The 144,179-nt window shown below is 40.5% G+C and overlaps 8 protein-coding genes across 11 annotated transcripts; 5 read left to right on the forward strand and 3 right to left on the reverse strand.

Annotated features, from left to right (window-relative positions):
• Nucleotides 1–8,682: 8,682 nt before the first annotated feature.
• Nucleotides 8,683–10,506, reverse strand: kcnf1b (potassium voltage-gated channel, subfamily F, member 1b). The gene has a single exon (XM_033642396.2). It carries the CDS (start codon nucleotides 10,382–10,384, stop codon nucleotides 9,065–9,067), a length of 1,320 nt encoding a protein of 439 aa, XP_033498287.1. The 5' UTR covers nucleotides 10,385–10,506; the 3' UTR covers nucleotides 8,683–9,064.
• A 1,504-nt stretch (nucleotides 10,507–12,010) lies between these two features.
• LOC117266858 (V-type proton ATPase subunit C 1-B) lies at nucleotides 12,011–25,636 on the reverse strand. Its single transcript, XM_033642240.2, has 13 exons — nucleotides 25,551–25,636; nucleotides 25,113–25,316; nucleotides 24,524–24,591; nucleotides 23,164–23,249; nucleotides 22,522–22,616; nucleotides 21,579–21,670; nucleotides 21,389–21,490; nucleotides 21,206–21,274; nucleotides 19,172–19,264; nucleotides 18,993–19,080; nucleotides 18,808–18,905; nucleotides 18,583–18,712; nucleotides 12,011–14,118 (listed from the first exon to the last, which is right to left on the reverse strand). The coding sequence occupies exons 2-13, from the start codon at nucleotides 25,239–25,241 to the stop codon at nucleotides 14,029–14,031; spliced, it is 1,140 nt and encodes a 379-aa protein (XP_033498131.2). The 5' UTR covers nucleotides 25,242–25,316; nucleotides 25,551–25,636; the 3' UTR covers nucleotides 12,011–14,028.
• A 1,401-nt stretch (nucleotides 25,637–27,037) lies between these two features.
• On the forward strand, nucleotides 27,038–47,903 carry nol10 (nucleolar protein 10). Its single transcript, XM_033641961.2, has 21 exons — nucleotides 27,038–27,204; nucleotides 27,643–27,688; nucleotides 27,781–27,879; nucleotides 28,005–28,082; nucleotides 28,167–28,204; nucleotides 30,217–30,353; nucleotides 30,485–30,550; nucleotides 30,664–30,724; nucleotides 31,319–31,404; nucleotides 31,678–31,756; nucleotides 32,447–32,596; nucleotides 32,721–32,787; nucleotides 35,842–35,894; nucleotides 40,207–40,333; nucleotides 42,876–42,955; nucleotides 43,116–43,214; nucleotides 43,620–43,712; nucleotides 44,057–44,233; nucleotides 44,655–44,968; nucleotides 45,275–45,377; nucleotides 47,142–47,903. The coding sequence occupies exons 1-21, from the start codon at nucleotides 27,139–27,141 to the stop codon at nucleotides 47,307–47,309; spliced, it is 2,187 nt and encodes a 728-aa protein (XP_033497852.1). The 5' UTR covers nucleotides 27,038–27,138; the 3' UTR covers nucleotides 47,310–47,903.
• A 16,282-nt stretch (nucleotides 47,904–64,185) lies between these two features.
• Nucleotides 64,186–69,293, forward strand: odc1 (ornithine decarboxylase 1). The gene is made up of 11 exons (XM_078174967.1): nucleotides 64,186–64,344; nucleotides 65,293–65,441; nucleotides 65,685–65,822; nucleotides 66,127–66,300; nucleotides 66,451–66,623; nucleotides 66,738–66,954; nucleotides 67,047–67,130; nucleotides 67,280–67,442; nucleotides 67,552–67,667; nucleotides 67,818–68,032; nucleotides 68,127–69,293. Exons 3-11 carry the CDS (start codon nucleotides 65,721–65,723, stop codon nucleotides 68,287–68,289), a joined length of 1,407 nt encoding a protein of 468 aa, XP_078031093.1. The 5' UTR covers nucleotides 64,186–64,344; nucleotides 65,293–65,441; nucleotides 65,685–65,720; the 3' UTR covers nucleotides 68,290–69,293.
• A 3,302-nt stretch (nucleotides 69,294–72,595) lies between these two features.
• Nucleotides 72,596–77,865, reverse strand: LOC117267220 (G-protein coupled receptor family C group 6 member A-like). The gene is made up of 6 exons (XM_033642971.2): nucleotides 77,435–77,865; nucleotides 77,026–77,338; nucleotides 75,964–76,779; nucleotides 75,081–75,281; nucleotides 74,869–74,986; nucleotides 72,596–74,001 (listed from the first exon to the last, which is right to left on the reverse strand). The coding sequence occupies exons 1-6, from the start codon at nucleotides 77,644–77,646 to the stop codon at nucleotides 73,079–73,081; spliced, it is 2,583 nt and encodes an 860-aa protein (XP_033498862.2). The 5' UTR covers nucleotides 77,647–77,865; the 3' UTR covers nucleotides 72,596–73,078.
• Nucleotides 77,866–80,019: 2,154 nt separating this feature from the next.
• Nucleotides 80,020–103,435, forward strand: LOC117266758 (uncharacterized). Of its 4 annotated transcripts, none has more exons than XM_078174968.1 (13): nucleotides 80,020–80,405; nucleotides 81,396–81,560; nucleotides 83,302–84,012; nucleotides 86,487–86,606; nucleotides 94,992–95,111; nucleotides 95,318–95,437; nucleotides 96,869–96,988; nucleotides 97,098–97,217; nucleotides 97,578–97,697; nucleotides 98,092–98,217; nucleotides 98,429–98,548; nucleotides 101,896–101,995; nucleotides 102,265–103,435. In XM_078174968.1, the coding sequence occupies exons 1-13, from the start codon at nucleotides 80,072–80,074 to the stop codon at nucleotides 102,317–102,319; spliced, it is 2,331 nt and encodes a 776-aa protein (XP_078031094.1). In that variant the 5' UTR covers nucleotides 80,020–80,071; the 3' UTR covers nucleotides 102,320–103,435. The 4 variants fall into 4 exon arrangements, 3 of the variants coding, with proteins under 3 accessions (XP_078031094.1, XP_078031095.1, XP_078031096.1); XM_078174969.1 differs by having other exon boundaries at nucleotides 83,302–83,877; XR_004502518.2 differs by lacking the exon at nucleotides 102,265–103,435 and having other exon boundaries at nucleotides 98,429–98,966; nucleotides 101,210–101,905.
• Nucleotides 103,436–103,928: 493 nt separating this feature from the next.
• wdr35 (WD repeat domain 35) lies at nucleotides 103,929–124,454 on the forward strand. The gene is made up of 28 exons (XM_033641890.2): nucleotides 103,929–104,367; nucleotides 104,472–104,589; nucleotides 105,577–105,648; nucleotides 105,802–105,894; nucleotides 105,978–106,106; nucleotides 106,266–106,399; nucleotides 107,707–107,872; nucleotides 107,976–108,121; nucleotides 108,494–108,619; nucleotides 109,769–109,954; nucleotides 110,230–110,265; nucleotides 110,372–110,432; nucleotides 111,413–111,557; nucleotides 111,993–112,062; nucleotides 113,635–113,688; nucleotides 113,787–113,896; nucleotides 113,984–114,203; nucleotides 114,323–114,403; nucleotides 114,772–114,908; nucleotides 116,557–116,760; nucleotides 116,900–117,046; nucleotides 119,108–119,240; nucleotides 119,375–119,485; nucleotides 120,920–121,084; nucleotides 121,649–121,789; nucleotides 121,900–122,056; nucleotides 122,312–122,552; nucleotides 123,955–124,454. The coding sequence occupies exons 1-28, from the start codon at nucleotides 104,344–104,346 to the stop codon at nucleotides 124,103–124,105; spliced, it is 3,558 nt and encodes a 1,185-aa protein (XP_033497781.1). The 5' UTR covers nucleotides 103,929–104,343; the 3' UTR covers nucleotides 124,106–124,454.
• Nucleotides 124,455–129,411: 4,957 nt separating this feature from the next.
• kcns3a (potassium voltage-gated channel, delayed-rectifier, subfamily S, member 3a) lies at nucleotides 129,412–130,695 on the forward strand. Its single transcript, XM_033643652.2, has one exon. It carries the CDS (start codon nucleotides 129,412–129,414, stop codon nucleotides 130,693–130,695), a length of 1,284 nt encoding a protein of 427 aa, XP_033499543.2.
• The last annotated feature ends 13,484 nt before the right edge of the window (nucleotides 130,696–144,179 follow it).

Raw genomic sequence — 144,179 nt, forward strand, 5'->3', positions numbered from 1 at the left:
AAACATATATAGATAAACATTAACTGTTATGGAGGCATTTCACCTTGTAGAACTCTTGTAGAAATGTTCAGTGCATCAAAGTGTGCATGTTTATCCATTTTGGTACTTACAAGTGGGTTTGTGCATAGTTTATGCAATTTAATTGACACCTTTATTCAGTTACTGGACCATAAAACTTCCTCAAGTGTATGGTGTATGTTCGTATAGACGCTATGTGACTCATCTCTCATCAGTCTTCACAGCAGGTACCCAATTTGATTGACAACAGTCAACCATCACATATTCACACACACAATCCACACACACATAATCTGATAGTGGCTCTAAAAAATTATTTCACATCTGCATCCAAGTCTTTCCAATGTCCAGGCAGTCACAGGGTTCAGAGTTTCCAACAGCATATTTCTATGCAACTCTATCAAAAATTACAAGTTGTTTAATTTAATGTGTACAAGGAAATTCTTTTTAATAAATGTTTTTGTCCACTCCCTTAAAGGTATACTATGCAAGACTGTCAGGCTTTTGCTATATTTGTGTTGTTGTTGTTTTTTGTTTCGCTTTATCTCTTAGATGCCTGCTGCCTACGATCTGTCACCTGCAACCTTTTTATAAAGCCACCAAAAGTACCAAAAGTCTTAAGAAGTCAGTTATTAAATGCAGCATTCAAGTCTGAGAGGAAAAGACCACTTTTTCCCACAATGACATTTCCCTGAGTGTCAGTATCTTACAACATGATGGCTGAATGCTGCCATCAAGCAACAAGAAATGCATCTTGGTGCCTGACTCACAACAAATTGAAAAGACGCCATGGCTGAAGGGTTGACAGACAAACCCTGCCCCCCTGCTGACAAGTTGTTTACCATCACTGATTTATTAAAAAGAAAAGTCTGAAAGAAAGAACCAAGAGGGGAGTTCAAACTTCAATTCAGTGTATAGGTCACCCTCTCATCATCAAAGACATCATCAAAGTCGGAGTATTCTGCCTTCAGGAAGATGTGGCCCAAACCAGGCCTCTTCTCACCTGAACTCATCAAAGGCAGAGAACATCTCAGAAGGAAGTGTTGTTACGAACTAAAGTCTTCCTCAGGCGGTGTGCCATTTAACTGGCCTAGTTTATAAAATCCACTTACAGTACCCAAAGTGCATCACAATCTTATTCAACAGGTGGTGGACTGCAGTTGTTGGATTTCCATCCAATGTAACACAACTTTTAATTGAATTTTAGAAAATCTGTTATAGAAAATGCAAATTTATGCACTTTAACATTCATGACTATTTTGCAAATATATTGATTTACTAATTAAAAGAGTGCCAGTCAATCCTCATAGGAAGGAGAACAATGAATGTACACTGAAAAAAATGGGAAATGGATTTAGTGTATCTACATAATTCATTCATGTTTCGTTTTAAATATATTTGATGTAGAATTTACTCAATCTTGAGGTGAATGTGAAGTTTACATGTTTCAGCCATGTTCAGATAAATGAAACAAAACATGTACAGGCTCAGCCCACAGAGGACCGTTACACACTGCACCATTTTCCCTCTCAAACCAGGGGATCCGTCATGGACCTCCAGAGCTCTCTGCGCTGTCAAGGCAGTTAAACCTTGGTGATGGTATTGTTAGTGAGCTTTTATCCAGTTTATTTGCTGGTAAGCAGCTTGAGCTAGTTAATGTTAATGCAAATGTTAGCCACCATTTGCGTTGTATTGCATTTTTTTTCTTTTTTTCAACATGTAGTGTTCTTCTTAGGTTCTAACTTTGGTGGATGTTCATTTTGCTCCCCTGATACTGTTCTGCTTTACTGATTGCTTTTGGTACATTATATAATATATCTTCTCTTGCTTCTAAAGTGCTCTAGATAAAATTGCAGAATTTATATTTAGGGATCTTACAAAGAGAGACATGCAACAATCTACTAACATGATAAAATGATAGGAAGTAAGTTATATCTTGTATAAGCACTATATTAATCTGTTTAATCTGTCATCCATCCTTTGTTTATATGACATGTAAATGGATGGAGGGCAAAAATCTCAAAAACCTGAAGGGGAGCAGAGCTTGCATGTTCTCCCCATGTCAGCGTGGGTTTCTTCCGGGTGCTCCGGCTTCCTCCCACAGTCCAAATACATACAGATTTATTGGTGACTCTAAATTGTCCATTGGTGTAAATGTGAGTGTGAATGGTTGTCTGTCTCTATGTGTCAACCCTGTGATAGTCATAGTAGACAACCTGTTCAGGGTGTACCCGCCTCTCGCCCAGTATCAGCTGGGATAGGCTCCAGCCCCCCCACAACTCATAACAGGATAAGCTGCTATGGAAAATGAATGAATAATATTGAATTTAAGAAATCAAGTTGAAGTTACAGCTAAAAATCAGGTACCCTGGACATGATTAAATTATTCAACATTACACAATAAATTGGCATTACAGTAAGTGACATATTATATGTACATCCATCCATCCATCCATTTTCTAACCGCTTATCCTCTTGAGGGTCGTGGGGGGTGCTGGAGCCTATCCCAGCTGACATTGGGCAAGAGGCAGGGTACACCCTGGACAGGTCGCCAGACTATGACAGGGCTGACACATAGAGACAGACAACCATTCACACTGACATTCACACCTGCAGACAATTTAGAGTCACCAATTAACCTGCATGTCTTTGGACTGTGGGAGGAAGCCGGAGTACCCAGGAACCCTCTTGCTGTGAGGTGACAGTGCTAACCACTACACCATCATCATCCCTATTATATGTACAACCAATATGATTTTTTTTAAAACAGTCTAATGTGGATGAAATAGTTTTGCTTGACAAGGAATAATTCATTAAGTAAAAGAGGGAAATTATGTCAGTTGTCCACGTTCGGATCATGTGGGACTGATGGACACGTTAAAATCAAATAAATCCAAGGGACTTTTTTTCAGTGTATAATAACAGAGAACACACAATGGAAATAATAAGTTATGAACAACTACAGTTTGTAAGAGTTCTGGTAACAGCCCTGTGTGCATGCATAAGTGTGTTAAAGTCATCCAGAGATGATGGAGAGAGCGTGCAGTGGCATACACAGTGATGGTAAGATATCATTTATTGCATCTGCATCTGTTTCCATTGCACTTAGTCATATTTACCTTTTATCGATTCACCAACTTTTACCCCCTCCCGGGAGCGTAAAAACATATTTTGCAATATTTAAAGACGTTTTTGATTTTTTTAATCCACTCAGGGTTTTTTTTTAAATAAAATGTGCATAAAAACAGGTGGATGGAAGTGCACCTGCAAGAGCCACTGAAGCACATATTTATATTTGGTAAATATGTCTGTGTTGATATGACATACCATATAGGTTCTGATATTATTTAAGTCTGCACAACCGTTTCCGTATATTTTGAATAGTGTATAGTACTATGCTAAGGTTATGTTTATATTTACTTTATTTATGTGTCAGAATACAGGCACAAGTTATTTACAACAGGTGTGGTGCTGTAAAGCAGAGAGTACACATGACAAAAATGCAAAAGTGGCTCAGGAACTTTGGTACATTGAAATGGCCCCTACAGTACCTATGAGATCAGCTTCCAAGAATGTGTTAATGTATATATATATATATATATATATATATATATATATATATATATATATACATATGTATATGTTGGATGGAAATTCATCTTCTTCTAACCGCTTCATCCTCTTGAGGGTCGCGGGGGGGCTGGAGCCTATCCCAGCTGACATTGGGCGAGAGGCAGGGTACACCCTGGACAGGTCGCCAGACTATCACAGGGCTGACACATAGAGACAAACGAGCGTGAATGGTTGTTTGTCTCTATGTGTCAGCCCTGCGACATTCACACCTACGGACAATTTAGAGTTATCAATTAACCTAGTCCCCAATCTGCATGTCTTTGGACTGTGGGAGGAAGCCTGAGTGCCTGGAGAAAACCCACGCTGACACTGGGAGAACATGCAAACTCTGCACAGAAGGGCTCCCACACCCGGGATCGAACCGGCAACCCTCCTACTGTGAGGTGACAGTGCTAACCACCACACCACCGTGCCGCCCATATTGGATGGAAATGACCCATTTAATGTTTGCATATACAAACAATATGTGTTTTATTGCTGTTATGTCATTTTAAATTTTATTTTCTCATCAATATATTTAACCCTTTGAAACCTGAGCAAATTGGCTTGATTTCTTTTAAAATCATGGGAAGAAGGCAATAAGCAAGGAAAGAGGAAATGGCCCAAAACTAGCAAGAAATTAGTAAAAAGAGAAAATTTAAATGAGAAAATTAGTAAAAATAATTAAATAAATAACAAAAATTTAAAAAAAGAAAAGAAAAAAGTTCACAACTGGAAAGAGTCCTTAAAAATTAAAATTATTCTGTAACATAATTCTAAAATGTAATAATATTATTAATAATAATTAATATATATTTTATCTAGCTTTTTTCCCCCCAATTTGTGGTACATTTCTCACCAAGTTGCTTGTTACCTTTTTTTCCCCATGTTTTCCCATTAATAAGAAGAAGGCTAAATGAAACTGAAAAATCCCATCCTTTTAAATGCTGAGTTCATTAAGCACTGAGCTGATTTTACTGCAAATTTTTCAGCTTTTTGCTGTATTGAGCTTAAATTGTTTTCAGTCTAGTGGAATTCAAGTTATTTTCGCTAAAAAAAACAAACAAACATTTAAAGTCAATTTGTCTTTGTTGAATGTTGCATGTATCATGTCACACTGGATGATTTTTTTTTTTAAATCTGTCTGTAATGAATTTGTTTTTTAATATATTTTATTAATTTTAGATGCATCACTACAGTCTTTAATTGGTGGATCAGTTAGTATCAATACCAATGTCCCCTTGGAGACTATGTTTGGCTTTTCATGGCCTCTCTCTCATATGTTATACATGTGTGATCAAAGTGTTTGATTTTAGATCAATGAAATTATTATCAACCAATCTATCAAACTTATAAAAATAATGAATTAAATCACAGTCTAATTTGGCCTCTTGTTATACAACCACCTGCAAAGACCCTCACTCTGGCTAGAAATATTAATGATAATCTTTAATTTGGTTGATTTTTCATGGATTTGTTGGAATGTGTAATGGATAGTTTTGTATGGGTTATACAAGTAATACAGTAATTATCATCTGGTCTACATTATTAATTCCACCTTTTATTTAATGCCAGTCTTGTGATTTTTACTATTGTCTTTGCAATATGTCATTTTCATTTCACCCCAGACCACATGTTCTTAAGCTGTAGCCACAGCAGTCACAGCCATTTTTACATAATTACATTTGAAAACTGATTTTTGTCATCATATGTTGGTGTCACTAAGTGTCTCATTATGCTTGTTGCAGTCCTGCTGCATCAGTCAGTGCTCATGTCTCGAGAAACGCTGCAGAAAACAAAGATATACAGAGTGTGTGAAAGTTCAGTTCCCTAAACACTAACCTACCTATGCACACGCCTGCATTACTGCAACCAGTGGGAGCTCATTATAAATGACTAATTATCAGTATAAACCATTCTTCAATCAAAATCTATTTACCATTAAATCCTCCTCAACACACACGTGCACTCTGGGACTCTGAGGATCGTGGGAGATCTCTCCTGTGAAGCATCAAAGCACACAGGGGGAAGCCAGGTATTGACAGGGAGGATCTTACGTCTTTGATGCTTTTGTTTACAGGTTGCAATGGATCAAACATAATAGGAGAGCCACAGGAAGAAGGAACATTTGTAACGCTGATGTTCATGCAATAGCTGCACATTTTGAGTGAAGACCAGTTTGTCTCACACTGTGGTCAGCGACATATAATTTTAACCTGTGTGGCTGTGTCACACAGTAGGAGTGAGACTGAGTCATCTGTAATGCTTGCTGATGCATAACATATGAAGTGCTATATTTGGATTAAGTCAATGTCAGTTAATGTCTCTCAATTTGCCTTCGTCCTCACATCAATCTTTCATGTCATCATTTCAGTGTTGATGAACAATCATGTCATTCCTTCTATTTTTACCTTCACAGTGCAATACACGTCCTGCTCAAATTTGAAGCAATAAGTGCAAAGTTTTGCACCTCTACACGCCCTCAAAAAGTGACAGCACTGACGCTCTGCATATCGCTGCGTCTGATCGCTGCTCTCTCAGCCAGTGAAGCTGACAGCTCATCATCTGAGACAGAGCATGAGGAGGTGGAGGCAGGACGAAGGAGTGAGATGGAGACAGAGAGGAATAGTGGGTGGGGTGGTGGCGGAGGAAAGAGGGAGGGGAGTGTTTTTGAGAGTTCAGTGTGTGGGTGTATATAGCCTTACTTTGAAGTGTTTCCCCGCTGGGGACAGCAGTTTCTCACAGACCACTGCCTTGCATTGTGTCACACGCAATGCACAACACAGAAACTTACAGGGCAACATGCAGATTAAGACACAGACACACTGATAAACCTGTATCCACACACACACATACAAACACAGATGTCTCATAGGATCAACAGTAACATTCACCCAAACACTGACCCATGACTTGCCTCCAACACAGCTGTCGTAGTGGAATAAAATCTAGTTTTTCCAAGCACCACCCTTGTGTTTTTTCAAGATGGCTGCAGGAGAAACAATAAAGCTGTGAATGTGGCACCTCGGAGAGGCAGCCCACTGAGCAGGATAAAACACAGACAGACTCACTTCTGTAAACACAAATAAATTATCAAAAGTTGTGGCTGTTTGCCTCGCAGATGTAGTTTAACTTTGGTGGTAGAATACCTACATTTACTCAAGCACTGTACTGAAGTAAAAAATTTTAGGTGCTTGCACTTTACTTGACTATTTCCATTTTATGCCACTTTATACTTCTCTCGCTACATTTCAGAGAAAAAATCTGTACTTTTTACTTTCTACGCCATTTCATTTATCAAGAATCAGAGACATCTTTTAAAGAGAAGAGCAGGCAGTAGCTCAGGACACAGACCTTTGATTGACAGCTGTAGCAGCTTGAATTCACAGTGTCACAGCGGGCTGGTCACCCCGGTCACACTCCAAAGTCGTCGAAGTCCGGCACTTAGTCAGTGACTTCTAGAGTCAGACACTGACGAAAAAAGCTGTCCTTTCACGTTGGGATACGTGGCCGGTTGCCATTACTGTTTAATGGTGCAGTCGGGGGGAAACGCGATGGGAAAACAACAAAAAGTTAAGCTGGCGGAAGTCTGAGAAGGGCAGGTGGGAGAGGTCGTGGATGGGTCCAAAAACCATGGACTTTCACCAGGAAGGCTGGTGTTTGCTACCCACAAGACTGAAAAGCCAAACTGTGCTCTTTTTTCCTAAACCCAAACATGTGTGCTTGTTGTTGAAGGAAAAGAAAATGTCAGTTTGCGGTTTTGTATCGACGTAGTGCGTTTATTTTGAAAGAGACTGTGTGCAAACTGTACATTTCCTGTGAAAACAGAAGTGTATTTTGTAATCAGACACAGCGTCCCAGAACTTCACCAACCAACGCAACCAGGGTACGTTGCACATTCTATCTAGACATGGAAAATCCATGACCAAACGATATGTGATGAAGTCGGAGTGAGAATGTGTTGGGCTGCTGGCCAGCAACAGTGTTGGTCCAACCTGTGTACCCGAAGCAACAGACTCTCTTTCTGACAAGTCTATCTCTTTCGGAGGTTGCTTTGTGGTGTAGGCAGTTGATGCCAATGCTCGTACTTCTTCTGCAGGATTATTTGCCATTAAGTCGCGCTTTCAACACTTGAGTAGGGACGTGCATGCACATCTGCGTTTGTAGAACAGCCAATAGGAACGCCCCCTCTCTGAAATGACCTGTGACTGGCCAAAGTCTCCCGTCATGGGTATTATCTTCTAAAGCCTGAGAACAGAGCCAAGAGGAGGTGCAAACGTTTAGTTTTTCCTGGACTACTTCAATGACAATATGATAAAAGGTTATTATAGGATTTTTGCATAATGACACTAAAATAAAACTGCCTACCCCAGCTTTAATAGCACATTTTATTTCCAATCTAAGTTTATTGTTGTTATTACAGGTTAAAATTATCTCCAGCTCGATTAGCTACAGTGGCAAAATACTGCTTACACATGAACGCATACAGTCAGGATGGATTTTGGCAATTGATTTTTTTTTTTTTTTTTATTAACCAAAAGTATTCAGTCTGTATTGAGTTGTGAATGACCCCAACACTCACAATTAAGGATCTTTTCAAAAAAGATTTTAAAATGCATTTTTTTCATTATACGTGTGTTCTTGTGGCCTTGGATTGTTTAATTTTTGGAGTTTCCACCATCTTTCCTTACCAGCCCTAAAAAGGAAATTAATAATCTCATCTGAGATTAGCCAGACACACGGGATATAAAATAACACAAAATATTTCCCTACAATCTATTTTAGAATAATCTGATCAAAGAGATTAATCACTGGAGGCTGCAAATTATGACTCAATTTTAGTCTCTCTCTTTTTTTTTTTAGCATGTCTAATTTTCCAAAAAGGCATTTCTTAAAACGATAGCAGCTATTAATCCACCCACACGGGTCCATTTTAAGTCCATATCTTATACATTAACTACCAAAGCACTTCAACCTGATTTGCGTTGTCCTCTAAAGGGGAAAAGGATATGTATTGTGATGCTTTAATGATTCCCATTGCACAAGTGAATGTACAGTTTTTTTCATGCACAACTTTTAATTCACTAATAACAGTCTGCACAATAACAATAGTAACGGACGAAATAACTGCGTAATGGATTAAGCAGCACGTGGCAGAGTCAAAGCAGCAACAGGAACAACACAGCTGTGTAAAGACAACATCACTGTTATGGCGCTATGTACAGGTGTCACTGCATGGAGCTGTCCCAGGCTGTCTGCAGGAACATCAACAGTCTCAGGGTCTCGTGATGCCATGGTCTCGGCATACTGGATTTTGCAAACTGACGTTTTGAATTTGTTTTGGTGCGTTGATTTGGACAAAGTTTCAGACTGGCGGCAGTTAAAGCTCTTGGAAAAGTCCTTCTCAGACTGCTGGTGCGCCCACAGTCTCCTCTTAATTCCTGCTTTTTCTGCGCGCCTCCCTGCCAGACTTCAGCTCCATCAGCTCCACTTCGTGCTTCGCCGCAGTCTCCAACACCTTCTGCTTATTGTAGAACACCACAAAGTTATTTATGATGGGGTGGATGGGCAAGGCGATGGCTATCACTCCGCACAGAAAGCTCACGGCTGCGTTGCACTTGCCGAGCGTGGTTTTGGGGTAGATGTCTCCGTAGCCCACCGTGGTCATGGTGATGATGGCCCACCAGAAAGACTGCGGGATGCTCCTGAAAAGGGTCTCTGGGTGGCTTTGCTCCATGGTGTAGGCCAGCGCTGAGAACACAAATATTCCCACGCCCATGTACATGAGGAGCAGCCCCAACTCTTTGAGACTCCTCTTGAGCGCGTAGGTCAGAGTCTGCAGCCCCGAGGAGTGGCGCGCCAGCTTGAAAATACGCGCGATGCGCATGATGCGGAGCGCCTGGACAGCCTGCTGTACATTAGTCAGCTCCATCATGGATGTGGTGCCGAGGTAGGTAAGGGACAGGACCACGTAGAAAGGCATGATGGCCATGAAGTCTATGATGTTCATAAAGGAGAGCGCAAAGTGCAGTTTGTTCGGAGAGGAGGCGAGACGCAACAAGTATTCCGCGGTGAACCATAACATGCAGGCAGTCTCGATCGCCTCCAGGGTCGGGTGCTCCACCAGTTTTCCTTCCGCGTCCGTCACCTGGAGCTCCGGAATGGTCCCCACGCACATCACCACCGCCGAGACCAGAATAGAGAGGAAGGATGCGATGGCGATGACGCGCGCCGGTAGGGAGGAACCCGGCTTCTCCATCAGTCTCCACAGGAACCTCTGGCACCGCTGGGTACGCGTAATGCACTGATCCGCATCCAGATCCTCCAGAATCACTTTCACTTTGTTTGCAATCTCTGTCAGCTCCTCCTCCTTCTCATTTAGGTAGCTTTTACAGCATTCATCTAAAACATCTTGGTCTATTTTCCAGAACTCCATCTCCTTGATGAAACAGATGGGGCAAATGCCGGGTTTGATGTGGATTTCATCAAAGTAGTAAACATCGATGATGCACTTGAAGGCATCGGGATCTCGGTCAAAGTAAAACTCTTTCCTCCCCGGGTCGAAGTCATCGCAAAGAGATGAGATAACTTCTGAATCCTGAGTTGGGCAGTTCAACAACTCCGCTAGTCTGCTCTCCGGGTAGCGGTTTAAAACATCCCCGAAAAGCACCACTCTGACTCCGCCGATATTCACAGCAATCTCCCCCTCGTCGCACGAACCAGTTCTATATTTTGGCTTCGGAACTGTCCACATTTTACTATATGAATACGTATCCTGTTACGTTAAAGTGAACCAGAATTGATGTCCATTATTTCGGTGCGTAAATGCTTCCTCCTCAGACTGTTCCATGCACTGAATGGCACAGCCTGAACGGCCAGCTTTCCCTAACACTTCCCACCTCTCTCTCTCTCTCTCTCTCCCTGTGCGTGTGTGTGTGTGTGTGTGTGTGTGTGTGTGTGTGTGTGTGTGTGTGTGTGCGTGTGTGTTACACGGTTGGAGGATTGCAATATGCAGCTTGTTTTAGAGACAGTCCAGTCAATAATTAAAGAGCACCAATAATCAGCACTGTAAAGTTAGAATGTTTTGCAGTATATTGAGGCATTCATTACTGGCTTTACAGCGTTGTTAATTAAAGGAAATATCCCATCATCAAACATACAGACTGATCAAATATTATTTAAGATAGAGACAAATGCTGTGACAGTGGTTGCTGCACAGAGCAGAGATAGTGCACTCTCTGGTGATCATTTACTGTATAGCATTCAGTGGTGGAAGGTGCCCTCAAGTGCTAGTTGAATATGATGTTGTGGCACTGGTTCTCTGAGTATTTCCTTTTCATGTTACTACTTCACTACATTTTATACTTTTTACTGTATCTAACAACTCAAGCTACTATTTAGTTTTCAAATTAAGCTTTTACATTGTCTTACTCTGGTGCAGTGGGGAGCACTGTCACCTCACAGCAGGTGGGCCTGAGTTCGAGCCCCTTTGTGGCTTGTGTGGCGTTTGCAAGTTGTCAGTGTGAGTTTTCCCACATGCAGGTTAATTGGTGACTCTAAATTGCCCGTGGGTGTGAATGTGAGCGTGAATGGTTGTCTGTTTCTATAAGTGTCAGTACTGTGATAGTCTGGCAGCCTGTCCAGGGCGTACCCATCTCCCTGGTGTCAGCTAGGATAGGCTACAGCCCCTGCCTCCCTGGCTTCAGTGAAAGAGGTTGAACTCTCCAACTTTTCACTAAAAGAACAATAAAGATGAGATAATAATTAAAAAGTTTAAAATAAATTTGTGATCATCTCACAACCTCTGAGACTTATCTTGTGACCCTTTGGTGGGTGCCTGACACGTAGGTCAGGAACCACTGAACTAAACTACATTACAGTATGTACAGTGGTTAAAAGATTGCTCCACAGATTTTGCACTCTCGTAGAACATTGTCGGACTCATGATGGATGCAATGCAGAAGAACCATATTCTGCACATGCTCCCTCTTTCCTACCTACAACTCAACCGGTAACAGTTTTATCAAAAAGGTTAGGAAAAACAAAGCATTTTTTTTTTGTTTGGGTTTCTTTTCATTTACCACATTTTGTTTTGTATGTGCAATAAAAAAAAAATATAGTGTTTTGTAATCCCATGTGAGAAGGGCCAAAGGCATGACAACGGAATAAATAAATAAATAAAAATAAATGAATGAAAAAAATGTAGTTTTCAGACCCAACTGATGCTGACTCGGGTGACATCACTCGAGGCAATTTATCAGACGTTATGCAGCTCCCTCTGGAGCCTGATGGACTAAGAGTCTCATCCTACTCTCTAATGTGCTATGTGTGAGCTCAGTCCTGCGTGTTCTTTAATGAAGCAATAGGAGAAGATATTCGGTCTCAGTTAATGTAGTTTATTAAGCAGTAAAGGAATAAAATTACAGAGCTCTGGGTTTCAACTTCACGTCCCTGACGAACATCAAAGGTGTGTCAGTTCACGAAGTCTGACCTCCTGTCCTTTCCCTGACCCAGTATATTTGAGCGTAACAGAGTGTCATTGTGCACGCAAGGCGTTGTCCTCTTCTCATTGGCAGTTCCACTTCCTCCTTCACCACACCACGCCCCTGCCTCCTGTTAATCTGACTCCTTCCCGCTGGCGGTGGGGACGTGGTTCCTGTTTTGAAAGACAAGAGAACAACACAACTCCCTACACGTGCTGTACCTTACTATCTGTTCATCACTTTCTATTCTTTTTACCATATATGAAACTAATTATCTAAGCATTGCGGTATGTGCTCCTCAGACTTCATGTCTCTTCCTCTCCTGTATTTCTCCACTTCTGCAAAGCACACACATTCAGATCAGCTGAAATCATCTCAGTATTCTCATTGTTCACACATCTAAAACTTATATAGTGAAACACAACTTATAGTAAAACACATAACATCATTCTATTCCCAACAAGCCACAAAAGGCTTTTTTCCCCCTTTTTTTTAAACTGTACTCTCTAAGATCTGCAGACTTCACTGTAAACTATCTCCTTAAAACTAGCTCCATCTTTCTTGAGCAGCTACAACAGTAAAATGCCACTTACACACAGCAGCATTAACAGTTTATTAATGCAATCCATAATAACATGTCAGACAGCGGTATTTCTGCAGATGAAGCACATTTAGTTTGATACTTTATGTACATTTAGCTGATAATACTTGTGAATTTTTGCCTGACCCGTTCAGAACTCAGCTGTGCTCCAAACACAAAAGAAAATAATGTGAATTTTTACTTTAAATGCACTCATACATCAGTGGCAAAAAAAGAAGAAGAAAAAAAGTAAATTTTATGATGGTCTTATGGTCACTTTTTTTAAGAATTTATTTACTTTCATGAATGGTATACTCATATTAATAACTAAAGTGATGCTTTAAAACACATTACATATACGTATTGTATTGTGTCTGTCATCAGTACTCAGTATATCCTCAGATTCTGAAGTATCTCCAGAAAACAGTGTGTTGAAAACCTCCTGAGAATGATGTTCTGTGTACATAATCAACACAGTGCATTATAAGATGATTGTGTCATTAGAAAATCATATCAGAACACTATTTCTCCTTTTCAATTTTCAATTTTGACATATATATGTAATATAACATCTTGTGTTTACTTTAAAGACAGTTTGAACACAAATAATGTACTTAAACAATATGATTAATGGACTGAAACATGCCTTGCACCTCCTCCTTGCCTCACAGTCAGCCATGCTTGTTAAAAAAGGGGGCGTGGCTTTACCCCAGTCCACTTTAGATGATGTGGAACACTGTGATAAGCTGATAGACATCCAGTCAATTAAGTCTGTGCATTTGGTTGAAGTCAGATGGCAGATGATCATAGATTTAGACATCCTAGAAAAGTTATGTCCACTGGAATGGACAGCAAATTCAATGGTCAGTTGTGTAGAGTTATGTGCGACTGTGCCTGAAGAAAGACACTAGCTTACAGGTTTCTAGGAAGACGTGCTTACTTAAAATGCTTAAAGCTGTACACTGACATTAACAATGACAGTGCGCGTTCTTGCAAGAGAAAATATTTTTTACATATTGAATAAACATATGTAAATAGTTCCATGGTTTCATGTGCAGCACATCCCAAAGTGTAGTCCATGTGCAGCTTGCATTGCGGTGAAGAGGACCTGATCCATCCACTGTCCACCTGACAACATAGTTTACACTGCTGTCCAAGGGAAGCTTGACAGATATTTCTGGCTCATGAGAAATGCTGAAAACTAAAATATTCATAAATGTAGTCTTCACTAGATGTGTTTTATTTTAGAGTTGAGGGTCTTTATGTTCCTGGCTCTGACTGATCCACAGGGCCCTCATTGCTTGGTCACTGTGTGGGTCCTCTCTTTGTCGACTGCTAGCTGGCCTCCAGCACGCTGGTGTTGACGTGGAAGCAGATGTAGGAGAAGTACTCCTGCTGACAGAGTCCTGGGATCTCACAGCTGACCTGCTTGGCAGAGGGAGACGGAAGATACAATGTGTCACACACCTTGAACCAGCTAAACTCTATCATTGTACTGCAGGAGTGTGTTTGCCTGAGCCAGATCAATGTTCTTTTTTATTATGCATCATAGATATCATGGCCTTATTTGTGTGCAGTAAGTGTGCCTGCAGCCCACAATTTCACTTTCCTCACTGTGGTCTGGCGAGGCCCTGGATGAATTTGCATGTGACAGATGCCATTTCAAGTAGGCTGGACAGCAGATGGTTGACAACACTCTCCTTCACTCAGACAAATCAAATTAAATCCAACTGGACGAACGCTCCACTCACTTGCTGTCACTGGTCTTAGTGAAGCATTATCAAATTCTCTTGAAGTGCTTGCTCTTGGTGGGAATTCTGGTCTAGACCTGCTCTACATGGAAAGTGTCCTGAAATGACTTTTGTTATGATTTGGCGCTGTATGAGTAATATTGATTGGACTTTACTTAAAAGATCATTTTGCAGTGGGGTTGTATGAGGTACTTCTCCATAGTCAGTGTATTAGCTACATACAGTAGATGTTCATCAGCATGCCCCCACTTTGGAGAAGCAGGCAGGAGTACTGCCACAGAAGCTAAATGATGGGGGCAGCAGCAAAATGCATTACAGCCACTGTAACAAAAGTCCCAGCTAAAAAAAAATGAATGCCAGTTTGAGTTAAGAATATCTTCACTGCTTTACTTTGTCACCAGGCAGTCATTTCCTGCTGGAAACTGAAGCCATCTACACTCTCTTCAAAGCCACCAGACTCCTTTAATAAAAAAGTAATTTTACCTACCACAACACCGGAGTTGCTGGTCTACTGCTGCCTCAATCAGTTAGTTTGTCTGTGGAATTATATGACTTCGGCGTTTAAAAGGGTTAGTTCGGACACAATAACACATACAAACCAACCGATCGAGACAGCGGTAGACCATCATGGCTTGAGTTCCCAGTTGGAAAGGCTGTTTGTGTAAAGTGGTGAAAATATTCTAAATAAACAGTAGTGTACACTTAACCTGATTCTTTAGGTGGGACTTTTTTTTTCCAGTGGCTGTCCCCCTCCACAGCAGTAAGTTATACAGCTCGTGTAGCAGCGCTCCTGCCTGTTTCTCTAAACTGGGGGCGACCGACATTTACTGTGTGTAATACAGGGATACATACCTCATACAGCCCCACTTCAAAAAATCCAAACTATTCCATAAAAGTATACACCATATTTAGTTTGTTTTTGAATAGAATAGATTTAAATTGCCCCTCGAATGCAGACCGGCCAATCACAGCATAGCACTGGCCAGCTTCGAGAAGGTTCCGACAACAACATGGCTGTGCTCCATAGACTGCCAGGCAATTGTTTTAGATTACTTTCATTTTTAGGCTGGTTTTGTGGATTTCGAGCGAAATATTGTGCCTGAGGTACGTGTGTTAATGATACTCTTTACATTGATAGGTTGGAAGGAGATATATGTTTCTCTGCTGTCCCAAAACCAAAATCAAACCCTAAAAAGTGTAGGGTTAGCTAGCTCAGTAACCTGCCCCTGAGGGTATAGCCTACCTTTGTTAATGATTATAACACTCAGTAAAGACCTACCCTGCTCTACAGGAACCAGTAAAGGGAAGCAGACTTCGTTGATATTCAACCAGCTGTGTGCCATTGCAGTGTGCTCAGATGACGATTGTTGGGTTTCTCTTCGAGCTCCCTGCCCGTCCAGCGGCTGGCAGCACAGGAAGAAGCCAAACACCTTTCATTTGCACACATTGCAATGACACACCACTGGTTGAATATTGGCATTGTTTCCCTTTATATTCATTGTCTTCTGTCTTGATGTGGTGGTTCACTCTTACATTGTGATCTATTGCCTATAGTTCTGCTTTAGCTTCTATCTATGTTTATCTTTTTAACCAGTTTGACATCCTGGATATATCTGCCAAACACATGTTGTTGACCCCTCTGTCTGCTTCTCTCTGAAATATAATAAAACAATATTTAGGTCAGTGACAGTAAAGGCCTCCATGCTAGCTCTGACAGCTTGACGAACAACCACAAATGGGTGGGGCTTAGCGAAGTGTCAGTTGTTTTTGTGTTGTTTCTTGATAGGGAAGCCTTCAATATCTTTTTTCTCCCCACCAGAATGTGAGTAACAGCAGGCTATATAAAAGAGCATTAATGAACTGGCTCCAGGCATTGGTGGAAGACATATTCAGATTCTTTATGTACAACTAGCCTACCAGTACCACAATTTAAAAAATCCTATTACATTCAAAAGTCCTGCATTTGGAATTGACCTTAAAGTTGCTTTGATCAATATTTTTATATTAATGGATGAAATTACTACATGTAATGTGAATGGGGTTGCTTATAGTGTTGAATCAACACTGTGCACTTCCTCTCATTTCGACAAAGCATTTCGCTCATTATTTTGGTTTTACAGGCCACAACTTTATGGCTTCAGTTCGCTCTTAACACTCTCATCAACTTCGTTTCACACCCAGCAGGCAGCTATCTCTAATAGACAGACTAATAATTACATTACCTATCCAGCACTGAACAACAAACAGAGATAGCTACGAGCCACAATGTACATGTAGTGGAGCATTTATCAGCTAAACAGACAGATATTTCCCTTTAGGCCTCCAGATGAATGCTAATGTTGCTCTGTACCTGCTGGATGTATAAATACACAACTGGTTGCCAACACATTCAACATAGCAGCTTTATAAGGTGATGACTGTGTTGTCTTTACAGCTTCTTGTGCTGCTCCCAAGTAGCCACATAATATAAACATGTTGATTTAAAGCTGCCCCATGGCGTTGTCTTGTGAACAAACAAAAGTAATGTTTGCGTTCGGTGTTAATGCCAAAATACGGTGTGTCTACCCCTGAGGTCCAACGAACTGACTCATAAAAGAAGCTGCTACGTACAAAGCCCTGTTTCCACCAGATATTTTCGGTATGGCACCTTTGGAACCGAAATGACCCTTCAGACATGGTACCTAGACCCTAGCGTTTCCACTGCAAGAGGTCGAAAACAGTTGTTATGGAAGAATTATAGTCAAGATATATACTGAGGGGGACATTTGACAGCTGAAAAAAGACTTGTGCTCTCTGCCTGGACAATGTATGTATTGGCCTCAGTTTTTATAAATGGCCTCAAACATATCTTTGGTATTTCTATACTGTGGTTTTGCTACTTTCTTGTCTGTCAATATGTAAGCCAACAGGGACATATCTGCAATAGACTGAAAGTGGTCTGTAACACTGGCCTGGCCACTTCAGTTGAGTTAATTTAGTGCTTAGCAAGTCAAATATTTGTCTGAGGGACGTTCTGAAGATAAGTAGAAGTATGAAGTAGCACAAAATGGCAATACAGGTAAAGTATAAAGAGCAGTTCTTGTGTTGACAAGGTTGGTTGTTCTCCATCAGTGCTTTTAGGTAGATGCATTATGTTGATGTCATATTAATCCAAGACAGAGTAGAAAAACCACAGACATTTCCTGCATTTAAATTAATTATAACTCCTTTATCAATTTTAATTGGAACCGGCTCAGGTCTCATCATGTAACTGATATTTCACAACTTACTCAGATGACCTACACGGTCAGTTGTAGTTGCTCTTAAAGACAGAAAGATGTGGATAAAAGCTAATTAAAAAAAGCTAGTAAGTGGACATTGAGTTGGCTCAACACAAACTTTTGAAAGCAGTTGCCAGCCTAGCTTTTTTTGCCAAAAGTGAAAATATGGTTGCCAATTTTAGTCACCTTATATTTTGAGTAATTAGATACTGTGCTGTATTTGACAGTTAAATAATGACATGTGACATAAAAGAATGTTTAAAGGCTTTTTTTCTTTTTACAGCGACTTAACAAAATTCTTTGTCATTTGCATTTTACCTGATTCTATTATTCATCTGATCTTATCTGTTTGTTTAGGTTCACTTGTCAGTTGAATTAATTTGCACACTCGTTTGTGATGCTGAGAGGTTTGTTGAACTTCTCATCTCAGTGTCAAACAACTTAATTTGCTTCACCATTGTCTCTAAAACAGACGCCTGCGTGCATGTGAGTAAACACACCAATGCACTTGCAGTGATGCCTGGTTCCAGTTCTGACTGTAACAGCAATATGATAACAATAGTGATATAGTAATATTTAGTCACTAATACAACAAACATTTAAAAAAACACTTATTTTAGGGTGCATATTTTGCCTTTTTTTGCCACTGATGGCAACCAAATGCCAAGAATTGGATGCCAGATTCTCAGATTGGTTGCCAACAACAAACTGGCAACTGTTACTGCCGAGCCCTGCATACTGGCGTCAAGAGTGAAAATCTACATTAAAGAATTGGTGTGTTTGTGTCTTTATGCCCTTTCTTCACATGAAATGTGAATGTAACAGTGACATATTTATACGAAATGTCTGAGGCAGTGAAAGTGGATTTGGCTTCTTACATCTGTCTTGCTGGTGGTGGCAGTGGGGTCCAGATGTTTGAACAGTGAGGCGAGTTCTCCTCTCAGTTTCTTTGAACGCTTCTTGTCCGTGTGCAACACGAGAGCCTGATAGTTCACCGGTAATCCATACCTAGCAGGAGACATCCTCATGAGTATACTCACACGTAAAGATCACAGGAAAATTAGCATGTCATTTTTTTATTCACTAGCGTTATGAGCACTGACCTGAGGACTGATTCCACAAACACCCTCAATGCTTTCAGATGAATCCAGGCAACAAACACCCCACTGAAATTCACCTTCAGCCAACGCACAAAGATTCCCTATGGAGGAGGCATGCGCATTAATAATATACTACAACATCACACAATACAAAAAAGAAACTCTACAGAGTATGATGTCAGACTCACATATTGTTCCTTCTTGCGAACATTCTGCTGCTTCACCTCCTGCTGCTTCTTCGACTCCAGATCAAAGCTGTACTCGCGCACGGTGAACCTGTGTGGATCATAGGCTACACTATGGTAAGTGACACAGACAACACAGCTTTGACTTGACGGGCTGTTTTCTGACAATCCGTCCTGCTTACTTGCTCTCCTTGGCTTTGGCTTTGAATTCACACACAGCCCTTTTGAAAAGTGTAACTGAGAATACGCCTCCCTCTCCATCCTCGAACAGCTTCCTGATGGTCACACAAAACAAGGACAGAAATGAGAGCGACACCTGACAACACAGCGCAACAGGTCAAGCTGACAGGTAACAAAGACACATTAAAGTCTATGGGAGTGAAAGTTGGGTGATATTGATGTAATTGGTATTTGTGAGTCATCATGTGTATAGAACACCATGATATCATAACAGAAGCTGTCTGATTGTGATTGTTTAAAATGTGTGTTAATACAATATTTCTTTATCCAAAACACAGTCACAGTCGAGATTCATTTTATTAGTTACACTATTACACTCAGTCAGACGTTGTCAGGCCCTATGACCTTCACATAAACGTGTTCCCAGCTTTGGAAAGAGTACAACAGACTGTGTGAACCATAGACTGCATAAAATATGGACTTAGCTGCCGTGATGTCATCCACTGGTTTGTGGGCTCCCCTTATAAAGCCTTGAGTTGGCCATTTCGGCCATCGCCATTTTGGTTTTTCTGTGGCCAGAAGTGACCATAAAACCCAAGATGGCGACAGCTGAACTGTGTCCACAAACCAATTGGTGATGTCATGGTAGCTACATCCATTGTTTGTTGAAGTCTATGCCTGCCACTTAAGCAGTCCTGCCCTTAAATATGCATAACTTTAAGCCCTTATAAAATGTTAATGGGTGAGTTATATAAAAATTCACCCCCTGTGTAGTTGTCATGAATGTTGAAATAAGCTATAGAGATCAGAATTGTTTTTTGTACCAGGCTGTAAACATATTTATTTCTACTGTAAAGTCGGGCATTTTAACATGGGGGTCTATGGGGATTGACTGGCTTCTGGAGCCAGCCTCAAGTGGCCATTTAAGGAACTGCAGGTTTTGGCACTTAGCATTGGTTTGATTTTTACAGCCCCAGGTGTTGCCACTTGATGTGAATCCAAGGCGGTGACTTTTTACTTGTATTCACTGTGGCCAGCATTGATAAGTGTATGTTAAAAGACAAAACTGTAAAACAAATAAGACGAAAAAAGCGCTGTGCCACATAAAGTCAATAGAACCGCTGTTTAATTTGCCATTACATTCATATTTTTAAAGGCCTGTGTTTTTATTTACCCTGGCTCATTAAACCTCTAGTCAGCCTGTAGCTATGATTACAATGGTATCACAAAACTGTATTTACTTATTGGTCTGTTTCATGGAAGAGATTTTGTATAAGTAATAGTAACATTTTGTATAAGTAATAGAATGAATGATGGCTGAGTGACATTTCACTGTTATTAGTTTATAGGCATCAATAAAAAGGCTTAGTGTTCTAAATGTTTTGTCACAGGCTTTTCCAGTGAATCTGTAATATTTTTGGCATAGAAAAGGTCAAATGCAACACAATGTATACTGACATAAAATACCAGAGATCAATTGCTCTACTCTACCCAAACATACCAGCATCAAACCCATATCAGTCATTACACATTAGTTATAGTTATATTCACTGACACTAAGCAGTATTTCCATTCATCAGTAACAAAGACTCTAAACTGCGATGTGATGTGGATGAAGAGTCAGTTCTTTTTTTAACTTTCAAGTGTATTTTTCTCTGTTTGAAAAAGGAAAAACCTTTTACAATTCATCCATGACAGACTTTGCTTTGACATCACTTTCTTGTTCTTGGTCTACTTTAGATGTCAGTCTACAAAGCACTTTATTTTTTCTTGTTTCTTGTAAGGTATTCAAATATTAAAAACTTCAACTGAAGTCATTTTCCGCTGGGAAAAAAGAACCCCAAAACATTTCCTTTCCTGCAATTGATCCAAACTACGTGGACTCTTACTTTCTGCAGGTAACAGAACACCTCTGGTTACTTAGCCTGACCTCTTTGGATGCTGAGAAAAGGTACTCTGAGCTTTGCTGGTGCACTTGTACTGAGATCGAGTGAAATGGCTTGTCTCAAAGCCAAGAGGTCATGAAGAAGGCTCACCTGCTGGACCGTGGAACAACGAACTCTGACAAAGATTCATAGGTCCTTTCCCACTCCAAGTAGCTCCCTCTGTGACCAAAAAACACACACAGAAACACATTTACACATACAGAGTAACACATAGATACACACACAACACAAACCATAAAATGCAGGTAATATAACTTTTAGTGCATCACCAACCTGTTCACTACGACCAGCAGAGTGGTGAGGTACTCTGAGACCACCAGGTCTTCCTTCCTCACTACGTCATTCAGATTGCGAGTTTGCAGACTGCGAGTCCCACTGAAAAGACACACATTCCAGTTCAACATTTCATAGTGTATGTATGATCTTGAGTATTTCTACTTAATATGTTACTGGCATCACTCACTCTACTTTGTGCTCGAGGCTTTGCAAGCTCATTTTCACACTGTTGTACGCCGCAGCTCGGGACGTTAACTCCATATCCATCTGGGAAACTTCCTGACACAAATGCAGGTATCAACAGCACATGTGAGCATCAGGAGTACATGTGATAACCTCCAAACTAGTCTGAGATGTGAACTCATATATTGAATGTACATATATGTCTTATTAGAAGTGTAGGAACCAGTGTTCTTGGACTAAAGGTCTAAATGGTTGAGTCTACTGTTCCTCCCTTGTTTAACCCGTTCTCATTCCCAGGTCGTCAAATACCAATGCTTCGTCACACCCCTCAGCGTCTAATGCTGAAGCATAAGGCTCCCGTAAGTGTCGCAATGATGCAATGGGCTTTCAACTAACTCCAATACAAACCTACCCGCAGCATTGTTAGATGCTAAGAGAAACTGATGTAGTATAAAGTACTAACATAGGACATTCATGTTCCATGTGAAACCAGAAGCCATGATTTTTCCTAAAGCTAACCAAGTAGTTTGATTGCCTAAATCTAAAGTAATTTTATTTTGAAAAGACACTGTGTGACCGTTCCAACCAAAAACTATACGTTTCCAATGAACACGGAAGTTTATTTTGAAAAGACACCGTGTGACTGTTCCAACCAAAAACTATACGTTTCCAATGAACATGGAAGTTTATTTTGAAAAGACATTGTATGCATGTAACAAAGGGAAACACTATTTCCTGTGAATATGGAAGTTTATTTTGAAAAGACACTATATGCGCGTAATGATCAGAAACTGCATGTTTTCTGTGAACTGACGTGTCCAAAACTGACGATAGAGCATCATAATTCGCAGCACATAGGGACCCTGACCAAGCTGTCATATTATGACCGTACTATCTATATTTACACATAACTTATTATTATTATCCTCATTTCCATTAGTTAGTACCTTGCTGATGATGTCTGCCAGGCTGGAGAGAGGCAGAGTTGTGGGATACTTGGCTTTGTCCCACTGAAACTTGGTTATGTAGCTCATCAGGTCCACTGAGAAACACACACAAGAAGTCATAATAACCTCACTGGAAACCAAAAATTGCACACCTTTAAGCACACACCACCACACAGTGGAATAAGAGTGTCACACAAGGGTAAAAACACACTTTATATATAAAGAGTCACGCAGCACTGCAGTCCAGCTCAAAGAGCAAACTGTCAGCAGATAAAATACCCCTCAGAGACTTGAGGTAAGCTTTCAGTGGTGATACGACGGCTGTCTGATTCATACTGTGGTCTGATGGGGGAAAGTGATCAGAGACACTGGTTAGCCCGGTTTGTGCTGGAAAGCTGTTTATCTGCCCTGCCTCTATGCAGGAAACTAACACAAGATAAACGGATCAGTTAGGCTGTGTCATCTTTGTGGGAGTGGATGTTTGTGTGTATACATGTGTATGGAGTTTAGTTTAAGTAGCTCTCAGGCTCATTTGCTGTATGCATGTAGCCTGGGGCTTCTATGCACTTACTTAATGAGTTTCTATACAATGTAATTAACACCCTCAGCATGTATCAGCATGTGCGTTTGTGCATGACTCACCTCCATTGGCTAAGGCGTTTTCCGGCACTTTGTCACTGGACGGCTCCATCACCTCCTTCATACACTGAAGTGTTTTTTTAATCACACTGGCCATGTAACAAGAAAAATGTCATTATTACAGCAGCTGCGCCCCCAGAAATGTCCTTAAATGAGTGGTTGGGGCCACTGAAAATCTTAGGGTGGCATCAAAACCAAAAGCCATTACTAGATTTCAGGAATTCCCTTATGCAGTTTAAGTATATAGGGTAGCTGAAAACTGTCAATATGGAAAGTTAAGTTACTGATATACTTTGGTCTCTTATTTTACAGTTAATATTACTAATTATCTGATATGCATAGACGAATACCAATATAGTTAACATTTTGAGTTCCATAACAATCCTGTTTTAATGAGTTATGTATCTGTATGTACATCTGTTTGGCGATTAACTGACCTTCAAACAGGCTGGTTGTTCTTTTACTTAAAAGGATTAATAAACAGCTTTAATATGAAAGACTAATTCAATTAAAAGGAGCTAACCATTTACTGAGAGCAAGCCTTGTGGGCACCCATAGAACCCATTTTCATTCAGATATCTTGAGGTGAGAATTCAAGGGACCCCTTTAAAAATGGCCATGCCAGCTGTTCCTTCGCCAAAATTTAGCCTAACTTTGGAGTGTTATTCAGCCCACTTCCTTCCAAGCTATGCCGACATGGTTGGTATCAATGGATGCCTTATGAAGTCTAGTTTCACAAGATATTACCACCGTTGTGCCATCTTAAAAAATGAGCACGCCACAGCCTCTTGAACACAATAAAATCCAGCCAACATTTGTAACAAGGCTGTCACGGCCCCCCTGGCCACCCTTGGGGGCACCACTGTTTTAAAGAGGTGCCTCTACTTTGTTTGTGTTTTTTTATATGTTATATATTTGGTTACAGTTTTAACCATTTATGGGCTTCTTTTCTGGAAATCGTTTTCCACAATGAACTATTAATGACAGGTTTTATTTATCAAAGACCTCTAGCTGAAAACAATTGATCAAACTGAATAAAACGAGTCAAGTAAATTACCAGACAAACTCTGTCTTGTTTAATCTCCCTGGGCCATATTTTTACGTTGCAAATACGTAGTAACATCCCCACCCACACTGTGTCAGCTCAGATACACCAACAATGAATTTAAAATCAGGAGGGAAAACTAACCGTCAGCTGCCCCTGACCATCAATTAATCATGGTGCAGACGGCACGGAGGACCAAGCTGCACATTAAGCTACAAACATGCAATGACCATTGAGACAAACAGGTTCATCAACAGAACATGGGCAACATATTAAGTTTAGTTCAATGTTCTTGGATCTTTTTTTTTTTTTAATTACCTTTCAGTTAGTGTGTCGAGCTTGGAGAGATCATCTGACACGCTGAGCAGACTGTCCAGTATTCCCACCTGGGGTCACAGCATAGACAGCACAGTCAGTGTCACTGCAGCTGATGAAGCTCAAACCATAAAACACAAGCAACAGGTCTGCATGTATAATAACTTGCAGACTTTTTAGATTTTTAGATTCAGCCTGGAGATGTCCACATGCCATATTCAATACCACACTTTCTCATGTTTGATCTGCTGGTAAAATCCGAATCCTGGCAGCCAAGGTGAACATTGATCACATTGAGTGAAATGGGTCAGATGGAAATTTTGCCTCAAACTGTAGAGAGCAACCTGAGCCTTTATCCCTTCACCAGAGAAGGACACCAAACACCATCATCCTCCTCCTCAACTACACTCTACTGTAAACACAGAACCAACGTACACATACAATTCGTCTTGCTCGTGGTTTCTAACAATGTTGTTCTCACAGGTGAAGAAGAGAGACCATTCCATATCTGCTCCATATTTGTATATTTACTCTGTTTACTTGACGTGGCTCCCTCGGGCTCGTCATTAGGACAGATGATACACAGCCTCACCTTGAGATCTGGAATGGAGAACTTGCAGCAGGAGGCCAGGTTGGTTTTGGCAATGATGCGCTTGAGTTTTGCTACACTGGTTAAGCTGGTGCTGTCCAGAGGGACAGAAATCAACCACAAGTCTGCCATGACTCCCAGTGCTTCACATAGAGACCTCCAGTCAAAATCCTCCCCACAAAAACAAGGCGTTTGGCACTAAACAGACTGTGACCCAGAGCAAACACACATACAGTGAGATGAACTCAAAAATAAATCAACTTAAAAGCTTGTATGGTAAGCTGACTTTTAAAATTACATTTAATTATTTTGTTTATATATATTTGTTCTGTCATTGAGTATCCCATCATATTAACATTTTCTTTGATCATGGCTACTTGAAGTCCAATAAAAGAAACTATAAGATGAAAAGAAAAAACCTCTCAAAGCAAGGATTCTTACCGTCAGGTTATCTTCATGACCGTCTGTGTCAGTCCCACTGTGACTGCTGGAAAGTCTGAGCAGCAGCTCCACCTGAGACTGCCACGGCCGGCCCACTGTCTTCTAGGATCACCAGCAGCTGTTACATCACCTCCAGGTGCTTTGAGTAGCTATACCAGAATACGTCACTGAAACTGGTTGACTCAGTTTGCAACTTTGCTGTCACTCTGCATGTTTCTCAAAATATTATATAGGTGCTATTTAAGGTGCTGTTTTATTGTTTCTAAATAGGCCTACTTTTTCACATGTAACATGGGAACAATCAAAAAAAATTGCCTGTAGCCTGAATAAAACACTGAGCTCACAATTCACAGTATAGCCCTAGCATATTTATTACATAGACTAAAGCAACATTTTACATAATGTTATTACCTTATGTCTCTTCATATTGCATAATGTAAGTTGCCTTTACCCATATTTCTTTCTGTTATGTTCTGGTAACAGCATGTGGACCTGAAAAACTGTGATAGGTGTGTAAATTGATATTCGCTTCAATTTAAAATGGTGACAGAGACATCTGTAGCTAAGGGACTAATCATTACTTGTGAGGAGGGAGGGTGCAAAAAGGGGGAGGCATGTCAAATATTTTTTTAAGCATGGGTTGGGGATATATATTTTCATTTGGCTTAGGGGAGGGACATATAACTAGAAATGGCTGTTTTTGTTTTGTTTTTTTTTTTCATTTATTTTTTATCGCCATTTCAAATTACATCATTTATCATGGCCAGAAACTGTAAAAACAGAAATTGTGACAAGATTTTTAAATATTCAACAGTCCTTAAAAAACATCATATGCAAAAAAGTTTCCATCAAAAAAAGTGACACTTCAAAATCACTTTACTGTGTATGTCTCATTTAAAATTTTGCCCAGAATGAACTGTTTGCACAAACTAATCAGCATGCAGGATGAAAGCATAGATAAGAGTGAAACACCGAGGCTTTTTTCAACTCGTGTTCAACTTTTAATTTCTGAATTTCAAACATTAAAGGGTAAATTTTAAAATCTAATAACTAACTTGTGTCAGAGGAAGGGTCATGCATTTTCTGTCAGACACTCAGGGAGGCCCAAGGAAAAATATTTGTAGCTTCCAGGAGGGGCAAAAAAAAAAAGATCAAACAAAACAAAATAAAATAAAATTAAATTAAATTAAATAAAAATACGATAAAATAAAACAAAATAAAATGAAATATAAAACAATTCACACCACACCACCCCTCCTCTGGTAAGCAGAGAACAGTCCCTAAATTTATTGTCTATCTACGTACGGATCAAAGCTATGCTATTTAACGAAGCATGTAAAATAAATATTAACCTCTTGTAGAGTTTTGTCTATTCTATCAATGATATTGTTTCTTTAATTACTTAAACCTCACGATAACTCCGGCGAGGAGGGGAACTGTGTTCACTCACTACGGTTTCTACTCGGACCTATTTCGGCAAACTCACCGTCACTTCCTGTTTTTGCTCCGGAGCAACAACGTGGAGTCGGTGCAGTTCACCGGTGTGTAGTAACAGTGTTATGTGTGACCAGAGTCTTCACTTTACACAATGCAGATATCCAGCGTGAATGATGTGAAGATTTATAATTTAAGTCACGGGAAATCTCTTCCGGAGGTAAGAAGCGTAACTTAGCTCGCTGCTAACGCTTAGCTACGTCTAATAACATCATTTAGAAAGTCAGTAACATTACTTACCTTGAAGCAAGAGCTAGCTTACACAGCTAGCCTTGACAGCAGCAGTCCTGACAGTGTATATTAAGAAAATGTCAGTATTAATCTCTATTAAACAACACAGCACCTCAACATAATGTTTAATATAGGTAAAGGAACAAACCAAGCTTTAAATAACATTGTTTGAGACTCCTCAGTTTAACCTCCATACCTCAATATGTACCACTCATTGTAGCCAGTGTTGCACTGTTAATAATAATTGACCTAAACTAAAATAAACAACATAGAGGTCAGAAGTTAGTAATATGAAACATAGCCATAATATTTGAAAGTATTGCTGTAATAATGCCAAACCCTAATCAGCTCTCCCTCTTTAATACAGTGGCTGTCAGATCGGAAAAAGAGACAGTTACAAAAGAAAGATGTCGGTGAGTTGACCTCCATAATTTCAGCTTCACAGACTGGTTAATGTCTTTAAGATGTATGCCCTAATTCTGAGTTATCTTATTTTTCCTCCCAGACATCCAGCGCAGGATTGAGCTCATCCAGGACTTTGAGATGCCCACAGTGTGCACGTCCATCAAAGTGTCCAGGGATGGTCAGTTCGTCCTGGCAGCGGGTAAGACAAACTGTGGACAGTGTTTCAGCAAACACTCCTTAAAAGTGAGAGTGACATCAGGTGTCAGAACAGGCCTGTTCAGATAGTAACTAGATTTTTATGTGTATGTTTTCCATTATTTTCAGGCACATACAAACCTAGGATCCGCTGCTATGACACCTACCAGTTGTCACTGAAGTTTGAGCGCTGTCTGGATTCAGATAGTAAGTTGGTAGACACAGTCACTTGTTATATGTCATCCATGTTATGCACTAAACTGATGAATTTCTTTTCTGTTTTTCTCAAAGTTGTGGCTTTCGACATCCTGTCTGATGACTACTCTAAGGTAAGACATTTTGGGACCCCTTGCTGCTGTTGGTAACTTTTTTAGAAAATATATTGAGAAAGTTTGCTCCAGCTGGTGGGTGATTGCAAAGTTTGGCTTGATTGTTTTCAAAATGTCGGCTAGGTCACAAACGTTTTCATTTTACAGCTAAACATTATGCAAAGCATGTTTCTTAAAACACGTCAGGCGGGAAATAGGCAATGCCGTAACAGAAGCTTAATTCATATTTGATCAGTGCTGCCTAATTTGGCGAGTGATAGTTTGCCTGCAGTTCAGGAGCATGACTGACAGCTTAGTTAGTGATTCCTCAGCTCTGATTAGTTGTTTTCATTTACGCGTGCAGTGGATTATTGTAGATACCATGAGGAGACCTAGGAGGAGGTAGAGGAACAAAAAAATTTTTTCACAAAATGGTCAGGATGTAGTGACAGTTTCAGCAAATATGACACAAATTAATTTTTATAAAGGTTACCAACTGCAGCTCAGTGTGAGATTATCAGAAACAAGTAAGGGCACTTTGGTCATCACCTGTAAAACAATAAGAACTAGACATCAAAGTTATCCAGGATCCTTGAAGAGCAGTTTCTAAAGAGACATTTCTGTGATTAGAATAATGTTTTTTAATGACTTAAAACCTCATACAATAAAAAAAAAAAAACACTCAGTATAGCCATTGAAGACACGTTCTTTTTCAGCAGACACCCTCATATTGATTAACTGCATATAAACTGTGGAATAACCTGCCACAAAAGCATGACTGGGTTCAGTCAGATTGATGAAAGGACCACTCTATATTTTTGTATGGTCTTTCATGCTTTTAGGTTGTAGAAAGTCCTCTTTACAAATAGATGTTATTTTGTATGGAGGGCTTGAATAAAAAGTCATGTACATGGAGAACAAAACACTGTACAAAGGTTCAAACAGACTGACAACTGAAAGGGCAGAGAGAGACAAAGATCCCTCTGAGCAGCAGTTCAATAAGAGTAGAAGAAACCACCAGCCATTGGTAAAAGAAACTGGAAGCTTAAGGCATTAAAATGTGTGCAGATGAAATAGGAACAGGTTCCTGTTTCAGTGTTGAGTGCACAGTAATGCCTATCACAAGCTGGAATTAACAGGTGTTGCTGTAAAAAAAAAATTCTTTAAACGACACAATAGAAATAGTTAGCTCCAGCTGTATTTTCCCCATCAACACTATGAGGACATTAATTAAATAGAAGTTTTAGTCATTCAATTCAATGTAAATACATTTGGTGTCTGAATTATACTGCTTTTACCCCTGTTAAAATACTCATTATTGAAGGAAAGAAGAGGAACATCAATATTACAAGTGATTCCAAACATATCTTTTAAATATAATATAGATGATTTCGAGGTGGTTAAAGTTCTCTTTAGAGGTGGCAGTCACACATTATCACAGCACGTAAGAGTAATTTGGAAAAACATGTAATCTATAATAAATTCAGAAATAGTTTGGAGAAAAAAAAACGATACAGCATAGTATTGCGATATATTTGTGTGGCAATATCGTATCAGCACACAGTATATCCATTTTTTTTATCATATAAATTATTAATGTGACAAATAAAACTTCAGGTAGCCCACAAGAATAATATAATCAATTGCTTTTCAGTCCACTAGATACATTGTGCTGTTGCAAAAAAATGGCCGAAGTGAATTGAACAGACTGAAAACTTTATCTTATCAGATTAAACAGATGTTTACAAAGTTTTCCTTTTGGGACATGTTTCACAGTTTAAAAAAGGTTATATATCGCAGTATATTTTATTGCAACACTCTGCATATCACAACATATTTAAAATCCCAGTAATATTGTATCGTGACTCAAGTATCTTGGATCCTCTGGTGATTCCCACCATTTAAAATACATAATACTCTCGAAATGCTAATGCAGTTGAATTTCCACTGGTCTCAAACCGTAGTGTTTTTCAGCGTCTTTGATTTACGCTTGATTTAAAATATTCTCCGTGTTTTTCCGTTTGTCTGTACAGTTGGTGTTCTTGCACTGTGACCGCTACATAGAGTTCCACTCGCAGCATGGACACTACTACAGGACACGCATTCCAAAGTTTGGAAGGGACTTTTCGTACCACTATCCGTCCTGTGACCTCTATTTTGTGGGGACAAGGTGAGAGTATAATTGAATGAAAGGTTGTTGAGGCACTCTGACATTCTTGCTTGTTTGTAGATTTATCCTGTGCATGTCGGAGGAATAGGCTGGTTGGGTGGCACTGTTTATGTTTTTGTTTTCATTTTCAGTTCCGAGGTGTTCAGACTGAACCTGGAACAGGGGCGCTTCCTCAACTCACTTCAGACTGATGCTGTGTAAGTATTACAAAGTGTTTACCCTGACTGTTCATCTAATAACAGTAAGTAAGCTCATTGCCGTCATTGCTCTCAGCTGATGTTCATGGTGCTTGTTTTTCTTGACCTTTCAGGGAGAACAATGTGTGTGACATCAACCCCGTTCATCATTTGTTTGCCACAGGAACCTCTGAGGTAAGTGCCATAGCAGGCTGTGTGTGAAATGAGGCACAGATATTAGAAGACACAAGGGAAACTCTGACCGTGTGTGTGTGTGTGTGTGTGTGTGTGTGTGTGTGTGTGTGTGGCTGTGAATAGTTCATTGTAATCACTGTGTATAAAGGCATACTCTTCTGCTGATAATGGAAAAGGAGTCTATTGTTTATTTTAGCAGGTTTGGTACACTTAAAAATCCCACATATACCGCTATGAACTTATTTTAGTGGGAAAAAGGTTTAAGGTGGTTCTGAAACTGGCTTTATTTGTTTTTAGATTCCTTAATGTTTGATATTGTTGTTTGGTATAGACATCACACACCAGCTGGGCTGATAAAAATAAATGTGTTACATGATTTCAGGGTGTTAAAGTTCAAGTGTTTCAAACCATTACCTCTCACTTACATAAGAATTAGCCGACATAAGAAGTTGCTTATTGCAGCTTTTAATTGGTTGTAAAAAGTCCCAGTAAGTTTAAAAAATCTCTCCAGAGTCAGAAAGTGGAAGCTTCCTCAAATCTTCTGCTGCCCTGCATGTGTCTGACTGTTTGACTTCTCTTCCGTTTGGTTACCAGGGAAAGGTCGAATGCTGGGACCCTCGTGTACGGAACAGAGTGGGCATGCTGGACTGCGCCCTGAGCAGCCTCGCCGAAGGAACGGAGTAAGTACCAAGCTGCCACACTGAGAGGTCAAAGATTTCAGCCGATGTCATCCTGACGATGCATATGTAGCCACATGGCACTTTTCTCCATTGCCTGTATCTCAGCACGAAACCTAGCTACAAGCTGTGCATCATTATGGCACACGTAAGAAATAGAAGCTTTCATTGGATTCACAGTTTTCTCCTGTCTGGAGCCGTGAGCAGTGTTAAGCATTGTTTTATAGTTTTGTCTTTGTGTCTCACTTATGTTGTTTTTTTTGTTTCTGTTGACAGAGTTCAAAGTTTGCCCTCAGTTAGTGCGCTGAAATTTAACGGCTCCCTCTCCATGGCAGTGGGCACCAGCACAGGACAGGTGAGCCATAAAACATTAAGCTTTGTTTTAGGCTGATAATTCCAACAAGTGTGACATGCAGTTTTTTAATGGTGGCCGTCTGCAGCAGCTGGACATCAGTCCTGTTGGTGTGGCTGAATACTCTATACTGCTTCATTCTCCACTTCCTGTCAGCTGTCCACATGGCGTGAAATTCTGCCTCTTCCTTCTGAGATTAGTTGAGTCACAAAGAGGTGGCTGATGTCATTCAGCCTCCAAACGAGCTCAGTTTTGACGCAAAGTTCAGCAGCAGCCTTCGTGATGACGCTTCTTTTGGTTTAATGTAGCGGTTGGTTTTGATGTCAACGAAACAGTTGCTGAGGGGAATATTACAACGATCTTGAACACACTCAGATTTTTTTAGTTTTATTTAAGCCTTTGGAAGCCCAGAGTCTCATTTGATTGAATGACCTTTTGCAAACACCCCCGAGTGCACAATGAGTCATCACATTTGAAATGGTTTTACAGAAAGAGAAAAGACGGGGACTTTCATGTAAAAATACTCTTGATACTCATTTGTTCATGCATGTATTTGGCATATAACAAGAGATAAATTATCAGTTTACATGTACACAGTATTAAAACTGGGAAAATGAGTTTTTTATTTAATGGAGACTCCAAGTAGATTTCTAAATTGCAGTGGTGTCATCCACCCTTTGCTTTGTCTTGAAGGTGCTGCTCTATGACCTGCGCTCCAGCCAGCCGCTGCTGGTTAAAGACCACTTCTACAACCTGCCGATCAAGTCCCTAAACTTCCACGATCAGCTGGACCTGGTTGTGTCCGCCGACTCTAAGATTATAAAAATCTGGAACAAAGACACTGTAAGATTCAGTAACAGCCACTAGTGTGGAAGCATTCTAACACCAGTACCAGGTCTGGACTCTCCAGATCTCTCGACTCTTTCTGATGCCATTTTCTCTTATCTGCTCCATCTGTTCGCCACAGGGCAAGGCCTTCACCTCCATACAGCCTCAGGCCAACGTCAATGATGTTTGCATCTACCCTAAATCAGGTGAGAATAACTTCTCCGACAAGATCATGACAGAGGATAAACTTTATTGGTCCCATGCAGTGAAACACAAGTGTCACAACAGCAGAAGTAGAAGAGGAAATCAAAGAAAAGTAACTTTAAAAAACTAGAATGCTTGATACTAGAGGTGACCTAGAAAAGCCCTCTACTCAGTGAGCTGATTGAAGGAGCCTGCAGTCTCACAGTCAGATCGTCACAGTGGCAGGAAAATATGGTTGTGGAACTAATGATCATTCCATCTGGGCTAAATAGGGGTGCTGAGAATTGCTTTCTCCCAATAAATCATTATTACTAGGCTTAATCACAACAACATAAGGCTACTGTTTAAAAATCAAAGAATACATTTATTACTCGCAGAATACTAAATATTTTTTGAATATTTTTTGTTATGAACAATTCTCAGTCCACAGGAGGAGGTGCTAGAAACAGCCATTAGTGGCGCTCAGCTCTCTCTTTGTCTGACTGTCCATCACTTCCCTGTCGTTTCCCTTTTGTCTGTGACTTGCTACAGCGGTGGGAAAGTTGAACGAGGGCCAAAAGTTCATCACATTTACAGCCACAAAAAACAAGCAGGCCAAAGGCTTCTGCACACCTGAATTTGTATTTTTGGTCCGCAATTGTTTCATGTTCAATAATGAATACAAGCTCACATTCACACAAATTAAAATTCCAGGAACAGGATTGATTTCCTGCGTTTTTTTGCATCCGACAAAGCCTTTTGAGTTGTTTGACCAAGAAGAAGTGAAGAAAATCTGGCATAACTTGCGAGACACATCTGCACCAAGAGAGAAAAACAGGGCACACGGTATCATTTTGTAACTCCGAAAGCTTACTTTCAACAGGTCCGATAGTATTCAGGTGGATGATGATGATGATGACGAGGTGGAGGATGTAATAGAGAATGAGGACCGCACACAGAAAGACAGAGAGCGACAGTGTGGAGACACAGAGGAAGGACAGCTCAGCCCCCTCAGGTAGCCATGGTGCAAAATGTAAAACATGGCCAGAGAGTGGCAAAAGTCAGGGAGGCACCACCAGTGAAGAGAAGCAAAGGAACACATCTTTCCATTTTGTCTTGTATTGCAAATGTTAGCAACAAATAGAGGAATAAAACCCATCAGACTCTGTGCAACGTTTGTGTGCGGAACAATTTTCATCAAATGGCGGATTTTAAAAAACACGTATTTGAAAATACAGACTTCAAAGTAGCTCAATGATTTTTAACCAGCTAAGTTAAATGTTCTGCCTGTCAATGTTTTTATGCGTAAGCACCCCCCACACACACAACAAACAGCACTGTCCATTGTTCTGGAACAGCAGCTAAGTGATAGTCACACATATCTCTGCCAATAATTTTGTTGTCTTTGCTATTTTTCTATGGATACATAAAGCTGAAATGGAGGGGGCAAAAAATACAACTAATGGTGCATCGCCCCTTTAAAGCGATATTTCAGATTTTTTGAAGTGGTGTTGTATGGGGTACTGATTCATAGACTGTATATGACATACAGTAGAGGTCAGTTGGCACACCCCCAGTTTGGAGAAGCGGGCAGGAGTCCAACACGGAAGCTAAGCAATAAACTGCTGTGGAGGGGTCAGCATTACACGTAAATAGTAGTCCCACCTAAAAAAATCATTATCAGTTCAATTGTATGCTGTATTAAGAGTGTTTTCACTGCTTTACCTGAATGTCAGACAGTGATTTCCAAAGGGGAAATCAAGCTGTTACATCACTATTTTCAAAGCCAGACTCCATTGAGAAAACCAGTGATTTAACATTGCTGGACACAGGAGCTGCTGGTCTACCGCTGCCTCGATAGGTTAGGTTGTTTGTGTTGTTGTGTGACTGTTGTGTCACATTTACAAGGGTTAGTTCAGATTCACCAAAGTCACACTATAACACAAACAAACTACCTGATTGAAGCAGAGGTAGACCAGCAGCTCCTGTTTTCAGAAAACCAAAATTACTGTTTTTCTCAATGGAGTCTGGTGGCTTTGTGGAGCGAATAGATGGGGAGCTAAAGCTGTTAACAGCTTCCCCATCAAATTGGGCTTTCTGGTGGAAAGATAAAGCCATGAAAATACTCTCAATATAGCAAATACTTAAACTGATAATGATTTTTTTAGGTGGGACTTAAGGAGGGTAAAATATGTTTTGTTGCTGAGTGCTGACCCATCCACAGCAGTACATCGCTTAGCTTCCGTGTTGGACTCCAGCCTGCTTCTGTAAAGCGGAGCCGTGCCGACTGACATCTACTGTGTGTAATACACCGATTATGGATAAGTACCCCATACAGCCCCACTTCAAAAAATCCAAACCATATCAATTCTTAGTAAGGGTCACCCTTACTAAATACATAATGAATATGTACCATGTACAAATGAAGCATGAAGTAAACTATACAGACTAACATAAATAGTAACCTTGAAGTGTGTTACAACAAACAGTCACTAATATTGAGGTCAGGAGACATGAAATTGGGTGGTAGGTCACAACTTCTAGCATCTGTGCAGCCGTCTTTCACCTCTGGGTGGCGCCATTTTACAGTGGAGCTCACAAACTTTGACTTTACAGTTATATCTTGCCTGTCATTGCATGCCAATCAGTTTTCACAAGGAACAAAACTAAAGGTGAACTTTCACAATCAAGTCATCATAGAAATAATCATTTAGTCCCGACTTAATTAGATTTTTTTTAATGTAAGGATTTTTTTCTCAAGTTTTTGTGAACGAGGTTCATCCTTTAAGCTGTCATAGAACAGTGAGTTAAAGAAATTCAAATTCTTGTTTCCCTACTTCCTTATACTGTCTAAAATTTAGCAGTTTTCTTATTCTGCTTTTAGGATATGCAAAGTAAAATCTGTCAGCCGTTTTCACTGTTTTGTATACCCGTTTAATTCTTTCAAGCGTAGCAGGATCTTAAAATATACATGACTGGAAGTAAATTCAGTTCCTCCACCACAGATGGGCTCTATTAATATCTGCCCTGCATCCGTCCTCACATTGTTTTGTCTGCATCCTGTGTCTCACTGTCAGGTATGCTCTTCACTGCCAACGAAGATCCCAAGATGAACACATTCTACATCCCGGTGAGTGCAGATGCATTTACATTCTTACTGGTGACTTTACAACCTGCAGCAGGCGGCTCACATTCACATCCTGCTCATCAGGTGCTGGCCTGATAAGCAAACACCTGAGACAAATACTTTATGGTGCAATAAAGGATGTCTGATGGTACAGGACAGCTGTTTGTACTACCAGCGTTCAGTGTTTTAGGTGTTAGGATGTGTGTAGGAGAAAGCAAGCAATAAAGTGTGTGGGCAGTTAATTTTCTGTCTCATTCATGTGGTTCTCACAGAGCTGCTGCATAATAAGTAAAGCTGCTGAAAGTTTGTTGTCAACAGTCTGTCCTGTGACTCCGATGTGATCTGACTGTTATTCTGGGGAAGGTGTGTGCGTGTGTGTGTGTGTGTGTGTGTGTGTGTGTGTGTGTGTGTGCAGTAAACAAGACTTTGCTTAGTGTAAATGGGTTAATTCCAGACATGATGGACATGGACGTGCTGAACTTGGACTCCTCTGTCCTGCACTAGAGAGAAGCAGTGGTGGAAGAAGTACTTGAGTAAAAGCAGCAATACTTCGTTGTAAAAATACTCTATTACAAGTAAAAGTACTGCGTTCAAAATTTTAAGTAAAAGCACAAAAGAATTAGCATCAAAATATATTTTAAGGTTGTGTGTACAACATTTAGAGTATAAAGATACAGTGGAGTAATACCATTCTGAGCAGTGAATGAAGTCACGCTAACCTGAGCTTCTCTGTTAGTTGCTGTGGTAGACAGTCCAGCTGTGCATGCATGTGAGTCCCAGCTCATCACCGCTGCTCTGTACAGCTCTCATACAGCGGTTACCACTGATATTAGGATGTTGTCGTTGGGGAAGCGTAGCACCCACCGTCTGTCCTCTCAGTTAACACTGGGGGGCCGAGGCTGTTCTGTCAGCACTGTTGCCGTTGTTAGCACCGTTAGCTCCCAGCCGCTGGCTCAGCCACCTCTATGTTGTGGGCAGTCCTTAAAAGTACAAAAATGGCCAATTTCAGAATTATATATTTTATAGCTGTATTATAATTTGTGATTAATTTAATGCATACATTAATTTAATCTTGCAGCTGGCAAAGGTGGAGCTGATTTTAAAGGTCAAGTGTAAAAGGATTTAGGGGCATCTATTGGCAGAAATGAAATATGATATTTATAACTGTGTTTTCATTAGTTTATAATCACCTAAAATACAAATTATTGGGTTTTCATTACCTAAAGCCCAGTTCAAACCAAAGATTTGTGACCAGATGAGGTGAAACAGGCAACTACTTGCAAGCAAGTTCTACAACGTTCTAAAAACCAGCTAGTTCACACCAATGCAACTAGATGAGACGGTGTATCATCTCTATGCAACAACTCTTTGTTCTTCTGTTCTGATTTAAAGCTTTTCAGGCTTATTTTGTGGCTGAATATAATTTGTAGCTTCTTAAAATATGAATGAGGACAGTGATAGTGAGATACTGTATAGAGTTGGATTCGATGTAGTGATGAAACAGTGAAAAACATTTACAAATCGAGGATCAGGTGGACTAAAGTACAAGCACCTGTAAATTGTACATCAGTACAGTACTTGAGTAAAAGTACTTTGATGCATTCCAGCATTGGAAAGAAGGTTAGGTGATTGCTTATCTCTATAAACATGTAAAAGCATTTTGGTATCGGAAGCATTCTGGTTTCTGTTTGTAGTTGGAGTAGTATTGACCAATCACGTTTGAACAGCAGATAAACAGTCTGTGTGGAGACGCAGAAGCCGATACGTCCCAAGATTAATACATTACTTAGCTGATGGAATATGTGTTGGATCTGCAGGTGAAACGACTATTGTTTAGATGAATCATTTAAGTTGGAATTTCTTTGATGGTCTTGTGCTTATGGAAATTATGCCGGGCATTTCCTACAACTTTGCTATATTTAATTGACCACAAAATGAAGCCGTACATTTAGAAAATAATTGAAAGATTAAGCAACAATGGAAATGTTAATGATACTAATGAAAAGAATTCTGGTTGTCTAATGAGAGGATCAGTGAAATTGTTGTCTTATAGTGAAGCGTACCATGTTCTGTCACTTCTCTGTAAGTAGTGTGGTTATAGTTATGTTTGAACTGATAATCAGTACATAAAGATGTAAGCAGTAACAGGATATATATATTTCCAAATCCTTTATCGGTTCTTTACAACATCAGGAATTGACAGTTTTGTGTGCTGGCTCCCTGTTAGCCACAGTATTTTTTTTAAAGTACCTACTGTCATGATAAACACTTTATGATTGTTTATGGTCTCAAGAAGTGCGTTCAGACTTGTGAGCAACAACCTGCCATTTATGCCTCTGCAATGATTCTTTGTTGAAAACTGCTCTGATCCCACACACCTCTGACTGACTCTGTAGGACAGCTTGAAGCTTTATCAGCTCTCAGTGATGAAAGTAAAGATTGACTAGGCGCTAGATTCTGTCAACTTTGGCCTCAGTGTGTGATTCCATGTGACGTCATCATCTGTGCGGACCCAATAGATTCTACAGAAGTTTAGTCCATCAGATTTCTTTCTACTGAATCTAACTCCAGATGTCATAGCATGAGTGGATCTTTGAGCTTCGATCCTTTTAACTAACCCTTAACCCTTACATAGCTCAGTGTTTTGGTCAGTGTCTTCTATACACACAAATGGGGCAAAGACAACAATGATTTGAACTAGATAGTGACGTAAAAGTAAATACCAATGAGTATGACTTGACACAGTATGGATGTAGGCCAGGAACATGTGGTTGTAGTGAAAATAAACGTTTTTTCTTCCATTTTGAGACATTTCAACTAAATCTTAATTTCCAGAGAATGCATTTTGTTCATGAATCAACACCCTCTAAGGCAGTACTTGTGGCCCTTCAGAGAAAACGATCAAACTTTTTCAAGTCAGTCATTATAAAACAGTTAAAACAGTCATGTGAACATTGAGTTATGGGTCGCTGTAATCATTCCTTTTGTTCATACTGGCCATAAAACCACCCTTTCAGAGGAACTCTGCTGTCAGTGATGACTCCTTAAGCTCAGCTGTTTTCCCCCTGAAGAGTGTTTCCTTGGTAAGACACAAAGGAGGGAAACTTCCCGGCAGTCACATGCAGGTTTGCTGCCGGGACAAAACTCTCAGTCTCAATCAATAAACAACTGCAGTGATGAAGATAACTTATCATTTAAGTTGACTCAGACTACTGAAGCAGCGTAATAGCTGAACTTTAGAATGCATTTTTGCACAGAACAGGGGTTGTGGATTTTGTCCCCATCACTGAGACGGCAGAGTCCCTTCTCACAGGTATCACTTTACAGCCAGTATGGAGAGGAGAGACGATGACACAATTAGGAATGCATAACTGACATGACCTGTTATCATTGCAATATCCTTTAAACAACAAATTAAATAAACATCTTTTAAATTGTACTGACAAAATAAGGCTCCATTGGAGGAAATAAATTAGATGAAATTAAACATGCCGGGCAGATCTAACACTGAAATCAATGTCAAACGCATCTAACTTTTATCAGCAAAGAAACAACTATAACACAGGCAATAGTTGTGACAGGAGGCATCATGTTTTCGGGATTTCTGGCGTACGTCCATATGTACACGCATCTAGTGCTCATGATGAACACAATATCTCAAGAACGCCACGAGGGAATCTCTTCAAATTTCACACAAATGTCTACTTGGACTCAAGGATTAACCAAATAGATTTTGATGGTTAGAGGTCAAAGGTCAAGGTCGCTGTGACCTCACAAATCCTGATTTTGATCATAACTCTATCCAAAGGGTTCAAAGGTCATCATCACTGTGATATCATTTTCTGGCTATTATTTAACACCATAACTCACAGAAGGGGAGGCATTTGGTTGGGTAACTAATTGGTGACACTAATCTTGGGCGTCCACCTTAAACTGCGCTGATAAAGTAGATCTTCTGTGCTGCCGGGTTGAAGATGTGTGTGAAGCTCCTTGTGTTAGAATAGTACCTTCTTTGCAGCAACATCCATAGCCTGTTTGAAGCATTACATACTCTCATGGCTATATATGACTCTGGACAAACATGGATGTAAAGTGTAACTGCAACTTGACTGGTTCACAGAAGCTTGCAACTGTGCAACAACATTCTGTTGTGTCAATGCTTTTGTGGTATCAGCAGCTCAGTCATTTCTAACTGGAATGGAAAGCTCAGATGGAGCTCAGACAGTCTATTTTTGTTTCAACAAATGCATGACAGGTTTCGTACTTACTCAACAGTCTAAATCTGAACCAGGGATGTGTCTGTGTGTATGTTTAGGCCCTGGGTCCTGCACCTCGTTGGTGCTCCTTCCTTGACAACTTGACAGAGGAGCTGGAGGAGAGCCCTGAGAGCACGGTGTACGATGACTACAAGTTCGTCACCCGGAAGGACCTGGAAAATCTGGGTGAGACCTCGCTGCCTTAATTTTCTTCTCACAAACCTCACCATGGATTCCCACACATTCATTTATTTGTGGCGGCCCACTGTAGTATCAACGTTGCTGCCACATATTGATTTCTATAATACCATCCCTTTCCACCCAAGCAGTGCTGGAACATCAATCCAAATGAGTCTGCACCAAATTTAAAAGACAGGCTAAATAAGTAAGAGATGTATAAAAAGAAGTAACCACTATAACATGTTTATTGACCTCCACTGTCTACTAACCTGTTTTCTGACACACCAATAAAAAAACAAAAAACAGAAAGGCATATTCATCCACTTAAGAGACCTGTACACGGCTCCAGTCTAGTTACAATGGGCCAGTTTTGGTGGAAAAAGTGTATATCTTTCTCTCTCCATCTGGGCACTGGGCACAGACGGAGCAGCAGAGCACCGGTTGCAGTGAGGCTTAACAAATTGTTAATTAACATAGAAATAGTACGCTGTATTTCTTTAAACAACAGTGCTCTCATTTTAGTGTAGAGCATCAGATTGCATTTACAAACGCAACAACTATTGTCTATCATTTTTCCAACCTACCTTAGATGAACCCCCTCCCAACCTGTGTCAGCTACCCACACACTTAGTATCTTTTTCTGGGGGGAAACACTACTCACTACACATGGAAAGGAATATCAAAGTTATACTACCAATTACACTGAAAATACTTCCCCAAACCAAGCAACCCCAGTTGGTTCATTTACTCTTTCAGTTGGAAAGCACAGATGGTAAAAGAGATCCCCGTACAAAGAGGGAATTTAATCCTGACCCTGAAAGTTAAACCCAAAACTATGAATCATTCTGAGCCACTGTGCCGCCTTTGGGGTTTGCCGGGGTGGCTAGACTACCTAACCAGAGGCCTAGAGAACGACTGAGAGGTTTTAGGTAAGAAAAGTAGTGTGTCTGGGGGTGAGAGGAAGGAGGGTCGGGGGAGTGGATACTGGAGGGGTTGAATGAACATTGGAATGCAGGCTCAGCAGTAAAGAGATCAAATGACAAGAAGCAGAAAGGTGGTTGGCTGCTGTGGAATAAAAGGAGAGGAGGAGACAGGGAGGGGAACCGCAGTGTTGATTTACAGGAGCTGTGTAATGTGGCCCTGTTATGTAACCCCCGAGGCAGACTGGGCAAAGCACACTGACAGAAGTTCCTGGGAAGAGCTCTTACTCATCATTCTCTGTGGCCCTCTATCTACACGCTCGAACTTGCTTCAGGCTATGGACACGTTTTCTAACAATGAGCACAATCTGTGTGTGCTGCTGCTCCCATTCCTATGTGGTACTGAGTAATCTGAGGATGGAGATTCTTTTTTTTCTGTTAAATAATTGTATTCTGAGGCAACTCCTTCAAACAACAACAAAAAAACATGCATTCCACAGTTTAGCGCTGGGTCTAACCTGGGTAACTGCAGCAACAGAAAGTTTGCTAGCAACTGCTCTTCTAATCCATTGATCTGATCTAAACAGCTGTGATCAATCCGACTACAAACTGGTCAACTGGTCAGTTCTTCACCCTGCAACTCAAACTCAACGAACTGCTGCTGAGGCATAACTACTAACGACTTACATGCGTACATGCTAACATGCTCACAGTGACAATGCTAACAGGCTGATATAGTATATAGCTGGTATAGTACAGCTGTGGCAGATTAGATTAACGTTATTGACCAGGTATTATGTCATGAAACAAAAGTTTATCTGATGATGGTGCCAGATGAAAAGTAGCAGGATCCCTTGAGTCCTGATCCTCATGAGTGTCTGTCCCAAATTTTATGTTGTCAAGACATTTCACTCCACAAATGTCATATTCAATAGACAGTCAGTTAGCTAGAGTTACACCTGACATTGGCAGTAGGAGGACAGTTAGCTCAGCTCCCAGCCCTCAAGTTTAACTGCAGGGGGGCTGACTCAGGGATCATCCAGGTATTACTGTTTAAATAACACAAAACTTAGTACTTTAAATCACATTTTCTTAAATGACTTTGTGTTTCATTTAGTTTCATTCATGCTCACAAACAGCACTACAGTCTGTAGTTCATGAGATGTTGGTAATTAACTTCAAGTCAGTATTCAGTCTGACATATTTATTTTTAATTAATAAATATGAATAAATATTCATATCACATAGATGAAAAGAAGTCACCAAAGGAATGTTTGTATATTTTATATTAAGTTTCCGCATTAGGTTTTCTGCTTAAAATGTTTGGTGAGTGTGGAGAAACACGGACAAATACACCCTGTGTTGTTAAATTTATTTTAAAATTTTATTTAGTATTTATTTTTTATTTTTAAAAGTTAGAAGCACTAGTGCATGTACACAGAAAAAAATACATCCATATAAACACAGTGCTAGTACAGCTAAAAGTCTCTAGATGTTTATGCTAAGAATTCCTAATAAATTCTGTTTTTTTTCTGATAAATGTCTTAAATTATTCGTCTATTTTTATTCATCTATTTAGCCAGTTCCAGATGGTTCTGATTACTGTGTGTTTTCCTTATTTGTGTCAGGTTTGTCTCACCTGGTGGGATCATCGCTCCTCAGAGCCTACATGCACGGCTTCTTCATGGACATCAGGCTTTATCACAAGGTAAGCTGTCTCACTGTCAAATCACCTTTGTGATTACATATCTTAAATAATTACCTGAGTGGTTAAACCCAGACTGATCGTGATAAAACAAACAGAAACTGAAAGTGACTCAGATTAATGTGTTCAGATTTGACTGTTTTGCTGTGTGGGTTGGCAACAGGTCAAAAGCATGGCAAATCCTTTTGCATACGAGGAGTATCGCAAGGATAAGATCCGTCAGAAGATTGAGGAGTCTAGGGTCCAGAGGGTGCAGGTCAAGGTGAGAGGTTCCTGCACACTGTCTCATCTTTCCACTCATGGTTATAGCTTCACCCAGTCACACAGTCACAGTCCTCACAGTCGTCATTATCACAATCTTTTGACTTTTCCTTCTACACTTGTCACATTTTCTCACATGGTTAGCATAGATTCCACTAAGAAATTCATGGAGTAAAATGTACCTTTCAACCTGGTTTGCACTGGCCCCTGCCTGTAAAGCTGTTTAACACCTGTATGCAAAGTTTTTTCACATCCTGTCAAACTCATCTTAAAGGTTTAAAACAAGCTTAGTTATTCTTTGATGATGTCTTTGAAAATGTGTTTATTGCTTGGCAAATAGAGCTGACTGCATCCTTATCTGTTTCCTGTGTGTAATCAAATGTGCAATGGGTTCTGGTTGAGACAGAAGCTGCCCAAGGTCAACAAAGAGCTGGCTCTCAAACTGATGGAGGAGGGTGATGATGAAGCAGAGCTGGCTTCTAGGAAAAAGAAGGGCAAGGTAGGAGAACATGGATCATAAAATCAGTGTGGTTATGTCTCCGCTTGTGCTCCTCAGGTTTCTGAATTTATTACCTCTAAAGATACTTTATCACATCAGCATGCCATAAAAACTCAGTATTTGTCATAAGTCTCTTGTTTGTTCTTTATATTCTGTTCTTTCTTGCACCTCTGTAAGATTGAGAACTTTTTATTTTATAAAATTGCGCTCAGTTGAAACTTTGAATTTGAAATTAAGTTTCTTTCCATGCCTTTTGAGCTGGAATTCTTTCCCACCACAGCATCTGTAGGCAAGAGAAAACCATTCAACACTGTTTCCACCATCTCAACTTTTCAATCCTGCAGGCTCTCCCCAGCGTCCTGGGAGACGACCGCTTCAAGGTGATGTTCGAAAACCCCGACTACCAGGTGGACGAACAGAGCGAAGAGTTCCGCCTCCTCAATCCAATCGTTTCCAAGGTTGGACAGAAGAGGAAGAAGAAGCTGCGCCTACTAGCTCAGCAGGCTGCCGCTTCCCAACAGGTAATGCTGAACTTAACTTTCAGTTACCTACATTTGCTGTACAGGTATGACAACTACAATTTCACAGTCTCTAAGCATTTATAAATGCAAGTATGTGAGTGAAGGACATCTGACTTGAAATGCTAAGTTTTGAGCTGCTCCCACATGAGAAGGGAAACAAGTTTTTAAAGGATCCTAATCGGTTTGTGCCTGAAGGGAGAAGCATAACTGAATAGATACTTTTATCATGTGTGATGTTAGCTTGCAGCACTCCAGAATCCTTCCAGACAGGGTCATCGGTTTCTCTTTGATTCAAGGATCTCTGCAAGCGAGCTGCATATGCACATACTGTATGTTCTGTAGGATGAGGCATATGGCCTGTCCTCAGTGCCAAGAAAGAATATCACATCAATAACTTAGGCTTTGTAACATCTCTATCCAGGCGGATGAAGAAGACGAGGAGCCCGAGGGCCGAGCCAGCTCCGAGGAGAGCTCGGATGATGACGACAAGAGCTGGGTGGAGGAGGTGAGGGAGCAGCGGAGGTTGCTTCGGCAGGAGGGCCGAGAGCGCCGGAGGCAGGAGAGGAAGGAAGAAGACCGCAACACTGTCCTGCTGGAGAGGGAACAGAACGGAGCGGGGAAAACCTCAAACATGGCTGAAAGCAAGAAGACAAATCAGCCTCAATATTATCAGATCAAAGCTGGAGAAGAGTTCAGAAGTTTTAATGACATGGCCCGCAAGCAGAAACTACAGAAGTATGTTTTTTTTGGAAGTGTATTAAATGGAACTGTTCTGGCTTATTGTGTGGGACACAGACTATTATTCAGAATGCTGTAGGGGTTGCAGCTGTTTATGACAGAGAATAACCTGACCTCTTTGTGGTGCACGCTGTTTCTAAATCAATAGATTTACAAGCTTAAATTAATAAATACGAATGTTAGTTATAAAAATAAAACCTCATTGCTGGAGTTCTGAGCCAAAACACTAACACTACTCTCTGACTGCACTGCACTGTGTACTGTTTGGTATATTGTGTCTGAGGAATGTGTGTATTCTTACAGGACATCTTTGGAGGACCGTCTGAAGTTAGAGGAGCACTCTGGAACCAGCAACATGAGCGACAGTGCAGTGGGCAGCAAGCAGCTAACCTTCACTCTCAAAAAGGTAAACTGTCCATGTGTCACACCATCCCCCATCTCTCCTGTATCTTATTCTATCGTTTAAAGCATCCATCTACTGTGTCTACTGTAAACCAGCTAGGGTCTGGAGATGTATTGGCGGGGAGGTTTAACTTCATACAGTCTTTCAAAAAACATTGTTTTCAGATAGGGCGCTCCGATCAGGATTTTTGAGGCTCATCCCTGACAGCCACGTCAGCCGATACCAATCACAGGTTCTATTTGAAGCCTTTTTGTAGCATTATTTATCTACTTAAACCATTTTAAACAATACTGTTAATTAAGTATTGAAACTATGGGAAAAGAAAGTATCGTTAATTGACTGTTTATTTGAATGCAGATGAGTTTCAATGAGAAACTGAATAAGTAACAGATATCAAAAAAGAAATAACCACTGTAACATTTTCACTGGCCTCCATGCTGCTTTCTACTGATTACTGTGTTTTCCAGTGCGTCTGTGACATCAAATGTGACAGAGTACCAGAAAAAAAGAACAAAAAGGCATACTTGTCTACCGCAGAGCTGTACAAGGCTCTGGTCTACTGGCAATGGGAAAGCACGATTATCTATTCTATCACATATTTTTAACGGGTTTTCACACATTTAGAAAACCGCCATACACACGCTGATTTTGGTGGGAAAAGCGGCTATTTGCTACTGGGGGCAGCTTAGAGCTTTACAAATGTAGATTTCCAGTGGAATAAAATAAATAAAATGTATAAAATAAAAATTAGAAATAAAAATAGGCATTCACTTTGTCAGCTTTTTTTTCAAATGTGCTCGTTTTGCTTGTTTTTATTACATTTAATCAACCTCATCCGTTTTTTTCTTTTGGTCAAGTGTCATTTGACTAAAACTCTCTCTGGGCATTTTAGTCTCTTCTTAGTCAAAGAAAATCCGAACTATTTTAGTAAAGTTTTAGTCAATGAAAACTGTTCGCATTTTAAGTCATCAGATAATTCCGAACATTTCAGTCAATACAGTCTAGCCTAAAACAAAATTTTTATAAATGTTAAATGGACCTGCATTTGTATTGCGCCTTTCTAGTCTTCAGATCACTCAAAGCGCTTTTCACACTATGAGTCACACTCACCCTCTCACACACTCATTTGTACACTGGTGATACAAGGTGCCACCTGCTATTCATCTTTTAACCGCTGATCTTCCAATTAGTGGATGAACAGCTGTACCTTCTCAGAAGGTCCCGTAATCAGAAAATCAGCGATTTTAGAAGAATTCAGTTCGCACAAGAATTTATCTCATCATTGTCAAATGGTAAACACAGGTTGAATCATTGCTTGCCCTGCTACGGTTTCACAGTGGCACGCCCCCTGCATGAGACTTAAAAAAACTTAAATATAATTTGGATATATAAGACTTGTTTTGTTACTGATTATATTTTTATAATGCATTTTATATTAAAAATGCGAAGGACTAGGCTATATGTCTATATTATATCAATATTGTGATATAAGCCTGGATATCATCTCAGATTTTGGATATCATAATATGTAAGTGTTGTCTTTTGCTGGTTGTAAAGGCTGCATTACAGTAAAGTGATGCCATTTTTTGAATTAACCAAACAGTCATTATATCCACATGATGATCATTTATCAAATATCTCCAATAGAACGCACCAATAGTCATCTACAGTATCGTATATAATAAGTATGTGGTCGTAATTGTTGTGATATTTGATTTTCTCCACATTGACCAGCCCTGACATGCGCCATTGTGTCCTCTTTTGCAGTCGGAGCAGCAGAGGAAGCAGCAGCAAGCAGAACGGGAACACCACGAGGAGAGGAAGAAGCTGAGGCGCTCGGCCGGACACCTGAGCAGCGGCCGTGGGAGAGGCTGGGGCGGCAGCAGGGGAAGAGGAGGAGGAGGAGGGAGAGGGAGAGGGAGAGGCCGGCACTGAGAAGGGCAACCTAGTCCACACCCGGGGCCTTTTGTCCTGTATGGACAACAGAGGCATGACTGGCACAGTCCTCTGCTCATGTCAGGGTGTTATAATGGCTTTCAGTAACTCAACTTCAAGTGTTGAGGAATATGGCATTTCAGCTCAACAGACAGACCGGAGATTCTGCACAAGTGGCAAAGACTGACACTGATGAACAGATGAGCCCGCCTCACTCCTGGGTGGTCTGTGCCATGTGTTTAGCTGCTCTTCAGAGCATATTAAAAAAGATTACGTATGTCGCTGACTGTGTGCATAAAACGCCTAAGCCATTATCCAAAAGTACCTTGACTACATACTTTTTTAGCAGGGATGGCCCCAGACGGAATTAGAGAAAAGAAGAGCAGAAAGGACTAGACATGCCTTGCCTTGTCTCAGGCGTCTCTTTTCTTACAACTGCTCTTCAGTTAAACTCCTATTGCAGATAATGGAGGGGAGAAAATGTATGCTGTGCAAAAAATGTATTATTTTTAATTCTCTTTGTCATTATTGTATATTGTTAAACCAACAGTGGATTAACAATACTTGTACTATATATTATATTTGGTACAACACTCATTTGTCTACATTGCTTTTATTGCAGATTCAAAAATGGCTTAAAATGTGCAAATAATCAGCCCAGAGCCTGCTTCCTTTGCAGCAGTTTACTACATACATGCGTCAGAAGTTAGGGGAGGGGAGGAGAAAAATGTGAATGAGGAAAAAAAAATTTTTCTTCTCCTTCCCCCGCCAACAACTGCAGTTCTTGGAAATGGAAGGACTACTTGGATGTCCTTCCCATCCCCCAGTGTGCTGATGGTGTGAACCCCCTCTGCTCCAGCATTGGTCCATTTCAAATGTGAGGGAGGTGCATCTTAGCCCTCAGCATGCCAACACTGGCCCCCAGGCTCATTTGAACTCACTCATTTGATGTCACAGGGCTTTTTCACCGCGACCCATCTGTCAGGTTTTGTGACAGCATTAACAACACCTCATTGAAATCCAGTAAATTAGCATGTTGGACAACAAATTTCACCCTGGACATTTGCTGCAAGAGCCAAACATGATTTCAGCGTTGTAACACACTACACTTTCGTTTTTTGCTGAGAGTTGCATAAGTGGATTGATACCACTCTTGTGTCTGTACAGAAAATAAGAAGCTAGAACTGAATGCTTAGCTTAGCATAAAGACTGCTAGCCTGGCTCTGTCCAAAAGTAACTAAACATGAACGCCTGCACCTCTAAAGCTCACTGATGAACACATTGTATCTTATTTGTTTAACGCCTACAAAAACCTGGGGGAAAATTAAAAAAATTAAAATAAATCCTTATGGGGGAATTATGTGATGAACTATTGGTCCTGACGTAACTTCCTGGAGTTCTTGTCACACTTTGGATTTTATACAGATCAAACAAATGAGATATTATGTTTTAACTAGTTTACTTTAGAGGTGCCTAGAGGCAAATTTTGTCACCGTTGACACAGCCACATAAGCATCTTCCCCCATTTCCAGTCTTTGTGCTAAGCTAAAAAGCTGCTGTCTCCAGCTACATATTTACAGTCCAGACACAAATGTGGTATCAAACCTCTCATCTAACTCCCAGCTACAACATGAATATTATTTCTGTGTCACTTTGTGTACAGCTAAATAGATCAGGATCAGGGTTTAACATACTTTAAGACAGAAATTCGTTGGTGCAAAGCCTTTGGAGAATGAACAGGAAGCTTTTTATTTGTTGAGAGATTACCATCAGTTGAGAGTAGGTTACTGAGGCCAGATGACAAAGCTCCAGCCTAGTTTAGTCCTTTGTGTTGGGAAACACCAGTGACACTGTCCTGCTGTAGAACAAATAAACATTATTTAGCAAAGTGTCATCTGGTATAGTGATTTCATCTGGGTTCCAGGCAAGTTGCCCCCCCCCCCCCCCCCCCCCCCTTTCTCTCACAATGCTTTGGCTTCACCATGACAACTTAGCAATCAGGCCACAGGAAGTAGGTCAACCAAAGCTGGCACAAAGAATCAGGAAACTGTATTTCTGCAAAGACAAATAAGTGATATTTGATATATTTTACCTTGTAAGCCAAACCATTACGTAGAGCTGCAGTATGCCTCGTGGTTTGAGATTTGTGCTTTTGTAGAATTTGTTAAGGCATGTATTAACTTGCAATGATCAAACATGTTGCTTACTCCAACTGAAAATCCAGGGATCCTTTAATGTGGCCGAATCAAGCCACACCTGCTGAAGGTTTGTGGTTTATAGTAGCGTTGTGAACGCTACTATAAACCAGCTGACTTACCAAGTGTCCTTAGAAGCGACGCTTGGTAAGTCAGTGTGTCTATAACTGTGGATAATCCACAGACGACACTCTCAACAAGTTTCATAGGGACTATATGTCTTAGGTGGAAGGTAGTGCCATTGAATATTAATGTGCCAAGAATCAATTAATTTCCCTTGTTTTCCTGAATCAGCTAATGTCAACGGTTTTCATTCCCAGCTAGTCAACATTTAGTTCCCCAGATCCACTTTGTTTGGACCAGTCTGACAGTATACAGTCAAGTTGTAAGAGAGAACCATGAAGAACCAACATAATGTAAGGCTACTGAGCGCCAGTTGGAAAAAATGATACCAAACATGACTATTCCCATTCACAAAGTGGTATATGCCGGTCAAAAATTACAGACAGAGACACAACACCTTTAAAGAAACTTGTTTTGACAAATAATTCCACCTAAAAAAGCATTCATGATTTTTGTAAATTTAAAAGAGCTCGTTATGACTTGTTTAGGACTTGAAACTTAAAGTTTAGGACTTGGACTTGATTTGAGACTTGAGGACAAAGACTTGAGACTTTTGGACTGTGAAACAATGATTTGATCCCACCTCTGGTTACAGCTAATTAGCATGTTAACATTTCTGTTAAGCTCTGAAAGTACTGCTGTCTGGTGAATGACCAAATACCTGCAGCTGTTGTTTGTTAGCTTATTAGCAGTTAGCAAACTAACAAGCTAAACTAAAGATAGTGCACAGTACATCTGCTAAACATTAGCATGTTAGCATTGTCAATATTAGCATGTTCATATACTGATGTGACACAGCCTCAAAGAGTAACTATGGCTGTGGACTTTATTTGTGGACTTTAGTTTAAATTTTTTAATGCTGTGAGCACCACAAATAAAATTCCATTCACCACCATGGTGTTGGGGTAGTGTCAGAAAATATGTGGCTTAACAGAGTGCTGCAGAGACGTTTTTCTGTAGGCCAACCCGGAAGTTAAAATTGTGCTAGTTCCAAAAAGCCAGCAGGATTTTGCATTAATGCAGAAAAAAAGCTCTGTGGCAAACAAAAGTTTAGAATACTTGCACGTTTTGTTCAGTAAGACAATCTTCAAATGAACTTTTATGATTTTTTAAGCGTAAACACAATCACCAGAGGTAAAAAGCTAAAGTTAGCCTATCAATCACACTACAGTCGGGTGTCTTCAACGTCGCCACCACAGCGAGGCAGTAAAGTTGTGTTTGATGTGATGATGCTGTGTAGTCTCATTTAGCCACTTCTTAGCAACCATCTTAAGATCCTACCGAAGACCCGTTCAATAAACCCATACACCTGAAGAGAGGGAATCAGGAGTGCTAAAATGCTAACTCGAAAAAAATAATTAGCTAGCCATCCACACACTTGGATTGTGCAATGAATGTGTGTTTGAGCTATATTGTGTAAGCTATATTGTGTAAGTCTGAATGTTTATAGATGAAAAAATATTTCTGTTAAATTCAGTGTGTATTTAGGTCCAAATGTAAACAAGGTTTCAGTATTCAATGTCTCAAGTATTTGTGTCTAAATATTTGACTAAACAATGGAAAACAGTCCGGAGGAAGTCCCGAAGGCAGACTGAAAGAATGGCTACCAAGGTGGACAAACCGGTAATCAACACAAGGATGATAATAGATAATGATTCTTCAAATTGTGGATGGGGAAAAAAAATGTGGGGAAGATGAAATGCAAACAACAGCCACTCTACCATATTCCTTCTCCATCTTCTTACATTGAGAAGGAAGCCTCACGGCATCAAATAGAGAGCTGCTCAGCTCTGAAATAGCACCTACTTAGGGGACATTGAGTTCCTAACCCTTGATTAGGTTATCTGTAGACATTTACTTTGCAGAGACTAGCTGTAACTTTGCAGGCCTCTGTAGGTGGTCTGATATGCAATGGCATTGTCTTTTGCTTCTACCTCTTTTATCTTACATTTCAAAGAGCAAATACAACTGTGCTAATGGTAGACCCATGACACCTTCACTGTGAAGCAGAGAGCCTTCCCTTCAGTCCCCAAAAGGATCAAAGGAGTGAATGTGCTGACGCAGCCTGGCCACAGAGCTTCAGGCCAACCCAGAAAAGCACAAAAGATATTCCAGTGAAAATATGATCACTTTTTTTTTGACCTTGGTCTCAACAGCGCCGTGCGCACCACCAACTCTGGGCAACTCAACCTTGAAAGAAGAAGAAATGATGAGTCAGCAGAGAGCCAGATTAAACAACTCTCTTCTCATCACTCCAGGAACAGAGCTGACAAGTGGGCAAGTGGGTCAGCTGCATGGTCAGAAATGTCTTTATAGCCACCTTTTGATGTAATATAGACTATAAATAGACTTAAATGTAATGTTTAGATCATTAGATATGGATAATACATACATATTTCGACATTTTTATTGATATATTTCTTTTGATGTTACTGCTTTTACTCTGAAAATTTTGAGTGTCTGTTCTTTTCTTGAAAAACTGTCATCTGTGTAACAACCAGTTTGTCCTATACTTGTTTTCTGAGTGCACCGATTGCATCTAATGATCTAATATTTGTATTTACAATGACTCTTCATTCTCATCCATTCTTTTTCTGTGTCTGTCTGACAGACAGGCACAAAATACACAAAGATGCAAAACAATTCTTGGTCACTGTCACAAGGAGCAGCAAGGGCTGCATAAACTTTCTCCCCACTGTCATTATGTCCCAAATACCATGTAATCAGTGTTGGGAAAGTTACTTTTGAAATTTACAGGTTGCAGATTACTAATTACCATGTTAAAAATATAGTAAGTAATGTAACTATTTTTATTTCTTCATCAAAGTAATGTAACTTCCTGCATTTGATTACTTTTACTATTACAAATGTTTTAAATGGGGCAATAAAAAAAAAGTCCTAAAAACACAAGTGCATAATTGTTGCACTCAGATTTGTCCTAACAGCTTTGCTGACCTGCATTTTCTGGCAATATCCCAAAAGCAGGCATTTCAGCATGGTGAAAAGATGCAAAGCCACAGAATAAATGTTATATTTGACATATAAACGAAATATATTTGGATGCAAGGCAAAAGTTTCAATACATATTCAATATAACACTCAAATATGCTCAGAATGCCGTTCCCCCAATATATTGATAAAAATATATCAAACAATTGGTTGCACTTTACTTGAAGGTATCTGCATAAGAGTGACATGACACTGTCATAACTATGACATGACACGGTCATGAACCTGTCATGAACATTTTGTACATGTCATAAACGTTTATGACTGCTGTCATTAAGTGTCATTTGGTTTTTGTAATGACAAGTTGACATTGTTTGGGTTGTCTTGATTATGACAACTTGACATTAATCAAAGTGACATTACCAGAAGTTGTCTTTGTCATGACAAACTGACCTTAGATTTGTTTGGGATGACCTTATTATGACAACTTGACATTAACCAGGATGACATTACCAGAAGATGTCTTGGTCATGACAACTTGACAGTAGCTATCACAATTTTTTTTATTCACTTGACCCTGAGTTTTAAAAATGTCGGCGTGCAAAACCACCCTGTGGTCAGTTGTGTTGGGTTGAAGATGATGTCAGGGCACTTTCACATGGCATCACTGTGACAGCCAGGTGAGAATCCCACTGATATGACAGGGTACTATCTGCAGTGGAAAATGAATTTGAGAAAAGCCCCTGGTACCATAAGTGAGTGGAGTACAGCTGAACTGTGCAGTGGAAATGAGGCAAAGGTTTCATAGTCAACTCTCAATCTACCAACATATTTAATGTACAAGAACTAAACTCTTGTAAGAAACAACCATTAAAGCAAAGTGTCAACTTATTTCTTCTCCAAACATTATTAGTTATGTAATTAATGTCAAACAAAACAAGACAAAAAATACTGATATAATTTTAAGAAAAGATAAAGACAATTTGACTCCAATATAAAATCAGTGAAATAAACAGTCATTCAAACTTCTTCATGTGTTCGTACTGACGTACAGTACAGGCCAAAAGTTTGGACACACCTTCTCATTCAATGCGTTTTCTTTATTTTCATGACTATTTACATTGTAGATTCTCACTGAAGGCATCAAAACTATGAATGAACACATGTGGAGTTATGTACTTAACAAAAAAAGGTGAAATAACTGAAAACATGTTTTATATTCTAGTTTCTTCAAAATAGCCACCCTTTGCTCTGATTACTGCTTTGCACACTCTTGGCATTCTCTCCATGAGCTTCAAGAGGTAGTCACCTGAAATGGTTTTCCAACAGTCTTGAAGGAGTTCCCAGAGGTGTTTAGCACTTGTTGGCCCCTTTGCCTTCACTCTGCGGTCCAGCTCACCCCAAACCATCTCGATTGGGTTCAGGTCCGGTGACTGTGGAGGCCAGGTCATCTGCCGCAGCACTCCATCACTCTCCTTCTTGGTCAAATAGCCCTTACACAGCCTGGAGGTGTGTTTGGGGTCATTGTCCTGTTGAAAAATAAATGATCGTCCAACTAAACGCAAACCGGATGGGATGGCATGTCGCTGCAGGATGCTGTGGTAGCCATGCTGGTTCAGTGTGCCTTCAATTTTGAATAAATCCCCAACAGTGTCACCAGCAAAACACCCCCACACCATCACACCTCCTCCTCCATGCTTCACAGTGGGAACCAGGCATGTGGAATCCATCCGTTCACCTTTTCTGCGTCTCACAAAGACACGGCGGTTGGAACCAAAGATCTCAAATTTGGACTCATCAGACCAAAGCACAGATTTCCACTGGTCTAATGTCCATTCCTTGTGTTTCTTGGCCCAAACAAATCTCTTCTGCTTGTTGCCTCTCCTTAGCAGTGGTTTCCTAGCAGCTATTTGACCATGAAGGCCTGATTCGCGCAGTCTCCTCTTAACAGTTGTTCTTGAGATGGGTCTGCTGCTAGAACTCTGTGTGGCATTCATCTGGTCTCTGATCTGAGCTGCTGTGAACTTGTGATTTCTGAGGCTGGTGACCTGGATGAACTTATCCTCAGAAGCGGAGGTGACTCTTGGTCTTCCTTTCCTGGGTCGGTCCTCATGTGTGCCAGTTTCGCTGTAGCGCTTGATGGTTTTTGCGACTCCACTTGGGGACACGTTTAAAGTTTTTGCAATTTTCCGGACTGACTGACCTTCATTTCTTAAAGTAATGATGGCCACTCGTTTTTCTTTAGTTAGCTGATTAGTTCTTGCCATAATATGAATTTTAACAGTTGTCCAATAGGGCTGTCGGCTGTGTATTAACCTGACTTCTGCACAACACAACTGATGGTCCCAACCCCATTGATAAAGCAAGAAATTCCACTAATTAACCCTGATAAGGCACACCTGTGAAGTGGAAACCATTTCAGGTGACTACCTCTTGAAGCTCATCGAGAGAATGCCAAGAGTGTGCAAAGCAGTAATCAGAGCAAAGGGTGGCTATTTTGAAGAAACTAGAATATAAAACATGTTTTCAGTTATTTCACCTTTTTTTGTTAAGTACATAACTCCACATGTGTTCATTCATAGTTCTGATGCCTTCAGTGAGAATCTACAATGTAAATAGTCATGAAAATAAAGAAAACGCATTGAATGAGAAGGTGTGTCCAAACTTTTGGCCTGTACTGTAGATAGAAACTTTGGTCTCAGTATAACCTCTGTCAAAATATAGGTTGAATAAATGTAATTCAAATTTACGTTTTTATGAATGTGTACATAATATAAAGTAAATCATGTTAACATAGAACCAGGAATACCACACACTACAGGCAGTTATAGCACATGATTTTGCTCATGCAACTGTATGCTCAGGGCAAACTGGCATGTGACAGTCTGTGTTGGTAGCAAAGTGGATTTCCCAGCTAAGTGTTTCCATCTATTCAAACTGCATAGGTGGAATGGAGTGCTTTTGACTGGGGCCCTCCAGGAGTGGGGTCTCTCTTTGAGGTCATTTTGAATCTCTTGTAGTTGTTAATAGGCCCGTTTCCACCGCAGCAACTTTGGGGTAATTTTACGGGGCCGGGGCCATTGGTGCGTGTCTCCACCGCAGGAACCACCCCCGAAGGACAGAGTTCCGGAACTTTTACAGGGGCTAAACAAGTCCCTGCCTCGGAGTAGGTACTCAGAACGGCCCCAAGAAATTCCTGGCTGGGGCTTGGGGATTACTTGGTGCTGATTGGATATACTCAAGGCGGGATGTGACGTTTTGTAATTAATAACATGGTTATCGTAGATTAGCTAGGCTAACCGATAGCTGTTAGTGGTGTCTGTAATAACTCAATAAACAGTCCGTGAAAAAATATTTTTTCCAGCGGATATCTTAGTTACAATATGATTGAACTAGCAAAGCAGTTTTGTGTTGCTATGTGTGGTGTTTATTCAGTTTTGGGAAATCACGATGTCTAGAAAGCATCAGCTGGCAGGGACAGCTAACAGCAGCAGCAAAGCTAACATCCGGACGTCATCTGTTAAAAGCCTCCCATTGTCGGATACGACATGAAACTACTCCAGTTAGCTCAATCATGTCGTAACTAAGACATCCGCTGGAAAAAATGTTTTTTTCACAGAATGTGACCGGAGTTATTACAGACACCGCTAACGGCGTCCCTACGCCCCTACGTCGCCCCGGTCAAAATGGTCGCGCAACGATTACGTCACATACAGAGCCCGGTAACTTTACAGGAACCTTCCTCCTACTAAAGATACTATTACTAAAAGATCATAGACATATGTCTATGTACAAGATGTCCCACCTACAATATACCCCCATTGTATGAAATGGTACACATTTCCGGTCTCCTAAGTAGGCGTTGTCCCCTGTAGCCCAATCAAAGATGATGGAGAACCGGCAATCAAAGATGAGTATCCCCAACCTCGCTTGGTTATTGTAGATTAGCTGGGCTAACCATTAGCCGTTAGCAGTGTCTGTAATAACTCAGTAACTCAATAAACGGTCCGTGAAAAAAATATTTTTTCCAGCAGATATCTTAGTTACAACATCAGGACGTCATCTGTTAAAAGCCTCCTGTTGTCTGATACGACATGAAACTACTCCAGTTAGCTCAACCATGTTGTAACTAAGACATCCGCTGGAAAAAAATATTTTTAGTAATCCAGTATCTTTGGTGAAACTGCACTGATTTCAGCACCAGAGAGGAGATAACTGTTGCCAGATCTCGCGAGAGTGTGTTGTTGAGACAGAAACAGGTCTTGAACAAAGTAAATTTTCTCCTGATTTGTCCGTCTGAAATTTGCCATTTTGGTGTTGGAATGTTCTGAAGATATGTGGCTTGTGATAAATGGGTCCAATATCTGCTTCCGTGACTATGGGGCGAAAGAATCGGCCATAATCTGTAATCACGTTCATTTCTCCCACTGAAGTCAATGGACTCAGGACCTGCTGTTAGTCTCCTAAAGGGACGTGGTGGTCGCGAACCCCACGTGACACTGATACAGGAAACTGACTCGCAGTGGACCGTCTTGGCTTATCCACCTTCTTTGCTCCTACTCCGCTCTCTCAGTGGAGACACGGCAGTTGAGAGGGCCGAGTGAGAGGACGTTCCTGTAGTAGTTCCTGCCCCCCAAATAGTACCAGGAACTTCTTCAGTGGAAACGGGCCTTATGTCTTTTTGTAGTCATTTTGTGTCCCTGTGGTTGTTTTGCTGTCTTTTGTTGTCTTTTAGAGTCTCTTTGTGGTAATTTTGAGTCTCCTCCAGGTTGGTGTCTTGAAACTGAAACTTTGGGCACCTGGGCCTGAGAGTGGTAGGACCATCCATGTAATCCATCCATGGTCGTGACTATTTATAAATCCCAGCACCCTGCAATCAAAATGGTATAGTTCAAACAGTGCCCTTAAAAAAGACATTAAGATTTCATCATGCAATGTCTGTATGTATGTAGTCCAGACAGTGAGGACATACATCTGAAAATATATGTAAAGAAGACAGGAGTAGCGTGACAGTGAAAGTGACATCAGCCTTGTGAATGAACTGACTGTGGATTAGCGCAGTCAGGACAGACCCACAAGACCAAACCTTCAATTTAATTTTTTTTTAAGGTATTGCGGTAACATGCCAGACACTACAGCATGGCCTTAATTACAAGCCACCCATTGTCTGTGTATTTCATGGAAATACAGATCTTAACATTTACCTCCACTCTTTACGTGGAATGTCTTTGTCACAGCCTGTAGTCTCAGTCTTGTTTGATGTATTGCATCTCCCTCTCCTTTTATGCCAGTCTGGATTGACCTCACAAAACTGACATCAAGTTTGATTGGAAGCAAATACAAGACGTGAGTATTTTGATTTTAACTGCCACTGAATTCCTTAATATTAAAATTTACACACCACTGAATTCTCAGGACTGAAATATTTTACTTTGAAGACCATGTATCTGAATTTATTTGTTCTAAACTCACCTCTTAGAAATTAAAATATGAAATTCCTTGAGTTGCAATTTGAAACGAGGAATTTGATTTTTTTTTTTCACTGTTTACAAATTGAGACCCAAAAATATAAGTTTCAGAATTTAAAAGGAAAAAAAAAGGATTCAGATTGCTCAAATTTGATTGGTCAAATTCAGATCTAAAACTTCAACTCGAAAAAATTGAAATAGCAACATCCGGGCAACCTAGGCAGTCGAGCCTGAATGCAGTCGGACCAACTTCTGGCCTTTCAGAGCATGTTCTGTCAGGCATGTGATCCAAAAAAACAATAAATAAATAAATAAATCCAAAGATAATTACCAGGGAGAATGATGAGGCCCCAGTAAGTCATCCAGTTTGTGCTGTTTCTGTATCTGCTGATCTATTTGATTTTTTTTGCAACCTAAATTTTAAGATCTGAATTTGACCAATCAAATTTGAGCGACCTAAATTTATTTTTTTCCTGGAATTGTGAAATTCTGAACTTAAAATTTTGAATATTAAGTTGTGAACAATGAAAAAAAAAATACATTCAAATTCAGCTTTTAAAATTAAATTGCAAAACAAAGTTTCTGTTTTGAATTCAAAAAGGTAAAATCAGAACAAATAAATTCAGACACATGGGGTTCAAAGTGAAATACATTCCAATGCTGTGAATTCAGTGGTGTTTAAATTACAATATTAAGTATTTGTGGCTGTTAAAATGTAAATACTTATGTCTCTCATTTCCATGTATTGGTCTGTTTCTAAATTCAGAGTTTGCAGCATGATTAACACTGCACTTCCTTTCGGTGACTGGCTGGTCACAGTTTAGTGACTGTGCCGTGCAATAGTCTTAACTCTACCCAGCTGTCTGGGTGGAGTCAGTGGCGTCATCAGAGCTTTAAGATAATTAAGCGCCCTGTGTGTCAACATGCTGCTGGGTGCCTGCCCCATCAAAGTCACACTGACCAGAATCAAAAAAATAAAGAAACGCCGCAGACACCATCTGCTGCAAGCAGCTTTCTGGACCACTCAAAATTGCTCAGGTAGCTATATTGAGGTAAAGCCTTCATGGATGTTCATTATTGTTTGTTCATCTTATGAACAAACAAAGCAAGCCATCTTAAGTATAAACAAATACACATGCCCACGCCCAAGGCGTGAACTTCAAAACCTCTGCCTTTTCTGAAACATAGATACAAAACTGACACTGACAGCTAACTGTGGTTACTTTGTGCACCAAGGGACAGAGTTTTTGCCACCAGGACCCCAAGGCTCTGGAATGACCTGCCCAAGGATATAAGGCTGTCTGAGTCACTGGCTTTGTTTAAGTATCTCCTAAAAGTTTACTTCATATCCTGACTTTATCTGAGCTGTCTATTTTATTTCTATCTTACTGATTTTAATGACCTTTTATTATTATTATGACCCTATTTTATCTTGATGACATTTTATGACATGATATTTGTTTTATTCTTCTTGTGTTTTAATTGTGTTTAGTTTTATTGTACAGCTCTTGCTATATAAATAAAGTTTATTATCATTATTATTATTGTTATTATTATCTTACTATATAATGACGAAAACTCTGTCTGTCTGTGTGTCTGTTCCATGTTTTTCTCCTCACTGACTTGGTCAATCCATGTGAAATTTGGCACAGTGGTAGAGGGTCATGGGAGGATGCGAATTAAGCAATATTACGTCAATTGGCCAAAGGGGGGCGCTATAGCAACCTATTGAAATTGCAAACTTTGAATGGGCATATCTCATGCCTCGTATGTCGTAGAGACATGAAACTTTGCACAGAGATGCCTCTCCTCATGAGGAACAAATTTGCCTCAAGAAACCATAACTTCCGGTTATATAGATTTTCGCCATTTTGAATTTTTTGAAAAACACTTCAAATCGATCTCTTCCTAGGAAGTTTGACCGATCTGCATGAAACTCTGTGAACATAATCTAGGGACCAATATCTAAAGTTCCCTCTTGGCAAAAGTTGGAAAACTTACTAAAACTGAGCTTCTATAAGGCAATGAATATTGCGGAGGGTGTGGCTCATCACATAAAGGTGTATAACATCTCAAGGGTTTCACTGATCACCACGCAACTTTGTAGGCATATGACCACACATAATCTGAGGGGACCCCTCCATTATTGACCCCATCAAACAAAATGGGGGCGCTAGAGAACTAATTTCTTATCTAGGCCTAACCGCCATATTGATTTTTACTAAACTTGGTAGATATGTAGAACAGGACGCCTCAAGGTGACTGGAGAAATTTAACTCTAATTGGCAACTGGGTGGCGCTATAACAACAGAAAAATGCTTAAAAATGGCTAAAATGCGACCGATCGCTGTGGCTCCCCCTGTGGCCCAATGTTTGTTTTTTTTCTAATTTTTGGTATGACTAAGTCATGGTATGGTATGCTGTACATAATCACGGAAACTGCCAGTGTGTCATTCTGTCAGTCAGTCATTCTGTCTGTCCCACATTTTTCTACTCACTGACGTGGTCAATCTAAGTGAAACTGCACATAGGCATTGAGGATTGGCATAGGTAGAAGGTGACAAAGCTACCAATGGGTATGGACTAGTTATTATCATTATCACCTGGTACAAATGAAGTTGAGTACAGTTTATTCCTAGGCCTTAATTACAATATATTTTGTGAGGGAGTGGTGTTGCTGTAGTCAAAAAAGTCATTGTATGTCATTAAAAAGTCATAAACAAGTCATGTGCACTTTTCCTGTATGGTCCTCAGTCATATGCTGGCTCCTTAAATTGGCACTCAGTCAGCAAAAAGTTGAGAACCCCTAATCTAAAATTTTTGCTTTCAAAATGCTCTTAAATGGTCAGTGTAGCTGTTTCTAAAAATTCATCCCGAGGTAAATTCCTCCCAGACGCCCCTGGAATTAATCGGGAAAAAAAATTATCTCAACAATTAACAAATTCATCCAGTGCTGGGCCATGATCATGCTCTGATCCACGCAGAAGGCTGACAGTAAGGGAATCATCCGCGTACTTAAGGTGTTGATTGAATGTGCCCATATCAGCTGATACAGATGATGTGCCAATATTATTGTGCATCCCTGGTTTATTCACTTGAGAAATGTCAGGGAAGGAGTGGTTTGTTTCCTCAGCATGTTATGCACACTGAGTCAGATGGTACAAAAACATAAGTTGATGAAACAGTGGCATTTCATTATGCAACTATGAGCTAACAAAGAAGTGAAGAGAAACACAAAGCCAGACGCAGTGATACACATGACACAGTCACCAAGGCCTGTAGCCCCGTACACTGCACTGTATCTTGTGGGTGGCCAATAACAATCATCATCCTTGTCCTCTGTGATGCCTTGTAAATGTGGGGGTTAGGCCACAATGGTCCACAGTAATGATAACAGAAAGTCCACACAGAGCGAGAGATAGACATTACAAGAGGAGGAGAAGGAGAGAGGTGAAGGAGAGGGTAGAGACACAGACATTCGGTGGAAGAGAGAGACACAAACAGAAACAAAAGGAAATGACTGGAAGTCAAGAAACAGTCTCATTTGGGTTTTCTATTAAATACGTCAAATACTTAAGTGTTTTGGGATCTTGTGATTTTTACCAAGCTGATAAACATCTGTTGAAAATTGAATTAGCCCCCAAGTGTGGGCCCACTTCCTCACTGACAAGCATGGGTCTGCATAGGAAGTGAGGCCTGCAAGAACAAGTTCAGATTCAGGGCAGGACTATAGGAAAACTGCAATGTATGAAAATCATTAAAGATTATGTCATCATACAGTTTTGCCGCTTAACCTCATTTTAATGTATTAACCAATTCAGAAAGGGCTGTGCTTTTTACTTTTTGATAATTAAACTGCTTGGAAAACATGACTTCATTCACCAGTGCTGCAGAAGATTTGAATGGAAACGCCATTGTGCAAAAAAGAGTTGACTGCCATCTTGATTTTGGCCTCAGGACCTGGAAAAGATATTAAGTTAAGCCCACAGATATGTGGTCCTCATGAAATCCTGACGTTTGCTGTTAGTGTACTGGAACCACTGCTTGTGCAACATTTCCACATGTAGCCTACTGTTGGGTCACACTAATCCAAGTTCTCCATTTTCCTTCATTTGGTAATGTCTGCTTGCAAACCAAATGTCAATGAAAGCAACCTTTGGACTGATTAGACTGTGCAGTAAGGGGGAAATTATGGAGGTATTTTTGTGTCTTTTTGTTGCAATCATATAAACCCGTTTTGAGAGCATATTTCTTGAACTGCAATCAAAAATCAAGTTTGTAGGTAAAAATGTTTGATCATTTTGCTCATAAATCAGAACTCTTTGCTTGCGAGTTAAAGTTTTGCTTGCAAGTTCAACTGCACTTAATGGGCGGGGCCTACGCTGATGGATGAGAGAAGAGTTTCTATTGGTGGGTTTGACGTGGCTCCACACAGAGCGGGCTACACCCACGATTTCCTCTCTCCCACTGGAAACACTCTACTGTAGGCATTACTGCTACACCCCGGGGCATCGACGGTGCTGACTGTTACGCCGTCGAATAGTTCTGCCCTGGCTAAACAAAAGCAATCTACATGCACCAGTTCAAATATAACATTCTTGCTATTATTAGTTATGTATAAACATACCTGCTAATTGATTTTCACAACAGCTCCCGCACTGAATTCCCCGTGAACTACAGAACTCCCATGTTGCTTTGCAAGCTGTCATTCCGATCAAGACTGGCCAATAGAGACGTGTCTTACAGCTTTCAGTTTAGGCCAGGTTCAACTTTTTACTCGCAAAACTTTTTGACTTGCAAACGGAAAAAAATTACTCGCAAACAAAACTTTTGGATTTGCATTTTTTAATCAATCATTTTTCACTTGCAATAAAACATCTTTGATTGCAATATTGATACTTTTGCTCTAAAATCTTTTTTTTTGATTGCAAAACCTACTCTGCTTGATTGAATAATAAAGAAACAAATGTAGCTCCATAGGAAATGTGTGGAGGACAGGGATTTGAGGGCTGTGGGTGAAAAAGCATCTTACAGCTTAAGAGTAGAAGCACCATAAAATATTTTTAAAAAAACCTGCATATCATTCTTTGTGATTTACGCTAGCGTGTGTGTTTCAATTCATGGCCCACGTTTGTTATACAAACTTGAAGAAGGATATAGATATGATACAAATGCTCTCAGAACATGGCTTTAAAGAGCTGTTGTTGACATATGTGCCTGTGTTGACACGTTGCTGTCTCTGAGTCATCTTGTGATCTCCTTTAATCTCATCAGGTAGGTCAAGACCTCAGTATGAGACTGAACAGACTGCCATCAAGCCAGGTCACATCCTTGAGGCCATGCTGCCAGTCAAAGCCAGACAGTGTGTGAGCACCTCTGGGGTAAACACAAATGCAGTGCAGGAACCTGTACTGATGTCATCATCATGAAGTCAGGTAGATGTATGCATAAAAAAGCTCTAGGGCTCTGGCCAATGAATACTTTAATTATTGGATTCGATCAAGCCTGAGCATGTTTGGCATTTTTGCTTGCTTAACTGATTTAAATCTTACTGTTTATCAGAGCATGTTTCGCTACATCCAGTCTTGTAGTGGTAGTTGATGAAGTGGGTCACCTACTTGGTAGATGAATAGGTTACGAAGAAGGAATTAGGTATATGTCCTATAAAGCCTATTGCAATGGCTTTTGGCTGACAGGTGGGTATATTGTAAACAACCAGAAAAAATAGTGGGTATACCCCATGTACCTGCTTATACCCTCCACTACACCACTGGCATGCAGGCCTTTTCTTTAATGTTTGGACTTTCTCAAAAGACAAACTTCAGATAACATACCCCTATTTTCATAAGCTCAAATTTATTTTCACAGTAAGCACTTGGCAAAAGAGACAACACAAGTTTTTACGTGAAGAAGTACAAGCTTTTTTTTTTTTTTTTACGTAACAGATAGACGGTCTGTTTGAACTGGCTGTGTTAAGTAATCTTGTGTTTTCTAAGTAGTTGTATGGTGGTCCGTGTCTGTCTGTCTGTCTGTCTGACCAGTCTTTCCCACCATGTAGATGAGGTTACAAGCCTAAACCGGTTCATACGTGGATGGGAGGCCGGTTTCAGCTGGCTGCGTTGCCGTAGTAACGAGCTCTCTATAAATACTGTCGGGATCTCTTGCCGGCTTCCACTCCAGTTTCAGTCCTAGTAGGGTTGAAACATCCAGTAGCGGATTTCTTTGTGGAGAGAACCCGCTTTATTTTTTTATCCCAGCATTCTGGTCTCATGGACACACTCTTTGTAAATGCTTTTTAAGGTATGCAATGTATTTTCGATATCTCACAACTAACGACGTCACATTTTATCTTAAATGCTTTTTAGCTAACGTTAACGGTAGCAAGTAGCAGGCTGATTCAGTTGTGGCGGCTCAAACAGGACAATGACTTACGGTTGTTTTATTGTTTAAGGGTTGGGTATTTTCGCTACATTACCGTAACTGTAATGCCAATTTGAATCAAAATTGAATCGCTATTGAGTGTTACCTAATATTACGACGTGGCCGGTGTGACAGGCGGCGGGTTAGCTAACGTCATTTTCGCAATTATTATCTTCACCTCGCTAATATTATCTTCACCTCGCTAACTAACCGGCATTACGTTAGCACGTGGTGTTAACTTGTCAGGGCCGTAGACTTCGGTGTGTCGATGTTACGATGAACAAATTCTTATGTTGGCGTTTACTTGGCTGAACCACGTTATCAGGAACTTCATATGCTAGATCACCTCATGGCACGAACGGCTCTACGCGGAACCGGCATATTGACGTTGGCGTCATTTGTTAGTCGCCGATTGGTTCGTATTCACGCCATTCTTCTACGTTACAGGCCTATCTTCTTTGTAACTGGATTAAATCTTGAGTGGGCGGGACTTAAGTACTTTGGGCTTTCAGTGACTTCTCTGTGCAGACGGTACAAAGTAATCATGATTCATGACATAGTAGTTATAGAAAGGAGCGCTATTACACAAGAGGCTGCACGTGTATGTCTTGAGCATGCCACAAGTTTTGTCAATTTTATGACAGAAAGTAATGGTTTAAATAGAATCATCTGTAGCTTTGTTAAATTTATAAATATAAAATTGCTTGTAGCTCAAAAACAGAATACATTTAAAGTTCTGCAACTTATTTCCCGACCCAGCTTCCTCCTTTTCAGGAAATGCATTTTTTTTTTTTTTTTTTAAAAACTTAAAAATGCTCTTGTTCACAGAATCATCACTGTAGGAAGACGCACACTGGCTACTCAGCAGGCCCCGGCCTTGAGTCATATTTGAAGGGATTTAACTTCACCGGTGAGCCCCCTTGGCTTCTCTGCACCTGAGGAATAGCAACACTAAATTTCATCTTTTTCATATCCAAGTAAGTGTCTCACTTTCTGCAGTTTGAGCTTGATTCAATACTGCATTGCCATCTTAAACCGATTACACTGTAACACAATTGTTATTCAGTCAAGAACTATGTTTTGGGAATTGTTCACAGTTGCACTGTTTGAGATTTGCCTAGGAGTGGGTAATAAAATGGGCTTTCATTATCACAGGCACAAAAGACACCATGTTCTCAAAGCTGAAAGTAATCTCGATATGTCCTCCACCCCCTTTTCAGTTTACTAGTGACTAATCAAAAGGACTTCTTGTGACCATGAACACTGCCACTGCCACTGAGGTTGACTTCTCTTTCCTGGAGGAGGGCTTCTCTGCCCGGGATATTGTTGAGCAGAAGATCAATGAGTCATCCATGACGGTAAGCATCCTGTGCTGACATTGTTTAGGGGATCAGATGGCACCATCTGTTCAGTGAAATCAACAGGATGCAACTGAAAGCAAGCAGTTTAAATGACCTCCTACTCACTTGTTCAGGTTACTTGAATTGCTTTGTCTGAATTGTATTTCCTTTATGTAACTCTTGAGACCATGGTGGTGTAAATGTCAGTTTTAATATTGCACACAGTGCTTATTGTTCACAATGTATCATGTGATATTCTATGTTTTAAAATGTTTTTGTTTAATGCATATGTTCCCTTTCTTTATTCGTCCCTCCATTACAGGATGACAGGGATGCCTTCTACGTCTGTGACTTGGGAGATGTACTAAAGAAACACCTGCGCTGGGTGAGGGCCCTGCCTCGCGTCACTCCTTTCTATGCTGTCAAATGCAACGACAGCCGGGCTGTAGTTATGACGCTGGCATCCCTGGGAACTGGCTTTGACTGTGCAAGCAAGGTGTGTGTTGGAAAATTCCCATAGCACTAGGTGCTCTCTGAATAATACGATGCAAAGCTCTCTTGATAAACTTGCTGAAATTGCACTGGCAGCTCGTGTTTTTAAATTAGCACTTTTTTTTCGCTGACTCTTGGCATTGTCCCCCTCTAGACGGAGATTCAGATGGTTCAGTCTCTGGGAGTGGATCCAAGCAGAATCATCTATGCCAACCCCTGCAAGCAAGTTTCTCAGATCAAGTATGCGTCTGCCCATGGTGTCCAGATGATGACTTTTGATAGCGAGGTGGAACTCATGAAAGTGGCCCGCTGTCATGACAATGCCAAGTGAGACATTTTACCATTCACAATATGAAAGCTTCAGTGGCATTTTATTTTTTACCCATCTGCCTTCTTGTCTCATTTTCTTTGTCATTTACCATGTTTCTGCTTTGTGTCCAGGCTGGTGCTGCGTATTGCCACAGATGACTCAAAGTCAGTGTGTCGCCTGAGTGTGAAGTTTGGGGCCCCACTCAAAGCTTGTCGAGGTCTTCTGGAGCGTGCTAAAGAACTGGAGCTGGATGTGATCGGCGTCAGCTTCCATGTTGGCAGCGGCTGCAATGATCCTGAGACCTACACCCAGGCTATTGCTGATGCCCGCTGTGTCTTCGATATGGGGGTGAGTTGTGACAGAGATGCATGTACAACTGTAATAAAGTGTGTGTTTCACCCAGTGTACTAAACTGAGAATCTGAAATTTGTGACCTCTAGGATGAGCTGGGCTTCAACATGGACCTGTTAGACATTGGAGGGGGTTTCCCTGGTTCAGACGATACTGAACTCAAATTTGAAGAGGTATCTTGCAAATTTTCAATCATGTGCTATTTCATGGGCTTAGCAAGTCTTTGTACATTTAGCTGCAACATCAGTAGCACTACCTCAAGATAAGTGCTTTTTTATAGTCTGATATATATTTACCTGTGGACACTTTTTCCCCTTGCTAGATCACAGCAGTAATCAATCCAGCCCTGGACAAGTATTTCCCTGCAGACACTGGTATCAGGGTCATTGCTGAGCCAGGCCGCTTTTATGTGGCCTCTGCTTACACACTGGTTGTCAACATCATTGCCAAGAAAGTCATCATGGACGATGAATCAGCCTCTGACGGTAACATATATGTATTTAGAACAATTACTATGATTTTAGAAAATGACTTGATTCTTAAATATTTGTAACATATCTCAATATTAAAATGATTTTGTGCTTTTCTTTACAGAGGAAGACGAGGGGACCAATGATAGAACCCTGATGTACTATGTCAACGATGGCGTGTATGGATCCTTCAACTGTATACTCTATGATCACGCTCACTGTTTGCCAACACTAAATAAGGTAAGTGGAATTCAAGGATTGGAAAAAGTAGCAAAGTTTCTCCTCATACATACAGGTCAGTGAAAGGTGAAACAACTGGTAATGGATCATGTCGTCTTTTTTTTTTTTTTTTTTTTTTTTTTACCCACCCCCCTCTCCTTTTACTAATAGAAGCCAAAGCCAGATGAGGTCATGTACCCCTGCAGTATCTGGGGCCCAACATGCGATGGCCTTGATCGCATTGTTGAGCAGTGCAACCTGCCTGACATGCAGGTAGGCGACTGGCTGGTCTTTGAGAACATGGGTGCCTACACTGTGGCCGCCGCCTCCACCTTCAACGGCTTCCAAAGACCTGACATACACCACGTCATGTCCCGTACTGCCTGGTGAGTAGATGGTTGTCCAAAGTAGTCTGCTCATGAGGAAACTTTAAGTGGATCTTCTGACAGTCTTAACTTTTATCTGCATTGTCCTCTACAGGCAACATGTGCAGCAGATTTGTTCCCAGGGCATGCCAGCTCCTGTGGAGGAGTCTTGCCTGTTTGAAGTGCCAGCCTGCTGCGGTCGAGAGAGCAGCTTGGAGATGCCCACTAAGCCCTGCCAGGCCCACGTGGTTTCAGCACATAATGTTCTTCAGATCTAGCATCCTTTTTGTTATTAATTATTGGAGAAGGTTCTCTATCCTTCCACCCCCCCCCCCCCCCTTTTCCTCAAATGTACGTGACATTTCAAGGCCAGTTACTTGACAGGAGAATGAGAGGGACATGTTGTTGCACAAATTTCTGTGTTCTGTATGGAAGCGGGGATCAACCCTCAATGAAATGAGGCTGAATCACACTCTGAGTGTCTCTGTGTGTGTTACAGGGCAACTCTGTACTTAAACTTGTTGCTGCAGTCTTCCCACCTGAATTTGGAGGAATGACTGTAGGAACTGGAGTACTGTAGTTCATAAAGAAGCTATTTGCTCAACAGAATTAGTGTAGGTAGGGAGAGAAACCTTTGCTTTGCAGAATAAATCGCCAAGCAACTACTTCACTGTTTCACATCACCATAGGACTCACAACACGTGAATCTGTAGCTTAAGTCCGAAAGGTGAAGGGTTTCTTATGCTATTAATACTATGAAAAAGAATAGTAGCAGATTGCTTCCACCCTAGGCAATCACTAGTGCTGACTCACCTGCAAAATATAGGGTGACCCTTTTAAAGCCCTGTTAACATCTGAAGTGGCATCCCTTGCTAGTTGCAAAGAGGTGGTTGGAGGGGTGATTTAATTCCTCAAACATGGCTGCTATGTTTCTATTTATCTTTTCCATGATCTCCACTTCTGTACAGAACCTCTCAAGTGTTAATCAGCCAACACTACAATTGTGATCAATAACAAATCTTCAAGATTAACACTTAAAATACAGGGACTCAAGAAGCAGACTGCACCTCTCCTCTTCTCCTCCTTATTTTATTTTTACTTTTTGTAACTCTTAGAAGGCAAGAAGTCTGTTCTGATATTAATAAGAAGCAGTGTTAAACCATACATTTGAAATGGATATGAAAGAGACGGGATTGCAAATTCATAATGCTTTCCTATGGAAACTTTTTGAAGTTTTGTATTTTTTTAATAAATAAAACATTAGGCGCAGAGCCGAATAATAGATGTTGTGTTTCTTTGTACATGTGGGGTAAAAATATTAAAATGCATTGACTGGACTGTAGAACACTATTCACAGGGTGTCTCAACAGTTCCACCTAGTGTTCAAAGCTGGAACTGATTTGAAAACAGGTCTGCCTGTGATGGATTAATTTCCCCTCTTGTGGCTGTTACCCCTTGACTGTTGTTGCATACACTTGCAAGGTGATTGATCTTGGATGCCAGCATAGAATCATCACCCTTAAGTATACCCTTTTACTTAGATAGCACTCAGATATGTTTCATGTGGACCTGGAGTGTAGATTATCAAGCCAAGCCTGACCTTTCGTGGAGTTCACAGAATGCAGCAACTGCATTATATAACATGCCAAACCTTAGAGATAACAAATCAACAGAGTCACTTCACTTACATAACAGTTTTCACTGAGACCTTAAGGGTAAATGGGAATATATGGTGTGTGTGTGTGTGTGTGTGTGTGTGTGTGTGTGTGTGTGTGTGTGTGTGTGATGTGATGTGATGTGATGTGAGTAATCTGACCCTTAATAGTTTATTACTCTGTAGTAACAGTAATATGTTGATACATGCATATATTCATATATATTCAATACACCTAGTTCTTACATTTACAACATGTTTTACATTTAGGCATAGTTAAGTGACGTAACATCCATAAAGTTAAGGCCTTTGTTTTGTATTTTAATGTATACCTTTATATCGTATATTTCTTTCCGCTATTCCTTCACAGTTTTTGAGTTATTTTAGGTAACACATTGTATTTGGAATAATAATCTATTGTGGCAAATAGAGGCTTTTTAAGTGTGGCTGGCTGTCTGGTGTGTGGTTGTGTTTTATATGTGTCAAGGAAAAGTTCAGACTGTAAAAAATGTATCTCCAAATCCATGTTGGTGCAGTGAACGCCCATGGACAAAATTTCAAGGCACAAAGGAGGTGCTGGGGTATTTACAAAGTAACTTAAAGTTTAATTATTAACTTACTCAGTCATTTGTTATTCATACATGATTTATTCATTTACTCCATATACAGCCCTTTTTGACAAAACATCACTCTTCACAGATGTTAAACATACACCTACATATCATATCTTTGAGTTATAGAGCGTAATACGTTATAGCGTAATAGGTTATAGATTTCAAATTACCCTGTTTGTACCATTTTAATGACTTCATCAAAATAATGTAACTTATTACATTTGATTACTATTTGATTTATTCTGGGAAATAAAGCTGAAAAATTACATTTTTCTTTCCTCAGTAACTGTAACTGAGTTAAAATACATTTATTTTGTATTTCGATTACATGCAACTAGTTTCATGTAACCAGTTGCTTCCCACGACTGTTGTCAGCTGATACGATTTAATTATGTACATTATTCTGTATACACTATTTAAACAGTGTGCATTGTCAACGATATGCTGTTTACTGAAAATGTTACACTCTACCTTATTCTAAAAGTGTAGGCTTCATTATACTCTATATATTGTTTAAATTGTGTATACTAGTCCATACCCATTGAGTGCACAGTTGCCCATGTACAGTTTCACATGGTGTGTGTTTGGGATACAGGTCATAGGAAATTGCAGATTAAATAGTCAACTGAACCCATTAAGAAGAGCAATGTATTCAGACAGAGTTTTTGTGAATTTAATACTACGATTGCTTTATTGAAAGTACAGTAGTACCATTGCCAATAGTGGGATAGTTAGTGGGCTAAAACTGGACATTAGTAGTTGAGGTAGCACGTAGAAAGGCAGATAGTTAAAGTGTTTATATATGGTATTGACTTAAAAGTGGGGCGCACTGGTAGTTCGCATGGGAAAGGTGCGGCTAGCCCTTGTTGCAGCAGCATACCATACCATGATTTAGTCATACCAAAAATTAGGAAAAAAAACAACATTGGGCCACAGGGGGAGCCACAGCGATCAGTCGCATTTTAGCCATTTTTAAGCATTTTTCTGTTGTTATAGCGCCACCCAGTTGCCAATTAGAGTTAAATTTCTCCAGTCACCTTGAGGCGTCCTGTTCTACATATCTACCAAGTTTAGTAAAAATCCATATGGTGGTTAGGCCTAGATAAGAAATTAGCTCTCTAGCGCCCCCATTTTGTTTGATGGGGTCAATAATGGTGGTGTCTCCTCAGATTATGTGTGGTCATATGCCTACAAAGTTGCGTGGTGATCGGTGAAACCCTTGAGATGTTATACACCTTTATGTGATGAGCCACGCCCTCCGCAATATTCATTGCCTTATAGAAGCTCAGTTTTAGTAAGTTTTCCAACTTTTGCCAAGAGGGAACTTTAGATATTGGTCCCTAGATTATGTTCACCGAGTTTCATGCAGATCGGTCAAACTTCCTAGGAAGAGATCGATTTGAAGTGTTTTTCAAAAAATTCAAAATGGCTTAAAATCTATATAACCAGAAGTTATGGTTTCTTGAGGCAAATTTGTTCCTCATGAGGAGAGGCATCTCTGTGCAAAGTTTCATGTCTCTACAACATACGAGGCATGAGATATGCCCATTCAAAGTTTGCAATTTCAATCGGTTGCTATAGTGCCCCCCTTTGGCCAATTGATGTAACATTGCTTCATTCACATCCTCCCATGACCCTCTACCACTGTGCCAAATTTCACATGGATTGACCAAGTCAGTGAGGAGAAAAACGTGGAACAGACACACAGACAGAGTTTTCGTCATTATATTGTAAGATTGTAGACGAAAAGTAAAAAGTAACCACATTACAAAAACAGACACTTGTGCTGACCTTGCATACACACTGCAATGGTTTTTTAAAACTGACAATTCAAAGGAGTCAGGACGATAGAATATCTTAATTTCTTTACAGAACATGTTATGATTTAGCAGCAGAGGTAATACAGCAGTAAAGTAAGTGTTCCGGTTACAAATGCATCACTGACGCAACTGTTAGAGCTTCTAATAAATGCATACAAGTAGCAAATACCACTGCAAATGTTTTGCATATGACAGACCCAAGTAGTACAGTGTGCACGCAGTGTGTGACTGATGACTGATTTTCATTTACATACATGAGGAAACACCAACCAAATTATCTAGTCACCATTACAGTATACAGTGCAGCAGTGTGATAGTCAAGTTACGCAATATATATATAGGAAACAAACAGAATTTAGCCTGAACATCATATTTGGTATACTACTCCTGCATAAGTGTTAAGCATGTAAACCTTTTAAAAGCTTTACATTATAATATAAAACTAAATCAAAAGCACACAGAATCAAATGTCTTTAAAAATGACAGCTCAAGAGAGTAGGGATGATAAACTTTATTTCTTTTTAAAATATGCCATGTTAAAGCAGCAGTGGTGGTAACAGCAGTAAAGTCGGAGTTCTGGTTACAGATGTATCATTGACACAACCTTGAGAACTTCTTATAAATGCATACAAGTGGCAAATACTATACAGACACAAGTAGTATAGTGTACATGCAGCGTGTGACTGATGGCTCTCTAATTGTTAAAGGAGCAGGTTGTCTATCTGGGAAATACATTTATTCAGCTTCTGACGGATAGTTAGATGACTAGGTGGATAGCACTCTCGTGTTTGTTAAATACAAAGGCTACATAGACTGGAAAAAGGAAAACAAGATAGTCAACAAAATAAAATCTGCCTACCACCCTAACTAAAGCTCGTTACACGCCATATTTAATTTGAGTAAGTGTAAAAATGATGTGTAGTTTCACCACAAGACGTATTTCTGTGCGGGAATTGATGTAGATATGCATGTGAAATTATCACTTCACCACAGCCTCACCTGTTTGCTCATAATGCTTCCTGATGTACGCAGTAATGGCGCTCTTGTTATTAATCTCTTTCCTGAACACCATAATGTAACACTTTGGGGCCAAGTGACAGCCCAGGATGCTGTAGCTAGAAATGAGAATGGCTGCGCTTTCAATAGCTCGTTTGTACTCCCCAGTCATTGTGATATATATCGGGATGAAGAAAATCCAGACTATTAAAAACAGCAGCATGCTGACGGTGATTAAACTTGCATTTTTATACAGATCTGGCAACTGTTTGCCTTTGAATGCAATCAGGAAACAGATCAGGGCCAAGAGAGCGTTGTAGCCTAACATTGCAATAAAGAAATAACTGGAGCCTTTGTGACACTGATGCAGGATGGTCTGGTTTGAATCCTTTGGGTCAGGGTGTGGGGGATGAAAACAAAGCCATGACACACACAAGGCCACCTGGATCCCAGAGACGACAGTCACCACAAGCACCGGCTGATTGAACTTCTCAATCCAGGATCCTATCTTCAGGTTAAAGTTGAAGCCCACTAAGATTTGGAGAAGGTTGGCCAGGATGCAGGAGATGCAGAGGGAGAAGACTATGCCGAAGAGAGGCAGGCCTGCCATGCAGGAAGCTGCAGTGGGTTTTCCTGCGAAGTTGAATGTGAGGCAAAAGCAGGCCAGCAAGGAAAAAAGCTCCAAGAAACACAAGTAACCTCCAACAGCCTTCACAATGGGAGTGCTTCGATTGATTATAAACAAAATAGCAAACACAATGGTAACAATTATACCAAAGACTTCCAAGCAGCTTAAAAAGATAACGAAGGGATCTGACCGTTCTAGGAATTCAACAGTTTTATTCAAACACCTATCCCTCTGTGGAGACGAAAACTCCTTTAAACCGCAGGGTTTACACTCCGCACCTATAGAGGCAAACACAGACATGCAAATTTAAGTGCATGAGGGAAGCATATCATGAAAAAAAATTCCATTGAAAAGGATTATGTGACTGAATATAGAAAGTCCTGTTTTCCATACATGAGAAAACACCAAACCACAGCCTCTGGTCACCATTACAGTAAACAGAGCAGCAGTGTGACAGTCAAGTTACACTTCTTACTCTTCTGTTGAAGAGAAAGTATGTAGATATAAATGGCTCATTGCAAGGTAACAAAGACTTGACAGTCCATAGTTCCAGGTGATTAGAAACTAATGAAAACATAGTTGTGAATATTATATACCATTTCTGCCAATAGATGCACACTGGACCTTTCAAGGGACTAAAACAAAGTCAAGTAGTAGGCTAGAATAAAAGAGTTTAAACAGTAAAATAAAAATTACAATGTAGTGCAAAATATGTATAAAGAGTCCTAAACAGAGTGCCCCAGTAATGAGTCCTAAAACCTGGAAATGAGTTAGCATTTTAGCACTTCCTGTTCCCTTGTCTTAAAGTCAATGGGTTTTTTGAATGGGTTTTTGGTTAGATGCCTGAAATAAGGTCTGTGGTTAACATCAGTTTAAGAGACTTTCACACTTTGTTACAAGACGTACACCAGTAAATACACTACTTGTGAATTTGGAAGCCTTTCCGTGTCTTGAGACATTTGTGTGTCTAGATGAGACTGCAGAGCATCATCACAATAAACAATAAACAATAATAATAAACCGCGCTGAACACAACTCCACAACCTTGTTTTGGTGGCGACGTTAAAGTCATGCAACCATGATAGATAGATAGATAGATAGATAGATAGATAGATAGAAACTGAGATTCATAATAAAGCACTCACCATTTCCGGCAGAAAACTCTCCATCTGCACAAGGAACACAATCATAGCAGCACTTTTTGCCATGCTTCTTCAACTGTTGTCCTGGTTGGCAAGTTTTAGAGCAGTTGTACACTGTGACCTTTAAAGACAAAACAGAATTGGTACAACATGATATTTGGATAGAGATATAGATTATTTGGGGAAATAAATCTATGATGAAATTTTGATCTTACCGTCACATTTTGAACAAGATCATTTGGGACTTTGATTTCTCCATTGGGCCAGTATTCTCCAATGGTTGTTATGCGTGTGAGCGCTGTAGTCATGTTCCAATATACAATATCATATCCTAACCTTGTGGGGTCTCCATTGTGGTCAAAGACTATATGTGAGTTGTGTACATTGAAGTTGACTTTCTTGATTTCCATAAGAAGCTGTAAATATAAACATAAACAAAAGTACAATGATGTAAAATGAAAGAAATGTTCTTAGTATTGCCTCTGATCTAGCAAAATGACAAACCATTAAACAGGAAATATTTCATACAGGGGATTTCCAAAGATGTTGGAAAATTTGTAGTGTAAGGATATTATAGGTAAATTTATTCAATAACAAAAAAAGTCATCTTCATGTTTGTTCATGTGTTTGTTTGTTCCCACTACCAGTAGCTTAGCTTAGCATAAGGACTGGATATGGGGGGGGGGGGGGGCTACACTGGGCTACAAGCACCTCTAAAACTCAGTAATTCACATAATGAGCCTGCATCTCACTAGTATTATCCGTTACGTGTAAATTGCAGTTTTATGGGGGTTCCTGCCGTAGTTCCAGGAGTAGTTCCTGAAGGTTTTCATTGTTTTGCTAGCAACCTCATGGTGACGTCATGACTTAAGTTAATCTTAACACTTCTTTGTCAATGGATTAAATAAACACAATGTAACTTGTTCATAAGTGAGCTTTAAAAGTGCTGGTTGGTCTTTCCCTCCAGTCTTTATGCTAGGCTAAGCTAACTAGATGCTGGCTGTACCCCTATATTTACCAGACAGATAGAGTGGTATCAATCTTTTTATCATCAAGCATATTTCCAAAAAAATACAATAACATATAACTTTACTGTACCTCCAAGGCTGTAAATTTGGTATTACGTTCACACTTGTGGTTGTCACACTTAAGCAAGCGCCTGAGACCCTCAGCAATGACTTGAACAGCCAGGTAGACATTGTATACTAAATCCTGGTCAATATAAGTGGCTAAGCAGCTTGGGTCCAGACATTGCTTGGACCCCTGTTGGCTGTTTGTTAGCGAGCAGTTACTTTCTCTGTTCTCCTCAGACTGGTAAGAACAAAGTGGATAGCGAGTCAGGTAATCTTCAAGAATGGCGTTCGTGGTCCCGTTGAACATGGAGATGACATAGTCTTTAAAACCAGACAGCTCGTGCCTCTTTGAGATGAATCCGAAAACCTCCCCAGCCATCTCAATGCCTGGCAGTGAAGAGAGCTCTGTAGAGGTGGACCATGTATCACTTGCAATCCAAGTTCTGTTGAGGTTGTGTTTAATAGCTGCTTCAATGATGACAGCAACATTGACTTCCTTGGTGAACAGGATGACGGCCTCGGCAGAGGACTTATTGATATTGCTTATCAGCTCAGCCTGTCTCTTGTGGGCTTCCGAATTGTTCTGGGAGAAGTAATCAGGCAGGATGCTAATGAAGTCAATGCAGGGATCATTTGTTTCACTAAAGATGTTCTCAAGGTTATCACTGCCGTACTTCCCGTACTCATCATCACTTCCTACAATGGCCACTGTTTTCCAATTATACCTCTTCACCATTTCAGCAATGCCCCTTGTCTGAAATTCATCACTAGGTATTGTTCGCAAAAAAGTGGGGAACTTCAACTTCCTGCTGAGAAGCTCACTAGTTGAAGCATAGCTAATCTGTAACAAACAGGAGTAAATCATGTTAAAATTGTTCTGCTCTGTTTGCAACAGTGACCAATCTAGATTTAAACACAAAATATTACATTTATAACAATTTTTGCATTAAATATTACAGATTCTTAGATTTAGATAGGAATTCTGCTATAATCTCATCATTAGACTCAAACTATGCAAAGGCATCAGAAACATATTGCATTTTTAAATGTAGTTAATGGGACACTATCAAGTACAGAGAAGACATACCTGGGCAACTGATGACAGAGCAACAATTCGTGCAACAGCTATTGATACTTCAGAGAAAGCTTCGCCTATCACTGCCTTTGTTTTGGGTTCAGTTAAAGCAGATTGAGAGCTTGCAGGTACTAAACAGCTTTGAGGGTCTGACTGGCTCTTCAGCAACTGGAGTGTTGCACTGATGGCAAAGCTGGCATCTCCGCAGGTGTCATAGATGTCATATCCTATGGTGATGTTGGGTAGAACCCTTGGTGTGCGCTGGTTTATTTCTCTTATGGCGTATATCATCACTTGACTGCGAAGGAACGATTGGACAGCATAGCTACAAAGATTGACAGAGGAAAGATGGAATTTCCACAGTTATATATATTTCTATCATACTCATGTCAGTGACTAATTTCAATGAGAGCATACTTACTCACGGCAGGCAAGTGATCCAGGCATTGTGCTCCTGTTGGTTTGTAAATGAATAGGGAAAAGTCCTCCAATGATGATGTCCCCCGGAGAGTATGCACGCAGAAGACCATTCTCTCCCGAACAAGGGCAAAATAAACCCACAATACTGACAAATAACCATGACAAGGACATGGTGGATGTGCAGGGGTAGAACACTACATGTACTGTATGCATTTGTTTTTCTCTCCTAAGTATAAACTGGTTCCTGAATAATGCCTCTCATGTAACTTCCCTTTACAGAAAGTCTGGATCATTTGCATTATCAGATGGAGTCTGTAACTAAATGCAAAACACCCCCTCTTACTAATACATCCTCAAAACACTCCCTTGGCAACAAACCACTACATTACCACACACAACCACTACTTTGAACCATTTATCCAGGAGGATTTACTCACAGTTATATAGAAACTTTGTGTTCATACAAATGAAGCTCTTGTGAAAGTTCAGTCAGGAAGACAATACTTTTCATGCTCAAGCTATCAGTTTTCTTTCTCACCCTGCCATTCACTCCTCGCACACATGCTACTCACTATCACTAGGTGTCATTGTCAGGGTCTGTCAGTTGAATCATCGGCTGCTTTTCAGCTGATTCACAATCAACCAATAGCACAGCGACACACCTTTCTCTGTCAGCCTATCATCCGACTGCTCCTCATTTTAAATATGGCTCTTTCTCTGCCGCGGTTCTTTCTTGCTGCAGTCGTGCGCACTCTCCACCTCCCCATCACTGAATAGTCTTCACAGATTCATCAGCCTCATGTGCCTCAGCAGTCAGCAGCCTCAGAGTCAGCAGCCACCACCTTAAGGGTCTGGACTCCATGGGGGAATTTATCTTGCTGCCGCTTAGATGTCCCCCGATCACAAAATATCTCCCTCTGGTGTCCATACGCCAAAGACTTCTGTTAAATCTTAATCAGTATCCATATTAAATATTATCTTTACTTCATTCCTCTGTCTCTCCTGATTGGACTATATCAAAAGTATGTATATTTCAATCTGTGGGGTGAAACTGTGGAAGAATTCAAGAGAAACACAAACCTAACTCAGTACAAGAAGAGATACAAAAATATTATTTTCCAGAGTTATTATAACACCGAGGAAAGGCTGTGAAGACAGCTAAGTGTTACTGACACAGTATGACATTCGTGTTGTACATACAACTTGATGTTAATGAATGAATTAACGAGTAGAAGAGAAGGAGAACGAAACAATAACTGTATACTCCCTCCTACTCCTTATCAAAAATGTAAGATTTGATTTTTGCTGTTAACTAGAATCTGTTTATTGAATTTGTTGTGTATATTATCATCCATCTCAGTTGTTATTTTGTTTTGTTTTTATTTTATGTTTATGTTTGTTTTACATGTAATTACATGAAATAAAAATCAATCAAGCAATCACGAGCAATCTCTATGACTGCCTATCTTCAGATCACAGACTGGTTTAAAACAGGTGTCTGTATCTGAATACATTTTGAATTATACAATGGCTCTGTTAAGGTCAGTGACCACGAAACTGTATGACTGTGGTGCAGTTTGCAGAAGAATCCACAAGAGGGTGACATGCCACATGCAGTAAATGCTCTCGGAGCACCTTGTACCTTGAATTAAAAAGGTTTGTGTTTTAGTTTATAATGAGTCATACCATCATCCTAATTTGTTCAGTTATCAGAGTAATATGGAGCTAATTCTATATATGTATATGTGTTTTGCACAAGAAGTCCTAAAAGTGCTCAGAACAAAGCAACATTTGAATATCTACAGTTCCAGAAGAAGCGTGTACGTGGACCTTAAATTGAGATTGTTTTGTCAGCTGATGTTTCCCAGGTTAAGGGTGAACTGTTAAGCTCAAAGGCCATTTCTGGTATGTTTATTGCTTATTTTGTCAGCAGAGGTCAGAACTGTAAAACGTATTACAGTACATGTGATGGAATACTGTACATGGACATTTAGAGTTGCTTGTTTGCAACACTGAATTTAAGTCAAACTACTAAAACAGTTTTAGTAACTGTTCCAGCTTCTGAAAAGAAACTAAACATATGCAACATTAGCATCTTCTCAGGACAAATGATTATAACCAGTGATAGAAGCAGTACGAACATCTCTTACTTAAATAACACCACACTATAAAAATACTATGTCACTCAAAAATGTACATATATCATTATTGGATTATAATAATATATAAGCTGCATTTTAATGTCTGTTTTCTGTTTGAGGTGGAACTAATTTTATTACTACCTGTAGCAGTCCCATATGAAAAGGCACATTGTATTGTTCGTTAATTTAACAATAATATATAATATACTAATAAAAATGAGTGTGAATGTATTTCAGAATGTAGAACTCAAGGAAAAGTTTGTTAAATTCTTGTGCAGAATTACAGAGAAGTAGCAGTAACTGCTGCTGCTCTGTAACCACCCTCTCTTGCGCACTCCTTCTCTCACTTCCCCCAAATGTCTCTGGATTGGGCCTCCTATTCCCCACGCCTTGTGGGCAGTGGAGGAAATCATATAAATAGGCTACAGTCAGCTGTGGAAGTGAACCCAAGTGCATCCAGACCAGAGGCGTGTGGAACACAACTGTGCGCAGGCAACATGACCTCATTAACGTGGGGACTGCTCTGTTTCATTGGCATCCTGGCACCGGGAACTCTGGGAACTTTCCCACAGTTGGGGTCACGCAACCGGCAGATCCACTCAATTAGTCCTTTGAGCCCACGAGTATCCTCGCAAGTCCCTCCAAGGGTTTACCAGAGCTTTGAGGATATCAAATCTATTGAACACACCTCTGATGAAGTACCAAGTGCTGAAACTTTTCAAGAGGTCCAGCTGGGTGGTGACACATCCCGAGGCTACCAGCAACAGCAGGGTGCCCAACCGGGTGCCAACAACAACCTGGTGCAGGACAGGCGAATTGCTGGCAATAGAGGTTGGTTGATGTTATGTGTCCGAAATGTTCAATATCAATGTCCACCCACCTGCTTTGCACGCATGCAATAACCCTCTCAAATGTTTTCCATACATTTGTTATGGTTTAAACTTTTTTTATTGTTATTTGGACAAAACTTTAAAAGAAACTGACTATACCTGTTATAAATGATAATTGTTCTGCTTCTACTATATATAATACCAGTAACCTGTATGATTTTGTGTGCACAGTGTAGTCCTATGTATACCCCTCATGTATAATACATTCCAGTCACTGGACTAAGTTTAAATAACTTGCAATCCCTTTAAAACCCAGAGGGCTGTTCAACAACACATGCTCTTCTAGCCATATGGGTTTAAAAGTATTAAAACCAATTACTATCCTATTTCCAAAATTAGTACAAGTTTTCCTATCCAAGTAGCCAGAAATGGCTTAATGTTCTTGTCCTTTTTGTAATACACAATAAAAATATTAATGATTTGTTGCCATTTTGACGAACATATAAAATATTCATCAATAAACACACCAATATAAATGATAATGAAATGTTAAACTTAATTAATGTTATAACTGAGCAAAGATTAATTAAAAGATTGATTTCATTAAGAAAGTCAAGCACAAAATCACAGATGTTTAGAACCTTTGAGGATTTTGGTGATACCATCAGAGCAATAGTTTAACACTGAGGCAGTTTGAGACTCCAATGTAATGTTAATACATGAGAGTCACATGGCACTGTGTTAAAATGACCTTATTATTCTCCACAGTCATAATTAGAATGTCAATGTACCAAAAGTGTACAGCAAATATAGCAGCCCAAAAATTATGTAATGCATACTCTTTTCCCTTCTGTGATATTCACATTGAAAAGCTGTTATTTAGCCAATAATAATTACGCATGCCCGTCATGTTGCATCTCATTTTGCTGTAGTCAAACCAAAGTACTGCTCTAATGTTCTCCCCTCTGTCTTTTCCCCTCCTTCGGAAAAGCTGGTGGCACTAATTCCAGGTTTCATCGCTATCAGTCCTCCCATCAGCAGCCGCCAAAGAAAAGCCAGCCGCTCTCACAGCTGCAAGACAAAGCTGCACCGTTTGCATCCTGGCAGCCTGCACGAGACTCAAGCAACTCTCCTGCATCCTTCAGAGCTGAAGCAGGTACTTAGCTTTAGCCATAACTAACATGTTCTTATTCACTTCACAAATTACAGATATTTAGTTGTGGACAGGCATAACTGGCAAGATTTTGTGGCATACATGCCTCCCAGATATTTGTCTAATAAGGTTTATATGTCATTTATTAAACTGAAAACATAATATTTTACACGGAAGAGGATAAAAGTCCATTGATATTGAAAATGAAATCATTTGGAACACATGGAGCAGCCACAAATATCTTAAGTTCCTGGCCGAAAATTTGGTTACTGTATTAATTATATATAAGTATTTCCATTTTATGCTACTTTATACTTTTACTCCACTACATTTTGGAAGCTAATATTGTGCTTTTTACTCCACTACAATTATTTGACAACTTAAATTACTTAAATTACTGCAGATTGGGATTATTAATACAAAATATAAATCAACTCATAAATTATGATATCTTATTATAGGTTAAGGTACAGCAGTATGTAAGGTAATTAAAATGAGCTCCACATTTACCAGCTGCAACATTAAAGTGATGAACATATGAATGCATCAATAATTATAATCCAGTAATATAATATGAATCTAAAATGAGCTATCCTGCATCGTGAGTACATCTACTTTTAGTACTGTAAGTGTTTTGATGCTGACAGTTTTCTACTTGTATATACTTGAAATACAGATTTGAATGCAGGACTTTTACTTTTAACATTCAACATTTAACAGTCATTTCTGAAATGTTGTACTGCTGCTTTGACTCAAGTAAACGATCTGAATACTTTCTTCACCACTGTGGATTAGTGTGCTGCCATGTGATACATTATTATACCTTTTGAAGGGCCATTCAAATAACAAAAGGACTGTTCACTTATTTGCCTATGACCTGATGGAAAATATAAAGTATTTACAAGTGAGATGTTGGCTGTCATGGTATTCTAGTAATTATCTCTGGTCTCCTAAATTGAAGCACTCAAATGTAATTTGAACAATACAGCTTTTTTCTCAATTAATTTAAAAATATCTCTAAGTCAATTAGCCAAAGAGACAGACTATGTTTCAAACTTTGTGTGCTTTAGCAAGTGTGTGTACAGTAGCCTATTTGTGTGCAGAGATACAGAGAGAAGACCGAGATTTCTACTACCACAAAATGGGAGCGCTCTTGTACTGTATCTTTGATCAGCCCAGTCGCTAGAAGAAAATGTTGTCATTGTATGTTTCTGCTAATCACAAATACGTTACATTTGTACATTTTTTACGTATCATATCAATGTTTCTATAATGACTTAGGGTATGGGCTGACATTGTCATTGGGAGGCAGAGTGTGTCACATACATGAGATGCCTGCCAAACTGCAGACCACTGCAGGCTGCTGTTTGAGACCAACAAACAACAATCCCGGTTTTATTTTAGCAAGTCATTGCTTTGTTTTCAGTGGCTTTTCAGCCAACAAACCTGGGTGTTTTTCAGGGACCCTTCGCTGTTTTTCTGGGCCAAGAAAAGCGATTGTTTTTTTCACCAAGACATCACTGCATTTCCTGCCAGGATAATACCACAAAAAGTGATTGTTTGTAAGTGACATTGCTGCTTTTTCAGCAGGGATTTTGCTCCCCAGACAAGATATTTTAAGCTATAACATTATCTTTTTGCAGAAATGTACAATGCCAACATTTTCCCTGCTGACTGGGTTACTTTAAATACATTGGAAATACACTTATAATCCAATCAAAACATCCTTTTCTGTTTTTAACAGCAACAAGATCTAACTGCAGGAATCGTCCTATCGACCTGGTTTTCATCATAGACAGCTCCCGCAGTGTACGCCCTGCTGAGTTTGAAAAGGCCAAAGAGTTCCTGCAAGATATGGTGGACAGCTTGGAAATTGGCTCAGACGCCACACGAGTCGGCCTTGTCAATTATGCCAGCACAGTGCAGATTGAGTTTCTCCTCAAGACGTATTTTGCCAAGTCTGCCTTGAAGCAGGCACTGGCCCGTGTTGAGCCCCTTGCTTCAGGCACCATGACGGGCATGGCCATCAAGACTGCCATGGAGAAAGCCTTCACAGCAGAGGCAGGGGCCCGAGGTAGTTCCAAGAACATTGCCAAAGTAGCCATCATAGTGACAGATGGGAGGCCCCAGGACAAGGTAGAGGATGTATCAGCCACAGCTCGGGCATCTGGGATCGAGATCTACGCAGTGGGAGTTGACAGAGCTGATATGATGTCTCTCCGCCTCATGGCCAGCCAACCACATGATGACCATGTCTTCTATGTGGAGACCTATGGTGTCATAGAGAAGCTCACTTCCAAATTTAGGGAAACCTTGTGTGGTAAGGATGATGATCATGGGAGTGCGGATGTTCCATTAGATGGAGGAATTGATGATTATGGACTAGGTCCAGAGGGCAGAAAAGACGGTAGGCCTAATGGAATAAGTAATGAAAATGACGATAAAGGAAACAACGGTATGTCAGATCCGTCCTTTAAATTTCATCTGTGATCATATGGGCAGCACCATAAAGGGAATCTCCATTCTAAAGTCACTGGTCCTCTTCTTTAGTCTTAACAACAAGGGCAAGGTAAGGAGGGATTTACCGTTGCTTGTTGTGTTTGGATTTCCCACAAAAAGTTGTTCACTTACTGTTGCCAGATGGTGATAGTGTAGTTAATGGAGTCAACATGAACACAAAGTCATGTACTAACCAACTTAAAGAAAGGACAAACCTCTGATCATTGGTTGATCTGCCAATTCAGATCGAATTCTACAACCTTGAACACTTGGTGTTCAAGGTTGTAGAATTCGAAAATGGTAGAAACCTAACATGGTGCTGCCTATACGTTTCACATGGAGCGCGCTGCTTTTTGCATTCTGCATTGCATCTTGCTCCTCATGCTGCGTGCCCTGCTCGATTACCTGAAGGCGTGCTGAGCTACCCAGTTCCACAATTTGGGCTTTTGCAGTCTGTGCCAAAACATTAACGGCCACTCATCCTTCATGGCAAAAACTAAATTAGCTAAAATCTATTTGAGTGAAAACTTTTATATATTAAGAGAGTTTTAAGAAAAACTAATTTCAAATGTTACGTTATCTTTAAATGTGCTTAAAAATAAGTGTTGTCTTGCAAAGTTAGATGAGAACTTTGATACCTATCTTATACCCGGCTGTTCAATATGAAGCTGATGTCATTATCCGGTTAGCTTAGCTTAGCAGGGGGATAACAGGGGGAAACGATTAGCCTAGCTCTTTCTGAAGTGATTGAAGTTATTTCATTTGTTTAAAAATGAATAATTGGAAAACCAGCAGGTTGTAGTTTCAAAGGGGATTACGTATGAGACTTGGTTGGGTGCGTGACTTTCTGGTGTCTCTGCCAGTTGCCGGGCAACCTCATAGCAACAACATGATCGCAAGAAGAAGAAAAATGTCAAACTGTTCCTAAAAACAAAGCACAAACATTGATAGAGTGAAAATCAACAAAAGAGACATGTCCAACAAACAAACAAAAAAATGTAAAGTGTTTACATATTCTCTGCTAAACAAAATATTTATAATGTAATACTTAGTACTTTTTTGGCTACGGGAATGCCAGCTCAACTGCTCATTGCTATGATACATTTGGGCGATACCAAAACTTGGAAAATAAGAACTAGGAGGTTTTCAAAATGGGCTCATTTTTCTGCATTCTCTCACAATAACTGTGTTATCTTGCTATAAGTTTTGTGTTCCCTCACAATACTTTTGCAGTCCCAATATGGTGCGTTATCTCACAAAATATTGTGCATTTCCTCTGATCCATAGAGAAAGGCTGTCTGAAGATGTTCTTGAACTGTATATTGGTAACACATTTGTCATAACTAATAGCACAGTGTCCAAATTCTGAGAGTCTGGCTTTACAATTCTTTCTCTGCTAATGTGAATATATTAGGACCTGTAAAGAGTAGCTACAGTGCAGCTACAGCCATAACCATATCCATAACACTGTGCAGACAGCCGGATTTATTAAAACAGGAGGTGTTTCTGTTCTGCCAGTCACACCTGAGTTGGATGACTGAAAAACATGGCCAGAATGCCTCCTCTGTAGACACACCATGACAATAACCATTGAAACAGTTGTAACCATAGCTCTAGAAATAACCATATCCACAGTTACAGCGTCAGCTATAGCTCAACGCTCTGCTAAGCATGCAGCACCAGCTGTGGTTATCAGGGGGAATGCAAAAAAATTACTGAACGGTAACGCAAAGGTTATTGTGAGAGATTGGCTCAGTGTTTTTGGATAACTGTCCACAATTTAAAATGGATTTAAAAAAAGTCACATTTTAATTTCTCTTTCAAACTTTGGTACCACCCAAACTAGCAAGATAACTGCAAGGTTATCCATGCTATTCATGCAAGCTTCTCCCAGGTGTTGAACTTATTTTATGACTGACATCTAGCCAACACAAACTCAAAAACTTGTTTTTGATTGACAGCTTGAACCTCTGGAGTGACTTCAACCAACCTCTGTGTTTCACTGTGACCAACTTCTGTCCATCCACAACAGTGACGTCACAACCAAAGACATGCAATGATAAGAACAGAGTGTTGCCTTAGACTTTGTGTTTGCATGGTCTGAACTGCATGGAATAATCTGTTGGAAAATTAAGATGGATCATTATTCAGGTGTCTTAAATTCAATGCCAGTGCATCATCTGAATGTTGTCAATCATCTTTTCCTTTCTTCCCAAATAACAGGATTTGAATCAACAAAATGAATTTACTATATCATACTATAGTTGAAGCACAGAGATCAAGCAAACTAATCTGCATGTGGCTACATAGAATAACACAATTGCACAACTACCCAACACATACTTACAATTTACTAACACAGAAATATAATACAAAATGAATGATTTCCCTAGGCGTAAGCCAATCAGACAATGGACTGTTTCTTTTCAGGTTTGGATGCATGTGCTCAGGGACATAATTGCCAGCACATTTGTGTCAACAGTGGCAACTCATACAACTGCAAGTGTCGCAATGGCTATGTCTTGAATCCGGACGAGAAAACATGCTCACGTAAGAATCTTTATCTTTGTCTTAATGTTTTTGTCCAATGTCTCAGTGTCACAAGTATGTTGTTGTGTTTTTGCATGATTCACGGTCTTAAAACTACAGCTGAAAAAGGTTGATCATGGCTAAAAGTTATATTTTGAACATCAATTTGGGACTGGATGGGAAAAACCTTTTATGTATTCTAAGTAGACATGTCTAACTTAAAATATTTGGAACCTTGGATTGAAATACATAAGCTTTAATGCTCCTTTTGGACATCACTTAGTTAGGCACGTTGTGCTGTGGGCACACTGCATACCATCTCTTGTTACCAATGTTTTGGGTTGCCCCAGATAGATTAGGACAGACACTATTTAGCACAAATTAAGTGAGCAGAACATGAAGAAGGCCTGGACCGATGAGAGGCACAAATTGTAAAAGTAGTAATGGCCACTTAGTGGCTCTACAAAAAGGACAAACAGATCCTCTCTCCAAGTCACAGGCTTGAGTGAATAGTAGTGTTCAGTAGGTCAGCCACGACAATTGCACTTGGGTGTTTTGAACCTCGAATGAGGTTTGTCGCTTGCTGCCAACTTTCAGTTATGTAATTTAGAGCCCTAAAATCCAAATTAAGCTGTATGCAATTGTGTAAAGCACATATCCTGAAAAGTCAACAACCAAACTTCAATTTCACAGCCATCTGTTTTGACACACAGAGTGGTCAATAAAGACTTAATTAGGGTCTTATGGAGGGCACTGGCTCTATAGAAACAACCCCCATTAGCTCATCATAGATCTGCAAAGTTGAGCAGTCAAACGAAGGGTGATATGCACGTGTATGAAATAGAACTGACTCAGGGCTTATTCCAAAGGACATGACTGCCAACATACTTTATCTGTGCCAGCAATGATGACTGCTATACCTGCAAATGTCAAGGGCAATGAAGACAATGGCCTTTCTGTGGTATTAGTGTTTGCCAGTACAAGCCCAAAATGTCACTATACATATCAGCTCTTGTAGGTAATTGTAATAGTTTGGTCAATAGTGACCTGAAAATAACCATTAAGTTAACTTAGAGGTATGGTTTAAATGCATGGCTTAAATAAACTGTAAAGGAATTGGTGGCCCATTAAAGGCTCCACAAGAGCCCCTTGACAGATGTAATTAGATGTCAGTTACCTGTGGGGCATCTCTTTTCAAACTGGAAACCTGTGTTCAGGATATTTGTGTTAGTCTGAATGAGTCAGACTCTTGGGAGACAGAGAGTGGAATCAATTGTACCAATGGCCAGACAGAGGCTCCAACAGTCCAAGTCCTGCTTGTATTATGTCATGAGATGTCATATCACATGCCGACATGTCTCTTTTCAGGCTCTGATCCATGTGCCCATGGACATGATTGCCAGCACATTTGTATAACTAGCGATGATTAGTACATCTGCAGATGTCGAGTTGGCTATATTTTGAATCCAGACAAGAAAACATGTTCACGTAAGAACCTGGATATTTTTTAGAGTTGATGCAAGTTTGCTTCAGAGTCCATCAGTGAAGTGCTTGACTATAATGACCCACCGTAGGTTCAAGCACATAGTAAGGGCTTTTTAGATTGATGTAAATTGAGCCCATCAGATGTTTCTTTTCAGGTTCAGATACTTGTTCCCAGGGACATGACTGCCAACATATTTGTGTCAGCACTGATGACTCGTTTGTCTGCAAGTGTCGAATGGGATATGTTTTGAATGCAGACCAGAAAACATGCTCACATAAGGACCTGCTAGCTAGCGAGGCAGTTGTGGGCATTACTTGACTGAACAGGATAGGCTTTGGTTTATCTAAACTATAAAAATAATTATTGCCAATCAAAGGCTCTACAATGAGTTCCACAATAAGGGCTTCATGTCAGATGTGGCAGTTTTATCCTTCCAGGTTCGGATACATGTTCCCAGGGACACGATTGCCAACATATTTGTGTCAGCACTGATGATTCGTACATCTGCAAATGTCGTATGGGATATGTTTTGAATGCAGACCAGAAAACATGCTCACGTAAGGACCTGGAAATTTTAGGTAGACTTTATGCTTGTTTCCTTGCACAGATTTCCCACAAGTCTTGTTTTGTTACTTGACGAAACAAAAGCTGTAGAAATACATTGACATGTAGGTTGGTGCGGTCATTTTGTGTCACAACAGGAAGGTTGTGGTTTTCCTAGTCCTTTGATATTGTTGAATTGTTCTTGGAGCCACCATTGGGGGCCATCAAGGGAGCTGCACCTTAAGGCACTTCCACACTGGCTTCTGCTTCAATTTAGGTGGTAACTTCTTGGGTTTGGGTTGTTCTTAAAAGTGGGAATCAATTAATTAGTTCAACTTGAATTTCTACAGGGTCACAAACAGATCAGCTTTTGTGACTATTGCTGTGTGGTTTCCCTGAGTAGTGCACAACAAATGGTTGTTATGCTCAGCTACAGTCAGTTACATGTAGAAATGATTCTTTTCAGATTTGGATACATGTGACCAGGGACACAACTGCCAGCATATTTGTGTCAAAAATGGCAATTCTAACATATGTGTGTGCCATGAGGGATATGTGTTGAATGCAGACAAGAAAACATGCTCACGTAAGAATGCTTACCAAGAGATTTCATGTCCACTTCTTAGCACAGTGTTTAAGGTTTTCCTGAAAGTTAATTATTGTTGGTACTTGAGTAAAAGTAGAGCCCATTGGTTGAAGTTCTGAAGAATCCCTACAGTTTTGTTTGCAAAGTTCCACAATAAAGGCTTCACGTCAGATATAGAAGTTTGTTTTTCTTTTCAGGTTTGAATTCATGCTCCCAGGGACATGACTGCCAACATATTTGTGTCAACACTGATGATTCGTATATCTGCAAATGTCAAATGGGTTATGTGTTGAATGCAAACCAGAAAACATGCTCGCGTAAGAACCTGGACATTTCAGGTAGACTTTCTTTGTTTTTTGACACAGATTTCCGACAGATCTTGCTCGGTTTTTTGATGAACCAGCAAGAGCTGCTAAGGCTCTTTACTTTGGACTGTTCTGAGTGTGCAGTAGTTTATATTGAATTGACTTGGAAAAAGCATTGAATCGGGAGACTGGGATTGATACACAGAGAGTTTGAGCAAATGGCTATACGTTTTAAAGGACTTGATTGCTCATTAAGTGTGTTACATGAGGGAGTGTCTGTTTTCAGGTTCAGATACATGTGCCGAAGGACATGACTGCCAACATATTTGTGTCAGCACTGATGATTCGTACATCTGCAAATGTCGAATGGGATATGTGTTGAATGCAGATCAGAAAACATGCTCACGTAAGAACCCGGACTTTTCAGGTAGACTTAATTTTGTTTCTTGGCTCAGATTTCCCACAAATCTACCTTTGTTACTTGACGAAGCAGCAAGAGCTGCTAATGCACTTTACTTTGGACGGTTCTGAGTGTGCAGTAGTTTATATTGGGCCAAAAAAGCATTGACTTAGAAAACTGGAATTGATGCACAAAGGTCAAGCAAATGTCCATGACTAATCTATTTTGAAAGAATTGATGGTTAATTAACGTCTCAGCTATAATGTCTTTGCTGTATGTCTTTAGACTAAGTTGGTAAGTTGTGGAAGTGTTTCTTCCCAGGTTCGGATACATGTGCCGAAGGACGTGACTGCCAACATATTTGTGTCAGCACTGATGATTCGTACATCTGCAAATGTCGAATGGGATATGTGTTGAACGCAGATCAGAAAACATGCTCACGTAAGAACCCGGACTTTTCAGGTAGACTTATTTTGTTTCTTGGCTCAGATTTCCCACAAATCTACCTTTGTTACTTGACGAAGTAGCAAGAGCTGCTAATGCACTTTACTTTGGAAGGTTCTGAGTGTGCAGTAGTTTATGTTGGGCTGAAAAAGCATTGACTTAGAAAACTGGAATTGATGCACAAAGGTCAAGCAAATGTCCATGACTAATCTATTTTGAAAGAATTGATGGTTAATTAACGTCTCAGCTATAATGTCTTTGCTGTATGTCTTTAGACTAAGTTGGTAAGTTGTGGAAGTGTTTCTTCCCAGGTTCGGATACATGTGCCGAAGGACATGACTGCCAACATATTTGTGTCAGCACTGATGATTCGTACATCTGCAAATGTCGAATGGGATATGTGTTGAACGCAGATCAGAAAACATGCTCACGTAAGAACCCGGACTTTTCAGGTGTCTTAATTTTGTTTCTTGGCTCAGATTTCCCACAAATCTACCTTTGTTACTTGACGAAGTAGCAAGAGCTGCTAATGCACTTTACTTTGGAAGGTTCTGAGTGTGCAGTAGTTTATATTGGGCTGAAAAAGCATTGAATTAGAAAACTGGGATTGATGCACAAAGGTCAAGCAAATGTCCATGACTAATCTATTTTGAAAGAATTGATAGTTAATTAACGTCTCAGCTATAATGTCTTTGCTGTATGTCTTTAGACTAAGTTGGTAAGTTGTGGAAGTGTTTCTTCCCAGGTTCGGATACATGTGCCGAAGGACGTGACTGCCAACATATTTGTGTCAGCACTGATGATTCGTACATCTGCAAATGTCGAATGGGATATGTGTTGAACGCAGATCAGAAAACATGCTCACGTAAGAACCCGGACTTTTCAGGTAGACTTAATTTTGTTTCTTGGCTCAGATTTCCCACAAATCTACCTTTGTTACTTGACGAAGTAGCAAGAGCTGCTAATGCACTTTACTTTGGAAGGTTCTGAGTGTGCAGTAGTTTATATTGGGCTGAAAAAGCATTGAATTAGAAAACTGGGATTGATGCACAAAGGTCAAGCAAATGTCCATGACTAATCTATTTTGAAAGAATTGATAGTTAATTAACATCTCAGCTATAATGTCTTTGCTGTATGTCTTTAGACTAAGTTGGTAAGTTGTGGAAGTGTTTCTTCCCAGGTTCGGATACATGTGCCGAAGGACATGACTGCCAGCATATTTGTGTCAGCACTGATGATTCATACATCTGCAAATGTCGAATGGGTTATGTGTTGAATGCAGATCAGAAAACATGCTCACGTAAGGACCTGGACTTTTCAGGTAGACCTAATTTTGTTTCTTGGCACAGATTTCCCACAAATCTACTTATGTTACTTGATGAAGCAGCAAGAGCTGCTAAGGCACTTTACTTTGGACTGTTCTGAGTGTGCAGTAGTTTATATTGGACTGATTTGAAAAAGCTTTGAATTAGAAAACTGGGATGGATGCGCAGAGGTCAAGCAAATGTCCATGACTAATCCATTTTGAAAGAAATGATGGTTAATTAACATCTCAGCCAAGATTTATTTGCTGAATGTATTTAGACTAAGTTGGTAAGTTGTGGAGGTGTTTCTTTCCAGGTTCGGATACATGTGCCCAAGGACATGACTGCCAACATATCTGTGTAAAAAATGATGATTCACACCGTTGTATGTGTCAAGATGGATATGTGTTGAATGCAGACCAGAAAACATGCACACGTAAGAACCAAAATTTTCATTGATTGTTTCCTGTGATTTTCATGACTGCCAGTTTCTTTGTATTCTCCACAGTATAGCAAGAGCTGGTGAGGCAGTTTGTACGATGGGCATCTCTTAGCTTGACAGGAAATGCTTTAGTTTATATGAACTGTAAAAATAATATTTGCCTATCAAAGACTCTACCATAAGGGCTTTGTGCCAGATGTGGAAGTTTTTTTCTTTTCAGGTTTGGATTCATGTTCTCAGGGACATGACTGCCAGCATATTTGTGTCAGCACCGATGATTCGTACATCTGCAGTTGTCGAATGGGATATGTTTTGAATGCAGACCAAAAAACCTGCTCACTTAAGAACCTGGACTTTTCAGGTAGACTTTCTTTGTTTCTTGGCACAGAATTCCCACAAATAGACTTATGTTTCTTGATGAACCAGCAAGAGCTGCTAAGGCTCCTTACTTTGGACTGTTCTGAGTGTGCAGCAGTTTACACTAAATTGATTTAAAAAAGCATAGAATCAGGAGACTGGAATTGGTGCACAGAGAGTTTGAGCAAATGACTATACATTTTAAAGGATTTGATTGCTCATTAAATTGTCATTTATGATGCGCTTGACTGTAATTTAATTGAGTGTGTTAGATGAGGGAGTGTCTGTTTTCAGGTTCAGCTACATGTTCCCAGGGACATGACTGCCAGCATATTTGTGTCAGCACTGATGATTCGTACATCTGCAATTGTCGAACGGGATACGTTTTGAATGCAGACCAGAAAACATGCTCACGTAAGGACCTGGACTTTTCAGGTATAGACTTTATATTTGTTTCTTGGCACAGATTTCCCACAAAACCTCTTATGCTTCCTGATGAAGCAGCCAGAGCTGCCTAGGCACTTTACTTTGGACTGTTCTGAGTGTGCAGCAGAAGATCTATTTATTACTTGAAAAAGCATACAATTAGTAGACTGGGACTGATGCACAGAGGGTTTGAGCAAATCACACCGCCCACTGCATTTTAAAAGAACTGATGGTTCATTAGTCTCAGCTTTGATGTGCTTGACTGATATAGCTTGTTTCAAGGAGTTACATGAGGGAGTGTCAGTTTTCAGGTTCAGCTACATGTGCCCAGAGACATGACTGCCAACATAGTTGTGAGTGCTAATGATTTGTATATAAGTGACCTTTGGGATATGTATTGAATGCTGATCAGAAAATGTGCTCATGTAAGCACCTTTGTCATTATAGGTGATGTGAAAGGTTTTTTTTGTATCTACATCTGCAAGTATCAGCTGGGTTGTAAAGACAAACTAGACAATGTGATGTCATCCGTACTTGTCATATTTTGGTGCTTGGGCAAGTACAGGGGAGAGGGCAGTCTTTTGCAGTTTATCATGACACAGGGGATCAGTAGTTAGAACTGGGCAACAAAATTTCTTAGTCACGGTTAGGGAAAGATCCTTAGTCACATGAGCCTCACATAACAAACAAGTGACTAACAACTAAATTAACTCAACGTTGACTTTTTATTTTACATCGGACATAAACACCGGCTTCAAAGTCATGTGCTTGCTGGACTCCTCCACCTCCAATCCCATCCGCCCTTAGTGTAATTTCTCCCTTTTTATACTACGTCTGTTGCTCTGAACATCTAATCATGATATGGATGGGTTAACATTGGAGTTGGTTGAAAGCCCGGTGCATCTCAGATGCTAAACGGTGCATTGAGTGTCCATATCTGACGCCGAGGGCCACTGACCAAGCAACGGTTTTTGACGCCCTGATGGTGATACCAGGTTGCACCAAAATATGTCTTGCAAGATTTAATATGCATGCCTTAGACCAGTGTCACTGGTTTATGACAAGCATTGCTTTAGTGCTTGATTAAACAAAGAAACTACCAGGTCTTCCTATGGCACATTCAAATTGGACTTGTGATTTTTCTGAATTAAAACATACTGTAATTGTGAGGTAACTGAGGTACTGTACAGACAGACTTTCTTCGTGCCTCTTGTGACTAATACTGCAGATTGCTCTTAGCACTTTTAGAGTCAGTTGTCAGACTCAGAACTGAATAGCTCCATGACTGACTGCTACAGAAAGATGAGCATGTGACCACAGTTAACATAAACAGTAAAAGGAACAATAGGCAGACAAGGGCTCCAACAGTCCAGGCTCTCCTTGACTGATGTCATTACATGTCAGTTACATGTGGATGTGTCTCATTTCAGATTCTGATCCATGTGCCCATGGACATCATTGCCAGCACATTTGTGAAAACAATGATGACTCGTACATCTGCAAGTGTCGAGTGGGATATAAGTTAAATGCAGACCAAAAAACATGCTCACGTAAGAACTTGGACCTTATAATATGCAAGTCTTAGTGCAGCATCACCGGCTTATTGTATTTTTCTTACAAGAGGTCTATGCTTGGCGAAAGGCAGAAAAACGCTTTGAGCATTTGCCAGGCCTTTGTATTTTTTCAAATTAATACTGGCCTATCCTGATGGTCTAATTGTAGCTGTGGAAGTATTTCTTCTCAGGTTTGGATACATGTGACCAGGGACATGACTGCCAACATATTTGTATCGAAAATGGTGATTCATACCATTGCAAGTGTCGTGAGGGATATGTGTTGAATGCAGACCAAAAATCATGCTCACGTAAGAACCTGAATTTACATATATTTTATATGCATGTCATCGTGCAGTGGTTTTCCCTTTAAGCCTGTTTTGTACTTGAATGTGTGTCAGAGAACACATTCTCTCGAGCATAAAAATACTTTAAGTTTGGTGTTTGGAGTTCTTGTAGGTTGTTGATGTACCTACAGGTGTGGAGCACATGGTCATGACGTGCTCCCTAATGGCTATAACTCAAATCAGTCAGTTACAAGTGTGAGTGTTTCTTTTCAGGTTCAGATTCATGCACCCAGGGAAATGACTGCCAACATATCTGTGTCAGCAATGATGACTCATACACCTGCATATGTCGAATGGGATATATTTTGAATGCAGACCAGAAAACATGCTCACGTAAGAACTTGAACTTAATCATTTGACTTGATGTGTTTGTCGTAGTGTAGTGTTTGTGGCTGACTATAATCTTCATCGTTATTATTGTATATACTAGATTAAATGCAGAAAGAAGAATAAAGCATTTGGCTATGGCCCTGTAATTTTTGAAAATTGAAAAAAGGAAGTTTGCTATGGATGTTAGCTGTGGAAGTGTCTCTTTCCAGGTTCAGATACATGTACCCAGGGACACGGCTGCCAACATATTTGTCTCAAAAATGGTGATTCTCAAGTTTGCGTGTGTCATGAGGGATATGCGTTGAATGCAGACCAGAAAACATGCTCACGTAAGACCTTGAATTTTACCTATACATTTGATGTGCATGTTGTGGTGCTGTGTCTAAGTTTCCCTCAAAATCTGATTTTCAGATTATGTCAGGGTAATCTCTGGTAAGCGCAGCTAAGGCTAGATAGCTTGTAAATTATTTTTTTACCTGGAGGTCTCCTGTTGCTTGTGACCAGTATTTTCCCAAGGAACTGTCTGACAGATGGAGAGTCAGCCATGGAGATAGGAACATTTTATCCACCACATATCCAGCCAAAAGCTTCATTAGTTTTTTGTTACATGTAGCCTGCAGCTGTCCACCTTTGGTGAGGTGTACTTCCTGGAGCTTCATGTTGTTGTATTGTAGAAGTAGATGTTTCAGACTGGAGGTTTGATGTGTTTTTTGCAGTGGAAAGAGTCTTAGCACCACTACCTGAAGAACAATGTTCTTGTCATCTTCCCTCCCGACAAAATATATTCCAAGCTAACTTGCTGCTTTGTGAGATGCATTCATGACGATTATGAAAATGAATCCAGGGACTGATTGGTTGTTTAATTTCAAATTAGTAATGTTAGTGGGTTGACAACAAAAGTAAGGTTTTAATTAGTTATTTGTTTTTGGAGTAAAATTTTTACTGAAATTTTATTACAAATTCGTTACACTATTCGTCACTGGTAAAAGCAATAATTTTACTGTAATGCATTACTGGTGGACACAATGCGTCAAGACTTGACTAACATAACTTGTGTGATAGAGGTCCATTACCAGACCCTGAGGGTGATTCGCTTAGAGGTTTGGTGTATGTGGCTATCATTTAGGTAAATTGTTAAGGAATTAGCAGCTCAATAAAAGCTCCACAAGCGCTCACAATTAGATTTCATGTCAGTTACCTGTGGAGTGTCTCTTTTTTAAAATTGGATACCCATGTCCAGGAACATGACTGCCAGGGTATTTGTATGGGGTCCATGTCATTGGTCCGACAGCCCATTAGTCCGATGGTCCGCGGTGCTGAATGGCTCCCGGCGGGCGTATTTCTGCCTTGATGGTGCGCCGCGACCAGCTCTGGGTCAGCTGGGAAAGGCTTGAGGCGAAGCAGGCCCACGGCTTATGTGTTTGTCACTTTTTTTTTCATTTTAACCCACACCATGATCTTTTCCTGACCCTAACCAAGTGGTTTTTGTGCCTAAACCTAACCAGACCTTAACCACAGGGCATCATGATGATTTTGGAACAACAGGACTTCGGAACAATGGGTTTAATATGGTCGGAACAATGGGATGTCGGACCAATGAGCTGTCGGACCAATGGGCAGTTCCCTTTGTATGTCATGCATTTTGGAGACAGAATGTAGCATTAATTGATACAACGGCCAGGCAGAGACTCCAACAGTCCAAGTCCTTTTTAAATGATGTCATGAGATGTCATGTCGCATGCTGACATGTCTCTTTTCAGGTTCTGATCCATGTGCCCATGGACATGATTGCCAGCACATTTGTATAAATAGCGATGATTCGTACATCTGCAAATGTCGAGTGGGATATATTTTGAATCCAGACAAGAAAGCATGTTCACGTAAGAACCTGGATATTTTTCTTTTAGAGCTGATGGAACTACTGGTTCAGTTACTTACTAAAAGCTTGTTGACTGATATAAATTGAGCCCATAAGATGTTTCATTTCAGGTTCAGATACTTGTTCCCAGGGACATGACTGCCAACATATTTGTGTCAGCACTGATGACTCGTTTTTCTGCAAGTGTCGAATGGGATATGTGTTGAATGCAGACCAGAAAACATGCTCACGTAAGGACCTGAACCTTTCTAAAAGATATAATTCCTTCTTTGATAAAGTGTAATAGATTTCCCAAAAATTTTATTATGTTATTTTCTGCAGTGGAAAAAAAGGGGGGGGGGACTGGCTAATTGCCAATTGTCACTTGTAACACTTTGTACTTTGCCAGACGCAGTTCATATCATTCCTTGTGAGCTAGGTTACGGTTTTGATATGGCATTTAGCTCATTGTGAACAAGTTTAGAAAGTACACGACAGCAGATTTCAAGAACCGTTAACAGGAAATTTGGCCAATCAGGGGGTTTCTCAGGTCAAGAGCTTCTTGACTGATGGTGTTAAGTTAAGTCAGATGTGGAAGTGTTTCTTTTCAGGATCGGCTACATGTGCTCAGGGACACGACTGCCAACACATTTGTGTCAACAGTGATGACTCGTTTATCTGCAAGTGTCGTGTTGGATATGTTTTGAATGCAGACCAGAAAACATGCTCACGTAAGCACTTAATTTGTTTCAATAATTATATGACTTTGTGGTGTGATCCAGCATCTTAGATGTTCAACAAAACAGCACATTTGGATCAAATCAAAGCACAACAGCTCAACTGGAGAATAGAAGCTGTTGGGGTAGTTGGTCTAGTGGACACACCTCATATCAACTCTTGAGAATATTGTCGGTGAAGATTCTTGAGAATATTGCTTTCAATTTTTTCAGGTCATTGTGAATAAGCAGGGGATATAGAGACTGGGAATGTTGAAATGTATTGGTCACGTAGCTGAGGCGTCTGCTTCATTTAAAGGGAACTGTAACTAAAGGTTCTGCAAAAAGCTAAGTGATTGTTTTTGATGTCATAAGAGTAAGTCACTGAGGTGTGAGCTTTTCTTTTCAGGCTCTGATTCAGATGCATGTGCCCAAGGAAATGACTGCCAGCACATTTGTGTCAACAATGGGAACTCTTACATCTGCAAGTGTCAAGTGGGATACGTGTTGAACATGGATCAGAAAACATGCTCACGTAAGAAACTTCGTCCTTTCAATAGACATTGCTACAGTACTTCAAGATAGTTTGAATTCTGCAACAAGAGCTGTTAACACTTGTATTGTGCTAGACACATATAGTGTTTTGTCAAGGAATTTCATGAATATTAAGGTAATGATAACCAAGTGCTCATTGACCTGTAATTACTCAGTCCAAGTCAGTTAGATGTGGGAGTTTGTCTCTCCAGGTTCAAATGCATGTGCTCAGGGACATGACTGCCAGCATATATGTATCAACAACGCTGACTCATACAACTGCAAGTGTCGAGTGGGATACATTTTGAATGCAGACCAGAAAACATGCTCACGTAAGGATCTGGATTTTTTTCTCAACATAGATAATGATGTTTTTGTACTGAAACCTTTCAAGACATTTTCCATATTTTGAATCATTTCTAGCCTCAGTAATTTGTCACCCTACCCTCTTATATTATTGCATGTGAGCTGTCTTGTACAGCTTGTGTTAAGCTCGGCCTGACCAAGAAAGTGTGCCAGACTAGCACTAACTTACCGAAAGTTGTGGAATATGTGGACATGGTTTGGAGTCCTCAAAGGAACTGCAAGCAACCAAGTTTCAATAGCTGCCCGGGGGCTGCTCGAATACTCTTTGCCTGTAAAACTTGAAGAGGCTTTATCAAAGATGGGTTGGACCATGTGCTTGACTTGACAAGAGACATTCTCAAACCATCCTAAACTATGCAAGACGACTGAAGCTGAGATGGTCAGGTGAGAGTAAACTGTTTTCCAATTGCTATCTGTTTAGCCTTCCTAGTAATACACAATCCAGTATAGATGTCCTCTGTGTCATATAGGCTTGACCAGTTCCCCATACAAAGTAGCAACGAAATTTGCCCAGTCTTTTGTGGAAGCTGGCCTGACTGTAAACAAGGACACTATGACTTCACTATGCATCTACTTTTGTTTTGTATATGAACACACAAATGTAGACAAAGAGGGGAAAATACCAGTCAAGCACAATGCCATCTCTGTGTGCTGAATTTATTCAGCACACAGAGATGGCGGTACCATTCTTACCTGGTCTCATGGTAGCTCACTCTCTACCAAGGCAGTCAAGGTCAATCTAAAGTGTAGGATGTTATAGCAATTGTTGTACTTCTTTCATGCTGAAAAAGTCAATCTGGACAATGCAATGTGCTCTATTGGTATTCTAGCTCAAAAGGCAATACTAGGCACAAGGAATTGAGCTTGTATCTTAGCAGGTCAGTTAACTAAACTACCTTGCCCAAGATCTTGCCACAGACCTTAAGTGGTGATAAGGCTTCACCACTAGCTGTACAGCCCACAAGTAGAGAATTTGCAAAAGTCCTCCTTCCTTTAAAGCCTGTCAATATTGTAGCAATATAGAATGGATACCTTCTTCTTCCTAGAAAACCTTATTGTGATAGCTAGGTCCCAAAAGTGTGCCATGATTTACACTGCTCAGTTGACTCAATACCTGACTAGCTTAGGGTTTGCCATTGAAGTCTAGAAGAGTCCTAGTTGTTCCAAAATCAACTTCCTATCGAAAAAAAAAATCTCCAAGAACCAAAAACTTAAGAGAACTTGGAAAGAAGAAACACAAAGTGGCCGAAGTAGACAATCTCGTGGTTGTAAAACCTCATATCAATACATTTCACATTTGGAGGAGGTGCACAGTGGCTACAGCCAGACCTTTCCTGTGGCAACCGTGCTTCCATGAAGGCAATATCTCAATGGAGAACCACAAATTCACCTCAGGGGTGTAGCTTGTATGAAATAGAATGACGTTAGGATCCCTAGTTTGTCTCACAGGATGTAGACAGGTATACACCCTGTCACCGGATGCCTACCTTTTACTTCCTGTGTTAAGCCTGATTTATGGTCCTGCGTTAAATCAACAACGTCGCTACATCGTAGGGTACGTGGCTACGCAGAAGGCTTTCCGTAGCCCCCGGCGTAGCCTGACGTGCACCTCCCCAAAAATGTAACTACACATCCAGGTGACACAGACCCAGCGCAGACCGAGAGGGCTGTGATTGGTTTGCTTGGTGGCAACACATTTCCGGTTCCGTATTTCCAGATTGCGCCATCCCCGCCATCTTTAAACATCTTCTGTTACGATGTAGATGTTGCAGTATTAAGGCCCATTTATGCTCAACGTTCAATACCGATACGGATGCCTGCTCCGCATTCATTTCTCTGTGACCAGAAAAGCCAGAAGCTAAACAAAGAATCAACTAGAGACGACGATAACCATTCAGGAAAGGAATGCAGCCTCCTACCGCTCTGGCGGTGAATTGCACTGCGACGAAATGGAGTGACGGAGGAGTTCGAAGGGAAGGGTTCACGACGGGTGACGGTGTCACGGCAACAACATAGGTACGACTTGTACAACGTAGGTACGCCGCAGGACCATAAATCAGGCTTTACAGTTTTCAAAATCCCATATAGCCAGACCTATCACCACACTTTGTTTTGGCACTGTGCATGAAACAACAACTTCTTCCAAGCTAGCAAGCTACACACTAAACCAAATTTTAATGTTTTGGGCATTTTCTTTCCATTTGTGTTGTTGCATCCTGCGCTTAGTACTGCCCATGATCATCATATTTGGTTCACAGTCATACAAACAACCCAATGCGTTTATTCCCTTAGTGCAGAATTATGCTGGGTTTAGCTAGACCTTTCTCCACTGCTGGAACAGTGGGAGATAGGTCTGGCTATGCAAGATAAAAGGGCCCCCATTTCTATGACTAAAGGTCTGTTACCCTGTCAAACAACCTACCGATTGCTTACAATTTGTGGATGCACACTGTATTGATAACTAGACATTTCATAAAGTTTCAGTGCACTGCTGCATGTTGGAACTTGGTCAAGCCTGTGACACTGCTAGGAGGCTTGCCTATGTCTGTTCTCTTAGGAATACAATGTATAAACTTTGATTCTAATAGTTATCATCCCTTTCATTTGTTTCCTTTTGTATTTTTTAGCTATGGAGAAGTCTGCAGTTGACTGCAAACAAAGCTGCTGTCCAACAACAAGCAATACATCTTCTGATCCCGTCATTAACAGCACAGTTTACAGAACATACAAGTGTGCTGTGCTGCTGGTTTAATGAATGAGAGACTGCAAAGGAAGTTGTGGTGGGAGCCCACCATAAACCTTGGTCCAAGTCAAGGACCAACCAAGAAACTGGTTTCAATTGATTTGCCTGTTTTCTGTTGTGATTATGTCTTTTTCAGTGAATTGGTCTTGTATGTATATGTGAGTGTATTGCTCAAACAATTAACATGTGTCCTCTTTAACACCATCCACGCCTGACCACTGTAACTGAGCACTCCTCTGTTGTGATTAACTAGTTGGAGTGATTGATTTTACATATTTCCTAATCTCACTCACAAAAGAAAAATCCTACTATATCTGATCTGTGCTATATTGTTTAAACAATATGTAGTTATGCTTTTGTTTCAATTTAAAACAACACCTGACTTTTTTCTGATTTTATCAGCTCCAAAATGTTCTCCTATTGAACACTGACATTGGCCTTTTGGAGGATGTGTTGTTTTTTTTCCTCCTATGCAGCAAATGGAGTGTTAGGAAGAGGCTGCACTAAACACCACAGAACACCACTCACACACGCTTTGACCTTCTCCATATTTTTGTCTCGTTCTTTCAGAGGAGATGAGAAGTGAAATAACTCAAGATGCCTGCATGTGTGAAGCTCAGATTGTGTTCCAGAAAAAAGTACAGTCAACCATTCAGGAGCTGAACAGAAAACATATCCTTTTGCTTGGAAGGTTTTGAGGGATCCACAGTTTGAATTTGATATACGATTTTCAAATGGTGATTAATATGTAAAAGACATGTTTGCTTTGCATTTTGTGCCTGTGGAAATGTTGGGCATTTGCACAAGCTCAATCATTTTGTTGTATTTTAAGTTTGAGTCTGCTGATTTGTAGTGGTGCATTTTTAGAAATTTGAAGTGTGATGATGGTAAACATTACAAATACACTTTTAAAAGTCTATTTCCTTGACTGCCCTGTTCACTTGAAGAGCTTTCAGACAAAGTGAACATGATTGATGGCCAACAGCAGTATTAAGGACAGAGATGAAGATGTCAGAAGACATGTTCAGAACTAGAAATGTATTCAATTCTTCTATCCAGCGGAAGACATTTTCAATAAAAATGTCTAAGATTTGGTAGAGGTCTGCATGGTATTTCACATGCAGTATACTGCTAGCATTACTGTTTTATATTATAAACCTGCATTTTGCATTCACAACACTGTCTATACTATATTTGTAAGAAAATCTACATTTCCTCCTGGCAGTGTAAGCCATTGAGTTGAGACTAAAGAAAATTAGGGAAATTACAGAATTGAGAGAGGTGAGAACTTCTAAAAAAAGAAACAATGTTAAACATGTTAAAAGTTTACTTTCATAATGAATGTCTTTGGTGGATAAAATGTTGTACCACATCCTTGTTGTGTATTCAATGCTCTGAGAGCATTCTTGGTCAGTGTTCTTGTGTTGTTGGTAGAACACAAAGCCTCCATACATAACCATAACACAACAACTAATCTCTGATACAACAAGAGCTTTGTTGTTACCCCTCTGATTGCAGCATTATTATGCAGAGAAAATACCAAAATAAAGCCTGATCCAATTAACCCAAGGCAGTGTTACATCACAGTAAATTAGACTACTATAATCCTTTTCTTTGATACCTGAAATATTCTTATATAACAGTTATATTGCGCAAAATCAATTGTAAATATTGTTTTGTTTGTAAGAAACAAGAACAGTTGTTTTAGGGGGAGAGGGAAAATAGTTCAGGGAGTTCAATAGTACTTTGCTAACTTGGTGAGTCTTGGACTAAAGTCTCTGGTAGGAGCCCTAAGAATTAAACACCATTTTCAATGCAATAACTTCTGAAAATTGAGAAATTTTAAGTCAAGATCCACCCAGTTTTTTCATCCAGTTAAAACAGTGTTTCCCTGCATGGTATTTTCTTCATATAATAGCTACACAAGGACTGTATTTTCTACTTTGTCATATTGTGCAAAACTAAGCATAAGTATAGAATAATTATGGTGTCTTTGTGTAAAACTGACAGTTTTGTGCATACTATGGTGCTTTTGTGACAGAAAAAACCTTGTCTGTATATTTTCTATTGGGTGTATATTTGCACGTGAAAAATAAATGTTCTGAAAGTATGGATCCTGTAAATCTCATGTTTTGTGTTTTTTTGTATGCTTATAGGCTACTTACCAAGCCACTTTATTAATTTAATAAATAAATTAATAAAATTATGATTTGGCTCTCAGAACAAATCGAGGCATCTTCAGTGACTATGATAACTCGCTGGAATAACTTTTTAATGCATTGGACAACGTCATTAAAAAAAATTGTAGGCTATTTAAATTACTTCTTATTACATTCCTTGTTTATTATGCTTTTCTAGTGATGGCCAGTTATGTAGTGGGCCTATTACTGTTTTAAAGTCGGCTTAAGTAAGTCCAGGAAAACTCTGCAATGCGAAATAAAGTAGTGTTAACTTATACCAAAGATACTGGTTTATCCACCGTCTTTGCTTATACTAAAAAAACTGGAAAACGTATGACCGGCTCAATGCTGTGATGTAGCCAAAGGGACTGAAGAAAACTGAAGAAAAACTACAACTACCAGAAAGACTCTAAACCCTCTTCCGGTTTACGGTTACCACGGGAGACCGAGGGAAGCTACAGCCTGAGCGTACTGAAGTCCGCTAAAACAAGCAATGAAACGTCGAATTTGAGCAGTGTTTTCAATACATTTGCTAACGTTATCAACTACAAACGTTGTCGACATTTTAATTTATCGTCTTTGGTTCTAGGGATGTTAATTGTGTCGTGTTTCCTAAGTAACTAGCAAAGCTAACGGTGTACAAGCTAACGTTGTAACGTTACTTCATATATCCAGGCCGTATGATGTAGCTTAGCTAAGCTAAAACTTTAGCTCACTTTAGCTGTCTAGTTTTCGAGGGAATTGGCGTAATATTAATGTCTTGGTTATGTTAAATCGTAATACGTCGTAAACAATTCATTTGAGACTGAAAAAGGCCTGTTACGTTATCACCATCACAATGTTTATCTACCTCAGCAAGAAGGTGAGTGTCCAAAACCTCACATCGTACCTAACCACCTAAAAACACGCAAGTTAGGACACAGAGCGTTGGTTAACAGTGCGGCTTCAATTTAAATTGTTTTATAGATCGCCATCCCCAACAACATCCATCTAAAATGTGTTTCCTGGAACAAAGATCAAGGCTTCATCGCCTGCGGAGGAGACGATGGTCTCCTCAGGGTGCTTAAGCTCGAAACGCAGACAGGTAAGTTCAGGGGATGGAGCAGCCTGCACAGTCCTGGTACACACACTCGTCATTCCCACGCTATTTGTATTTACCTCTGGCCTTGGTTGGTAGAGCAACAAGTAAATAGCAATGTGCATGAAAATAAAAACCTGAATCATTATAAAGGAAGTCTACAAAATAAACACATAATGCAGAGTTCCTTGACACAGGAATTGCTTTACACTATTTACCTGTGGCATCTGCTGGATAAACTACCCATATCCCACCTAAAATCACTAAATCTGGTGCTCATGTCCCTAGATATTATCCCTTTCTAGAACTGATGACATAATGATTACAGTAAAACACAATTGTGGTCTAGCCCAAGGTAAAAAACGCACAAGTGTAAAATTTGTTTTAAAAAATTGTCCACTGTCGAAAACCCATACACAGATGTTGGCTTAGCCTGGTTCAGATGTTCTTCGTCAGTGTTGCTCAGAGTGTGATGTGCTACATATATTTCATATGTTTATTTATTTATTGCTGTCATTTTTCATCACGATAGATTAAAAGTGGGCAGATGAAAAACGTAATTTTGGGTTGATGAATAATAGTCCCTACATTCAGCTCTGTGTTAAAGTTTATTTGTCACAGCCAAACCTCTTATGTCATACCCATGTGGCTGAGATTTGAGGGCTCTTACAGTGTGAAAGAAATCTTCTGAAAGTTTTATAAGCTTTTTGACTCTGTGTGCAGTCACTGAAAGAAGAAACGGTACCACCCCATCCACTCTTTTCCGCTGGACTGGTCCACTGTTATTATGCTCTTAAACAAACAGAGAAAACCCCCGAAAGAAAGAGAAAGATACAATAAAAACTGTAAGCTGGAAGGTACCCACAAACTACTGTTCCAAGGCTGTAGACGAATGGTTGCCTTTTTAAAAAGTTTTTTTAACAGTTGCCCAACTGTTGTTTGAACATTGTTGTGGTTTGAAATTTGATATGTTTTTTTCTGCTTTCTCAACAGATGATGCCAAACTTAAAGGCCTTGCTGCCCCCAGTAATCTGTCAATGAACCAGACTCTAGAGGGACACAGTGGTAAGTTATATTACGCGGTTGCCAAACCTGTTATTATTATCATACTATGTTAGTAACAGGCAGCATTCACAAAAGTAAAGACAGCTAAGCAGTGCAAAAACTTGGAACAAGCCACAGGAAAATAATCTTACACCCTGATTTCTACACTTGTAGGTGCAGTGCAAGTGGTCACATGGAACGAACAGTATGAAAAGCTGACAACCAGCGACCAGAATGGACTCATCATTGTGTGGATGCTCTACAAAGGTGATTGCCGTCAAATTAAAAAATGCAAGTTGTCTTGTAATGAATATGGCTTTAATAGTTGTCTGTCTTCGCCCCTTCCAAAGGTGCATGGTACGAGGAGATGATCAACAACCGGAACAAGTCGGTGGTGCGGAGCATGAGTTGGAATGCCGATGGTCAGAAGATCTGCATCGTGTATGAGGATGGAGCGGTCATTGTTGGATCTGTAGATGGTAAAAACAGTTTTAATACATGGTGATCAGTCGTAATTTTTCCAACCAGATTTAACATAAAATCACCAAGAATCCCTTGACAAGGACTTCTTTGTTCACATGCTGAGGGAGTAAGTGTGAACATGTACAGTGGGATAAACACCCCCTTTTTTTTTGAAGGAAACCGGATTTGGGGAAAGGAGCTAAAGGGAAATCAGCTTGCTCATGTGGCGTGGTCGCCAGACAGCAAGATCCTCCTCTTCGGCATGGCCAATGGGGAAGTACAAATCTATGACAACCAAGGAAACTTCATAGTGAGTGCATAAGCTTAAGTAGAAGAAGTGTAATTTCATTTTAGTTTGTACCCATGTAGAACTACATGGCTTCATGACCTGTATGATGCTAATATTGTGAAGAAAAATGCAATGTAGATTCAGGTGTGCAGAGGGAGTGCAGGCTTTCAGCATACATGGGAACAGTAGGTTTAGGGAGAATTTATTATCATGCATTATCAGAAGACATTTTGTGAAGCAAATTTATAGCCACCTTAAAGCTTTAAATTGATATTATCTTTTTGATTTTCCAGAAATAATTGTAGAATTTGTAAAGCCCCTAATTGTAGGATGTGAAAATTTCTGACTTTGGCAACTCCTGTGATATTAGAAAAGACGCTGCATACCACTATCAGCGTCATTGCTTGCTTAAAGGGATAGTTCAGATTTTTTGAAGTGGGGTTATATGGGTTACTTATCCCTAGACTGTGTATCAGAAGCAGTAGATATCAGTTGGCACATTCCCAGTTTGGAGAAACATGCACGGAAGAGTTCAGCACGGAAAATACACGATATACTGCTGTGGAGGGGTCAGCAACAACACATATTTTAACCACCCAAAAAAAGTCCCACCTAAAAAATCAATATCAGTTTAAGTGTATGCTCTTCTGAGAGTATTTTCACAGCTTTACCTTAATGCCAGACAGTGATTTCCAACTGGAAAATGAAGCTTTTTCTTTGAAGCCAGACTTCATTGGGTTTCAAAAAATGTGATTTAGCGTTGCTGAACACAGGAGCTGCTGGTCTACCGCTCTCTCGATAAGTTTGTTTGTTTGTGTTATTGTGTGGCTTTGGCATTTAAAAGGGTTAGTTGGGATTTAGCAAATTCACACAGTAGCACAAACTAACTAACTGATCGAAGCAGCAGCACCATGTTCAGCTAGCTAAAATGACTGTTTTTCTCCATGGAGCCTGGTGGCATTGATGAGAGCATATTTGGGGAACTGAAGCTTGTAACGGTTTCCAAGTCAAAATGGGCTGTCTGATGGAAACGTAAAGCTGCAAAAGTACTCTCAACATAACGTACACCTAAACTGGTATGGATTTTTATAGGTTGCTAAAATACATTTTGTTGCTGACCCCCATCCACAGCACTAGATTGCTTAGCTTCTGTGTCGGACTCCTGCTGCTTGTCCAAACTTGGGGCATGCTGACTGACATGTACTGTATGTGATACACTGACTATTGATTAGTACCTCAAAAATCTGAACTAACCCTTTATAGGTACATTTTGTGTGGTGTACCCACATGACATTGATATAAAATAATAATCTGATGTTATGTTTCAGATGAAAATGACCATCAGCTGCCTCACCAATGCAACCGGAGCTGTCAGTATTGCAGGTATCCACTGGTACGCAGGAACTGGCGGCTACATTGAACCAGAGTGTCCATGTCTCGCTATCTGTTTCGACAATGGACGATGCCAGATCATGCGCTACGAGAATGATGAAAGTAAGAGAGAAAAAAAGAACTTCAGAGACTGCAGTATTTTCTTATGCTTGAATGAAATGTTTACCAATGGTGATAAACTATGCTGTTGTCCTTTTTTTTCCAGACCCAGTGTGTATTGACACTCTGATGAATGTGGTCAGTATCCAGTGGAATCATTGTGGCAGTGTCCTGGCAGTAGCAGGTTCTCTCAGAGCCTCAAATCTGGAGAAAGAATTCAATGTTGTGCAGTTCTACACACCATTTGGAGAGGTGAGAGCGAAGATTCTGTTCCTTTGCTGATTGCTTACAGAGTTTTATACATGAAGGTCAGGCATGTGCAGTACACTATTATGCAGTGTTCCTGTCAATATCATATGTGAGACCAAAAAGAAATATTTACAAAGAATGAGCTGAATTGATAAAGCATACAATACCTTTTGTCTCTTGTTTAAGAATGAAATATCTTGCAATTCCAGTTTTGCTGTTGTGCCATCCAACATTGTGCTTGAGTCATTAGTATTGATTTTATAATCATCCATTGTATACCCAGAACCCCTACTGACCCCAGTGTGGAAATACAAATGCTATAAGACAGGAATTGTTGAGATTTTGTGCTTAAAATGACTGCTCTTGTTTAAACAGCATCTGAGGACTCTCAAAGTGCCTGGGAAGCAGATGACAGGCATTGGCTGGGAAGGAGGAGGGCTGCGTATTGGCCTGGCTGTGGACTCCTACATCTACTTTGCCAACATAAGACCAGACTACAAGGTAAATGATAACAAGTGTGGCTCACTCTCTATCAAGGATTTTTGGTAGAGAAACAGTTCTTGAGGGCACTTGTAGATAGAGGAAACTTCATAGAAGTTGAATGAGAGTAAAACAGACATTTAACTGTTTGCTGTGGTTATTTGGCTCGGTAATAAAAGAAAGCGATTGTGGTTAGTTGTTCTGGTGACAACACATGTCAGTGGGACTGTAAAGTATCCAGTAGTCCCACTCAGTAGTTTGAGAACTCAGTTTTTGGCCATACGAACTAAGCTGGTGTTTCCCTTTTGTCAGTTGATTGCTGATGCTCACCATCCTTACCAGCATCTGTATGTCCTGGTGTGTTACTGAGCCAACAACACCAACATCTGATATTAGAGACATGGATTACATAGCTAAACATGACTACAGATTGGGATTATTTTACTTACAAATGAAAATATGAAGCAGTTAAATCCAACAATCCTCAATTCCTCTTAAGGATCTGGTTGAGACTGTGCACTAAAGACACCTCTCCATGCTTTGTACTATTACAATGTATGTGTGGTCGTCACCTCAGCTCACCTCAGTGAGTTTCAACTTGCAGCAAATTAGTTTTTTTCTAATTTGTATGGAAGTTAGCCTGCCGCAACGGTGCAATGGTACACAAGTGGAATATCCATTCTACTTTCATTCTATTTCTATGGAAAACCTGTAGTGAATCTGGCATGAGGACAGTTAAAACACTGACCAGATGCTCAGAGTATTCATCAGGGCAGAGATGATTAAAAAATAGTAATATAAATCACCCCCGCCTGTCTTTAAATCAGTAGAATGTTTGAATTGTAGTGCAGTGTTACATTCAATTGTGTCTAAAGGTTCTCTTGACTGTTGATTTTCTCTTTTATGTGGAAGGTGTGTGACAAATAATACATAAATTTACATTTACCAACCATCTTTTTGTAGTTTTGTGAAGTAGCTGTGTACATTTCTGCGAAACTGGCCTGCTGCAAAGGCAACACCTTGCTTGCAGAATCTGTCCCAAAAAATGCTTTTGGTCATATGTTACTGTCACATGGAGGAACATGTCTTTTGTTTAATCATATTTCTTCCCAGAGCTTAGAAGCAACACACATGAGGTGAATCTCAGCAGCTCTTTATGTCTCTCAACAGTGGGGCTACTGTTGCAGCACAGTGGTGTATGCCTACACAAAGCCAGAGCGGCAAGAGTACTGTGTGGTATTCTGGGACACCAAAAACAACGAGAAGTTTGTCAAATATGTCAAGAGCTTGATGTCCATTACAACCTCGGGGGACTTCTGCATCCTAGCCAGCAAGGCAGATGACACCCAGCCTCAGGTACAAACACCTCTGGATTATATGTCCTATTGTAGCATGGCAACACTGAGAAGAAATTATTATTGTTTTATAATGGTTGACTTAATACGCTACTTACATTCTGTATGACTCGAACAAGCTTATCCATTGCTTTAGACAGATCTATTCTAACTTTTACATACAATGAGGAAGAAACAGTGTATACAGATGAAGTTACAGAGTGAGCTGTAGTAGTAAGGATCACAAATGTGTCTCTGCTCTCTTGTTTCCTGTCTTTCTAATTCATCGTCACACAGGAGGATGCTGAGTTAGAGTCTACAAATCATGCAAGGGTAATGTACAAATTAAAACCACAAACTCAAAATGAGTACTGTTTATTTGGATAAAGAATGATAAATTGACCTGTAGAATAATGTTGCATTATTGCGTGTTTTTCAGTATGTCCTGATTCTGTGCAACTCCATTGGGACTCCACTGGACTCCAAATACATTGACATTGGTGAGTTCATACAGTAAAGTGAGACATATTTTTCTTGTGATGCCACTTTTTTTCATTTTCTACTCAACACAATATAAAATGTGAATTTTCTTACATCATACCATCGACTAAACAAGGCATGTGCCCTGCGAGCTTGCACACAGTGGAGAACTTGGTAATAATATCCTCGAGGCACGACTGGAATGATCAGAGTCCTCGTTTACCATAAGGTTGGTGTGTTTCCTCAAGCCAATGTGAGAGATCACACCCTGTGTATAGAGACACGGTGGTTGGCGTTCTGCCACCTGCTGCCCACAGTTACATCTTTCATAGGCCCACAGCATCTTATAGCAAACAGACGGTTAGCACTGGGCATCTTTATATCTCATGGATATTCAGCATTCTGTCTCTGCTTGACATGACTGAATGTTTGCTGAGAACATAAGGGAAAGACAGGTCAAAGTCTGCAGACCTCAAAGCCTCAGAGGATCTGAATGGATTTCAGATATCCCACATAGGTTAAATAATAAGAGAGTGAGTTCAAGTGTGTGCCTTTTGGAGACGTCTCCTCCTCTGGCCTTGTGATGGCTTTAAAGTTTATCTGTTTGAGAGCACACCTCATTATATGTTCTTGTATTTATCCACACAGAAAATACGCACCGAGTATTCATAATTCAAAGTTAGAGAAAAGAAAGATTTATAGTGATTTACAAATATTAATTTACCAGGTGTTGGTATCGATCACTGTATTTTATGTAAGCTTTCACCACCCAAATGTCAATACTTAATTACTATACACGTGTATGTACTCAAACTGAATTGTTTGACATAACAAACTAAAAGCTTAAAATCCCTCTTAGTTGGTTACATTGGATAAAATGTGGTGTCAGATGCTTGGCACACACATGATCCACCAAATGACATTAAAAAAGATGGACACGATTGATTCAGTTGCTTCCTAATGACACAAAATTATAATCACTACTTGTCTACTTGTTCAGATCCACTGTTTGTCACCATGACCAAGACACATGTGATCGCTGCATCCAAAGAGGCTTTCTATTTGTGGCAGTACAGAGTGGCGAAGAAATTAACTGCCCTGGAGATCAACCAGGTGACCAGAACTAAGAAGGAGGGAAGAGAGAGGTGAGTTTTTTCAGACATTGGCCGAACATTTACAGTACAATGGAGCTGCATCTAAACTGGATGTCATAAAAGCTGTATTTAACAAAGCCAGGTAGAGGATGGGGACAGAATAGAACACCCATGTCAGAACTTACAGTACACATTAAGCAGATCATGGAAAGTTACAGGGAAGTAATGAAACCACAAGGCTAGATTCTGTGAGTCAGTTGGTTTATTGGCGTACTGTTTCAGTGTAGAGTGTTGGTACTGACAGTGCTATGAAAAGCATTCATTCATCTGAATCAAAGGCCACTGTGGTTCCAGACAGGCTAGGCATGACATAATGTTCTGCCAGGGCTTTCCTAGCACCTGAACCACAATTCACCTCAGTGGAAAGGGCAACTGTCTGTCTGTGTCTGGCTCTTTCTCATTTGTTCTCACTTCTTGCCTGTCTAGGGTCTATCACATTGACAGCAATCCATCCGGAGCCAATGACAGTGGTCCAGACTTTACAAAAGCCTTCACAGTAAGAGACATTTTCACCTTTCAGATTTACAAGTTTCGTAACCTCAAAGTTGTGGCAAAAAATCAAAAAATAACTCTACAAAGATGCTTCTGAGACATTTTTATAACAATATACTGGGAAACTAATAGGCAAGGCAAGGCAAGTCAAGGCAAGTTTATTTGTAGAGCACAATTCGTACACAAAGTAATTCAAAGTGCTTTACAGAGCAAGAAAATGCATTAAAATCACAATACAAAATAAAAACATAAATAATCATTATAAAATGAACTTTAAAAGAGAAGAGTGCAGATAAGATCCTTTCAGTCATATGCACAGTGAAATAGAGCTGTTTTGAGCCTAGATTTGAACATTGTCAGAGTAGAGGCCTGTCTCACATCTTCAGAAAGACTGTTCCAGATTTTAGCTGCATAAAACTGGAATCCTGATTCCCCATGTTTAGTCCTGACTCTGGGCACCAGCACGAGGCCGGTCCCTGAGGTCCTCAGAGTCCGAGATGGTTCATATGGCACTAACATGTCAGAGATGTACTTTGGTGCTAGGCCGTGGAGAGACTTGTACACAAGCAGAGCTGTTTTAAAGTCTATTCTCTGAGCCACAGGAAGCCAGTGTAGAGACCTGAGCACAGGACTAATGTGCTCGTACTTCCTGGTTCTGGTCAGGACCCGAGCAGCAGCATTCTGGATGTACTGCAGCTGTCTTACGGCCCGTTTGGAGAGGCCAGTGAGCAGGCCGTTACAGTAGTCTAACCTACTAGAGACAAATGCATGGATAAGTCTCTCCAAGTCAGGTTTAGACACTATACCTTTGATTTTGGCAATGTTTTTTAGATGGTAAAAAGCTGCTGATGTTATTGATTTGATGTGGCTGTTAAAGTTCAAGTCTGAGTCCATTATTACCCCGAGATTTCTAACCTGATTTGTAGGTTTTAGAGAGAGAGACTGGAGGTGACTGCTGACACTTTCTCTTTGTTTCTGTGGACCAAATACAATGACTTCAGTCTTGTCTGAATTTAGCTGGAGAAAGTTGTTTTGCATACACACACTGACCTGTTGGATGCAGTGACAGAGTGAATCCACTGGTCCATATTCACCTGCTGTCAGTGAGACATAGATCTGAGTGTCGTCTGCATAATTGTGGTAGGACACATTATTACTTTGTATTAACTGGCCTAAAGGCAGCATGTAGAGATTGAACAGAAGGTGTCCCAGGATTGACCCTTGGGGCACCCCACAGGTCAAGGCCATGTGGTCTGAGACACAGTTACCAATTTCAACAAAGTACTTGTAATACATTACATTTTTAATTGTATCTCTCCATCTACTGTATGTAAAGCTGTTTTTTGTCTTTTTCATGAAAACAAACTTTTTCATGGGGGGTCCAATTTACTTGAATTGTCTGAAGCCTTATTTTTGAAATGTTAAAATTTGGGACACACATACATAAACTACAACTAATAGTAATTTAATTTAAAATACATTTTCAGCTCACAATAAAGTTTATTGATATTTATGTTTTAGTTCCAGTTTATTTTTTATTGTCATGGCTCACATGTATGTTTCTGTTCTATTTCAGGCAACCCGAGATCCCATTTGTTGTATCACAGCAACAGACAGGACCCTGATTGTGGTATGTACATCTGTGTTTTAATTTTGCAACTTCAAATCATTCACTAAAAGTAAAATTGAAGTAAAACAATAAGTGTTTGATTGTATATGTTCTTCTAGGGCCGTGAGTCTGGCACCATCCATAGATACAGCCTCCCGAATGTTGTTCTCATCCAGAAATACACTTTGAACAACAGAGCCTACTATCTGTCCTTGAACTGCAACTCCAGGCAGGCACTGTTAATCACTTCAAACACAGTTTATCAAATTTGAAAGCTGATAAATTTTTCATTAAATTTAATTGTTATTTTGTTTAGTCGTCTGGCCACAATTGACATTGCGGGCGTGCTGACTTTGTTGGACCTGGAAGTTCGTGCCTCCACAGACAACGGCTCAGGAGACCAGGCATCTGCAGGAGATCCATCCAAGTTTGAGCGCAAAGATGTTTGGGACATGAAGTGGGCGAATGACAATCCTGATCTATTCGCCATGATGGAGAAGACAAGGATGTATGTCTTCAGGAACTTAGACCCAGAGGTGAGTGCTCAGGTGTTTGTGTGTTGGTCAGCAGCATTATCTTATTATTACTAAATAAACATTTAGCAACTGTTGCCTTTGTGTATTGTTTTTTCTTTTTTTTTTAAAAAAAAAAACAGGAACCCATACAGACATCTGGGTACATTTGCAACTTTGAAGACCTGGAAATCAAATCTGTCCTGCTTGATGAAATCATGAAGGTAAAACTTTATTTAAAAAAAGTGGCACTTGAGATCCGAGTCCGAATACTGTCATGTTGAAATGAAAAACATAACCACTCATGCTAATACCAAGATGCTTTTTTCCCATAGTTTCAATGAAATGTTTTATTTAGCCTCTTAAATATCCTAAAGCAGATGGATTTTGCAATTGTTTAGACTTACTGTTGACTTGACACATGATTAATTTAACAGCTGGTTGCATAATGATGAGAATTCATCCATTTGTAGTGTTAATATGAAGAGAGACTCTCTTTATGCCTCACTGCTTTGCTGTGTCTTTAAATTGCTCAAAAATGCAGTGTGTATTTGTTGATTTAATGAAACACTTATGGGATCTTGCCCAACAGGATCCAGAGAGGCCTAACAAAGACAACCTCATCAACTTTGAAATCCGCTCCCTGAGGGACAGTCGTGCATTGATTGAAAAAGTGGGGATTGAGGATGCCTCACAGTTCATTGAAGATAATCCTCACCCAAGACTCTGGTAAATGCAAAGTGTTGATCTCTACTTTCTATTCAGCTTTAACGCATGGCTTTAAGCTTAAGGACCTTATTTTAAGTGCGACATAAAGTGGTAGGTCTTATGGCAGAGACACACCAAACCGTCTTCAGAGAGCTAGCAGTGATGGAGGTCCCATGTTGCATCACCTGACATTGCTGTTTCTTGGCCTAAAAGTTGCACATGAACACACTGCAAAGACTACAGCAGACGGCCAACCACCATGTAAGTTCTGTACCGGCATGAGAGAAAATAACTCTCCACACCAGCAGACGGTCATTGTCTGTAATCATCATTAAAAAAGGAAACTGAATGCTAGTGCTAGTAAGCCAGTTAGCCCATTGATAACACAATCTAATGTTTAAGAACAGAGCTCATTTCCCTGCGCCAGTGAACAATAACACAAACCCTTCCAAAACTTATCTGTTAAAGAAAGAAAAAAAATCTTACCTTATATGACAAGTTTGTTCTGGTCTTCCTTTTGACTTCAGCTCTTTGTTTACTTTCCTCACTTCCGTTTCTCCTCTCATGCCCTAACCTGAACTGCCAATCAGAGTGATTTCATTCACTCACAAGCGCCGTCGTCAACAGGGTCCAACAAGGGGCAACGGTGCAGGACATACCACACTGACTAGGGTGACTGACGCTCACCAACTGCCTGATATTGACCAACATTTTGGTTCATGTATGTGGAGCAGTGAAAAGTGAAAAAGGATTGGATGCAGTTAAGTATAGATCAGAGGTTGTGGTGATTAATAAATTCACTTTCAGCCCATCACATCACTGGTCTCATCGCTCTGATACAGCTGTGCTGATTACAATGACACATGACGACGGCAGCTCAATAAGTGAAGAATTGGCTTTTCCAGGAAATCATGTTGTTGTCTGGATAGGTGCAGAGCGATTCAATGTGAACACCACAGATCCGCAGCAGATGTTGTGGGGGATTTTTAACAGTTAATTTGTACAATAACAATAGAAACAAATAATTAAAAAAAAAATTAATTTAATCAAGGTAAACATGGGACTCGGTGATACAAAGCAGCAAAATCAGTTCTCAAAAACTATTCTGAATATTCTGTTCAAAAGATATTTGAACATTGCTGTCAGGTCAGGTTGGCACCAGTCAATAGCTGCCTTTGTCTGAGCATGTACTCTGTGTTGGTGTAGGAGGATTATTGCAGAGATTTATAATAACTCTTTTGTAGCTACAGTGTGATCACTTTAGCTTATGCGTGTTCTCTGGGTAGTGTGTCAATTCTTGCAGCATCCCTCAAAATCTCGCAACATCAGAAAGTGGGAGTCAGTTCAAGCAGTCAGCTTCAGTCTGTGACCTAAAGATAATCTTTGCACTCATCTCACACAGCAATAAAATCATAGAATCATTAAGTCTGAAACAGATTGATTGATTACAGACAATTATTTGGTCCATAGATACTGATTTGCATTTGCAAGCCACAGTCCTACTCACAGATTGTTGAGTGACTTCATACGGCTTAATAGCTTCATTACAGTTTAAATCTAAATCAATCATATTAGAGTGTGTATAAGAATTTATGTACGCACATTATGCCTCGCAGCTGTACTGGTGATAGTAGCTAACTGCCCCCTCTCTCCGTTATGACCCCACCAGGCGTCTTCTGGCTGAGGCAGCCCTCCAAAAACTGGATCTGAAAACAGCTGAACAGGCCTTCGTCCGTTGCAAAGACTACCAGGGCATTGAGTTCGTCAAGCGACTGGGCAACTTGCAGAGCGAGCCCATGAAACAGGCAGAGGTGGCAGCTTACTTCAGCAGGTTCGAGGAAGCTGAGCGGATGTACCTGGATATGGATCGCAGGTATATTTAACTGTATTTTTTGGGGCGTATTTGATAGTTGAATCAAAACTTCCAATAATGATTTACTTTGTCATTTTAAATGTCAGTGTTACCTTATGCCATCAGTTCTGTAAGCATGTTAATGTTTTATTTCTCGTAGGGACCTTGCCATCAGCCTTAGGATGAAGCTAGGAGACTGGTTCAGGGTGCTCCAGCTGCTCAAAGCTGGCTCTGGGGACTGTGATGATGCTCTGCTGGAACAGGCGTACAATGCGATTGGAGACTACTTTGCTGACAGACAGAAATGGTATTGAAATTTAGTTTACGATTTCTTTCTTTGGTCATTTAGTGTGTTAGTATATTTAGTATAGAAACAATATATACATGTGTTAGATAGTTACAGAGCCCCTAAAGTTCCAAAAGGTGATATTTGTTTTGTCTTGCGTACAACAAATATTATCTTTTATGAATAACCTAACAGCTTGTCTGCACAAGATAATAACTCGTTTCCACAAGATAATAACCTATGCGCACAAAATAAAATATGTAGCAAACTACATAGCAACTTTTGAGACTTTCAGGTCTCCATTGGTAATATATCTGTTTTGGGGGGAAAAAAGTTCTGTATCCATAATTAACGAGAATATTATTTCAGAATTCTGAGAAAAGTTGTCATGAAAAAAATGGCTCTTTTTTCCCTGAATTTATGAGACAGCCATCTATTCATAAATCAGTTAATGAGACATTTTGCATAATTTTGAGATGATTTTATTAATATAGAAAAACAGCAGCATTTTATTTATCAGATGAATGTATTACGCATTCATAGATATGCATTGTAATGGCTTAGCACTATAATACATAAACAGATTATGCAAATATAAACACCCATTTTCACCCAAGATCGTCATTAGTACGATGCAATATATTTAATATATCCCAAACCAAATAATACGTCATTAGTCTCTCAGTTGTATGGTAATATAAATGCTAATTAAAATCCATTATAAAAGGATGAGTAAACATTATGTCACTTCTATTTTGCGCCCATATACATTGAGTTATTGTCACCATAATCATTCCTTCGGTCCATACTAGCTTTGAATAATCCTTTCCTGACACGAGTCCAGTGTAAATGATAGAGGACAAGTCCACCGTCCTTTGCAAAAATGCACTCTGAGGTTCAGCTAAAGATAATTCAAGGCTTCAGCAGTCTCAGTCAGCCAAATCAAGTAGGTATCTTCCAGAGAGACTACCTTCTTTCTTTTTCCCTGTTTCTTTGCTGAGGCTTTCACAAGGAACCGTAACAAAAAGAGGGAGTTTTGTAAGGAAAGACTATGTCTTTATAAGACACCCATGTAATTTAACTAACTGTATGCTGAAGCCTCATTATCGCCTCAGCTAAACTTTAGAATGCATACTTTCACAGAATGAGAACTGTGTTTTTTCCCCTATCACTTACATTGAATTGGAAACAGATTCACTGGATAAATGATGACATACTGTAACCTGTTTGTGCCACTGCAAGCAATCTTTGTTGAATCTGGACGGCCTTTAACACACTGTATGGATGTATGCACACAGGGCTGTTACCAGAACTCCTATCCATTATTATCTTATTCCATTGTTCTGTGTGCTTTCCGTTATTATACATCCATTGTTTTCTTTGTTTAAGGTTTAAGTGGGGCTCTTTTATTTACGTCATCTCATTGCGCCCTCTTCCACAGTGGCCCCTAACTGAAGAATTAGTGCCACCTACTGCTTATCTCAGTGAACCAACTCCCAATATTCGCATAACAGCAGTTGATGAAAAAGCACATAAAGTCACATTTAGCCAACTATTTGGAAATTCAGTTAAAATGTGCGCTACATTTGGATGGAAACCTGACTTAAGATTCAGAGGCGTCTACACAAGGCTCTCAACATGGAGGTGGCTGAGTCAGCGGCTCATAGCTAACTGTGCGGACAGTGCTAGCAACAGCAACAGTGCTTATAGAGCTAATGGTGTTAGGAGAGTGGCTGCAACACTTCCACGCCGACACCGTCTCAATATCAGCATTAACTGCCATATTAGGGCAGTGCAAAGCGGTGGGGATTAGCTAGCCAGTGGGATACACACATGGACTCACATGTACATGTGGCTGGACCGCACAACAGCGAACAGAGAAGTCCGGATTACAGTGCACAAAGAGGTGGCCTGACTGTGTTCTCTGCTCAGGATGCCAGTACTTAACTACATATTTACATAGCAAATAGCTGGTTCCTGCTACATTAATGTTCTGAATGTCATGAAGGGCTCCTTTAAGATTGAAGAAAACTCTGTCTTACTTTCAGTTTTAAATACTGTATAAATCCTTTCTGTTTCAAGGGTCAACGCAGTGCAGTACTACCTTCAAGGTCGTAACCAGGAGAGGCTGGCAGAATGCTACTACATGTTAGAGGACTATTATGGCCTTGAAAAGCTGACCACTATGCTGCCAGAGAATCATGCGCTTTTACCGGTGAGCAAAATGTTCAGATTTGACCAAAAATAACTCTTTCTTTGGGCTTTATGTAGAAATTTCAGACATCAATGATTGAATCCATAAAGCCAACCCTCTGTTGCCTCTCCATTGTTTCCGTCTCTGTGTTTCAGGATATTGGACAAATGTTTGCCACCGTGGGCATGTGTGAACAAGCTGTGCAGGCCTACCTGAAATGCAACCAGCCCAAGGCTGCCGTTGACACCTGTGTCCATCTGAACCAGGTGAGAGACAGACAGAACACTGTGGTGCCAGAGTTTCTGAGTGACACTCTGAACACATGGTCTTCCCTCAGCCATCTTCAGATTAAACACACACTTCACTGTGTTAGTGTGGCACCTGCTGTCCTCCCACTCCTATCCTCTTCCTGTGTCATATTTAGCCCCACAGTGTGAATGCTGCTCTCAAACTTTGCTCTTCCAGTGTAAATTTGGCATTTAGCTCAGAAGGGTTGATTAACTGTTCTTCGCTCAGGTTTGGACAAAAGAAAGAGCTTTCTTAATATAAAAAATCTGTGAAGAGATGTTTCACCACAGCTGGCTTTGATTTAAAGGACGTTAAATTTGTGCTGTAATTGACCCTGTGTTAATCCAGAAGGAGAGGTCGTTAGCGGTCCCTGTTTCCTCTCTTGGCAGTTCCTCCTGCTGTGTTAATGTTGCGTTTTTGACAGTGAAATGAACAGGCTGCACTTTAACTGTTTTCCCTTCAGTTTCCTGTTAGCTCATCCCTGGGATGTGGAAAAATACACTAGGCTCTGTGTTATCTAACTTTTGTGACTGCAAGTGAGGTATACAGCTGTGGGTCCTTTTCAGAAAGGCTTGATGAATAGAAGCCAGAAAGTGATTTAAGTTAAAACCTGATTGCAGTTGGTAACTTTTATAAAGAATAACTTTTTTTATGTATTTGCTGAAACTGTCACTGTAGTCGCACAACACTAAATCAGAATCCCATTCCTCTGCCTACTCTGTTGCCTTGTAGCGCCTCTAATGGCCTACAGCACATTAACAAATACAACAAATCAGAGCTGAGGAGTCTCTAATGCAGCTGTTAATCATGTCAGTCACTGCTTGTGAACTTAAGACTGTCAAATTAGGCAGCGCTGATCAAATATTAATAAAGAGTCTGTTATTATGTTATCTATTTCTGGCCTCAAACGTTTTCAGAAACTTATTTTTGTGTACTGTTAAGATGTAAAATGAGACGGTTGGTCCAGCTGGTGGGTGGTGCTTGGTATTTTGGTCGACTGTGTCCAATATGGTGGCCGGGTCACAAACATATTTGGTCAGTGCTGCCTAGTTTGACAGTTTGACCGCAGTTCACAAGCAGTGTTTGACACGATGTGTTAGAGACTCCTTGGCTCTGACTGGTTGTTTTTTGTGCGCTTTGGTAGATTCTATGTGAGAGGCAGTAGAGAGAGGAGGAGGGACATGATATATTTCTCAGATTATCTGTCTCATGTACTTCTTTCATATTATAGTGACAGTTTTAGTAAATACGACACAAAATTATTTTCATGAAAGCTACCAGCCGTAGCTTTAAAAGCTGTATGTTATTGCACTGACTTTTCTGATTATTATTTTAGATTAACTTGACCAATATCATATTCAAAAGGTACAGGCTTATTTTGTTTTTGGTTCAATATTGTCCTTTTCTTACAGTGGAACAAAGCAGTGGAACTCGCCAGGACCCACAACATGAAGGAGATTAAACCTCTTCTCTCCAAATATGCTACACATCTTCTTGAGAAGAATAAAACCTTAGAGGCGGTGGAGCTGTATCGGAAAGCCCACCATTTCCTTGATGCGGCCAAACTCATGTTTAAGGTGGGTTTATGTTTTCATGCACTTTTTTACGCTGGAATTTGAAGCGTCACATTTTCCCAATACATATACACACAGAAAGGAACTGAACAAGCAGCTTGGGGAAGGAAGGCTGGGTCATTCCTCCCTTCTTTTACAATAATCAAATCCAAACACCAAATGACTGTCGATCCCTAATAAACTGGCCCCCTTCCTTAGGGTCTAGGAGCAGTTTTTGGGGATCAAGTCCACTATAGGGCCAGCTCCATCAGGTCTTGAGGCGACCCAGTACTGGACAGATTAGTTAAAATTAAGAATCACAAACCACCTGACAAAATAATATGGAAACCATGGTTGCAGCAACACATAGTTAAAATTTTATATAGATAACTAAAACACACAAACCTGGTTGATTCTGGTGGACTGACCCGTTCTGGAGCCCCATGATGGTGCTCTGATCATGCTTCGCTGCCGGTGAATGGGGAATGGTGCGACACACTCTGTTTATTGTATTTGAGGTCACACTAGAATTTTTCTTCAGCTGGAATAACTTGTTTGTGGGCATGGACTTTTTGGCTGCCGTTACAGATCGCAGATGAGGAGGCGGAGAAAAGGACCCGACCGCTGCGGGTGAAGAAGCTCTATGTCCTGGCAGCACGTCTGGTTGAAAATTACCATGAGCAGGTGAAGACGTCACAGCAGAGCAAATCCAAAGGGAAAAAGTCTGAGGTAATATATCACCACTAATACTTTATACATATAGGAATATATGTTTCTATTTCTTTCTTTCTTTATTTTTTTTCAATAAAAGCTTTTACATATTATAATACTGTAATTAGGCAACATCTGCACTGGCTGGGCTGCTTGAGGAAGATGCAACCTCTTCAGACAATCGTATTGTGGACAACGCGTGGCGTGGAGCAGAGGCGTATCACTTCTTCCTGCTGGCTCAGAGGCAGCTATATGGAGGCTACATTGAGAATGCCATGCGCACAGGTACCAAATCACACAGGACACTTCAACATAATAATGTAATAATTATTATACAGTATTTTCCAAACTGATTCAAAGACAGTTGAGAGAGAGTTGAGTTTATGAGATATTATTCAGTTTGTATTTGTATTTATTTTGTCACAAATTATTTTTTCTTGACTTGGACAGTCTTGTGATTTGAGACAAGTTAGTTTCCCATCATAGATAGAACCAAACACAGTTACAGTCTAACTCCTCACCGCTTCCCCATTTTTAAAGCCCTTCACCTGCGTGAGTATGAGGACATCATCCCGCCAGTGGAGATCTACTCTCTGCTCGCCATTTGCTCTGCGGCCAACAGGGCCTTTGGCACATGCTCGCAGGCCTTCATCAAGCTGGAGTCCCTAGAGAGTCTGGACCCTGAACAGCGGCAGCCTTACGAGGATCTGGCCCTGGAGATCTTCACCAAGCACACACCAAAGGACAGCCACTCGACGGAGCTGTACGGATCGTCAGATGGGTGAGGGCACCGATGAGTTTACATCAAAGTCTGGCTCCAAACACTGACAGACGACTAGTTTCCTTAACTTAACCATTTAAAAGACATGTTTTGGAGGGATTTCGCCATTCTTTCCCTTCATACACATATTTGAATTCACAGATTACCATGAGAAATAGAGACATATTAAAGACACGATGAGTATATCTGAATCTACATTGGGAGGAATAACCGTAATGAAATATGAACCAGTAGTATTGATGGGTGTATTGGAGTAAACAGCAGTCTACATTATTCTTTATTTGGGGTTTTCCCCTGTAGAGTCAACATAAACACAATGCTGTGCCTTGCACTGTGATATATTCATTTAATTACAACTATATTTTAAAAGTTCCCTGCCACATCTCCAGGCACAAGCCAAAAACAGTCATTACTAAAGTCTACATGCAGTAAATGATTACAGCAAAATTTAAATGAGCTGTAGTCATTACCCATTGTCAAAACAGAAGCGCTGAAATGTATTTTTCTCTAGTAACGTTAAATGGATTGTTAGATGATTTGTATACACAGCAGTTTCTGTCAATTTGGGGTAATAAAGTATATTACAGAGCCAGTTGCTGTAGACAGAGGAAGCAGCATTAGGGTCTTTATTAATGTAACTTTCTAAAAGTGAATGCTGAATAGGGGAAATGAAGAACCTACAAATAGCTTTTTTTATGCATTACAGGAATACACACAGTTTTGTAGATTGTTAGCTCTGTTGCTTTATTATGACTCTAGCATTGTGTTGAGTGCTACAACCAGTCGCAGGCAAGCAATTAACAATGAACACAGAGCTACAGAGAAAGTAATCTCGGAACCTGTTGGCTATTGGTCTGACAACGATAAGCTTCTGGCGGCCATAGCCAATATTTTGGGAGATCCAGTGTGGCTAGCAGATGTGGCCAAGACTTCCTTTGCCGTGGGCTGGCCATTTCGGCTAATCTCTATAAACACACATATATGCATATGAAAAAAAAAAAAAAAGCTAATAAAATGCTAAATTGTTGTCGGAGGATAGCAGATGGGTTCCGAGATTTAATTTCAGCCAATGCGTTATGCCTCCTCACATGGACTGTTTACCTGACATTCAAACATGATTGGTGAATATTGCTCAGACTACAAACAGAAACCAGAATGCTTCCAATACCAAAGTCTTGCCCTGTGGCCTACAGAGTCTGCATACATATACAGATATCTGTTCATAGAGATTAAAGAGACAGACACCAGGGACATGTGGGGTATGCTTTCATCAATAATGGAAACTTTACCAACAGATCACTCTTAACTTTTTGTCTTCCTTTAAGCCATTCATTGAGGTTCTCTTTAATCTCACTACTTGACAATATCCCTGACTCCAACTAATTCTATTTTCTTATCCTAGGACGGAAGGAAAATTACCCACATGCATTGTGACAGGTCTACCGATCCAGGAGTACCAGTTCTGGATGTGCAACGTGTGTAAACACTGCGCTCTAGGGCAGGAGATCAGCAAGTATAACTGCTGCCCACTGTGTCACAGTCCTGTAGCGTGAAACTCTGTCCCACATTTTCACATTTCTAAGCATTGTAATGTACGTTGGCCTGAATCTGTGTTTCTTTTTTACGTGTTTGTGGAGCAAATGAACTGAAAATATTTACTTATGGAAAAGGTGCATTTGGTTTTAACTTAATGAAAGTTCTTAAACTGAAGCTGTCATATGTTTTATCCAGTCGAAACAGAGCAAAATATGTATTTAGTGGGATTTAACTTATGTCTTATGTATTTTTCTTTACTTTAAATGTTGTGAAATATTAAAATGAATACAACTGCTTTGTTAACTATTTTTATATGGAAGTAAATAGTAAATAAACTGTCACCTTTGTACAAGAATTTAAAATGTATTTTGCTTGGACTTCATTTTGCTGACCTTTGTAATATCATACTGCATTCTTGATCACTTTATATCATGTGGAAAATACTGTTAAGGACAGATGGCTTTCAAACCATTATCACCAACTAATCTGCTTGAAAACAGTACCCACACTGTCAGTAGTGTTTACTGGGAACACCACTGCACTTGGGAATAGTGCTTAACAAGTATCAGTGCTGCTGACCATCTGTAAGGAATTTTTGAGTACATCCAACCAGATGAAATACCGCTTCAAGTGGAATATGCGGCATGTTTTGGTAGATGATGAGGACATGGTTCAAAGGGAAACGCTGCTTCTGTTGTGGTTTTAATTGTTGATACATGACAGGATGGAATTAGCAAAAGTACAAGTCTTTAGCCTTTTATCTTGCTGTGTGGAGACAAAAATGTTTGCCTGAATTCAAGTGGTTTTAAAAATCTTGACCCCAACATAACATTTAAATAATTCATTAATGTAAAACAGTATCCTCGTGGCCCCACCACTCCACTGAAGTGCCTCTTGCAGTGTTATTGCATATCAGTGATACAATCTTCTCCTGCCATCTACTGTCAGTAAATGGCATCAGTGAGTAGGTCACAGCATCATAAGCAGTTGTTGCATAAAAGTAACTTCCATCTGACTCAGAGCATATTCTGAAGACACTTTCTTTATTTTGGTAAACCTTGCAGAAGATCGTATTGCTGACATTGATAGTGCTGCAGAGTCGTGGTGTGTCTGCAGCTTAATTTGTCTTAACTGTAACTTACACTTTGACTTATAATCTTGGCAGGGCCCTGATGATTTTTAAATGACACTTGAGTAAGTAATTGTTGTTTTATCCTCTGTTATTCTGATATTACAGCATCACAGTAGGGTTCTTTTGTAATTTCCTTACATTATAAATGCTGTATATTGTATATTGGCCAAATGTACACACTAAATATTTGGAGGGAGGTGTCTGACACCCCCCCTCCCACCAGCCCCTCCGAAATTATGCCATGTCCACGTACACATACAAACAGTGCCAATACATGCTGGTTTTACCATGACTGCCTGTTCCCACCATCAACTACTGAGCTATTTTAAATCATTACTGGGTATTTAAAGGTCCAGTGTGTATGATTTAGTGGCATCTAGTGGTGAGGTTGCAGAACTGGAACATTTAACGTGCCGATTGTGTAGGAGAACTACAGTGGCCAACACAAAAATGCAAATCGCCCAGTCCAGTGCCAGTGGTTGCTTTAGGCTACTGTAGAACAACATGGCATAGCACATGGCACAACATGTAGATATAAACAGCTCATTCTAAGCTCCAGCAATTCTTAGTTTTGGGGGGAGGGGGGGTCACATGAAACGGGTTTATGGGTCCTCTGCCAACAAATTTTGAGCATCAAACACTTAATTTCCTGCATTCTGATAAATTTTCGTACACCAATTTGTGTCTTTTCTGCATCAATCAACTGTAAATGTCTTTCATTTCGTCAAAATAAAAGTCCTCTGCTATGATTGTATGAGGCAGGACATGTCTCCTGCATCGCCTATGAAATTTACTCCTATGGTAATAAAATATTCATTCATTTATGTTCCATATCCTTTTAGGGGTCGCGGGAGAGGGGGGGCTGGACAGGTCTCATGCTTATATTCACACCTACAGCCAATTTAGAGTCACCAATTAACCTGCATGTCTTTGGACTGTGGGAGGAAGCCGGAGTACCCAGAGAAAACCCACACTGATGTGGGGAGAACATCCAAACTCTGCACAGAAGGGCTCCCCCACCCTGGGAACCCAGGGACCCAGGAGCCCTCTTGCTGTGAGGCAATTTTTAATTTATTTTTTTAAATTTTATATACTTTATTAATCCCTGAGGGGAAATTCAATTTTTCACTCTGTTTGTCAATTACACACAGGTCCAAACACACACATGCACAAACTGGACCTAAACACACTGTTTGTGTGTGGTTGTGCTGCTGGTCCTGCCAGATGCCTCCTGCTGCTGCTGCCATCATTAGTCATTAGTCATACTTCTACTGTTATTATACACATATGACTATTGTCACACAAGTATACTGTCAGATATTAATACATACTTTCAACATATTGTACCACAGTAGCCAGAACTATAACTATAATATTATTACTTTCATTAATGTTGTTGTAAGCTACTGTCATTACCTGCATCTCTCTCTCTCTCTCTCTCTCTGTCTCTCTCTCTGTCTCATTGTGTCACATGGATTACTGTTAATTTATTATGCTGATCTGTTCTGTACGACATCTATTGCACGTCTGTCCGTCCTGGAAGAGGGATCCCTCCTCAGTTGCTCTTCCTGAGGTTTCTACCGTTTTTTTTCCCCGTTAAAGGGTTTTTTTTTGGGGGGGGGGAGTTTTTCCTTATCCGCTGTGAGGGTCTTAAGGACAGAGGGATGTCGTATGCTGTAAAGCCCTGTGAGGCAAATTGTGATTTGTGATATTGGGCTTTATAAATAAAATTGATTGATTGATTGATTGATTGATACATGCACTAAGTGGAGAGATGTCAGAGTGGGCTGCCCATGACAGGCACTCCGAGCGGTTGGGGTGTTCGGTGCCTTGCTCAGGGGCACCTCGGCAGTGCCCAGGAGGTGAACTGGCACCTCTCCAGCTACCAGTCCACGCGCCATATTTTGGTCCGGACGGGGACTTGAACAGGCGACCCTCCGGTTCCCAACCCAAGTCCCTATGGACTGAGTTCCTGCTGCTGACCACCATGCTGCCCCTAATGAAGCATAATTATGATTATCATATAACATTTCTGCCAATCCATGTCCTTTAAATCCTACACACTGGACCTTTAAACTTTAACAGTGGCTGGGCCCATAAAGGCTAATTACTTGATTTGGTGCTATCCCAGTGTGTGGCAGTCAGTAATGTGGCATGTTTGACCACACAGTTTGACGCTGCCATATTTAAACACTAAATCTTCCCTTGCTCTCTTGCACACTTTTACTCCTCCCTCTGCTGCCTGCTCATCAAAAATCTGCATCAAAATTGTGTGTGTATGCATAACAGTGCGTGGGTGAATGATCCACCGGCAAACTGTGATATACCACAGGCCTAATATATTATACTTTATTTCTTTGCAACCAATGTTCATATTTTTTTTATTCCGTATACCCCCGTCGGTTATGTTATATTAGTTTTGCAGTTTATTTAATATTATTTGAGGCAAAGGTCGGCACAGCAGCAAACCCAAACAACCCAGAAAATCTTCACAATGAGATGACAACAAACGCGAAACAGAAGGCAGCCCTTAAAGAATCATTTGAGCGCTTCGCCTAAAGAATCATAAAATATTTACAGTGATAAATTTGGCACACCTCAGACGAGCTGGCGCAGCCCGGACACTGGTAACACATTACACATTAAAGTTTAAAGTTGTATAAAACAGACTGTTAGCGGGGAATAAATAATGTGCCAGCTGTGTGTGATCAATTGTCCTGTTAGCTGCGTTCCGCCCTGCACTGCTGGAGACACACACACACACACGACCACAGCACTGCAATGAACACTGCTCAGTCCGGACTGAGCCACAGCCACGGGACATCTGCGCTCATGGACAGGTATGCTGCTATTACCACCTCCTCTTTCTAACTTTATGTGGAGATGCTGCTTGGACAGGAAATATGACTGCTCTTCTGCGACACTGTTTGTCTTATTAATATTTTGTGTTTTCGGATTATTTGGTGCATGATTCCCAGTGTCATTGGAATCAACTGGCGCGCAAAGTCTGTTTTATTTCACTTTGATCGTTTACTTTTTATGCCTCTCCAGCGGTTCTCTTGTAAAGTCTAAACTTTTATTGTTGCAGAAACGTGTCAAATCTGACCTTGGCTTCACTGCATGTTGAAACGCTATATATTACAGTGCGTAACACAATACACGTCAGACAGTGCGGATCGTTTTAGACCTACAAGCAGGACTGATAGCGAGTACCGAGTCATTGTTTGTATGGAAAATGTAGGTATCATAGGTCCATAACAGGGCCGTGTCATGGAGTAAAAAACATCTGGGGCACCTACCCACCCCCCCAACACATTTTTAATGTTGTAATGTATAATAATAAGGATGGTCATTTGTTGAATGTAAAAGATTATGATTACATTTGATTATTTTAGACAGTGGTGCACGGGTGTCTGTCGTAGCCTAGCAATTTACTTGTTTATTTGTATTTGTATCAATATATGGGGTGGGGTGGGGGGTGGAACATATTCGAATACGCCCAATATATATATGTCTATAATAAAACACTAAAGGTGCACCGATACTACAATTTGATCAGCCCTAGTTTTATGTCCTGAACCATTAGTCAATACATTCAGTTGAATGATTCACTTTTTGAAGCTATAAGACTATTTCTGTTGCACTCTTACACATTTACCTTAAAAGTTGAATTATGACATCATTGATCATTGTCATGACCATGCAGAGCACTGTCACGATATGTAGCTTGTGACATAAATCGATATGTAACTTGCTAGTGTAGTGGAAATTGATGATACTAGGTAGGTGGGTAGATTATCAAGGAGGAAGTGGGTATACTCTCCTATATATTCCAATGGCTTTTTGGCTGATAGGTGAGTTTGCTGTAAATGGCTAGAGAAAGAGGTTGGCATACACTGTATACCTGAGTACACCTTCAATGGACAGGTGTAACTATGCCTGATGGAAACATTTCATCTTTAGACTGTAAATTAATAGCGAGTCACGCTCTCACTAAACCATTCCATCAAGAGGTGCCACAGACACCAAGATGCAACTTGATACTTGACAGCTCTGATGTAACGCGCTTCAATGTGATCAAATGACATACAAGAAAGTGTGAGGCGTTCTAATTTCAGTGTCTTTGTTTGCAGGCAACGAAGCCTCTGAGATTTGAACAAGAGTTGCTGAATGCCCTCTGACAGCATCATCATGATGTATGGACAGATCCTTCATCCGCACAGCCCTGATGATGACTGCTTTATCAATGTCAATGTTGGTGGTTTCAAACAACGAATGGAGCACAATGTTCTGAAACGATTCCCGCAGACACGTCTGGGTCGCCTCCTGTGCTGCAGCTCCAAAGAAGCAATCCTTGAGCTCTGCGATGACTTCAGTCCCTCTGAGATGGAGTACTACTTTGACCGCAATCCACGTTTTTTCTGTTACGTTCTCAACTTCTACCTCACAGGCAAAATCCATCTGGTGGACGGGCTGTGCATTATGTCGTTTTTTCAAGAGATTGAGTATTGGGGCATCAAGGAACGTCACTTGGACTTCTGCTGCAGCAACAAATTTCATGAACTGATGCAGCTTGCGGAAGATAAGTGCTGGGATCAGAGGAGCGATGAACTGCAGCTGCACAGCTCGGGTTCATCTATTGAGGAGCTGTCAGCCTTGGAGGAAGACATAGAAATGTTTGAAGGCTCCTGGTGTGCAGATATCCGCAGGAACATCTGGATTCGTCTTGAGAATCCTGGTTACTCTACTTCAGCCAAAGTGATGGCTGTAGCATCCCTAAGTGTGGTCATCGTCTCTATTCTGGCCATGTGCATCCACAGCATGCCGGACTTCCATCAAGTGGATCTCAATGAGAAGGAGATTGAAAACCCAGTGCTGGCTTTCTTTGAGGGCCTCTGTGTTCTGTTCTTCTCTGCAGAGTTTATTCTTCGTCTGGTTGTTGCACCATCAGCCAGGAAGTTCTTGTGCAGCCCTCTAAATATCATTGACTTCATGTCAATCATGCCCTTCTATATCACTTTAGCCTGTGATATAATGGATGAAGGTGAAAACACAGACTTGGAGAATGTTGGCAAAGTAGTGCAGATCTTGAGGTTGATGCGAGTGTTTCGCATCCTGAAACTGGCTCGCCACTCAGCAGGTCTTCGCTCTCTTGGTGCTACACTGCAACACAGCTCCAGTGAAGTAGGGCAGCTGGTGCTTTTCTTGTCTGTGGGCATTTCCATGTTTTCAGCCCTCATTTACTTTGTAGAGAAAGACTCTCGAGAGTCAGAGCTACAGACTATGCCTATTGGCTGGTGGTGGGCCACCATCAGCATGACTACGGTGGGCTACGGGGACACCTTTCCTGTTACGCTTGCTGGGAAGCTGATAGGAACCCTGTGCATCGTCTGCGGGCTGCTGATCGTGGCTCTGCCCATTACTAATATCTTCAATAAATTCTCCAAGTTCTATCAAAGGCAAAAACATCTATAGTCACAGACGAAGCAATAGCTGAACCATCTCCAGCAAGGCACAGGAGTGTTCCAAGGAGTTCCAGGATGCAATGTCAAAACTTTTAACCCTGCAAACTCCTTATAAATCACAACTCATGAGAAGTTGTAAAATAAGCTATGACCATGAAAAATAAGCAGGAAAATGGGGTTAGCTGCACAATGTACTATAATGAACTTGACTAAATGGGCGTAGTATTCAAAGGTCAAGTCTTTTTTCTTGTGCTGGTCTACCACTGCCTCAATCAGTAGTTTGTCTTTGTTATTGTGTGGCTTTAATGAATCCCAACTAACCCTTTAAAACACCAAGGTCACCCAGTAACACATACAAACCAACTGACTGAGGCAGCTGTAGACCAGGAACTCCCGTGTTCTGTGCAGTAAAATAACTGTCAATAGAGACTGGCTTTGAAAAGAGCATTGAAAAGTTTCATTTTCAGCTCAGTTTTACACACTAAGAATTTTCGCCATTTTAGATTCTGCGTTCACAGTAGAGGCATGTGAGAACAACAAAGTTATCTTACCAAATTCAACATAACAAGGAGTGAGTAACTATACATATTCCTCTAAGGGAACAGTTTAGAATTTGGGGATATTAGCTTAATCACTTGAGTCACATGAGTCAGATAAAAAAGATAGATGCCACTCATGTCTGTGCAGTATGAATGTTAGCACCAGCAGCCAGTTACCAGCTGAAGCTTAATAAAGCTTAAAAAGAACTGGAAAAGGGGGACACCGCTAACCAGGCTCTGTCCAAATGTTTAAAAGAAAAAAAAAAATCCAACTACCAGCACAGACTATTTCTTAGCCAACTCCTGGGGGTTACTGGTCCAGGCCAAAAATTAGTGGACAGTGAAGTGTAAAAGGAAATTGTAGCTCAGATTACCAGAATCTGACAGACATATCATGGCAGCACGGTGGTGGCATTGTATATGTCAGCATTGTTGCCTCACAGCACAAGGGTTCCTAGTACAAATTCAGGATGGGGGTTAGAACCCTGGGGTGGGGGAGCCCCTCTATGTAGAGTTTGCATGTTCTCCACGTGTGTGCATGACTTTGCTCCGGGTGCTCCTGCTTCCTCCCACAGTCCAAAGACATGCAGGTTAATTGGTGACTCTAAATTGTCCGTAGGTGTGAATGTGAGCGTGAATGGTTGTCTCTTTGTGTCAGTGCTGTGGTAGTCTGGTGACCTGTCCAATGTCCTTTCGCCTAATGTCAACTCAGTCCCCCCGTGACCCCTAACAAGATGAGTGGTTATACGTAAAATGAATGAATTAATGAAAGCCAGACATAACGTGCTAATTAAGCTCCGTTCTCACCACACAAAAACCCACTACCACTCACTAACATCAGGCTTTTGTATGTATTGGGAAAGATTACAATTGGCATTCACACTTGGATTTGGGTTTGGCTCTAGTCTACTGGCTATGCGAAAATAATCTATCGCCTATTTTTAGCATGTTTTCCTGTGTTTAAAAAAACCCATATACACGCGATAATTTGGGTCAAAAGTGGGTATTAGTGAGGTTTAGTGAGGTAGTTGGATTTTGTTACCTATGGAAAGATCCTGGCTGACTAGCTAGTTTTCCCCCTTTTTCAGTCTTAATGCTAGGCTAAGCTAACCAGCTACTGTAAGCAGCTACGTCATTGTATAGGGGTCCATGTCATTGGTCCAACAGCCCATTGGTCCGACATCCCATTAGTCCGACGGTCCGCGGTGCTGAACGGCTCCCGCAGGCGTATTTCTGCCTTGATGGTGCGCCACGACCAGCTCTGGGTCAGCTGGGAAAGGCTTGAGGCGGAGCAGGCTCACAGCTTATGTGTTTGCCACTTTCTTTTTCACTTTAACTCACACCATGATCTTTTCCTGACCCTAACCAAGTGGTTTTTGTGCCTAAACCTAACCAGACCTTAACCACAGGGCATCATGATGATTTCGGAATGGACTTCAGAACAATGGGTTTAATAAGGTCGGAACAATGGGATGTCGAACCAATGGGCTGTCAGACCAATGGGCAGTTTCCATTGTATAGACACAGAATTGGTATCAATCTTATCTAACATAAAGAAGCGAATAATTTCCCAAAAGGTCAAACTGCTTCTTTAACTTCACTGACTTCATTCACAGTATGGACAAGTCAGCCCAAGTGGAATACCAAGGTTTGACAGAAAAAGACAAAGTCACATTTTTTCTTGCATTTAGAGCAACTTTTTAAAACCTCACATTTGAGCGCACTGAAAAGATGACACAGCATTCTGTGTGTGGCTGTTAATGTCCTTTGTCCAAACCCGTCTCCATTTCTGCTATGCTGTTGCAGTCCTTGTCTAATATTGATCCATCCATCTTGTTCTTATGTCTCTGTTGTATTTGGTGTCAAAAGACTTTTAATTGCCTAATCCAATAAGAGGCTTGTTGCTGCTTGCTGGGTCATCAGAGTAATGAGTTCTTCATCAATGTGTTTGGGACAACAACAGTTAACGTCAATAAAAATCCTTACAAGGTGCTGAATTCACAACTCATCCCACAATGAGTATTGAGAGTCTTTAAAGAGAGAAGAATAAACCAGACAATAAAGTTTTGTGTCTGGATTTGTCTCATTAACATAAAAGGATCTGTATTTCTTCCATGCAGCTGTTTCATTTCACATTTGTGTTCGACCTATATGTGAGCAAACGTTCATTCGTGCTGTGGTTTAATGCTCTCCTTCTTGCCGCAGGTACCTTCATCTGCAATATCTACGTGTGTGTGCTTTATCTGTGTCATCTCTTCAACAGATAAGAATGTGTCCGATCAATGAAAACAGACCAAATATCCGAGATGCCCTCCAACGGATGCCAATACTGTGGAAGAACCTTCTCTCTCGATTCAACTGATTTAAAAAAAAACCATTACCTCTACAACACTGTGGGTGGTGAGGTCGTGATCTTACGTCAAATTATTATTAATTTAGCAGCTGATGATTACAACATATAAGGTATTTTGCAGCTGTCAGGGAATCACTAAGTAGCTTGTGGCTCCGGCCCTTAAATAAACATCTATGTCAGCACTCGGGTAGGCTCACCTTTTTGCGCTGGGGTCCCTCCTCCTGTGTCCTTCCTTTATGCTCAAAGTCACACAGTATTGCACTCTGATTTAGTTCATTGCTTCGGACTTTTGATGTGAAAGTCACCGTCAGCAATATCTGTAGTCATCTCAGTGCTGAAGGACAGCCAGGTGGTTTCTGAACAGGAGCACAGAGAGAGTGTTTGTGCTGTTGGGGTAATCACTAAAAGTCGAAACCTGCCGGTGACCCCCATGAGGCTGCTGATATGGGGTTGATGTTATTGAGATGATGTTAACAACTAACATACGGTGGAGATGATCTGCACCAAAAAACACTTTTCCAGCAAATATTAAAACATACAATTGTTTGTTTAATTGAGCTGCTGTTCACATTATTTATTTATTGTTTGTTAATCGCTCCAGCATATAATTTAGACCTCGTTATAAAAACATACAAGTAGATTTTCTTTACCTGAAGTTCAATCAAGTCCACTTTTTAATTCACTGCCCCCTATTCCCTCAGTCATCTTACTATATAATGATGAAAAGTCTGTCTGTAGGTGTGTCTGTTCCACGTTTTTCTCCTCACTGACTTTGTCGATCCATGTGAAATTTGGCACAGTGGTAGAGGGTCATGGGAGGATGCCAATGAAGCAATATTACATCAATTGGCCAAAGGGGGGCGCTATAGCAACCGATTGAAATTGCAAACTTTGAATGGGCATATCTCATGCCCTGTATGTGGTAAAGACATGAAACTTTGCACAGAGATGCCTCTCCTCATGAGGAACAAATTTGCCTCTAGAACCCATAACTTCCGGTTATATAGATTTTCCGCCATTTTGAATTTTTTGAAAAACACTTCAAATCAATCTCTTCCTAGGAAGTTTGACCGATCTGCATGAAACTCGGTGAACATAATCTAGGGACCAATATCTAAAGTTCCCTCTTGGCAAAAGTTGGAAAACTTACTAAAACTGAGCTTCTATAAGGCAATGAATATTGCGGAGGGCGTGGCTCATCACATAAAGGTGTATAACATCTCAAGGGTTTCACCGATCACCACACAACTTTGTAGGCATATGACCACACATAATCTGAGGGGACCCCTCCATTATTGACCCCATCAAACAAAATGGGGGCGCTAGAGAGCTCATTTCTTATCTAGGCCTAAACACCATATTGATTTTTACTAAACTTGGTAGATATGTAGAACAGGACGCCTCAAGGTGACTGGAGAAATTTAACTCTAATTGGCAACAGGGTGGCGCTATAACAACAGAAAAATGCTTACAAATGGCTAAAATGCGACCGATCGCTGTGGCTAAATGTTGTTGTTTTTCTAATTTTTGATATGACTAAGTCATGGTATGGTATGCTGTACATAATCACGGAAACTGTCAGTCAGTCATTCTGTCAGTCAGTCATTCTGTGTGTCCCACGTTTTTCTACTTACTGACGTGGTCAATCTATGTGAAACTGCACATAGGCATTGAGGATTGACATAGATAGAAGGTGACAAACCTACCAATGGGTATGGACTAGTTACTTTTAATGCCGTAAATAAGAGTCATTTATTGTGCTAACAATCATTGGAGTAGCTGCCCCCTTTTCATTCATCAATCTTATAACAAATCCTCATTCAGATACCATTTAGGAATGCATTACTTAAACAGCTGATCAATACTCCAGTGTTGGTCACTTAATGTCTTTTTGTTCCCCAATGATGGCCCCTGGGACTAATTCATTGACTGATTCTGTGACTGGGTAATTAAACACAATAAATTAAATGTACATTGGAATGAATGCGGAGAAGATTCAATCTATCACTTTCTTAATTAAAACAATAGAGGTGCACATGTGATGAACATAGCGTAACACAAATGAAATGTATATAGTGTGTGATGAATGTGATGTACTGGACTTCAGACCCCAGGAAGACAAGCTGGTGCCACTAGCATTAGCTAATGGGGATCTATAGTGTTTTATATGTTTGTTGAAGGTCCACTCAGCATTTATTTGATCACATTTGCATAATTTTATTTTTGATACAACTTGCAGGTTCACACTGACCAATAACTGCTCTCAACATCACAACATGTAGATGTCAGGGCAATGACGGGCATTAAAATAAGTGATATAGAGCATAATTTAAAAAAAACTGAAACAAAATCTGTCTGACCTTCTCTTAATAACATCATACATGATATAACACAGCTCTACTGTTATGACAAAGACAGTAACAAACATAAAGACGTAGCACCACATACACACCTGCACCTTTTGATCATTCCTCAACCCTGACCTTCCCTGTCCCCAATGGGTCAAATTCATACCATTTTTCTAGCTAAGTTGAGTGCCTCCTTCCGAGCTTCAAGCATGATGTAACCTGCCCCCTTCAGAATTCCACAGATAAAATCTCTATTGAAGAGTATTTACACTGCTGAATGGAAAGACTGTGTGGCGGCTTCCACCTAACCGCCAGCGTCTTTTTAGCAGCAGTGCATGCTGATAACCATAGCTTCCTTAGAGAGTGATTAAAGTTCTGCCCTGAATCATCAGTAAGTAGCATACATCCTCGAGAGCAGTCATTCTTAGCGCCCAAAATTTCAGACAGACATTTTGTTATTTGCTCCCAGAAACTTTTAACGGATGAGAGGTAAACTATTGTCTTCCAGATTTTAATGATAGTCTAGTAGGAAGGGGGGGGTCCCCATGGTCACGGTGGATTTCTAAATGAAACCTATATTTTTGGAATCGTGAAGGTCTGTAGATAATGAATTTTGATGTTCCCATTGCGAAAAAGGGTAGTCCTCGGAATTCCGGTGGAATTTCAAATTCCTTCAATCGGAATATATGGAAAAAATTAAAAATTAAATGTATCCACAACTTTTGAACCATATATTGTACAGAGACAAATAAACCATCTTTTTTGTATAAATTAAGCATAAGAAATCAATTAAAATGGTTATTTTAATGATTTAAAATGTATGTCTATGCGTAATTGGCTTTTCTTTGCAAAATTTAGCAGAAAAAATATGAAAAAAGCTATGACCTATAGGAAATCTTCCCAGTTTGTTGGTATTTGGTGAGAAACATCAGCTTTTTAATAGCTATAGAAAACTGCCCAGCACTCCAAGCTTTCATTTGATTGGTTACATGTTGCTGTAACGAAAACAATAAAGTCTGGGAGACTGTTAGAGCTATGTCTACTCCCAAATTTGTGATAGACAGGTCAAAATGAGGGATAACCATAACTCTTGAATCATACATCATACATATATAAATGAACCAATTTTTTAATGTAATTTTTAATTTTACAAATTGATTATGGTGTTCTCTTGATGACTGAAGTAGTTTTTATGTATTTAGTCCAAATAGTATTTCTATGGGCTGAAATATGTGCCACCAGAAACTGAATTTGAATCATTTATATTTGAATTTGAATTTCTAAACTTGAATAATTGAATTGAAAAACTGAATTTGAATCACATAATTTGAAATTGAATCATTTATATTTGAATTTGAATTTCTAAACTTGAATAATTGCATTGAAAAACTGAATTTGAATCACATAATTTGAAATTGCATTGTTAATTTGAATCATTGCATTGAAAAACTGAATCTGAATAGTATGATTTGAAATTGAATTTATTTCTATATCTTCACATTCATTTCTCACAATTCAAATTCATTTCTCAAAATTCAGTTTCAATTTACTGTGACAGACATCCGGGTAGTTTAAGGATGAAGGAAGAGCAATCGAGCGCAGATACACAGGACTCCTCTTCGGCCAATCAGCACCTACGATTTTGATCACGTAGGAAGAAGCGCTCGCCTTGATCCATAGACCATAGACAGTAGGCTTGTTCGAGATGAACTGCACCTCGCCTGAAAAGTAGACAAGGGCAGGCAGCCGCAGTGGGGGGCGGTGACAAAAAGCTGCGGTGAAGTCAGACAGTTTCCCGACAGTTTCCAGCAGCCTTCAGTCCGTACAGGAAGTCACAGACACACTTACATCCTGCCTGGAATGATGTCAATTCATTAAAAAAGTGATCAGACCCATATATCAGTTTGTTTTCAGTCTCCAGTTGTTTTAATTATGATAGATTAATTTATTAAAATGCTTTACAGGTGATCTGTAGTTTATCTCGTCTCGTCTCGTCTCGTCTCGTCTCGTCGTCCTCCGCTTATCTGGGTCCAGGTCGTGGGGGCAGCAGCCTCAACAAAAAGGCCCAGACAGTCCTCTCCCCAGCCACTTCCGTCAGCTCTTCCGTGGGAACCCTGAGGCGTTCCCAGGCCAGCCGGGTGATGTAGTCCCTCCAGCATGTCCTGGGGCAGCCCCGAGGTCTCCTCCCGGTTGGACACGCCCGAAACACCTCCCAATGGAGGCGTCCGGAAGGCATCCTTACCAGATGCCAAAACCACCTCAACTGGCTCCTCTCGATGTGGAGGAGCAGTGGCTCTACTCCGAGTCCCTCCCGGATGTCTGAGCTCTTCACCCTATCCCTAAGGCTGAGCCCAGCCACCCTGCGGAGGAAACTCATTTCGGCCACTTGTACTCGCGATCTCGTTCTTTCGGTCACTACCCAGAGCTCGTGACCATAGGTGAGGGTTGGAACGTAGATCGACCAGTACATCGAGAGCTTCGCTTTTTGGCTAAGCTCCCTTTTCACCACGGACCGGTTAAGCGCCTGCATCACTGCTGACGCCACCCCAATCTGCCTGTCAATCTTCCGCTCCATCCTACCCTCACTCGTGAACAAGATCCTGGGATACTTAAACTCCTCCACCTGAGGCAGGACCTCCCCCCCGACCTGGAGTGGGCAATCCACCCTTTTCCGGCTGAGGACCATGGTCTCAGACTTGGAGGTGCTGTTTCTCATCCCAGCCACTTCACATTCGGCTGCGAACCGTCCCAGCAAGAGCCGGAGGTCACTGGAGCTAGGAGGACCACGTCATCCGCAAAAAGCAGGGACGAGATCCTCCCGTCACCGAACCTGACACCCTTCACCACTCGGCTGCGCCTAGAAATTCTGTCCATGAAAGTTATGAACAGAACCGGTGACAAAGGGCAGCCCTGGCAGAGTCCAACCCTCACCGGAAACAGGTCGAACTTACTGCTGGCCACGACTCATGCTCCTTCGGTACAGGGACTGGATGGCCCTTAGCAAGGGGCCACCAACCCCATACTCCCAGAGCACCCTCCACAGGATGCCCCTGGGGACATGGTCGTAAGCCTTCTCCAAATCCACAAAACACATGTGGACTGGTTGGGCAAACTCCCAGGCCCCCTCCAGCATCCTGGCGAGGGTAAAGAGCTGGTCCACGGTTCCGCGTCCAGGACGAAAACCACATTGCTCCTCCTCAATCTGAGGTTCAACTATCGACCGGACCTTCTTCTCCAGCACCCTGGAGTAGACCTTACCGGGTAGGCTGAGGAGTGTGATCCCCCTGTAGTTGGAGCACACCCTCTGGTCCCCTTTCTTGAAAATGGGGACCACCACCCCGGTCTGCCACTCCAGAGGCACTGCCCTTGATGTCCACGCAGTGTTGCAGAGGCATGTCAGCCAGGACAGCCCTACAACATCCAGAGCCTTGAGATATATCCAGGGCGAATCTCATCCACCCCCGGGGCTCCACCGCCTTGGAGTTGCTTCACTACCTCAGCAACTTCTGCCCCAGAAATTGGATGACCTGCCCCCGAGACCCTTGTCTCTGTTTCCTCACTGGAATATGTGTTGGTGGGATTGAGGAGCTCCTCAAAGTATTCCTTCCACCGCCCGACAATGTCCCCAGTTGACGTCAGCAGCTCCCCGCCCCCACTGTAAACAGTGTGAGCAAGTTGCCGCCTTCCCCCCTGAGGTGCTGGACGGTTTGCCAGAACCTCTTTGGAGCCGATCGATAGTCTTCCTCCATGGCCTCACCGAACGCCCGAGTTTTTGCCTCCACGACTGCTGCTGCTGCGCTCTGCTTAGCCCGCCGGTACCCGTCAGCTGCTTCCAGAGACCCACAGACCAACCATGCCCTGTAGGCCTCCTTCTTCAGCCTGACGGCTCTCCTCACTTCTGGTGTCCACCAGCGGACTCGGGGATTACCGCTGCGACTGGCCCCAGCGGCCTTGCGGCCTTGAACTGTTGTTCGGCGCATAAGCGCAGACAACAGTCACTGACTACAGTCAGTCAGCTCCAGCAAAGGAAAGAGTCCAACCCCTCTCAAGGACTTCAGAGCCGGTTCCAGAGCCGGAACTATGCGTCAAGGTGAGGCCGACTATATCTAGCCGATAGTGCTCAACCTCTTCCACAAGCTCCGGCTCCTTCCCCGCCAGAGAGGTGACATTCCATGTCCCAAAAGCCAACTTCTGTAGCCGAGGATCAGACCGCCAAGGCCCCCGCCTTGGTCTGCTGTTCAATCCACATAGCACCGATCCCTTCTGGATCCCTCTGCAGGTGGTGGGCCTGCAGGGGGACGAGCCCATGTAGCCGGTTCGGGCTGGGCCCGGCTGGACCCCATGGGCGAAGGCCCGGCCACCAGGCGCTCGCCCACGGGCCCCAACCCCAGGCCTGGCTCCAGGGCGGGGCCCTGGTAACCCTCCTGGCCGGGTACAGGAGTCCATGCTTTTGTCCATCATGAAGGGTCTTTTGAACCGTTCTTCGTCTGACCCTTCGCCCAGAACCAATCTGCCATGGGAAACCCTACCAGGGGCAAAATGCCCCCGACAGCATAGCTCCTAGGGTCATTAGGGCATTCAAACTCCTCCACCACGATAAGGTGACGGTTCTTGGAGGAGCTGTAGTTTATGTTCATGGTTTACCCTCCATTTGATATGAATTATCATATCAGTTTGACCTGTCCCCTCAACTACGCAGGCTGAATAAACTGTGTTTGACTATAAGGTTAATATTTTCAGAGGAAAAAAAATACAAGACAACAGCTTTCATTAAGACTCAGTCAGATATGGTCAGAGCTTCACATCTGACGTTATTTTAAGAATCCTCACATCCCGCTGACCACAAGTATCTGTGTTGCTAAATACTTCAATAATTAAACCGTCCAATATTAATATCGTACAGTAGACTCTGTATAGTTCATGATGAATGTATTCAGTCTCTGACAACTAAACTCAGTCACACAACATGTTTTCTGTTCACAGAATAAACCTTCAGATCAGACAAATACAATCTTAATCTCTAAAATTCAACAAAAATGAATAGTTTATCTAAAACGTCATATTGTTGAGTCAACATCTTAACCAATCAGCTGTTAGATCAGGTGAGAGCCAGGCAGTGCAGTTGGTGGAGAGCAACTGCAGCACCTGGCTCTAAAAACTGCGGCCGCCTCGCTCTCGTGGTTTTATCGCCGTCCACTTTTGTATTACGTCAGAGCAAGTTGGGATGAAGTCGGACACAAAACTAACCGGCATGCATTGTGCGCCGATCGTCGGTTATGGTTATGGTTAATTGGAGTTATGGTTATCCCTCATTTTGACCTGTCTATCACAAATTTGGGAGTAGACATAGCTCTAACAGTCTCCCAGACTTTATTGTTTTAGTTACAGCATGTAACCAATCAAATGAAAGCTTGGAGTGCTGGGCAGTTTTCTATAGCTATTAAAAAGCTGATGTTTCTCACCAAATACCGACAAACTGGGAAGATTTCCTGTAGGTCATAGCTTTTTTCATATTTTTTCTGCTAAATTTTGCAAAGAAAAGCCAATTACGCATAGACATACATTTTAAATCATTAAAATAACCATTTTAATTGATTTCTTATGCTTAATTTATGCAAAAAAGATGGTTTATTTGTCTCTGTACAATATATGGTTCAAAAGTTGTGGATACATTTAATTTTTAATTTTTTCCATATATTCCGATTGAAGGAATTTGAAATTCCACCGGAATTCCAAGGACTACCCTTTTTCGCAATGGGAACATCAAAATTCATTATCTACAGACCTTCACGATTCCAAAAATATAGGTTTCATTTAGAAATCCACCGTGACCATGGGGACCCCCCCCCCCTTCCTACTAGACTATTATTAAAATCTGGAAGACAATAGTTTACCTTTCATCCGTTAAAAGTTTCTGGGAGCAAATAACAAAATGTCTGTCTGAAATTTTGGGCGCTAAGAATGACTGCTCTTGAGGATGTATGCTACTTACTGATGATTCAGGGCAGAACTTTAATCACTCTCTAAGGAAGCTATGGTTATCAGCATGCACTGCTGCTAAAAAGACGCTGGCGGTTAGGTGGAAGCCGCCACACAGTCTTTCCATTCAGCAGTGTAAATACTCTTCAATAGAGATTTTATCTGTGGAATTCTGAAGGGGGCAGGTTACATCATGCTTGAAGCTCGGAAGGAGGCACTCAACTTAGCTAGAAAAATGGTATGAATTTGACCCATTGGGGACAGGGAAGGTCAGGGTTGAGGAATGATCAAAAGGTGCAGGTGTGTATGTGGTGCTACGTCTTTATGAGTTATTATTTATTTTAACAAATAAACGCCTGTCTTAAATAAACTCTTGGTTTTGGATGTATAAAAACAGGTTGTTGGCTAGCTGCTTCGATCACACATACAGATTTAACCATTAGCACCAAAGACAACTATAATTCCTTCAGATTTACCTGCATGGGAAACAAGAGAGAGCAAAAGGTGGAAGAAGGTGGTGACTCCTTGCCTCTGAAGCTGTCATAAATTCAGAGTATGTGTCCGGTCCTTGATTACCTGGTTGTTATTTATATTCCTTTCGTCGTAAGGGTCCACCGAGCAAAAGAATCAAAAGTGTTTTTCATAAAAATGAATCCAAGTGAGTGTTGTTTTAACAGGATAAAGTGGTGTTGTGTTGTAATGCAGGGTGCTGTAACGCTCTGCCGTGAAACGATTGTTGTAACTCTCCCTCTCTCTGATGCGCTGACGCTTGGGGCAAGATCAAATGAATGATTCACAGTTCATATGTTATTTGAAGCCTAATATTTACACAAGTAATATTCATACTGGTTTACATAAACAGTTTGATCGTATTTCCCATTTTTGCTGAGCAACAGTTTTGTATGAAGAGAATTAAAGGCCTGTCCCAAACATAAGCAAATAATAGCCGGCCTACTAATTGAAGTTTTACGACATATATATAATGCACTACTTCCCCCTCTTGCTAATAGCAATTACAACCACCAACGTCAAGACTCATCTAAACTCAACTAAAATCATGTTTCTCTGATGATTAGCATTTATATAGCTAAACTGAGGTTGGGTTTTATTTAAATTCAGTGTAATGATTTTCAAACACGCGCATTTAACTGAATGGCAGCTAAACCTGAGGTACTGAGTTACCTTAAGTGAATACTTCACCCAAAAATGACAATTTATGCATCATATGGTCATACCGTGTTACCTTGAATTACTGACAAAAACTTTTCACATGCTTCCCTTGGAAAACAGTGAACATATTGACTTCCTGATTGACTGGAGACCACATTAAACAACTGCATATTTATATCAAAACATCACTTTACAAACTCTCACAAAACTTATGCAATATAATCCAAGTCTCATTTATCCAGTTACATGCTCAGTACAAGGGCGGCACGGTGGTGTGGTGGTTAGCACTGTCGCCTCACAGCAAGAGGGTTACTGGTTCAATCCCAGGTGATGGAGCCCTTCTGTGCGGAGTCTGCATGTTCTCCCTGTGTCAGCATGGGTTTTCTCTGGGTACTCGGGCTTCCTCCCACAGTCCAAAGACATGGAGGTTAATTGGTGACTCTAAATTGTCCGTAGGTGTGAATGGTTGTCTGTCTCTATGTGTCAGCCCTGTGATAGTCTGGCGACCTGTCCAGGGTGTACCCTGCCTCTCACCCAATGTCAGCTGGGATAGGCTCCAGCCCCCCCACGACCCTAAAAGAGGATAAGCAGTTAGAAAATGGATGGATGCTCAGTACTTCCCAAACACAGGCATTTTCACTATTTTTTCCTATTTGAAACTGATTTGAAAGTATCTGCTCTCTTCAAAGCCACACTCCAATGGTAAGGCTTTAGCGAAAACGCATGTGTGGTGGGGTACACCCTGGACAGGTCGCCAAACTATCACAGGGCTGACACATACTGAGAGACGCAACATTTCTGTCAACAGTTACCCTAACCTACATGTCTTTGTACTGTGGGAAGAAACCCTAGACCCAGAGAAAACCCACGCTAACACGAACCCAGAACCCTTATTAAGCTATTCCACTCAGAGATCTGGGTTGTCATTTATAAAACAATATGTAGGATCCATACTAAAGATGCACGTATGGACAAAAGCCAAAAATGGTGTGCACCAAAAAATATTAGACAATTTCTACAATCAGGCCTCCACCTTACCGTCTGTGTCGCCATTTCCCTTCTCCAAAATGCTTGTAAGCTCGGGTCAAAGTTTGTCCCATCAAGT

Source organism: Epinephelus lanceolatus, chromosome 15, assembly GCF_041903045.1.
Source record: "Epinephelus lanceolatus isolate andai-2023 chromosome 15, ASM4190304v1, whole genome shotgun sequence".
NCBI classification, from domain to species: Eukaryota; Metazoa; Chordata; class Actinopteri; order Perciformes; family Serranidae; genus Epinephelus; species Epinephelus lanceolatus.

Bases quoted from the DNA above. Each gene is read 5' to 3' on its own strand.
- nol10 (XM_033641961.2), top strand. From the start codon at position 27,139: ATGCAGATATCCAGCGTGAATGATGTGAAGATTTATAATTTAAGTCAC. The intron at 27,880-28,004 runs GTAAGACAAACT...CATTATTTTCAG, and splicing joins TCAGTTCGTCCTGGCAGCGG to GCACATACAAACCTAGGATC. The intron at 30,725-31,318 runs GTAAGTGCCATA...TTTGGTTACCAG, and splicing joins TTGCCACAGGAACCTCTGAG to GGAAAGGTCGAATGCTGGGA.
- LOC117266858 (XM_033642240.2), bottom strand. From the start codon at position 25,241: ATGGCAGACTTGTGGTTGATTTCTGTCCCTCTGGACAGCACCAGCTTA. The intron at 21,671-22,521 runs GTACTAACTAAT...CATTTGTGTCAG, and splicing joins TGGCAGACATCATCAGCAAG to GAAGTTTCCCAGATGGATAT. The intron at 18,906-18,992 runs GTGAGTCTGACA...CCTCCTCCATAG, and splicing joins TTCGCAAGAAGGAACAATAT to GGAATCTTTGTGCGTTGGCT.
- wdr35 (XM_033641890.2), top strand. From the start codon at position 104,344: ATGTTTATCTACCTCAGCAAGAAG. The intron at 105,895-105,977 runs GTGATTGCCGTC...CCCCTTCCAAAG, and splicing joins TGTGTGGATGCTCTACAAAG to GTGCATGGTACGAGGAGATG. The intron at 109,955-110,229 runs GTACAAACACCT...ATCGTCACACAG, and splicing joins CAGATGACACCCAGCCTCAG to GAGGATGCTGAGTTAGAGTC.
- kcns3a (XM_033643652.2), top strand. From the start codon at position 129,412: ATGATGTATGGACAGATCCTTCATCCGCACAGCCCTGATGATGACTGC.
- LOC117266758 (XM_078174968.1), top strand. From the start codon at position 80,072: ATGACCTCATTAACGTGGGGACTGCTCTGTTTCATTGGCATCCTGGCA. The intron at 81,561-83,301 runs GTACTTAGCTTT...TGTTTTTAACAG, and splicing joins ATCCTTCAGAGCTGAAGCAG to CAACAAGATCTAACTGCAGG. The intron at 97,218-97,577 runs GTAAGGACCTGA...GTTTCTTTTCAG, and splicing joins AGACCAGAAAACATGCTCAC to GATCGGCTACATGTGCTCAG.
- LOC117267220 (XM_033642971.2), bottom strand. From the start codon at position 77,646: ATGCATACAGTACATGTAGTGTTCTACCCCTGCACATCCACCATGTCC. The intron at 76,780-77,025 runs GTATGTCTTCTC...TGTTTGTTACAG, and splicing joins CTCTGTCATCAGTTGCCCAG to ATTAGCTATGCTTCAACTAG. The intron at 74,002-74,868 runs GTGAGTGCTTTA...TTGCCTCTATAG, and splicing joins AGAGTTTTCTGCCGGAAATG to GTGCGGAGTGTAAACCCTGC.
- odc1 (XM_078174967.1), top strand. From the start codon at position 65,721: ATGAACACTGCCACTGCCACTGAGGTTGACTTCTCTTTCCTGGAGGAG. The intron at 66,624-66,737 runs GTGAGACATTTT...CTTTGTGTCCAG, and splicing joins CGCTGTCATGACAATGCCAA to GCTGGTGCTGCGTATTGCCA. The intron at 67,443-67,551 runs GTAACATATATG...TTTTCTTTACAG, and splicing joins CGATGAATCAGCCTCTGACG to AGGAAGACGAGGGGACCAAT.
- kcnf1b (XM_033642396.2), bottom strand. From the start codon at position 10,384: ATGTGGACAGTTCCGAAGCCAAAATATAGAACTGGTTCGTGCGACGAG.